The sequence below is a fragment of the Miniopterus natalensis genome, chromosome 14 (genome assembly GCF_054644295.1).
Source record: "Miniopterus natalensis isolate mMinNat1 chromosome 14, mMinNat1.hap1, whole genome shotgun sequence".
NCBI lineage: Eukaryota > Metazoa > Chordata > Mammalia > Chiroptera > Miniopteridae > Miniopterus > Miniopterus natalensis.
The window spans coordinates 27,474,959-27,597,608 of NC_142094.1; the positions used below are offsets into that span (position 1 = coordinate 27,474,959).

Sequence of the window (122,650 nt, forward strand, 5' to 3'; positions counted from 1 at the left end):
TTCCAAATGCTACACCTCCTCTCCAACTCTTGGAATTTTCTGACTTTAATTTAGCCCTTCTGGGAGGTGGGTAATGATAATCTCACTGTGGTTTAATTTAAAAGTCCCTGATGGCTAATGAGGTTGACACACCTTTTCCCATGTTTTCTGGGTTTTTGCATACCCTCTTGTGAAGTGTTTGTGCAAATCTTTTTGTCATTTTTCTCTTGGGTTGTCTGTCTTATTTTTATTGATTAGTAAAAGTTTGTACATATGCTATATATGAGTTTTTTGTCAGATTTACGGATGGGGATTTTTTTCTCTATGGTTAGAGCCTTTTATGTCCTGTTTAAGAAATCTCTATCTACTCCAAGGTAATGCAGATGTCTTCCTACATTCTCCTCTAAAAGCTTTATTGTTTTATTTTTACATTTAGGTCAGCAATTGGTCTGGAATTAATTTTTTGAGTATAGGTAGGGCTCCAGATTTTTTCCCACATATCCAATTAATCCAGCAACATTTTTTGAAAATGCTATTCTTTCACCTATTGCATCATTGTCTTTGGCATGGATCAGGTGACCATTCATGTGTAGTCTCTCTAGTTAGTTTGTAGAGCTTTGTGTCAATCCCATATGTTCTCATTCCTATAGCTTTATCATGGGTTTTGTTCTCAGGTAGAATGAATCATTCAGCTTTGCTCTTCTTTTCCAATTGCCTTAGATATCTTTGGCCCTTTGAATTTCCATATGAATTTTAGAATCAGCTTGTCAATTTCTCCAAAAAAAAAAAAAATCTTACTAGAATTTCGATTGGGATTATGTTAATTTATAGATTAGTTTGGGAAGAATTGACGTCTTTACAATACTGAACTTTGTAAATGTTAAAAGTTTTATTTCTAAATTTATTTAGATATTTAATTTCTCTCAAAGATGGTTATAGTTTTCAATGTTAGGGCTCTGCAAATCTTTTGTTAGAATTATTTCTATGTAGTTTATATTTGATACTATTGTAAATAGTATGTTTTAAAATATAATTTTCTACTTGTTTGTGAATAATACTATAGAAATAAGATGATTTTTAAATAGTGACCTGTATCTAGCAACATTGCAGAATTAATTAATTCAAATAGTTTATAGATTCTTTTGGATTTTCTTGGCATATAATCATACTGTCTACTAATAATGACAGTTTCTTTTCTTCCTTCCAAGTCCTAAAACCTTTTTAAGAAGTTTATTGCAATGGCTAGGTTCTCCAGTCAAATATTGAATGAAAGTCAGTGGCATTCTTGTCTCATTTCCAATCTTAGAAGGAAAGTTTTAATATTTCACCATTGGGTATGATGTTTGCTGGGGGTAGAGGGAGGTATGTAATATTATTTTACTTGTTTAAGAAAGTTGCCTTTTATTCTCAGTTTGCAAAGAGTTTTTTAATATATAATAAATGAGGGAGAGATCAATTTTGTCAAATTGCTTCTCTGCATCTAGCAAGATACTCCTATAACTTTTCTCCTTTTTTTATGTTAATATGGTTGTGTTAATTTTTAAATGTTAAGGCAATCTTGCATTTCTAGACTAAACTCTATCACTAGATTGGATTGTTTACTATTTTGTTAAAGATGTTTATATCTATTTTCATGAGAGATTGGTCCATAATTCTCTTTTTTGTAATGTCCTTGTCAGGTTTTAGAATTGTGGTTATACTGGTCTCATAAAAGTTGCATTAGAAAAAGAATTTTCTCATCTGTATTCTGGAAGAGTTTGTGCAAGATTTATGGGTTATTGGTTTTTTTCCTTAAATTTTTGCAAGAATTTACCAGTGAAAATATGTGGGCCTAGAGTTTCCTTTGGGGAAGATTTTACTATAATGAATTAAATGTTTTTAATAGATACTAAGCTATTCAGATTTTCTACCTCTGACAGTTTTGGAAAGTTGTATTCTTCTAGGAATTTATTTATTTCACTTAAATTGTCAACTTAATTAGTGTTAGAAATTGTTTCATCAAGCAGCTGACATTATTCTAGTTATATATTTTTAACTGATTTATACCTTGATTCTACTGTGGAAAAAATACACTGTAAATGGCTTTAACTTTTTCTTTTTTTTTTTTTTTTTAAATATATCTTCATTGATTTCAGAGAGAGAGGAAAGGAGAGGGAGAGAGAGAGATAGAAACATCAATGATGAGAGAGTCATTGATTAAGCCGGAAACCTGGGTATGTGCCCCGACTGGGAATCAAACCCTGATCGCCTGGATCCTAGGTCGATGCTCAACCGCTGAGCCATGCCTGGCCGGGGGGCTTTAACTTTTTCAAATTTGAAAATATCCTGGTGAATCTTTTGAATAAGTCTTTGTAAGTCTTTGTATATGGGGGTCTGATGATTAAGAAAGATACTAGAAGTGGATGTAGAGGTTTCATTCTTGTTATTTCTTTTGAAACCTTATTTTATTAATTGTCTTTATCTGTTCCAAATCTTTCCATGTAGAGCGAGGTAAAGACTCATTTCTTTAAATCACAAGATGAAAGGACAGTCAGATGTTATTCTTCACAATAATGTTGTGACATGTTCGTTACTATCAGGTAATGAAAATCAACCTCCATTTCACTCCTGTTTCTCCTCCTACTTTACAAATACTAATTAGTAATCACATCACTAATGCATGATGAATAATCACTGAGATTATTGACATGCTTCTTGGTTTCTGGGGATCCAATTTAGCACCTTAGTAGATTGGCCGCCCAGGAAGTGACTAACACTTGTGTTAAGTTCCATGATGACATAAGCAAAGCAAATAGGATTCTGAGTTGAAAATTTACATAGAAAGGGTGGGAGGAGGGTGTTCTCCATTTGAAATTGTGTTCAGATATTATCCAGAACTTGATTATCCAGTGTGCATCTGCATATAATATCTTTTAGCAGTGTATATCTTAATAATATGATATATTTCCTATTTTTCCTCTTGTTGCCAACTTGTGGCTATTTGCAAGGAAAGACAGATTCTCTGACGTCATTTATGTCTTCAGGCATTGTTCTACCCCATATGATCCTTGTATGCTGAGTCCCAGACATGGAAACTGAATTTTTTTTTAACACACCACACTCTTTCTGACCTTAAGAATATCCTAGAGGTTGTCAATGTAAGAAACATCCAAGCCTGTAAGAATTTTCATGAGTTTGAGTCAAACTGATGACCACTGCCAAAAAGCAAAAATTTCAATGGATTGAGAAAATGCACTGGAAAATAGAATTTTGCACCTGATTTTATACATTACAATCAAAAGAGGAGGTATAAGTGGGTTACATGAAATCCATTGGCGATAGATTAAGGAGGCAGGAGAAAGCAAAGGGTGGAGGGGGGGGACCTCTGGGGTTGGATTAAAAGTAAAATGATGGACACATACTTCTGTTACAGAGGCAGGTCAGGATAGTTAACAGTCAACAATTAACACCACAACACTAACAATGAAGGGAATTCGTGGTCTCAGCTCTGGTTCGTGTGGTGAGGGGTCCGGAAGAAAGGAAATTACTTCATTATTCCAAAGGCATGTTATCAGGTATGTTATCCTAGATGCAAAAAGACAACGGACAGGCTCAGTTAAGGTGAAAACTGACCTTCGTTAGGGAAAATACTGCCCTAGGACATTACTACCTGCCATGAACTGCTTTCAGTTAGAAAGTTTTCATTTCAGACCATTCTAGGTAGTCACTTTAGGTCTCTGAGTTTGTAAGTTCGCCACGCAGGCTTCTCCTGAGCTTGTCATGTTTAGTATGTTGCCCGTTTTCATTCACAAAATCTTCCCATCACCACCCCAAATGTCCTTCTCATCCTTAGGTTAAGATAACTTCCCCCTACCTACTGCCTTCATCAGTTCACCTAAGTCACTTTTTCATCACAGAATCCTGTTTGCTTCCTTCTTAGAATTGAGCGAAATCTGTATTATCTATTCTATTTTTTCTTAATCAGGATCAAGGGGAGTTTAATTATATTGATCATTTCCATTTTGAAAGCATTTATCTTTAGATCTTTTGAGCTTTACCGTTATTAATTTTGTTTCCCATGTTAAAATTCCATCTTTTGATTTATATTGTTGGTCTTTTTCAGTGTTCTTAAGATGTGTATTATGAATCCACTCTTTTTTTTTTATTATTATATTTCTTTAATAATGAAAGCATTTAAAGCTAACACTTTCACTCTTTGGTATAGCTTTTACAGCAGTCTCAGGTTTTTGATGCAAAGTGATCTCCTTGTGTTACTTTCTAGATAGTTCATAATTTGTTTTGAATTCATCCTTAACCCAATGGTTACCTAGAAGTATATTTCTCAGTGTTCAAGTGTTATCAGTGGGGAGTCCTCCATGTCCCCACCTGCTGCTCATGAAGTGGGCTTCTTGCAGTGCCACCAGAAAAGGAATTTTCTGAGACTTGCCTGGGAGAACGAGTGATTTATTTGCCTGGAATTAAACCCCTGAGTTTCCAAGGTCCCATCTCCAGAGGAAAAAGTCCCATTCCATCTTCAGCAGAGCTAGAATTAAAGCCACTGCTCAGAGCCTCTGTTCCATATTTGCACAGTCCAGTCCAGCATCAGGCCAGCTAAGCTTTTGTTCCCAGCTGCTGCCCATTGTGTGTGAGGTCCACATGGTTATGGAGGGAACATAGATGAGTGCAAGGAAACAGGAGCAAAGCCAAAGGAACAAGAGAGAGAATTCCTTTGCCTTTGGATTATGTATTCCCAAATTGTCACAGGCTTGCATTGGCTCCACTCCTCTAGCTAATGATCTTTGTTCCCAGGTTAGCCTGGTAGGCAAGTATTTTCCTTGTGTCACCTCGACTCACTGCACATGCACTCATCTTCCCCTTTGTCCAGTACCTTCCCCCAGTGATCTGCTGGGAACAGATTGGTGGTTCCCTGGGGATGCGAAATTGCAGCTTCCTGATGAAGCTCCCCAGATGGGCATGCTTATAATGTCTGGCCTTCCCTTTGCTCCTTGCCTATTATTAATATTATTAACTAGCTAATTATAATGGTAACACAAATAGTTAGAATGAAACATATTTCCTCATGTAATATTTGATATATTCAAAATGCTATGTAAGAATTGGTACCCATCAATCACACTAAAACATGAAACACTAACCACACTATCTCATTACCTTGGTTTTATAGCAACTTTTAACATCTGTTATGATAAGCCCCTATATTATTCTATTTCTTAAAAAGTGTTTGAGGCCCTAGCCGGTTAGAGCATCAGCCCACGGACTGAAGGGTCCTGGGTTTGATTCCGGCCAAGGGCACATACATACCTCAGCTGTAGGCTCCATCCCTGGCCCTGGTCAGGGCATGTGAGGGAGGCAACCAGTCAATGTGTCTCTCTCACACGGATGTCTCTTTCTCCACTCGCCCCTCTCTCTCTCCCTTCCACTCTCTCTGAAAAAGCAATGGAAAAAATATCCTCTGGTGAGGTTTAAAAAAAAAAGTGTTTGAGGAATGTCAGAAAAATGGCACAGTAATTCCAAGAGTCTGTCTCTAAACAGAAACACTGAAAAACTAGCAGAATCAGCTTTATCAGAACTCTGGAAAATAGTCAATGGTTTACAGCAACCAAGAAAACATTCATGAAAAGGGCAATAGTTTGGTGAAGGCCAAGGGAGAGGGAGGGGAAGTGGGAGTGGGTAGAGGTGGGCAAAGGGGGGAGAAAGGGGGACAACTGTAATAATGTCAACATTTAAAAATTTTAATTAAAAAGAAAAGGGCAACCGAAACCTGGCAGGAATTCTTAGTGGCATTTTAACCCACCCTTGCCTCGTTCCTTCCTCCCCAGCTCAGTGGTGGTCTGGAAGACAGCAGCCTTTTGGGGAAGCAGAGCTAACCTTGTTCTAAAAAAATGTGGTTGTCTCTTTTGACCTGTCTAGTCACTCCCTGAAAGACTAATGCAAAGAGCTTTCCTTTATTTTGCGTAACTAGGATATCTCTCAGAATAAAAAAGTTGCTACATTCAGGGATTTTTCAAAAATGTTTACAGACAGATGAATTACTTTCTGCCACCTGGGACTAGTACATCAGTTGAGAAACAATTGACACTCCAAGAAGCTGTTATGGGTTGAAATGTTGCCCCCTCAAAAGTATGTTAAAATCCTAATCTCTAGTCTCTCAGAATGTGATCTTATTTGGAAATAGAATCATTATAAAGGTCATCAAGTTAAAATGATTCCCTTATGAGGGTAGGCCTTAATCCAATATGACTAGTGTCCTCAAAAAGGGAGAAAATCCACCGAGGGAAAATAACGTGAAGACAGAGAAGTTGGCCTGTGATGCATCTACAAGCCAAAGACTGTCAACGATTGTCAGCAAACACCAGAAGCTGCCAAAGAAAAGGAAGGATTTTCCCTGCAGAGGGGTCAGAGAGACTATGGCTCTGTTGTAGCCCTCCAGAACCTTGAGACAATAAAATGTCTATTGTTTTAAGTTGCCTAGTTTTTGTCACTTTGTTGTGGCAGCCCTAGGAAACTAGTAAAGGGTCTTTATAACCTATGATTTGGCAACGATTTCTCAGATGACAGAAAAAGCACAAGCAACAAAAGAAAAAAATAAATTAGGCTTTATCAAAATTAAAAACTTTTGTGCATCGAAGGACACTAAAAGAATGAAAATCCAACTCACAGAATAAAATATTTGAAAATCCTATCTCCGCTCCGATAAGGGTTTATCATCTAGAATACATAAAATCCTCTTATAATTCAACAATAAAAAGATAGCCCAATTAAAAATGGACAAAGGACTTACATAAAGACATTTCTCCAGACACTATATACCAATGTCAACAAGCACATGAAAAGATGCTTGATATCACTAGTCATTAGGGAAATGTAAGTCAAAATCACAATGAGATACCACTTCGTACCTACTAGGATGGCTATAATTTAGAAACAAAAACAAAACTAACTGTTGATGAGGATGTATAGAAACTGGAGTTCTCATATATTGCTAGTAGAAATGTAAAATGGTGTAGATGTTGTGGAAACTAGTTCCTTTGTATAGAAACTGGAGTTCTCATATATTGCTAGTAGAAATGTAAAGTGGTGTAGACATTGTGGAAACTGGTTTTTAAATAGGTTATCAGAATTACCATACGACTCAGCAATTACTATATGACTCCACTCCTAGGTATATACCCAAAAGAATTGAAAACAGGTGTTCAAATGAAAATTTATACAAAAATGTGCACAGTAGCACTATTGACAATAGCCAAAAGGTGGAAGCAAGCCAGCAGCTGATTAACAAAGTTCTGATACTTGCTACAACATGAATGAACCTTAAGACATTATGCTAACTGAAATAAGCCAGACACAAAAGGCAACATACTATATGATATAATTTATATGAAATATCCAAATTCACAGAAACAGAAAGCAGATTACTGGTTTCCAGGAGCTGGGGAGAAAGGAGAATGGGGGTTAATTACTCAGTAGTTTCAGGATTTCTTTTTGGGGTGACAAAAATGTTCTGGAACAGATGGTGATGAAGATTGCTGAGCACTGTGAATGAATGAAATGTCACTTTAAAATGGTTTAAATGGTAAGTTTTATGTTATGTGTATTTTCCCACAATAAAAAAAAAAAAAAAAAAGGTGACAAAATAGTGTGTGGACTCATTTTAGGTCATTGCTTCTCCATATAAAATTTTAGATGAGCCTATCAGCATCCTTGACATCACATTACTAAGTCTGTCAATCTATTAACATAGTGTAGGTCTCCAGGTTTCCTTTATATCTTTTATTTAGTTTTAGATTTTTTTCTTGAAGAGAATTATATATTTTTGTTAGATTTATTTATAGATATAATACTTTACAATAATTTTTGTAAAATTTCATATGCATACAGAAAAGAGTATAAATCACATATGTACAGTTTGATGAATGAACAGAAAGTGAACAAACTCATGTTAGTAACCAAATCAAGCAACAGAACATTACCAGCCCCCAAGCCCCCACCAGAAGTTCCCTTTGTATTTCATTCAAGTCACAAATTCTGCCCTCCTTCCAAAAGAAACTCCTCTTTTTATTTCTAATTTTAATGTGGTTCGGTTTTTTCAGTGCTTCCATTGTAATTAGTGCTTTTTGTTTCCAGCTCAAGAAACCTCCCCACCAAGTTTATTAAAGTATTCCCCCATGTTATTATATTTCTGATGTTTCCATATGACTTCTTCTTTGAATCATAAGTTATGTAAATGTATTTGCTTAATCTCCAAAAGATTTGGAGTATCTTCTAGCTTTCTTTTTATTATTGATTTCTAGTTTAATCCCACCAAAGAGCATATTCTGTATGTTTTCAATGATGTTGGATTTGTCAAGATTGCTTTGTGGCCTAGCATGTGATCAATTAAGATTCATTCCATGTACACTTAAAAATATGAGAATACTATCACTGTTGGGTGGAGTGTGCTGCATATGTCTTTTAGGTCAAGTCTGTCAATCCTATTATTCCAATCTTCTTTATTGCTAATGATTTTTTTCTTTTATCTTACTTTCTTGGCAAATTTCAAGCATACAGTACAGAATTGTTAACTATAGTCACCATGCTGTATATCAGATGCTCAAAACTTGTTTATTTTATAACTGAAAGTTTGTGCCCTTTGATAAACATCCCTACATTTCCCCTACCCCAGCCCCTGGCAGTCACCATTCTACTTTCTGTTTCTAGGAGGTAGACTTTTTGAGATTCCACATATAAGTGATACCATATATATTTGTCTTTCTCGATTTGGCTTATTTTATTTAACATAATACCCTCCACATTTATCCATGTTGTCACAAATGGCAAGATTTTCTTCCTTTTTATGGCCAAATAATATTCCACTGTATAAATACAACACATATTCTTTACCCATTCACCCACTGACAGACACTTAGGCTGTTTCCATATCTAGTTGTTGTGAATAACATTGCAGTGAACATGGGAGTGCCGATATCTTTTTTCAGAAACTAATTTTGGATCTTTTGAATATATATAGGAGTGGGATGACTGGATCATATGGTAGTTCTATTTTTAATTTTTTAAGGAAATCTTTTCCATAATGGCTGTACCAATTTACATTCCCACCAAAACTGTACATGGATGGATTTTTACTGCTTACGTTATCGCGTAGTGAAAGAAGCATGTAAATTCTCCCACTATTTTTATGGACTTGGATATTCCTCTTTTTAGGTCTGTAAGTTCTGTTTTTTATATTTAAGGGACATATATCCAAATATAATATGCAGATCTTGTTTGGACTCTGATTCAAAAATGTATTTTAAGATACCAGGAACATTTGAACATAGGCTGTGTATTGGATGATATTAAGGAATAATTGTTAAATTTGTTGCATTGGTGATATCTAGCGGAGATACAGACAGAAGAGTTTATGGGTAAAATTGTAAAACATTTTATAGAATTTGCTCATAGAGGAAACTGAGAATACTGATAAATCCATTTTCTTTAAGATTTTTATACTAGATACCTCTTTGTACTGAAAAAGATATAAATGATAAGTTAGTTAAGCTACTTCGCTTCACATAGAAAGCTGCCCCGGTATTTTGTCAAAGGCCTTAGTCAAACATAGACAAAACTTCCATTTTTTTTTTTCTATTTCTATACATGAGCCAACAAATATTTGGGGGGGAAATAATCCAGTCTATACAGTTGTACATGAATAGGAATATTTTAAGAGTGAAATTTGAAACTCATGTGATGGTTAATTTTTTGTGTTAACTTGACTGGGTGAAGGGAGACCCAGATAGCTGGTAAAACATTTCTGAGTATGTCTGTGAAGGTGTTTCTGGAGGTGATTAGCACTTCATTCAGTAGACTCAGTAAAGAAGATCCACCCTCACCAATGTGGGTGGGTATCACCCACTCCTTGAGAGCCAGAAGGGAACAAAAAGGAGGAGGAAGGGTGAATTCTCTCTCTCTCTCTTGAGCTTGGACATCCCTATTTCCTGCCTTCTATAGGAGCTCCAGGTTCACAGCCTTCAGACTCTGGGACTTGGTGGCCTCAGACTGGTTATGCCATCAACTCTGGCCCTCAGTCCTACTAACTTTGATTCAATTATACCACCAGGCTTCCTGGTCCTTTAGCTTGTAGATAACAGATTATGGGCCTCCATAACTGTGTGTCAATTCCTGTAATAAACTTATATATGAAATATCCATATAATACCTAATGGTTCTATTTCTCTGGAGAGCCCTGACTAATGCAACCCATAAGAAAATATTTTCATTTATTTATTTATTTTTAAACATGGTCTGAGTGGAAATTTCTGACTAAACTAAGTTTGCTAGGATGTAAATTGTCATTAGTGCCCAGAGATATAAGCCAGCAGTCTTCAACATAGGAATCAACTGACAAGGCTTTAAGTACCAAGATGTAAAAAGAGAATGTCAGCAGAGGATACTCAACTAGCATTGTCCTTTGCAGGCTAATCATGGAGTGTATTTAAGGCAGATGAATATTTTTCCTTGATTCCATGAGTTTAAAACAACATCCTCCCTCCCCCCCCAAGTATAGCTCTTGGGAAATTTGTGCGAAGATATTAAAAATATCATTTGCCAATTGCCTGAGTTCACCTCTTTATATCCAGTATAATGGGCACTGATATTTCCTGTTTTTACAGGTAATGACACCATCAACTCTATTGAGCAAGTACTATGGGACAGGTAACATGTCATGAATTTTACCAATATAATTGTCCTCAAAGTGAACCTGTAAGGAAGACATGATTATATCCATTTGACAGATGTGAAAGCTGAGTTTCTGAAAGCTTAAATGACCTGCCCAAAGCTCTACTCTAAGAGCTGGGTAGCTGGGATTTAATCCTCAATCTGTCTCACTCCAAAACCCATATACTTTCTTGTGTATCCCCAAACCATCAACTGCCATGTACTTCAGATTAAAATGATCATTCAACTACATTCATATGAAATTGTTCTAGAAAATTTCCAATACAAGTTTTTCTCCATTTTTTGTGAATTATTGTATCTCTCTGCCATTTAATTAGCTTTTGAAATGATAAAAGTAATCATTGCTTGAGTTTTAAAAAAAGATCAAATAATAAAAAAGGTATAGTTAAAAGTAAAACTTCCCCTATTCTTCATCCTGTTCCTTTCCCGGATCACCACTGTTAAAATTCTTACAGTCTTTTCCAGAAAACTTCTGTCTATATTTGAACACACGCACATTTTTTTTAACTTAGATGAATACATATTTTGCATAATGTTCTGCACCTTTATTTATTAACATATCTTACACATCTTTCTACACAAGTGTATATAGTTGTGCATTTTTATTTTAATAGCTATATATATTGGCATCCCATTGTGTGGATGTACATCATCCAAGTAACGAATCCCTGTTGTTTTCCTCTTCTTTTATTGCAAAGAAGACCACAGCAATCAGTCCTGTATGGAAATCTTTGCATACTTATGTGATTTTATCTGTCAAATTGAATTAGGTGCTTGAAAATCAAGGATTATCCTCTAAGCGAGTCCTAACTTTGCTTGTAATAAGTAATGGGGCATGCATTTTAGGGCCCCAAGAGACCCAGAAGCCAGTTAAAAAGAATTATTGTATAGCATCTTTATTCTCTAGTCAAAGCAATGTTATTCAATATTCAGATATTACCCCATTGGCTTCTGTCCACTGCTAGGGAGCAGAATTGTTTAAAATATCTGAGCTGTCTGAATCACGATGTTTTATCAGGATGATCATAGAGGATTTTGCTTATAGGTGAATGATATCTTCAAAGGGATAGTAGTTTCTAGTTTTTTAAATTACCTTCCTTAATGGAGAAATCATTGGGGTGTTCCAAATCCCTCATGCTAATTTGTTAAAGTAATATTAAACAGCATTCTGGATCAGCTTCTTTAACAAAGATTTTCCATAAACTTTGCAATCATTGAAGCTGTTCTTTCTAAGAAAGGAGCATGCTGAGCCTGATAGGACTTAGTTATCTCACAATTTGATATTTCTCTTTTTCTTCAAGAGACAAAAAGACCATTAAATATATGGAGTGTGTTAAAAAGGAAGGTTTTACTAAGGATTTACTGGAATGGGGTAAATTCTTATAAGTGGAAATGCTGACTTAAATGATATGCCTTTTAAATATTGATAAATGTTGTCAAATTGCCCTCTGAAAAATTATTTAAATGTATTTTCCAACAAGCTTTATTATCCTGAGCCCCACCCCTCTCCACACATACATTCTCAGCCTGTAAGTTACTAAGGTTCTAATTATGGAAAACATAATTTGTAAAATATGATATCTTGTTTTTCAAGTTCTGAAGAGATTTAGTATACATAGTTCTTTTACTTATGAATTGCCTAAGAATTTCTTTTAAGCATCTCACTTCATAATGACTTCACTTCTGATGCCTAGATGCTGTGGAAATAAAACTTATGAGTATATATTACTGCGTGTGAAAACTGTAAAGTTTGTTATTTATTATACAGTTATGCTATACATTTATCTTTAAGAACCAAAAAGGAGGTTAGATAGTGTAATCGATTGTCTGCAAAGATAATTGTTCCTCCCACCAAGTAGTGAAGACTGTTTCCCTCTCCGTGACTCCAGTCAGTCTTGTGACGTGCTGTAATCTTAGAATGTGCTGGAAGCCATGCTGGGCAAGTTCTAGGTTCATCCCTGAGAGGTGTGGCAGCTTCTGCTCTCATTTGTTTACAGGGTGAAACAAGAGTCGAACTATAATGTAAAACAGAGAGAGACCCAGCCAATTCCCAGGGGCTGCAGGCACCCAGCTGAGGTGCCCAGAGGGCAGGTGAAGCCATCCCCGGCGTCCCAGGCCATGTAAAGCTCCCAGCTGCTGCAGTCCCGGGAGGAGGCCCTGACTAATACCATGTGCGGAGGAAGCACCAACTGAGCCCACTAGCTCTCAGAATCATTCAAATAAAACAGGCAATTGAACACTAAGGTAGGAACTAAATAGCACCTAGAGAGAAAATCATGTGAACTATAAAACAAAAACCAATTGCGGAGACAGGGAAGCTCAGTGTAATGGATGGGGAGGGCCCCAGACCGACGGGGAGTACAGAAAACTAACTCTTCCGAGTTAGGGTCAATGCTGGGACCAGCATTCTCGACTTGTGTTTCCAATAGAACTTTCTGCAAGGGTGGAGATGTTCATTTGTGGCTTTTGAGCACTTGAAACGTGGCCTGTGTATCTGTGGAGCTGATTCTATTTAATTTTAATTAATCATATTTAATTTAAGTAGCCCCACGTGGCTAGTGACTACCATATTAGATAGCGCACCTACTACATCACATGTCAGGCTTCACCCTGATAGGGACAAAAATCAATAACACCCCCAAATTGTGTCTTTTCATCTGCTTCCTCCTCAGAATTCTAACAGGAACCTCATTACTCAGACCTTGATCTGCTTAAAGTCCCAGAGGGCTCCTTAGAATGACCATATGCTCTGTCAACACCTGCATTTGGAGAACCAAGAATCAGAATAAGTGGGTTTGCCCTGTGGTCTTTGAGTAAATAGAGATGGGGCTTTAAAAAAAGCCTGTCTTTGCCTTTCATTCTGTCTATAAATACTAAATAGTCTTGAGGGGAAAAAAAAAAAAAGAAACCTATTATAAAGAAAATTTCTAGTAACTTTAATTAGGGTATCGAAATTCAAACCCAAATTTATATATAAGTATGCTGAGTTTCCCAAACTTCTTCCAGTATAGGAATGGTTTTTTTGTGTGTGTGAGAACCTCTATTAACCTCTTGCAACAGCAATAGGATACATTTTGGGAATGCTCTTTTGGAAAACTGCAGAATTGTTATTAAACTAGGCTAAATGTCATAATGAAATATTGAACACTCTAACCACGAATACTACATAATAATTTTCCAAAATCAATTCCATTTCTTAATTAGAAAATTAATCATTTGAGATTATTAAACAAATATGAGTAAGATTAAAATGATCATTTTCATTTCCTTATAGGTTAATTTTTAAATATTTAACAAAAGTAGAATAATACTCTTCTCAGAGAAGGAAAGGCTGTAGCTGAGATTTAATTTAATTATATGGTAACTAAGCCTTAAAATTTTCAAACACTGTTTTTTACATTCCTACCTCCTGAGGCAATATTGACATTCACATGAATAAAATCATCTTTCTTCTATACTCTCCTGGCAATGAGCCATGCTTTTCCGAGGAGCCAAGGGCAAATAATTACTTCAAGGACTTTTTGCTAGAGAGAAATTCTTGCTTTCTTAGGAGAATAGAATTTGTTATGCTTCACTGTCTGATTTAACACCAATGAAATTGAAAATGTATATCTACTTCCTATGAGTCCTCAAAGGAATCTCCCACCTTCTAGAGTTTGTTCCAGATGCATTGTCAAATCAAGGTAAACCAGCTAACTATTCCAATCACTTAAAGATTTGGTTAAAATGTGATGTCTCTTCTCCCCAAATTCTTATTCATGAAATTTTACTGTTGATAGCAGTCCATATAGATCATCTTCCTCTACAGTTCTCATGGTGGCTGCATATTAGAATTGTAGGGGGCAAAAGGGGGTGGTTGAAAATACAGAATCCTGGCCCCTATTCCAGACTAACCTCAGGGGGCACAGCAGAAGCAGGCACTTAAAGCCACTTGGGAGATTTTAATGACAATTACACCATTGAGCTGGTTCATCCTGTCCACTTAACAGATGTGGTGACTGAGGACCAGCAGCTAAGGACAGTGTCGCCATTTCATTTCTTATTTATGAGGTCATGAGGACTGGAGAGGTCTGAACTAGTGATTTTCCAGCTTGTGCTGTGAGTCAGTTAGAGGGGTTGTTTCCAGGGCCAGCTCAGGAGCTGAAAGGGGACAGTGAGGGAGGGGAGGCTGATCTCCCACCAGAATACCCCTCTCTTAGCTATTTGTACACTGAGGTTCTTCATAGAGGGGTGGGCAAAAGTAGGTTAAAGAACTCCGTGCAAAGTGTGCTTGGGTAGAGCAAGTGGACTGCAAGGATGTGTCATTATGGAGGCCGGCAATCTGAGCACTTACGAGATTGTACCTAAGTGCCCTGCGCCACTGTGACATTCTTTTGAGTTTATGAAACTATTGTAATAATCATAACCTGCATGTCTTTTTCCATACAAACAACTGTAAACCTACTTTTCCCCACTCCGGTATTTTGTTTGAAGAGAGGGTCCACTGCTAAGGTGCGCCAAGTCTAAAAATCACTTCTCTAAAAATGTGAACATCATATGTCCATTTCTGAGATGTTTATCAAAGCATCTGAGGAGCCAGACACCAGTCAACTATTAATGAAGTGGAGAAACACTTAAAAGAGCAAAGGAGTGTTTATTCTTAAGTCACATTTTTCTCAGGTGTTTGATGAGCTCTAAGGTATCTAAGTTCAAATATTTGCGCCCATGAGAAATATGTGTAGGAGGTAAAAATCTCAGGCCACAAGTGCAAGTGTTTAAGATGTATTTCATTTTTCTGCAACCGACTTAATTTCTATTTTTAGGTTCTATTACCGTGATATCTAAAGGCCCCTGCCCCTGCCCGTGGTTATGTCTAATCCAGGGATTTAAGCAATTCCAAGGCATCAGGTAAGGACTCTGATCCCTGGTCGTTGTCTGTCCTCGATGGCATCCTCTGAAACACCCTCATTCCTGCCTAGCCTCAGGTCAGGGATACATGAGGATCCTGTTCACTCCTGACCATGAAGTCTCGTGGGTCCAGCTCTCTATCAGTGACCTTTGTCCATCGCTTGGTCTCTCTGGGAAGCGTCCTGCTGCTCTCCCAGCCCTCCTGGCTTTGGAGGACCATGTGAGCGTGTAGCAGACACTCCTCCATCATATCTACTCTGTTGCTTCCCCACCACGCTGCCAAGACGTGGCCCATAAAGCTTGCTGCCTCTCCTAGCTCCACACTGAAAGTGAGGCGCATTTCTTCTCTGCCACTGAACCCCATCCAAAGCTTTCTCCAAGACCAACCCCAGCAGTGGGAACTGAGGCACAGGGCCCCTCTCTAGAAAACATCAGTGTCTGTGTCCTCTGATTCTTCTTTCTTACTGATACTGTAGATGAGGGGGTGGGTAAACTGTCTTGAACTGAGAACATTTTCTTTCAAAACCATTATTCTGTTCTGAAGCCTTCAGAATCCAGGCTCTTACAACTCAAAGCAAGACAATGGTTTGTCTTATGATTCCAAAGGCCTATTTTAAAACTCAGGCTCGAAGAATTGCCTTACTGTTCCTCCTTTCTCTTGTGTCATCTCTTCTCATGAGCTGCCTCGGTGGAGGTGAGGAGAGTCATAGGAGACAAAGGAGGACAGGGAGGGGAAACACATCAGTTAATACGTCAATATCATTTCTTTCTACACATGCATTCGGGAGAATATCGATCAGGTTCTGATCAGTTTCTTGACCTCCCTTCAACATTCATCACTGTCCCATGCCTTTCTCCCTGCTGCATATATTCTCCAACCAGAATCAGCTACACAAGTTGAGGGACTCAGCACAAAAATGCAAGGCCCCCTTGTTCAAAAATTATTACTCATTCCAAGAAAGCTGCAGCAGAGCATTAAAACAAGCACAGGGCCCATCTGAACACAGTGGCCCAGAGCAGTTGCACAGGTCACACTCATGAAGCTGGCCTGTTCCTCACCTTTAAAGAATCTCTTTCTGCCCGGCCAGTGTGTCTCAGTGGTTAGAGGATCGGCCTGCAGACCAAAGGGTCAAGGGTTCGATTCTCAGGCAAGGGCACGTACTGGGATTGCAGATCTCATTTAAGGTAATATACACTCAGGAAAATATCACCCTTTCCCATCTCCCTTGTGCCACAAGCTCCCAGACACTTCTCTCTTCCTTCAGTGATGGCATGTTACCTAGGTAATAGCACTGAGCTCTACTGCACTTACTGATAAATTTTAATTATTACCTCTCTGAGGGGTAGCAAGAACTCTAATTGACCCATTACCTTAAAATTTAAGCAAAGGTTTAGAGACTGCTGTGATGATTAAAAGGGACATTTGGTGGTTATGTCCTTATTGACACAGACCCACCGGTATACCGTGGTCTTGTGCAAAGACATTACAAAAAGTCTCATATTTAGTTTTGTTAAAAAATTCTGCAGCAATTCTCCACCAAAGTAATTTGATTCCTGAAATTGTTTTCCCTTATGTGTCTTTAAACATTCTGAGTTATATATTCCACATAGGAGAGACGTTCTCCAGGCAACATGTGGAATTAACAAAGGTTAAAAAAAGAAAATCATTTTTGGTGGTGGAACAAGACTCGCTGTTACCTTTCATTTGTGTAGCCAAGTCCATTCATCATTATCAAGAACAATAAGTAATTTGGCCTCCTAAACACTTTCACATTCTCTTTCCACATTGTAATACATTTTTCAAAAAGAGCTGTGTCCAAAACTGCATTCAATATTTTCCATCCACAACATACCTTCTATAGTTTCAATCTATTTACTTCTAGTCTAGTATTTCTGGAAGGCAGGAAAAAATATCCAAAGTGCTAGCTGCATAACAAACCTGCATGCCAGGAACTCTTAGAGTCACAAATCCAAAGCAGCCCCCCAAATATGCAGTCCTGTCTCCATTACCCACACAATGATTCAGTGGCTTCACACAGCCTAACCCAAGAAGCTTTGTGTATAGTGAATGATCCTGATGGCAAGGGATTCTGCCAAAAATAGTCTGCAGCACAGGCATGAGGCTTGCCTAAAGCATACAACTCAGGAAACTCAGTACTTGTTTCTTTGACTTGGTACATTTAATCCCAATATAAAATTGTTAAGAAAAGCGTGAAGTCGCTTGCAATAGTCTCCTCCTGTGGCAGTAGACAGAAATGTGTTATGAACTCTTAATAATTTTCCTTGACTTTTGCAGCAATAAACCAGATCCTGAAGTGGCTGTTTTAAAACACGGGTGCCAGGTGGGTACTAGACTTATCGGGGGGATCGCTTTGTAAGTTATAATGTCTAACCACTATGCTGTACACCTGAAATTAATATAATATTGAATGTCAACTGTAATTGAAATATTTTTTAAATAATATGAATAAAACATGACTGCCGGTTCTTTGGCACTCCTCCCACTGAGAGGTGGGCTGTCAGCTCCTCCCCTTGAATCTTGACAAGCTTGTAACAGCTTCCACTAATAGAGTATGGCAGGAGGGATGCTATGTGATTTCTGAGGCTGGGTTATAGAAGGCCACACAGCTTTTGCCTTGTTCTCTGGAACATACTTTTTAAAGCACTGAGCCACTATTTAAGAATCTGATTGCCTTGAGTCCACTATGCTGGAAAGGCCTGGGATAGGCACCCCAGTTGACAGTCCCAGCTGACAGTTCAGGCTCCCAGCCACCCGCTCCTGCCAAGGAGATAGATATGTCAATGAAACAGACTTGGATCCTCCAGAGCAGCCCATTTTCCAGCTGAATACCTTTAAGCAAACTGAACAATTCCCCAAGCAAACTCTGCCTGATCCTGACCCACAAAATCGTGAGATGCTATTTTAACCACCAACTTTGGGGGAGTTGCTATTGTAGCAATAGGTAACCAGAACAATTACTTCCTAAGTTATGCTGGCATTGATCAGTAGGCCACTAATCAATGACAACATAAGCAGCATAGTTCTGTTTGGTAGACAAGAAAGTCACACAGTAATGCAGGGCTACAACTTGCCCCCAGCTGTTATTAAGAACTGGGTTCTTTCTTCACTATGACATCTTTTCGTGTTGGTCATAAAATTTTCAGACTGTAATATTGAAAATAACTAAGTCCATTGGCTTCCAAACTGTGTTCTTTTGGGCCTCAGGATTCCACAAAAGGTGGCTGAAAGCTCATCCTGGCTTCAGGTTGTGGCCTTGTTTCAAATCACATTTGTTCTGCTTTTGGTAACTGTATAAAGCATGCTGATCTTCCACTTAAGCTATCTTTTGAAAAAAATGTTTCATCACTAAAACAAAACTAACATGAAAGTTTTTAAAGTAGTGACCTTGTCCAAAGCTCTCATTTTAAAATTAAAAAGCCATGTTCTGAGAACCAAAGAATCTTGCCCAGCATTCTATCTAGTTACTGATCAATCAAGTTCCATGATTTCTGCTCCAGTGATTTTACCATGTTTATACAATTAGCCGGTGTCATGCATTTCCCACTTCTTCATGTTGTTTATTTACTTTCGTTTAAGAACATTTCCTTAATTATTCCAAGATTTTTTTTAAGTACCACACGTGTCAGGTAGCATTCATATAACATGTTTTATAAAGATCAAACTAAACACAGGTAGGAATGTAAGATAGCTTGAGAGGGTATGTTGACGTGAGTGATTTCTGAGTGTCTACAGGTATAGACATAATAAAGCAAAATATCTCATCATTTTAATCCAAAAATTTCCATCCCTTCAAGCAAAACCAATTGTAGAACTTGTGAACCAAATAATTTTTTTTCAATTTTATTTTTATTTTTTAAATTTATCTTTATTGTTGAAAGTATTACAGTTACCCCATCCCCCCCCCAAACAACTCTTAATGACTGCATTAATACAGTGGAGTATTCATCTTTAAGGTGCAAAAGAGATATTTTAAACTTTCTGTTTTATTTGAAAGTTAACTATGTAAAGGCTCTGTTTGAATGCTTGAGAAAAGCTAGCTGTGTCAATAATCTCTCTAACTCAATCTCTTCTTTGAAAGACTCCAATCTGGGCAAAAATCACCATAAACTCATCCACAAATCCTTTACTTCGCATGGTCCATAATTTAAACCCCAAAGTGTTCTTTATTAGTAGAGAAAGCTCATTTATTTGGCATTGACATCATGGAGTAGTATGTTACATACATGATAGTTCCATATATTTTATCTCTCTCTCCAAATAAGAGATGAACTCTCTGCGACTACAGCCTGTATCGTGAAGCTTTATATTACCAATCTCCTAGCACAGAAGCCCAACTCAAAGACAGTACTCAACAAATGCTTTTTGAGAGAACAGATAATAAATCATGCTTTATAGCATTTCACTTACATTGATTAATTTTTATTTGTTTTTCACAACAGCCTTATGGCTCAAGAAGGTCGACTACAAAAAGAGGCTTAGGATACTCATCACTATTACAGCCATAGCCTTATTATGTGGTGGAACCAGAACTGGACTTTTCTGACCACATCCTGTCTCCCTTCCAGTCCTGAACCCTACTTCCCATCATAGAAGGAGGAAATAAAACTTTCACTTTTTTTGTTGTTATTCCAGCAAAATAAATGTGTGTCGTAGTGTGTTAATTGGTTCATTTATTCTCTAGCACTGTGCATTTTCATTAGCTTCACAATACTATATGTGTGTTTGTTTGTTGTCTGTCTTGCTTACCAGACTGTGAGTCCCACATGGGCAGCGAGCAGGTCAGTTTAGTTACCCGGAGCCCAGCACAGTGCCTCATGCGGAGTAGGCATTCAGAAATCATGTGTTGAATGTTTACTGAATGTCCCGGGAAATGTTTCATTTTGTCTCCAATCCTTGAGCTTCAGTTATGTTAGGAAGCATGCTGACTCAGGGGTAGGGGACACTGAGTCAATGACACTAGAACCAGACACCTAGGATCCTACCCTTGTGTTCTGACCACACTCCCAGAGCCAAGTAACTGACATCTATTCTTAAATATTAGTTTTTTGTCTCATTCAGATGTTGTTTGCAATGGAATCTGACATTTTCATCCATGATTGACTTCTTACATAGGAAAAATAAAGTTTAGAATCCTTCTTATTACTTGGTAGGTGCTTCCTTTAATTGTTTTAAATCTTTTTTAATTTTGAAAGTAAACATACACTTGATACAAAATTCAAACAAATAACATATAACTCTTCCCCAAACCTGATCCCATTTCCAAAAAAACAACTTTTTTCAATTCCTTACAAATCTTTTCAAGAAAGTTTTATTCATTTACTCATGGGTGTGGGGATATAATTTATTATCCAAACTAAGACAATTTTGAAGGTGAAAGAAGGTACAATTAATAATTATGTAGGGCCCTGGCTGGTGTGGCTCAGGTGGTTGGACTTTGTCCCATGCACTGAATGATTGCTGGTTCGATTACCAGTCAGGGCACATGGCCAGAGTTCTGGGCTCGATCTCCTGTAGGGGGCTTGCAGGAGGCAGGTGATATTTTGCTCTCACATGGCTATTTCTCTCTCTCTGCTTCTCCCTTCCTCTCTCTCTAAAAATCAATAAAAAATATTTAAAAATAATAATTATGCAGGGACAGCAAGCATAAACTAAGAATGTCTTCAGCAAACCTTCATATATGGTCACCCAACCTTGAACTCTTACCCAAGTTCTAATAGGTGCATCAAGATTGTTACCACTGTTGAGGACCAATTTTGGTGAACTGTCCAGCTGCTCCATCCTAATGCTTTAGAACTTAGTCTGTGATGAAGCTTTTACTGATCTCCAGGGATATAAGAATAATTAATACTCAGTTATGAGTTTTTTATAAAGCTAAACTGATCCAATTTAAAAAATTGTATCTTGTTCTGAGGTTATGCCCTTCCCACGCTGTTTCAGTAATTAAATGTCATTTCAAGTGTGTAATGCTGCCAATATTTTCTTTTTTTATTTCTCAATGTCAGTTGCAGTTTCAAATTCAATTACAAGGAACAAATAATAGGTCTAACAGAAAGTTTGGAAGTAGGTAGTCAAGGGGTGCTATTCAGTGATATCATTGAAGACCCAGGCTCCTTTATTTTAACTCCACTATTCCTAGCATGATACCTCCTCAATACATGGCAGCAAGACAGCTGCTGAAATCCCAGGCATCGCATTCAAGTTCCAAACAGAAAGGGGAAAGAGCAAAGGCCTTCTATTCATAATGTTCAGCTTTTTAAAAGTTGGGCCAAAGAAGCCCTTTCCAATAGATGTTCTTTTACATTTCAATAGAATGAATGAAGCTACATAACAACCCACAGACCAATCACTGACCTGATCAAGACAGCTACAGAGGTTTTTTTTTAAAAAAAAACACACAAATTCCAGATCATGTCATGCCTCTGCTCACACTTCCAATAATTTCCGCACTGTGCTCAGGGTAAAAACCAAAGTGTACTCAGCCCACACCATCTGGCCTCCCTGCTGTATTCCCTGTGATTGTCTCCTAGTCTCCCCTCTCATTCTGTTTTGCACACCCGGCATGCCTCCTCCTCAAGGCCTCGGCGCTCCCAGTGTCCTCTGTCTCCAGACAGTGTGACTCACGCTTCTAGCTGAGGCCATCTCTAAGCACCAATGTAAAGTGAAGTAACAGCCACCCCCCACCTCAAGCCATCACTCCCTATCTCATCTTGCTTAAACTTTCTCCCCCAAATGTATTTGGTTATTGTTTGTCTCCTCTCACCATGACATAAGCTCCTTGAGGTTAGGAGCTTTGTCTGTTCTGTTCACTGCTATATCCTTAATGCTTAGAACTGTGCCTGGATTAACACTGAATGAATGAGTAAATGAATGAATGAATGAATGAGCACACTGGTCTAGGGTCTCATGATCCACCCTGACGCCTGAAGTAAAAACCTATCTTTCCTAAGATCAAGGGATCGCTCCTCTCTGACTGAGCGAGTCTGACTCCTGGTGGGGTGGAAAAAACTGCTGAGCAGGTAACAGGCAGTGTTTGCCACAGTGTCCTTACTTGGGAAACTGAAAAATTGAAAACTCTGTTGGTTTCACCCAATTAAAAAATAAATAAAACCCCAAATTATAGTATTTAGAAACCTCTTTGGCCACCAACATTTTTACTTCCCCACCTTTTCATCTTTGCCCTGCCCCTTCAACAGGTGTATGACCTTGGTCCTGTCCCCCTTCTGAGCTGGACAGGCCTTCCAGCTGCCTGCCTTCTCTGTGTTGACCCCTGACAGCCTCCACTCCCCAGGGCTGCCCTGTGGGCAGCTCCTTCTCCATATCCCAATCCATTGTGAAATATTGTGAAATATGGGACCCAAGCATATAAAACAATCTTCTATGTGTATTAAATGTAAATTTCTAAGAAGCAAGGCATCAGTAAATTCTAATGACTATATTAATCAAAACGGAAAGAAAATATATTAGGGGACACATGCATAAAACGTTTAGTAATGAAATAACTTCTAAAGGATTTAAGTAGAACTTGTAAAAGATAAATTCTCCCTCTACTACTGCTTTGAATCAAGACGTTAGTCCTTGGTCTGCCATCATCATTGGGAATGCAATTAGATTATAAATAACACATTTTAAATTGGTCTTTTAACTCTCACAAATTGTTTTCTGCCTCTAAACTTTATCCTTCATCCTCCAGTTCTCCCTGGGTTGTTACAAATGTAACAAATGTATGAGGAGTTCGCCTCTATTATTAGCCTGAAATTGTTTTTTAGCAAAATGGTGACCAAATGTGAGGAAATTAGCAGCATTCTGTGTGATTCTGTGTTGCACAATTTGGGGAGCGTCTGTGCCCACAATGCGGAGAACAGTGAGTGGGGTTGCGGGGGGGAGACGGGGAAAGAAGAACAGATTCCCCTGCCCCTGGAGCGCACGGAACATTTGCTCCTTTATATTAAAGGGAAAATCAGACTCACCACAACACGATAAACCCACTTCTGAGGCGTAATTGAGTAGTTAATGTTCAAAAGAAATAGCGTGCTCTGTAAAAACAATTTTCCCTCGGCAAGTGGGACTTGACTTTTGAAATTTTGCATAAGATTAAATTATCTCATCACTATTTCAAGGTTGGATTTCGAAATAGACCTAAAAGGGTTTTGTACTTATTTGGTCTCAAGATGATAAATGAAGGCAATGGTCCTCTCTTCCCCAGCCCTCTGCTCTGTTTCCGGGGTGCGCATATATATTTATGGACACATGTGGTGGACATACATTCATTAAACCCATAAGATTGAGCCCCTATGATGAGCTGGGCACTGGGGGTGGAGGTTGTAATGTTCAAAAGCAACAATGTGCTTGCCTTTGGGAAGCTTCCGTTCTGGTGGGATGTGACAACCATCATGCCACAAAGAAATAAGCAAAAAAATCAGAGATGAATACTATGTACTGTATTAGAGAATTAAAACAGGTTGGTTTGAGAGCTACTTTAGGTTGGGTATTAGATAGCCATCCCTAAAGAGGTGTCATTTAGGATGACATCTAGGTGATGAGAAGTAGCCAGCCGGGGAGAGGTCAGAGGGATCTTCACTCCAGGAGCAGTGTATCAATTGTTTGTTCCCTTTATTACTGAGTAGAAAGAATTCCATCAGGAGGTGGTACCTAAATTAGTGCACATATTCACCCTTTGGAGGACACTTGGATTATTTCCATCTTTAGCAATTATAAAGAAAGCTAGTATAAACATTCGTGTATGGGTTTCTGTGTGAACATAGGTTTTCATTTCAATTAGGCAAACACCTAGGAGTGGGATTGCCGGATAATCAGAAACTGCCCCACTGTTTTCCAGAGCGGTTGTACCACTTTGTATTTCCATCAGCAATGTTCAAGAGGTCCAGCAGCAGAGAGCACTTGATACTGTCTTTTTCTGAAGTCATTCTCACAGCTTGAAGTGGTCTCTCGCTGTGTTTTAATTGGCATTTCCCTAGTGATTAATCATGTCGAACATCTTTTTAGTATATATTTGCCTTCTATATATTCTCTTTGGCAAAGTGTCTACTCAAATATTTTTCTCCTTTTTGAGTTGGGGGGTTTATTTTCTTTTTGTTGAGTTTTTAAAATTCTTTATAAAAACTGAATACAAGTCTTTTTTTTTTTTTTTTGGTAGATTATGTGATCTGAAAATGTTAGCCTCACCTATAGCTTGTCTCTCCATCCTCTTAACTGTATCCTTCACAGAGCAGCATTTTTAATTCGAGAGAGAACTTTGATGCTGGTGGTGTTGTCAAAAATGGCTGAGCAATTGTTGTGGCAAAGCCCCTGGGAGCCTCAGGGCATTGTGGTGCCAGAGATGGAAATGGTTGTAGGGTCAGTAAAGAGGGGACTTGTGGCCTGAAGTGGTCACCCTGAAGGTCTTGACCTCCAACTGCAGCCCAAGCCCATGAACAGCAAGGAGCAGCAGCTGAGATGGCGAGTGAAGAACAGATTGGGGCAATGCTGTCTGGGCTTTATGCTGTGACAAATCTTAATAGAACATCCCTTAATAAAGTGGAATTCAGAGGAGGGGAGATCCCTTTTGTTCAGAGTGGTAAATTAAGGTGAGCTTTTTTGTCCTAATATACATTAAATGGTAGTATTTCTCTTTTTCCTGTCCTGGGTGTTCTGCTTCACTGACTGTAGCAAGTTGAATATCCAGTTAGCTTGGAACAATGTAAGAACACTCTGTCTTCCAAAATAATTACCTGATTCATCTGCAAAAAACTTTCCAATAAAATCAAATACAAAGGCATGCTTTAAATAAGCTGTGTGTGTCCTCACATAGCTTCCTGTGTCAGATTCCCAGAGAAAGCCCATTATTCCTCCAAATGAGTTTTCTGATCACTTTAACAAATAGAGCATTCTGTTCCTCTCATTACTTGTCATAATGAATATTTTCAAATTAATGCATCATGTAGTTAGTATGTATGACATTGTTGTTTTCTTATAAGTTTGCTGTCAAACTTTGAAATAAACAGGCTCATGGTAGCAGAATAGATCTATACAGTTTCAAATATTTTCAAAGCTTATTTCTATTCATATCATTCTAATTTCTGAAAAAATAACAAGAGCATAATAAATGCCTCCTTTCTTGAATATAATTTCTTGAGTCTAATAAGAAATACAGGGCACTAAAAAAGCTAAGCCTCAAAACTGAAATCTTTCACTATCTGTCCAACAAATAATAGCTTCTCTCTCACGTTCAGATGTTGACTTTAATAGACATTATAATTTTCCATTGCTGTTGACTGTTAAAGTAGTGAAAAAAGTGTGGAAAAGAAATTGGAAAATTCTACATTTCTACAGAGGAAGATGCCTTCTAAGATGAAGTTCAAGATGTCTACAAATATAGGTCTATTCCAAGTTAATATGAACATTAGGACACATTTTAAAATAGTATACTTTAAATATATATATATATATATATATATATATATATATATATGTCTTTATTGATTTCAGAGAGAGGAAGGGAGAGAGAGAGAGAGAGAGAAACATCAATGATGAGAGAGTCATTGATCAGTTGCCTCCTGCATAGCCCCTGCTGGTGATTGAGTCTGAAACCCGGGCCTGTGCCCTCACTGGGAATCGGACCTCCATCTCCTGGATCCTAGATCCATGCTCAACCACTGAGCCATGCTGGTTGGGCTAGAATAATATAAGTTTAAAAGGGGAATTATTTTGCAAAAGTACTTTGATTGCATGGCCAAAGTAAAGAAGAATAAATCTGTATTTATTAGACAAAAAAACATTAAGAGATAGAGTGATTTTGTTTTTTGTTTTTATTTCTGTTTTAGAAAAAATAGGTGTCAAGTTCAGGATGATCAGTAATATAACTGGAGTGTTCTTACCCTCTCATCATAGGACCCCTCCCAGAAGAAAATTTCTTTCATCGGTTTAATCCCCCTAGGTCATTTCTGTTCCCTCACTGTCTCCTCCTCGCTTTCTGAACTTTTTGTACAATTTTTGACTTTCCTGCACTGTTCAGTGGGGGCTTAGAAATTCAAATTTTCACAATTACAGTAAACATGTTCCAGAATATGAGTAAATGAGTGTGAATGGGTACTTGAAGCCTTGAAGGAAGGCCAAGAGAAGTTTAGCTTTAAAAAGTTGTATTATCAAAACAAAACAACTCAGGAAGGCACCAAATGAACTTTTCATTTTAATAACATAGCTTCTTGGTAAACTCACTGAGAAAAAAATAGTAAAATGGATCCTTAGAAAAATGGGTTGTTAATTATAAGGTCATTAATTTTAAGGAAACATTTCCCAAACATGATGACTTTGATTATCTGTTTTTCAGTGTTAAACTAAAGTCTTTTTCTTTTTCTGGCAATAATGAGAAAGCTGGGTCAACTGTCAATTTCATGCCTGACCAAAATGAAAAACTTTGTTTTTAGGCTTCTGTCATCTCAATTAGAGATATTGTAACAAGAAGTTATACTAGAATAATCAGAGTTTAAATACCTAAAGACTCTTGGAAAGGTCCTACCCTTCTCCTACTTCCCAACCCATTGCTTGCTTACTGATGAAAAAACAGAGAAGCTAGAAAACATGTCCAAGGCCCACCAGCAGAGTTGGAAGTAGCCTTGAATTAGCCAAATGCTCCAAGAGCTCACCTGCCTCTTGATTTTGCTCACGGTGCTCTCTCAACATCTTAACTTTCTAAAACTTATTATCTTACCCACTGTTGGCAGATTTGGAGACAACTTTCACTTCACCCCTAGACTGAGTTAGATGCCCCTCTTCTGCCTCTCTGTTGCAAAACTAACACACACAGTGCACATGCATTTATCTGCTTCATTGTATCACCGATTGGTCTCTCCCCCCCTCATTAGACTGGGAGGACAGGTACTGTGAGTCTGAATTTTTCTACCCTCAGCATCTACCCAGGATATATTAGGAGCTTAATAAACTGTTTCTTTAAAATATTCAATCATTAGGATCAAAGTCTCCCCATTTTCACTATACATTCTATGTTTAGGAAATATAAATATTTATTTATTATTTCACATAACATCTAGATTGTTGTTGTTTATTTGTTTTGTTTGTCTGTATAGCATCCACCTCCATTTTTCAGTGAACAACACTGGAGATTGCTCAACTCTCTGAGTAGTTTGGGTAGGATAAACCCCACCCCTAACTTTTGGGGGTGCTCAGGCGACCTGATCGCTATACTTCATGCCCTAGGCTGAAGACATTTATCCAGGGAAGCGAACAGAACTCAAATCAGAGGAATCTGACTATATCTCAAGACAGTCTCAGTACTCTTAAGTTCTCCTTAGGCTAAAACTGCTATCAATAAATTTGATGTTAGTTTGAACCTGCCTGGGGCCACTCCCTGAGGCCTGAACATCAAGCCAATGTTGAGAAAAACAGAGTTGTGAAAAAAAAACAGGTAAAGATTTGATATCCCTTAAGCTTCTAAACGTAGCCAAGCCTGAAATCAGCAATATCAACTAGAATGCCTGTGGCTACAAATAGCAAAACTTTCCTTTAAAAGTGAACATTTCCTTTCCTTATGTAACAAAAAGTTTAGGGGTGGACTATTTTAGCACTAACTCAGTAGAGCAAGTCAGAAAGCTCTTGACCCACACCTCCTGTCCAACCACTGCAGGATCACATCCTCACACAACAATGACCAAAGGCAGAAAAAGAAAAAAAAAAAAAAAAAAGAAGAAAAAAAAAAAAGAAAAGAAAGCCCAGCCAGACGTGGCTCAATGATTGAGCATCAACCTAGGATCCAGGAGATCGCGGTTTGCCAGCCCGATCCCCATTCGGGGGCGTGCAGGAGGCAACCGATCAATGACGACTCTCTCATCATTGATGTTTTTCTCTCTCCCTCTCCCTTCCTCTCTCTGAAATCAATAGACATATTTAAAAACAAAACAAAACAGTGCATTCTCCTCTCTCTCTTTATCAGGAACAAAAATCTTTCCTAAGGATCCCAAGTTGACTTCTCCGTATGTCTCGTTGGCCAGGATCGCTCACATGCCCATACCCTAGCCCTGAGGGAGACTGGGCAAGTGTAGATCTGTGATCTTTCACCTCTACTGGGTGAGAGGCTCTTCAAGCAAGAAAAAAAATAGTATGTGGAGGTAGATCACTATCAGGGTTTACCACACTGATTTTCCATGAATATTTTGGGTATATGAGGAAAAATAGTTCATTTACTTAAGCTACTTTGAGTCAGTTACTGTCTTTTACAACAAATCATGTATACTATCTCATTTAAAAATTTCTTTTTACTATATAGTTTAAAACATTTAAGAGAAATCTCTAATAAATTAGTGTGCTATTACCAAATAAATAAAACTTATAAAGATTATTTATTTTTAGAAAATGAGTTTTCTGTCCATATTTTCATATAGAGTCACCCAAACATTCGTGTGTGTTCAATATTCATGCACTTACTCAGAAGATAACAGAACTATTACCTCATAAACAGGGCTTTGGTACAATATCAATATACAACCAGATTTATTTTATAGGATTCTTCATCTTTATCTTGTTCTCAATCTTTGAGATAAAAGTATTTTTAGAATTTAAGATTAATGTGCTCTTTTATTCAGCACACATTCTACAAATGCATGTCATTCCACTGCTCACTGCTTAAATTCTTTTTTACAGAAAAAGCAGAGAGCATAAAGGCATAAAAGCTGCACTCAGTTGACTGGCAGAATTGGGACTCAGAAGTTTCCTTCACTTCAGAAAAAAGTAAGTTCCTTCAATAAAAAATGTATTTTTTAGTGCATTTTCAGTCACTTTTAAAGACTGAACCATTTGTAAATTAGCTTCTTTCCAATTTTTTCTAAATGACGTTTTATTTTTTATTTTTTAAAGCCAGGACAGATGGCTTTTTTATTTTCCAATTTAATTATAGCTGTACATATGAGAAGCAAGCTTGTTACTGCCTTTTGCATGAATTTTCTCCAAATTTTGAAGACAATTTTATGAACACTAAATTTTCTCAGCTTTCATAATAGGTTCAGAAAATAGATATCAGCAGGGCAGCTGGACTCATTTGGAATGAGTAGTATAGAAAAATGAACCTTGTACCCCAAGCACATTTATTTGAGATATCAAACTCTTCTGAGTATAATTATATTTTAATGAATAAAAATATAGTCTGATTGATCAGGGAGCCAAGATGAATGTTAATCCTAACTGCAGTTTTTAACTCTCTCTAAAATCATTTAAATATTTTTAAACCTATGGTATATTTCAAATCATATGTTAAAAATAATTAAAATTTATGTAATGCAAACAATGTTTAAAATGTGAAGATGATAAAAATATTTAGATAAAGTGGGAAAAGTTGGGGGAAAATTAACCTTGAATTTGACCATGCCTCTAGAGTTTCTGAACCTTGGCACTATTGACACTAATCCAGATAAATCTTTGCTGGGGAAGGGGGGCTATCCTATGTATTGGAGGAATTTTGTAGTTTCCTGGGTTTCTTCCCAGTAGCACCATTCTCCATTGTAACCACCAACAATGTCTCCTAGGCACTGACAAATGTCCACTGGGGTGCAAAATTATTACTCCCAATTGAGAATCACTACTCTAGATCCCACTACCAAGTTACAAGAAATTCAGAAGACAGAAGGCAGGAAATGTAATCAACAAAATTCCAACACTGTAGGAAATTCCAAAAATGACTTACTGTTTTTTTTCTTACAAATAAGTTGCAAGAAAGAAAGAAAAGAGATTAAAAGATATTTAACAGCACATCAACCAATTGCAATATATGGACATGTTTAACCTGATTCATAGAAGAAAAGTATAAAAATACTGTGCAACCATAAAAGAACTATGGATACACTGACTAGATATTTGAGAATAGTCAGTAATTATTGGAATTATGGGATTGTGATTATTTGTCTAAAAAAAGGTGTGTTTTTTTTTTTCTTTTACAGAACCTACTGAAATACTTTTAGAAGAAATGATATGATGTTTGGGATTGGCTTCAAATTTATCCAGGCCTGGGGCTGGAAGTAGAGGCACAACATAGATAAAATATGACTTGATAGTGTTGAAGCTAGGTGGCGATGGGTCATGAGAATTCATTAAATTATTCTCTTTACTGTGGATTATGTTTAATATTTGCCATAATAAAGAATTTAAAAATATTTAGACATGACTTTTCTAATGGTTTTAGCTTCATACACGATCCTTATATTAACAGCTTAATTTTTTTCTAAGTGATTTAAAGTATTAATTACTAAGTTAATTGTCCAGAGAAAAACACAATGAATATGCTTGAATCTAAATTTACTGGTTCTATTGATCAACTTAACGAAAGTATTGCTATATCAATACCTTATATTAAGTAGACAAAGCAAAATCTAACACAGTGGCCAGTATAGTCTATTTTGGGTAGTGCCCCTCACCAACTTTGGGGGTCCACAGAAGTACTTTCAGAAATATTCTATTCAAATTTCGCTTTTTAAATATTTTTCCAATTATTTTTAAACCTGCCATTTAAAAAACCCAACTGGGAGACTTCCCTACCCGTCACCAAGTATATCAGTTAACTCGATTTGCCTAAGACTACGAGTGCTGCCACTGTTTAATGAAATAAAAACACACTGAGACTGCAAGGTGAGTGGTCAAAAAGTAGCATCACTTCCATTACAGGTTTGTGTGACTCTCAGCTTTCCCAACATATGGTAACCCCCCAATGTGCATGCTTCAAGTACTTTGCCACTGCAACTTGCAGTCATAATCTCCAAATACTAATTTTTTGTTTATTGTTATTGTTAATCAATGTAATGCTACGGAAATGGCTTTTCAAGTACCTAAATAATTTTATGCTAATCAAATGTTGAATTATTTATACATTTGAATAAATGGTTGTGCTACAACAACAAATTTGAGTATCAGTGTCCCTGTGGAAAAAAAATCAAGAGACCTAGTGAGGCCTGGGCATCAGCTTTGAACAAACATATGAGGTGGATCTGCAGCAGGAACACAATTCGAGAAACGAGCCCTTACATGCTAGAAATTTCATTCTCGGTAGAAGCCCTATCAGGTCAGGAATCACGTCTGGATAACTTGCAATTGTATGCCCAGACCATTACCTAGGAGTGGCTTATGGGAGCTTTAGTTCCCATCTGAATCTTTAGCTCCCACTAAAAATAATAATAATAATAATAATAATAATAATAATAAATAACTGTATCAGTCAGGATACCCGCAGGAGAGAGACTGCAACTCAGAAGATTCAGGAGACTCTAACAAGGGCCTCTTCCCTGAGCCGTGAGCAGAGGGGAGGGAAACAAGGCCCGGTGAGGCACCTAGGGCCTAGCAACAGTGGAGCTGTTGGAGCCCTTATGCCTGAAGGGGCAAAGAGGGGAGATGATGCTGCCGAAGGCCAATGGCAGCTGGAACTTTGGAGTAGAAGCTAAGCCTGGGAAGGTGGTACAACCACTGCTCAAAGCGGGAAAGAATGAAGAAGAACACTGGCGCTCCTGTCCCCCCCGACCCCCCATTTCTCCAACTACTGCCAGTGACTCCTCTGGTTGAACCAACAGGAAGCAGCCTGGGAGATGCAGGTCACAAGACTCAGCCTCCACAGCACAGCAGGGCGAAGGCAGTGCCTGGGATGGGGGCGGGCAAACAGAATAATCAGAAACCTCCCTCCCCCGCAAAATTGGCGGGCAAATATTTAAAATCCTCAGGCCGATGATGTCGCCAATTAATAAAAGAACAAAATCAAGTAAGTCATTCAGTCTAGTGTGGGAACACTGGGGTGACCAGTAGGAATTAAAAACAAGCTTCATTTTAGCTTCTACTTAAAGATTCCATGCATGCGAACAGGGTCTACATATTTTTAGTAAGTTTTAAGATTTCAATCTGTGATGATCAGTCAATTCAGGTTTATTGCCTCTCCTGGGGCGGCAGTCATATAGTGTCACTGCCTCTGGAGGGGTCTCTGGCTGCAGCCCCGTCTACCTTCAGTGACATCTTCTGAGAGGGCTACTATTTTGCTTGTTCCTTTGTTGCAGGCCCACACAGGCTTCTGGGAGTGTCCCTTCAAGGCCCATCTGCAAGATCCTTTCAGGTCCAGCGCTCTGTCTGTCTGCAAGTTCAGTGCCACTCTCAAGGTGCCATGGGATTGCTTGCTGCTCTGCTAGGCTCTGGCGGCCCTGCTCAAGGACCTTCCCTCTGGGCCACCTGCTCTGTTCCTGCAGAGAGACAAGGGAAACTGTTGAGCCAGTCTCCAGTGCACTTACTAACCTAGACACCTCACAGGTACTTCTTTTCTGGGGCCTTACTACTTTTCCAATCTCTCTCCAGGAGTGAGGCCCAGGTACACATGATTTCAGATCCCCAACTCGTCAATACCCCTTTTCCAGGGACACAAAGTTTCTAAACTCTCTTAATTCCCCCTCAAACTTTTTACCACCCTTCATTAATTAAATCTAATCAGGTTTGGGAGTGGTTATGGGGAAGCCTTTTGGAGTTTCCAAATCTTGTCTTTGGTAGAGATCAGAGTTTTGACATTTCTTCTTAATAGCAATAAACATCGTTCTAAACCCTATCAGACACAGACTCTCCTATTGTATTGCATTGTATTGATTCCATTCTAATCTGTTCTATTCCATTTCATTGCAACTGGAAAGGCAACATACTAAGTAAGCTCTAGAATCAAACAGATCTAGTTCAAGTTCTAGCCAGGTTGGCCATTTATTAGCTATTTACCCGCCTCATGGTTGTGAGGATTAAATAAGATACAACATAGAAAGCACTAAGCATCATGACTGCAAACAAGGATGCTAAGTAAATATTAGCTGCTGCTGTTATTATATGCAAAGTCTCTAATTCATACTTTATATCATAGGACTACTGAAAAGATTAAGTTATTATCTAAGCAAACAGGCTCCAATTCCATTTTCAAATGGGGAGAATATTTAGAAGGTGTAGAAAACACTTAGAAGAGTGGCCTGCTTTTGTAAGCATACTATTTATTTAGCATGGAAATGAACTGAGTAGGTACATAAACTCAGCCGTTAGGAAAACATACTACTTTTCAGTAATGTGGGTGGGAAAGAAATTGACTCCAATTAAATTAAAGAATAAACTTAACATTAAGAATAACTGGTTGGTTGCCTGGCTGGGCGTGGCTCAGCGGTTGAGCATCAACCTAGGATCCAGGCGATCAGGGTTCGATTCCCAGTCAGGGCACATGCCTGGGTTGTGGGCTAGATCCCTAGTTTGGGCCTGCAGGAGGCAGCCGATCAGTGACTCTCTCATCATTGATGTTTCTCTCTCTCTCTCTCCCTCTCCTTTCCTCTCTCTGAAATCAATAAAGATATATATTTTTTTAAAAAAGAACTGGCTGGTAGAATTTTTAAATGTATTTTCAAGATAATTATTCTATTTATCTTTTTTCTGCAATTATTCTTACTTTCTTCCCCCCATTTTAACCTTCATGTGTAATTTAGAAAAAAATGTTAAATTAAATGGTAACTGCTACAAATATATAAAGGGAATGACCTTTCTCAAATAGCATATAACCATGGAAGGGCTTAACCTTTTGTTAGAGTCCTAGCCTAAGAATCAATATGCCTAAGATTCAAAGGTTTAATCCTTACTTGACACTTCGGATCTGTGTTCTTTACTAAAACTTACTAGATAATATGACTTGGCTAATATTGTTTTCTCTGCTAAAAAAAATGAAATCGAAAAGTTTGATTTATAATCTCTTGGATTCTAGCCCAAATTAGTGAAACATTTGTGTACCAAACATTGAGTCACAAAAATCTAAATTAGAGAACAAGATCATTAAAAAATTAAAGACATTAATGTCCCCTTTTATACTTTTAGCCAAGCATCTTGAAAATAAGTTTCCCGTAATCAATAGTGTAATTACGAGAAGAGTGTTTGTGCTATGAAGTCAAATATGATTAATTTTAGAACAAATCAATTTTTACAAAATGTATTAGAAGTAGAACTAATAAAATTACTGTGGTATTATCATATTAGCTCACAATAATTAAAGAGAAAATGAGCATATCAGATATAAAGGGTGAAAACATGATTTATAATATCTCTAAGGATTAATAACTTACAAGAGAATCACTCATTTCTTTAAGCAGTTTTGGTTTATTAAAAAATGGAAGTGTAAATGAGTAGGACTCTTTTTATATTGACCTATTTTAGAAAAAAGCAAGCTGATTATTAGGCAAGCAAATGAGAGCCAAGAGAACTAATCTATCCCAACTGATCGTTATTAATTTTGACTGGCTATTCTTGCTAGACACTCATATGAAGTAATTAATACAGAAAGCACTTCAGTAATTTAGCCAACTACTCGACATAAGTTATTTTAATGATACATGAAAGACATCTTCTTTGCATTCTGGTATAAATAACTTTATTCAGATAATCATCAATATGGCGATCAAAATCATTTGTGGTGTCATTTTTTAAGTTGATTACTATGGTATCAGACTGACATTTTACCTAGTGTTGTATAACCTTTTGCTATTAATCTTGTTAATTTGAGGTTTGAAATGTAGCCACAGAAAGAAATAATAATGATCCCGAGAAACTATTTGATTTGACATATAGAATTTTACAAAGTATTTAAGAGTTTTGAGCTTGGGGGTGGAGGTGTCAAGTCTTTCTGTTATACTTTGCATCTGAAAAGTTAAATACTTAAAATTCAACAGATGAAATGCTATGTGTGGTTACAATTCTAATGGGAACCTTTCTCTAATAAAACCTGAAAATAGATTCTCTTGGCTTTAGAGAGAGACATGTGACTATTGTTCAAGAGTTCTATCTTAAAAGTTAGATTTTGCTTTATTTTTAAAGAGAAAAATTGCTATTGCTGTAAGGAAGAAAAAAAAAGCCTTTCTCAGTGGATGAATAAATATATTTGTTCTGTGGTGGGTGCAGCTGTACCATAGTGCAGTCAAGGAAGCGTTTTATTTAAAAAGCATTGCAACTGTCAGGAACACTGAGCTCCTGGTTGATCAATGAATGTTATATAAACTATGACAATTGGATACGGAAGGCAGGAAAACAAGTAGCACAGCAGGATCTTCAGTAACTGACATCTTTTCTTTCTCCCTTTCTCTTTGCTTTCCATTTAACTGTCCACTGGTCCAATAGCACTTATAACTTTTAGTCTCACAGCTGGAGAGACCAATCATAGCAGCAGCCTTTCATATATTGCTTTTATACTTGAAAGAGACACATAAGATAGCCCTTGGACAAATCATGCATGGCTACTGGGTGAAACCTTTGCCAATACTGTAAGCAGTCTTTTTTTTTTTTAAATAATACCAAATTGAAAATAAGCACAATATATGGCTTTTTCTTTTTTTCTTTTATAATCCTTACTGGAGGATATGCTTTAATTGATTCTTAGAGAGAGAGGAAGGGAAGGGGGTGGGGGAAAAGAAATATCAGTTGCCTCCCATATGCGCCCTGACCCAGAATCAAACCCGAAACCTGGGTATGTGCCCCCACCAGGAATGGAACCCATGACCCTTTGGTGCTCTGAATGATGCTCCAACCAACTGAGCACACCAGCTAGGGCAGCAGTCATTTTTAAATGATGGAAAATATTGGGGTAAGCCCACTATTAACAAGCAATTCACATCTCTAGTAAATGTTGTCATCCAAAAGGCCACATCAGAAAATCATTTTGTAAAATATTCTTTTATCAGATTTTGTAAAATATCTTTTATCAGGGATTGTACCCCAGAATAGAATATAGTATATATCAATGTTTATATGAATATATAATAAATGAAAGCTAGCAATTTATCACATTACTAAAGATCTTTAGGAAGAGATTGCCAGTATGCCTCAGGAGCATATTAAAGGTACTTAATAAGTAATAAATTCTTTTGTTGTCTTTATAATATTTTATAATGATTACATTGTTTCTTCCCTCTTCTATAAAACTATGGAACAGAACTAGGTAGATGCTCTCTAAGGCTTGTTCTAATTTCTAAAATTCTATGATTGAATCTTTTTCCCTCTTGTAGTTTTGTAATACATTTTGCCAATGGTCATAAAATTTTTGACCTGATTAAGCCATAAAGAATTGACATCAACCTAGGTCTTTTACTGCTAACTTGTTACACAAAAGATTTTATTCTGTACCTTAGAAACACATAGTATAGCATCTACCTTGTACATTTGGTGATAATTACCAAACCATTTTCATATTCAAAATACATGTGGTAAAAATCTATTTATTTAACAAGTCTAACCAGTTATTCTATTAAAATAAATTTTCTGGGGCAGCCTAAATTTTTTTCAGCTGGAAATATTTTTTTAAATAATGAGAGGTAATTACCATGCATAATCAATAATTAGTTGTTTCCTCTATTAATGAATTAAGGTATAGGAAAAATCAGTAAGATACACTAAGGGCTTTTAAGAATTCTAAAAATTTCTTTCTACAGCCATTTTCAAAGCTCATAAAACTCATTTTTGTTAAAACTGCATTATTTTTAAAAAGTAATTTATGGTAATCCTGATTTCTTTAACCATTCTTTTTATTTTATTAACTTTATAAATTTTAAACACAGTTAATAGAAGCAAACTAAGTTTCAGTAAATAATGTCCAAAACCAGAAACAAATTTCATCTTAGATAATAAAATACATATTATTTTGTATGTAATGTCTGTAATTAGCTTGAATGTAAAAAACTATTAAGCAAAGAAGCAAAGTAGAATTTGATTAAATAAAAACTATGCAGAAAAATAAGATATTAGGTATCAGGAAGAAGATTCTTTTAGCAGGAAGATTCCCTGGTCTTTTCCATTTAATTTGAGTTTCTTTTTCTGAGCATAGCAATATTTTTAAAGAATATTTTGGTTAGACAGTTTGCAGCTTTGAAGAAAGTATATGATACAGCATTTTTCAAAGAATTTAGAGCTGCACATTAAGGTAGATATATTAAACTTGCAGGTAAAATGTCAGATTTTATTTATACTGTGCTAGGGAGAAAGAGTGACAGTGTTGTACCAATATCCACAAAGCGAAGAAATAAAACTCCACAAGATGAAGATATTGCCAGGAGATAAAAAATAAAGATGTGTATCTGATAACTACATTCTCTCACAGGCACCCATGTCCTTCAAGAAGTCAGAGCCACATTATTTGAGTTACAAGTGACAAAAAGCTTCTTGTTGACACTATACATTGTTCTACAATTTATTTACTTATTTCAACTAAGGAATTTAGTGCATGGTTTATAAATGAATGCTTTTCTTTCTGTAAGTAACAGAGAAATAGTTTGAAGAAATGAAATTATATTCGTGGCAGAGTTAATAGGTAGAAAGAAATTAGAACAGCCCTGGCCATTCTGACTCAGTGGTCAGAGCATCGGCCCAGACCTAAGGTTCACGGATTCGATTCCTGGTCAAGGGCATGTACCTCGGTTGCAGGCTCGATCCCTGGTCCCAGTCAGGGCACGTGCAGGAGGCAACCAATCGATGTGTCTCTCTCTCACGTTGATGCTTCTCTCTCTCCTCCCTTCCACTCTCTCTAAAAAAAAAGATCAATAGAAAAATATCCTCTGGTGAGGATTAAAAATAAAGGAAATTAGAATAGCGATCATCAAAAAGTAAGCTTTCACTTCGCATTAGCTATTATTTAACACCTAGTTTGAGCACTGCTAATCAGCAGAACTTATGCAGCTCAAAATGAATTCCAAAATTTTAGACTTCCCAATGCAAAGCCAAAAAAGACAGAGATAAGTAATCCATTTCAGGTATCTTACCTAGAAGAGAAAGAGCTAAGTGTTCCATGTATAATTATTCATAACACATCATCATCATTACTGCGATAGCACCAGCCAACACAGCACTTTAGAGAGTTAACATGGAGCCCTGCCCAAGCCGCCTGGACATTCCTAACACAGCAAATGGCAAGCCAAAAACAACAGTTCCCTGAGCCCCGGAATTCCCTGTCAGGGAAGCTTCAGTGGTTCACGCAGAACTTCTAAGCAGGCTCACACACTCTGCAAAGTGGTCACAGCATGTTCTCCTGCCTTTGGGTTTTCAGAAAATAATACCAATTGAATTTTTACAGGACTCTATGATTTATTCTTTCTGATATGGTGATCTCAATAGAAGAGAGGGGTCAACTCCTGGGAACTTGGAATTTGGGGGGGGGAAAAAAGGCAGCTGGAGTTTGAAAACAAAGCAGTTTAAATAATCTTGACTCTGGAATTTGCGGTAAGCAAATATTCACCTTGACACCACTTAACAATATAATATTTTCTAAGGCCAAAATAAACTTTTTTCTTCTAAAATTATCTTTGGTTTTATTTTTGTTAGTCACAACTCTTTAATTTACAATAAAATTCCAAAAAGTATCAAAGACTCTTTAAAGAAGTTTGTGATCATAAAATGAGGTGTGCATAGTTGCTTAGATATGCTAGATGGAACTAGCACTACTTGTGCTGAAATTATGAAGTCGCTCATTCCACTGTTATCAGATTTAAGTCTTGAGTTTTCATAACTTCCCTAATGTTTTCTTCTTGGGATTGGCATTATGTAGATGGTAATAAACCAATTCAATCTTCTTAATGATACTACTGGAATATTTTTGCACATACTTTACAATTTTCAAGCATGTTCGCAAATACTGGATACCAAAAACAAGCCTATGAGCCCTGGCCAGTGTGGTTCAGTGGTTAGAGCGTCAGCCCGAGCACCAAAGGGTCATGGGTTCGATTCCTGGTCAAGAGAGTACCTGGGCAGCAAGTTTGTTCCCCAGCCCTAGCTGGGGCGTATTCAGGAGGCAACCAATCAATGTGTCTCTCTCACATCAATGTGTGTGTGTGTCTCTCTCTCTCTCCCTCCCTCCCTTCCACTCTCTCTAAAAGTTAATGGAAAAAATATCCTTGGGGGAGGATTAACAAAAACAAAACAAAACAAAAACCCCACAAGCCTGTGAAGCAGACAGGGTAAGAATTGTTAGTCCTACATTGCAGGTAAAGAAAGGTAGGTTTAGAGGTCAAGTCACTTGGCACATAGGTATTAGATGGGAAGGCTAAGATTACACTTTAAATCCTGTCACTCAGTTTGGAACTTGTTTCAGTCAGGATGGGCTAAGTAATGCTGTAGTAACAAACAATTCCCAGATCCAGAGACTCAAAACAACAAAGATACATTTCTTGCTGTTAATATATGTCCATCACAAGATGTCTGGGGGCTCTCTTTAGTTCTCTCTGTACTGCCTGCTATCTGAAAAGTTGCCTGTCATTGGCACAAAGGGAAAAATAATTATAGTAAATTACACACTTGGTCTTAAAGCTGCCGATCCACAGACACTTCTGCTCATGGTTCATCCGCCAAAGCATACTTCCTAGTCATGGCTAACTGCAAATGGGCAAGCCTCTGAGGCAGGGAACCAAACCAGAAATATTTGATGACTGTCACTGATTACAATGTCAGTCCTTCTAGGCACTAAATAGTCAATCTACTCTCCTTCCTATAGGTAATATGCACTCACCCCCCTGTGAAGGAGAAAAAACAGAAGTGTCATTCACTGAGGACATCAAGCTCAAAGAGCAGGAGCTATGAGTGACACATTGTAGTCCCTACATCAGGGAGAAATGTGCTTCCTGTCTGGGTGTGGCTCCTTTTGAACCAAAAACCTGTGAACTAAATAAGCAAGTCATCTGCTCCCCAAACAGCCAATATATACTAAACTGGTGGAACTCAATACCTATTCCCACTTAGGAAGGAGAGGGGTTGGGGGCACAGCAGTGCTGGTCTGTAGCAAGAGTGGAAGCCCGGTCGGCAGATACTGTAAGGATCCCCTGTCTCAAGGGGAGGGGAACGTTCCCTGGGTAGGCCTGGAAGAGGCTTCCAGTCCACTTATTCTCCATGGCTCTTTGTTCTACCCTCTGAAAAATCCCATCCTTTCCATTTTCCTCTTTGGACACATTCAAAGTGAACATCTGGGAATATGACCTTGTTGAGACACTGAGCAACTCTTTCAGGTGGCTACATTTGTAGGAGAAAAACAAAGATAATATGGCGAGTTTCCCTTAAAACCAGAATTATTAGTCACACTTAGTTGTCTACATAGAATACCCCCCAAAACCTACAGTTTATTATAAATATTAAAAGAGAATTTAGCAAGGTATTGGGATGTAAAACCAACAGACAAAAGTCAGTTTTATTTTTATATACTAGCAACAAACAGAAGACATATTTTTAAAGAATTATTTGAAATAGAAAGAAGATATATAAGGAATCAAAAAATACAGGGTGGAGCAAAAGTAGGTGTGAGTACACAAAACACAGAGTTTATTCATATATATTATTATTAATTATTGTAATATTTTCCATATGACCACTATAAACCTACTTTTGCCCCACCCTGTATAGGGAACAAAAGATATGTAATGCCCATGAGAAAAAAAACTGTAAAACTTTATTGAAGGACATTAAAGAAGATGTAAATTTGCAACATGTGATGTTCATGGATACGAATGCCAATATCTTAATACATTATTTCCTTCCAAACTCAATGCAATTCCAATAAAAATTCCAATACACTCCTTTTTTGTTTCTTCAGAACTTGAGAAGCTGATGTAAAATTTTATGTGAGAGACCAAAGAGCAAAGGCCCAATAATAGTCAAGATACTCTTGAGATGGAGAAAACGTAGGTGAATATCTATAGAGAACATTTGTCCTTAGCTTAACTGATGGCATTAATACACCTACAGAAAAAAATTACCTAAAGAAGAAGCTGAGAGTGTCCGGGAAACCAGAGGTGCATATGAGAGACTGTGAGGGGTGTGGGAAGTGGAGGGAACAGAATCAGAGAAAAACTTGAGGAAGTGAGTCTGCAAAAGTGCCCTTCTGTTAGACATGGATGCACTCAGGTATTGTAGTGTGATGCTATTAGATATCTAAGTCAGCAATTTTCAATTTTTTTTTTTTTTTTTTTTTTTTGCAAAACACTTAAAATAATTTTAAATGACTTTTTATCCCTTATGTATATTTAAGGTAGCATCTGTTATGTTTTAGCATACATTTAAATAGTTACACAGGATACAATTGCTGGTGTATTGAAAATAATTACAATCTAAAATTCAAAGCATTTTATTAATTAAGTGTATCCAGTGGAATCCATAATATTTTGATGCCCAGACACCATCATTCATTTAAAAATATGTATGAACAAGTTCATCTGTAAGTTGGAAATTTTACATTGTTCCTTTTCATATTTGAATTATATTTTCATTCCACTTCCTCCACAGAATAGTATGCTCATATAAAATATCTTCGTGCTTGTGAGGTCTTTATTGCTCATCCTATCTTGTTTCTCCGTAACAAACCTATGCATGTAAATTAGAATTTTATACATTTTTTGCATTTCATGTGGCTATAAGACTTAATTCAAGAGTTTTCTTTTGTACTGTGTTATTAAAATTATTGGTAGTACACAATTGTTAAGAACAAAGTAAGTATATAACAAATTATAATGGACCAATATTATACATCAAATGTAATTTTTTTCCTGGAAACGAATTTCATAATGAGATGTATGAATCATTCTCCCCCTCCAATTATTTTATATATCCATGGGTGAATATTAAATAATGCTAAAATGACACAGGTTTCAACATCAGGTTCACATCTGGTTTTCATTTTTATAAATGTAAGCACTGAGCCCCTGGTTCATCACTTATAGCAACATCAACAACAATAAATATAATTGTCCCTTAGGGCCCCAGATGGTTTGATACCCTGGGGCAATGCAATAGGAATGGGCAAATGATGCCTTTCTTTGTCGGATAGGAAAAGGAAATTGCTTAAGGGAGGCCAAGGTGAGGCCTCGACAGCAGGCAAGTTGTTAGGTAGATCAGTTTATGGTAGGGACCATAAGTTGAAGATCTTGACAATGATTCCTTTTAAGCTGCCCAAGCCCATATAAACCTTGAAAAGTCTTTATGTGCCACCGTTTGAGGATCATTTATTCAAGTCTTGTAACTAATTCCTCTGGCTGATTTGCTTACTCAGTAAGGAGCTCTCTGATTTTAATGTCATTTGAATACCCTTATGCCTGTGAGTAATACGTAGGTCACATTAACAGTAATAACTCAAATTGCACTTAATTTCGTCCCCACCTGCTGACAAAACCTCTCATCCTTTGCAAATTACACCCACCCCATCCCCAACCCAAGCTCTGGAGCAGTGGCTCTGAAGTGCTCACAGATAAACTCACATGGCCAAATGGCATCTCTCACTGGGCATAGGTATCCTTGCATTACAGCCGTGCTCTCCACACTGTCACAAAGGAAAACTTATTGGAAACCAATCAAATGTAAGTCAAATTTTGTAAGCCAAAAAAATATATTATGATGTTGCCAAGTGAGGATCTTTTAAGATACCACATCACATTTGTTTAATTTGTACAAAAATGTTTTAAATATTTTAGAATTATTTCTTATTATGAAATGTTTGTGGCATACAAAAGAATATAACTTTTATATATATATATATAAAAGTTATCAGGTAGACATGAAAATGAATACTTGTGAACCCATCACCCAACTTAAGAACTAAAACATGACCAGTAGCTTTATATCTTCATGCTCTGTCTCTGTATCACTTTCTGCCATTCTCCCAGAGATAGTCACTATCCTGAGTTTTGTTTTTAGTGCTATCATTTAAATATAAACTTTTATCACATGTATGCATTCCTAAACATGTTGTTTAGTTTCTCTTTATAAAAATTATATTTCAGCTTTATAAAAATTATATATTCTCTGTATTCCTCTGCAACTAGTTTTCTTTATTCAACATTTCTAAGATTCAGCCATAAGGTTACATATATCCATGGTTCATTTGCTATTACTGATAGCAAATATTCCATTGGATAAATCACCATAATATTTTATCCCTTCTCCTGAAGTGAACATTTGGATTGCTTTAATATTTTTGCTATTACAAGCAATATTGCTGGTACACACTTGCAAGAATTTCCCTAGGATATATATACCTAAAAGTAAAATTGCCGGGTATACACATTTTCAACTTTATAAAGTAGTTCTGAATTTTTAAAAAGTGATTGAACAAATTGACATTCCCTCTACCAGTGCATAATATCATTTTGACTTGTATTATCACCAACCCTTAGTATTATCAAACTTCCTAATATTTACCAATCTAGTGATTATAAAATATTATTTCCTTGGGGTCTTAATGTGTAAATTGCAAATTTCACATTTTCTTTGTCCCTTGAGTTCACTCCTACAATATGCTTATCATTACCTTTGACCATTTTCCAGTTGGATTTTTATTGACTTGTAGAAGTTCTTTATATATAATCTAGGTGCTAATCATTTTTCAGTGGTAGGTGATATATCTTGAATATGTCCCTTTTCACATAAGCTTGTCTCATTCAGTTCTCAGTGCTCTGTGGGTCCTGTACACTTGCCCAGAGGTACTGATGTTTTCTGCCTTCAGTAGCAGTGCTTCATGTTTGTGTGAGATAAACAGTTTACAAAGCACTCTCTCAAATCTTATCTCATTTGAGTCTCCCAACAACTTTTAAAAAACAAGCTGGGTATTATGATACTAGTTTTACAGGTAAGGAGAATGAGTGGCTTGCCCAAGGTCATAGGGCTAATAAGTCATCGTATATACTCTGTATTCCATATCTTTCCTCTGATCATATGATGCTTCAGCTCTTTCTGGATTACGGTCTATTCCTTTAAGCAAATGCTGCAGCTCTGCTTAGCATCTATATTTCAGTTCCTTCTTTCTTTGTATATAATTCAAAATACAGTTCTAGTCTATGAAGTTCATTTTAAACTCCTTACCTACAAATTAACAGATGAGTAAAGGAAGCACCAAGAGAATTTTTTAATTCATATATATATATATATATATATATGTGTATATATATAAATTTAAAAGAGTCTAGGAGGATATTAGAAATCATAACAGTTACCTGTTCTGGGGCAAATCACATTTTTAAAAATAATGGGGTCTCTTATGTAGGAAAGCTGATTTCAAGTTCAGTATTTCCTTTTCTTTTGGCCATTTAGAGAGTTAAAAAGAGGAATACAGAAAATAAAGAAAAGAAAAATATAGTTTAACATTAATTAGTATTATCTAAATTGGCTGTCCTGCCGATGTCAAACACTGATTTCTATTTAGTTAATTATTAAATATTATCTATTTGTTATATTAGATATAAAAAATACTTATGAACAGCATTAAATGTTGAACTTACAATGGGAAGTAATATTGATAGGACAATAATTTCATCACTCAACCTTCAGCTGAAGTTCCTACGCCTGAGCAGTTGAATGGGCATCCACCAACTGTGGGAGCCCGAGGAGGGTGGGATGTTGTCTCTAAAATGAGAGATGCCCAAATGTTATCTCATGAAAATTTGAGATGGTCAAAGATAGCAATGTACTTCTTACTTTCTGGTATTGTTTCATTCATTCATTCTCAAGCTTATCACTGCAGATTTCACTGCATGTGAAATCTGTAACCTTTTGGTAGTCTCCTTGGATCATTCTATTTTTATGTACATTTCACACACCAAAGAAAACTGTGTTTGATGAAACTAGCAGTAGCAAGAAAGGATCAAGAGATTAAATAAGAAAACAGCATTCCTAATCTGAGGTATTTTAATCCTCATATAATAGTTATATCTTAAGCACTTCCTGCGTACATCCCTTGATGATAATAAAGAGATTAGGACCACATCATATCTTCTCCAAAGAGAAAGGTCTTTAATAACAACTGTCTATTCTACAGATAATTACTAAATATGATCTTTCCTGAATCTCTTTCTTTGAGCATTGTAAATAAATGATCTCCAGTTATATACTTAGTATTTACTCACCAAATATTCCTACATCAGTGTCCAATTTAAAATTGGTTGTTTTGCCCCTGTTTCCATGAAATGATGGTTTCATTAAGTATTTTGCACTCAACCTGAGGGCTGTGTGTTATAAGAGAAATAATATATATCTGATGATGAGCTTCCTGTGTGTACTTCTTTAATGAGTCAGGTGCTATACTAGTCTCACGCAGCTCCCTTTGAATAGAGGATAATTATACTACAAAGCAGTAAGCCTGAGAGGTGTGTGCCGGGGAAGAGTACCTAATGATGCTGGAATTCACATCTGCGTTTGGAGACAATGAGGTGAGCCCTGTGTTGGTGATTTTGAGTTTTACGTATTTTATAGCTATGTGTAAGGATATGGGTCATTTCTAATGACCCATACATTTCTAATGTAAGGAGAGGGTCATTCCTAGCTGGGCAATTTCTAGCATCACCTAGTCCAAAGGGCCTCAAAAAGGCAAATTACTCACTTGAGAAGAAAGTCATTCATATTTTTAGAAGTATATCTTCAAACCAACTGCTTTTTAAAGGGTCTTATGGACATTGTGGTTATTTAATTTAATATCCACTTTGGGACAAGTGGATATTAAATCCGTAGGACATTGAGATTGTTGGGACCTTGAAACAACATATGCAAGGAGGGACTATTTCAGGCAAATAAAAAAACTGTGGTCGCCCTACTTATGGAAGGAAAAGTGTCCACAGCCTTCTATGAGGTGAGGGTGGGAGGGCTGACTTGGTAGATTCTTCACTCAGGATAGAAAACGCCAACCCCAAGAGGCTTCCCGTTGCCTTTTCAAAAAGAAGTCAGGAGAGGCCAGAGACAATGAGTTTTAAGGACCTAGCAAGGGCCTGAAATCTTTGGCACTGCAGTTTTTTTCAAAAGGTTCCATACTTTCCCATTATGATTAATAACAAAACTCTTTAATTAAAAAGAGTCTTTGTGTTGGTGTTTAGGGACAGCAAGAAGTGAGGCTCTGGGAAGATCCCCCATTTTGCCGTCACCTTGGATGTTGGTGGGGAAAGGTCATCTGAAAGAGAGAACATGTTTCTGGGGTGAGGGGAACCTGGAGTTATAAAGGAACATCAGGCAGAACAGTCCCTGTGAAGTGCCCGACCTGGTGTTTCACCGGCCTGATCAGGAAGGGACCCTGTGCGACACGGTGAGCGCCAAGAGCAGCGGCCCTCGGTCCTTTGGGAGCGAGACCACGGCTTGCTGGTGACCCCGAGTGTCCCCGAGCCGTGTGCAGGAGCTCGGCGAGCGCACGGCTGAGCCCGCCGCCCGAGCGCTTTGGGGACCGCGCGCGGGCTGCAGGCAAAGGGCTTGGTGACCCCGAGCGTCCCCGAGCCGCGTGCAGGAGCTCGGCGAGCGCAGGGCTGAGCCCGCCGCCCCGAGAGTCTGGGGACCGTGCGCGGGCTGCAGGCAAAGGGCCTGGTGACCCCGAGCGTCCCCGAGCCGCGTGCAGGAGCTCGGCGAGCGCAGTGCCGAGCCCGCCGCCCCGAGAGTCTGGGGACCGTGCGCGGGATGCAGGCAAAGGGCTTGGTGACCCCGAGCGTCCCCGAGCCGCGTGCAGGAGCTCGGCGAGCGCAGTGCCGAGCCCGCCGCCCCGAGAGTCTGGGGACCGTGCGCGGGCTGCAGGCAAAGGGCTCCGGGTGCAAAGGGCGCGCCTCGCCCCCGAGCTGCGGCAGGTGCGCGCGGTGGCGACACCTCCCGAAGCCCCGCCCCCCGCTCGGGCCCGCCCACCGCCCCACCGGCGCCTTAAACCCGCGGCCGCCGCGCGCCTCCCAGCCGCGCTAATTACTCGGGTCTCGGCGCACCTCGGGCGAGGGAGGCCGGGCGCGTCCACTGCGCGCGCGCGCCGGGCGGGGGTCCCCGCGTCCCTCCCCGCGGCGGCGCTTGGTACGGCCGGGCGGTTGGCGTCCCTCGCGGCTCCCGCCGGCGCGGGCTTTTCAAACCTTCCCTCTGGCGGAGCGGCGGGGGCTGTGGCCCGAGATGGAGGGGCCGCGCCGCAGGGGTCCCGAGCTCGGCCCCGCGGGGCTCCCGGCCCAGCAGGTGAGTGGGGGGCCCGGCTGCAGGCCCCGCCGCCCGCCGGCCTCACGTCGGGAACCCCCGCTTGCGAGTCGTGTCCATTCGTGGCCAGAAACAAAGGGAAGGGCTGGGAGACGGTACTTTTGAGGGGCTCATGGAGCTTGGGGATCTGCACACACTGCGGCCGCCCCCCGGTTTCTTGGGGATGGTGCGGGAGACCGCCGCGCGTGCCCGCTGCCCCCGGCGCCCCAGGTCTCAGGCCCTTGTCCCCCTGCAGGGGAAGGGGACACGGGGGGCGTGGGGGCCCGCGAGGCCCACGCGAGGCCGGGAGAGGACAGTTTGCTTCCTTTGCCGGATTGGGTGGAAGGCAATTCCCGGGCCGTGGCCACGCGCAGCGTGAAGTCGGGGGGCGGGGCGCGGCGGCTCGCTGCAGACTGTGAACTTTCTTGGTTTGAGAGTCCTTTCTGTTTGAATTGGATAGAAGTTTGTTTTCTGTTCAGCCATGTCAATGTGCTAGAAACCTTTTTACTTAATATAGACCAACATCGTTTCTTGGCAAAACCTGTTCTGAAAATGGTATCCTTCCCCCTCTTTGCCATGACTGAGCTCTTGCAAGAAAACTCAGTCCCAAGTCTTTAATAAAGGTGGATCTTCACTTCCATTTTAAGCTAAATCTTTTTTTTTTTTTTTTTTACCCACTTCTGAAGTAGGTTAAACCATATGAAATTGTCAGTTTCGTAGGTCAAAATTGGTAGAATATTAGCAGTTCTGTATGGTCCAACGTATTTTCTTTGCTTAGAAACTTGGCAAAACCTTTGCTTAGAAACCTCCTATCTTTTCTAGAATGTTAAAAACCTCAGCAGATACAGAATTGTTAGGAAGTCTTCAATAGTACCGAGAAAAATAAAGCAAAACGTTAAGAATCGTTATGCAAAAAAAGTCCAGTGCCTTTGTCAGTAATCTATGCTGTTTTATGCCAGCATTTTCAAATATTTCAGACATTTTAATATAAAATATTTCTTTCCTGTCCTATCCTGTTATGTACGTTGTCATGATTGTTAGCAGAAAACTTGATTTTTCCTGAGTTGGCCATTTAGAGAGGTTCTTGCGCTTACCATGTAGGTGTTGGTGTAGTCGTTAAGAGGACATGTATTGAGCTGTGTGCAGCAGTAATATTTAGGTATGACATAAAGTAGACAAGAGGATAAGGTCATGAAAGAAGTTTAGCTACATGAAATGGAAATAAATATTTAAATATACATATGAGCTAGGTTATTTACATGTGGGAAGGTACTACACTTAATGATTTCTTAAATTAAAACCATTGCATTGTAGAATTCCTTATGTGGAGATCTGGGAGAAAAACTGCAAAGTAGTAATAGGTTTCAACCTGATAGGAACATATAGGGTCAATAAAAAAATTTTATACTTGACTGACACTGAGTTTTTATTTGGTGTGTTTCACTTGATATTAATGAACTTGCCATCTAATAGGGAGGAATAGGACCCAAGATTTTGGTCTCTAGTGAAACACCTCTACTCAAACCTTAGAGTCATCTGTGACTACTCACAGCATAGAACAGCGATTTTCAATCTTTTTCATCTCATGGCACATGTAAACTAATTCCTAAAATTCTGCGGCACGCCAAAATAGATTTTTTGCCAATCTGACCAAAAAAAAGGTACAGTTTTGATTCATTCACACCAGATGGCTATTGTTGCATTGGTTGTTGTCATTTCTTTCTTTCTTTGACAATCTAAGGGAAAGAGGTCAACGCTCCTATACTAAATAGTCAGGTTTGCATGTTCTAAAAATTCTTGAGGCACACTGGTTGAAAATCGCTGGCATAGGGTATCGATTTGCTGAGTCAGATTAAGGTAAAAACCTAGTCTGCTTGTTGTGAAACCTTGACTAAGTTACCTGTCTTTTCTAAGTCTCAGTTGCCACAGTTGTGGAATGGGTAATTTGCCAGTCCCAGAAAGTTGTTGGAAGGTGAGAACCTCTTTAAAGTACGTAGCATAGTATCTCGCACTCAGGATGTGTTTAAGAGATGACTCTTTTTATGATTATCATTTATCCTATTTGAGCAGTTGGGGCAGTCACCTACCTTTTCTTACAAATGTTTAAGCTTATAAAACCGTAATAAAAACAAAATTTGAGAAGTAATACAATCATTGCAGAAAAATAAATTATACAGAAACATGAATTTAAGAATTCTTTCTCCAATTGAATGATAACTACTTACAGGTTCCAGGTTTTATTTTGTATATAAACAATTCTTAAAATACAGGCACTTTCTTTTAGAAGAATGTGTATTGTATATATTCTTCTGCAGTCTTTTTCTTCATGGTCTCTTAGCTAAAGTGGTTTACCTATATCCATTAGGTTGCTAATAGTTTCTACGTGGATTAGTACAGTTGTCTTACCAGCAGCCCAACTTCATTTTTTTTTTTTTTTTAGTCAGTACTTTATTCCAACACTAAGGCCATTTTCTTTGCACTTCCTTTGTGCCACGCTGGCTTTTAAACTCTAGTATGTCTCTGTTTTCTGCATAATCTAGATTTTCACTTATAAGTCATCTCTCTATTTCATATTTAGCCTTACCTTGTCCATTTATTTTTATCAGCCTTACTTTAAATACCTACAAGAGCAGGACAGTTTCATAGGCTTCTGTTTGACTTGATTGCAAGCAAGTCCTTATTTAGAAACCTGAAGAAGAAATAGCAAAAGGATGCTCCCTACCCCTATTCTCTTTTCTTCCTGGAGACTTGCATTCAGACAAGGGAGGCATGGATGCAGGGAAACATGCTTCTGTCCCGGGTCCTGATTAGCCTTGATTTTGTCATTGTGGTCCGGGAAGCCGTGGTGGTGTTTTTAGCTCCTTGCTCTTCCTCTTTGAAATCAGGAAGCATCACCATTGAATGCTTTTTTTTTTTTTTTTAATATATCTTTATTGATTTCAGAGAGAGAGGAAGGGAGAGGGGGAGAGAGAGAGATAGAAACATCAATGATGAGAGAGTCATTGATCGGCTGCAGCCCGCAACCCGGGCATGTGCCCTGACCGGGAATCGAACCCCGATCGCCTGGATCCTAGGTCGATGCTCAACCGCTGAGCCACGCCCGGCTGGGCACCATTGAATGCTTAATGGGTGCCCTCATTCCATGATCATTGTTTTCATTGTGGATAGCACTAGACATCAGCTCTTACCCCAGGAGCACTTTGCACCCCTTATTAACTAAAGGCAGGTCCTTCAGCTCCATAGAGTCTCTCTTGGCTAGAGTAGTTAGGTTGACCAGAGAGGTATAGATGGGAATGAGAGAAGTTGCGTGGAGAACAAGCTGCCTAATACAGTAGCCCTCCCAGATCCACATCCAGTCTCCTAGAGCAGGGTGGGTAGAGTCACAGTTTACTAAGTACGTTAATTTGGCTGATTTTGGGATCAGCAAATTATTTCTGAAAAAGGACAGTCGTAAATATTTTCAGCTTCGTGGGCCGATGGTCTGTTGAAATTACTCACTCTGCCATTATAGCTCAAAAGCCATAGACCTGACAAATGAGCTCTAATACAACTTTCCAAAAACAGGCAGCCACCGGGCTCTCGTTTGCTGACCCCTGCTCTAACGATGGAACTCTAATATTAATATTTGCTAGATATATTTCATTTTCTTAATATTTAATCTTACAAATAAGAATTTTTAAAAAAACCACCTGGCTTTCCTTTTTCCTCCACTATTTCCCAAGTCTATAATTTTATAAAGTCTTTATCAATAAGTGATCAAGGGGAGACAGTCTTCATTTACAAGATGGGAACCCTGGAAGCCTGAAGGGATTCTTTAGTGTGGCTGTGGCCATCTACTGGTTCCTTAAGGTTGTTGCAACTTTCCATAGTGCTGTGGAATTTCAGGTAGTCTAGCAGTCCTTCTCTATCCTGGCTCTATACTGAGTCACTTAGAGGAAACTGGGGGGGAAATGAGCAGGCTCCACCTTCAGAAATCCTAATTGTTTTGGAGTAGGTCATAAGCTCAGGTCCTTTTTATAAGGCTTTCCTCTCTGGCTGAGGTAAGTTTAATGTGCAGCCAGCTTTAAGAACTTCTGTGCTAGTTCAACTGGCTGCCTCACTGTAGCATTTAAAAAGCAAAATTGAATGTAATGGCACCAGATGGCATTTGTTTATATTTGAGTTTGGGGCTGAAGCTGTTCATCCCAGCTTCAAGTTGCTCCCTATGTGCACTCTCCAGTACCAACCAGCCTGCCAGAGTTTATTTCTATAGACATATGGGTCACATGGATAGTCCTTATAATTAATTACTGATCGCATTAAAGAATTTACTTGGAGCTGGTAAGTCAGAAAAAGATATGGAGTTGTTGAAGTTCAGTTATGTGTAAAGAAGGAAAACCAGCAAGTGACTGCATTTATATAGTACACCAGTTTTGAGTTATACTATAACAGATTTTTATGTGGTGATTACATGATGTAATTACAGAAGTAATTAAACTCATCTGTTTTCTGCATGTGACTAGTGTATTTGACTGATTTGAGGAGTCATCTACTTCAGCATCTCTTTGGGTAATCTTCATAGACTATTGTTCTCCTAACTTCCAGCTTTTCTTTTTTAAAGATTTGTCTTTTTAACATCTGGAACTTAATGTTATTAGATTCCATTCACTCTTTTAAATTTAGAGTTTGATCCAATAAATTATAGCATTCATTTTTTATCACATAAGCCAGGATGGTCAATTTAATTTTAAAATAGACATACTGGGGCATTATTACATGTTTGTGGTATAGTAAAGTATCTGATGATTTATAATTTTTAAAAAGCCACTGTAAACTAAATCAGAACAGTACATTTCAGTTTACAGAATTTTAATATTACATATGAAACTAGTATATAGAGTCAGGCCATTACAAGATCATTGTATGGAATAAAAACTTACAGAACTAAAATGATTCAGTAGTTTTATACTTTAAATCTCTGACATTTTCTAAGCATAGTGCTTTCACTCTGTTGCTTCTGAGGTTTTTACATTGCTCACCATGACAAGTATCCTGTTACCTTCCTGATGCTAAATCTTAGTTTTTTTATTCAGTATTTGCTATTTTAGAAAGTTTTTCTTTGGTTAATTCAGTATCATCAACCACATCTTACCATCCCACAATCCAACTTATATAAGATGTACATGTGCTGTATTGTTCACATTAGTTGTTATATTATTATATTAGTTTCCTGAGGCTACCATAATAAATTACCAGAATTGGGTGGCCTAATACAACAGATGTATTCTCTCATAGTTCCCGAGGCCAGAATTCTGAAATCAAGGTATCGGCAGGGCCATGCTTCCACTGAAAGCCCTAAGGGAGAATCCTTCCTTGCCTTTTCCAGCCTCTGGTGGTTGCTGGCAATCCTTGGTGATCCTTGGCATAGTCTTATCACTCCAGTCTCTGCCTTCATCTAAACATGGAATTCTCTTTGTATGTCTTTCTATGTCTTCAGTGCCATTCCTATAAGGGCACAAGTCATTGAATTATAGGGTCCACGCTAATTCATTATGACCTCATCTTAACTAATTACATCTGTAAAACTCACTAGACAAAGAAGGTCACATTCTGAGGTTCTGGGAGAACAGGAATATTTGTGAGACACTATTCAACCTTGTACAGTTATGGTAAGAATATGTAATGTTTCTCACTTTTGTTTCTGTTTTCTTTATCCAATAGATTGTAAAGACTTCCTAATAAAGCAAGACATTAAGGTTTTGCAAGGAGCTTTTTAAAATAACTAGTTTTTTGCCCTAGCTGGGTAGTTTAGTTGGTTAGAGCATTGTCCCCATATACCAAGGTTGCAGGTTCGACCCCCAGTCAGGGCACATACAAGAATCAATCAGTGAATGCATAAATAAGTGGTACAATAAATCAACATTTTTTTCTCTCTCTCTCCCTCTCCCCCTTGCTCTGGCTCCAAAATCAATCAATCAATAAAAATAAAACAGCTATATTTTTATGCTGTCATACAATAAAACTTTGTTACTTTCTCAATATGGTATAAGATTATAATGATATCTAGTATATTTTCCATCTGTTAGGGGTAAAAAGAAATGTTATAATTTGGATTTTTGCTATCTTTAAAAAGGCTTTTCTCTCTCTCTCTTTTTTTTTTTTTAGGACTGCAGCATTCAAGAAAAAATAGACTTAGAAATTCGAATGCGCCAAGGAATATGGAAACTCCTTTCTCTGAGCACTCAGAAAGACCAGATTTTACATGCAGTAAAGAATCTCATGGTGTGCAATGCTCGAATAATGGCTTACACATCACAGCTACAGAAATTAGAGGAGCAGAGTGCAAATCAAAGTGGAAGATGGTTAGTAGCATAGTTTATATGTGGCCCCTAACGTACTTAAACATTTGAACTAAAAACATGATATAATTTAACCTTAAGGTCAACTGTCAAATCACTAAAGCCTTTAAAAAATAAGTATACAGTGGTCCTGTCCGGGTGGCTCAGTTGGTTGAAGCATTGCCCTGTACATCAAAAGGTTTCCAGTTTGATTCCCAGTCAGGGCACATACCTGGTGGGTTGCAGGTTCGATCCCTGGTTGGGGTGGGTACAGGACACAATGATAGATGTTTCTCATTCACATCGATATTTCTCCCTCTCTCCTTTCCTCTCTCTAAAATCAATTAAACAAAACATTCTCAGGTGATAATTAAAAAAAAATAAGTACACTGAAGTAGCCTCTGAATTCATAAACATTTTGACAGTAGAGCTCAGAGTAAACTTACTATTAAGGCATCAGTTTTCACTGGGCTGTTCTCTTGTGTTCAGTACTTCCAGATTGTAAAGTTAAGTGGTTAAAAAGCAAGAATTGACAGAATATATTAAGAAGGACCAAGACTGATAGTTGAGTATAAAGAAATGTAAATAAAAGGAAAAACCAATTGCTTAAAAATATGCTAATAAAGAAGGTACTAGCTAAGAGTAATGTAAACTTAGGTGTATAAGTTGAAATGTGTGTACAGCAAAATTTAAAAGATATAAAACCTTATAAGTGAAAGGGAATTTAAAAATATGCTAGCACATCCTCTTCATTTGGTGAATATGTCTTAGAGAGGCAAGTAACTTACTCAAGGACATATAACTAGCTAGTGGCAGAACCTAATGAGAGGTTACTTAGGACTGGCTAAGTAACTTCTGTCTCTCTGTGCTACCCTTTTGGATCAGGTCTAGGATTTGTGTATAGAATTTACATCACATCCTATTTGCATTGCCAAGTCTTATTTGTACCTAAGAATTGACTCAATTTGATGGCTAGATGTTGATTTCTTTTTTCATATAAATAGTCTTACATCACTTATAGTTCATCAGTCTTGAAGCTGGAGCACTGGTAAAATTTCCTTTTAGACATTAGTGGCCTTTGGACTGTTCACAGTGCCATTAACTTTTTGAAAAGTAAGGTAAAAACACAGGTCAGAGAAAGAAGTTTCTGTAAAAATAAAATGTTGATGGGATTGTGATACAGTAAAGGTTTGTATATAAAATAGCTAATATTTGTTAGCTGTATTTCCTAGGGATAGCTATTTAATCTCTTTGTGCCTCATTTTGTTCATTACAGTTGGCATGGTACTATTTACATTTGAAAGTTAAGATTATATATAAGAAACCTATTGTAATACCTTGTACGTAATTAGTACTCAACAAATGCCAAATAATTTTTATTATTATTTATCCCTGGCATTATAAAATGAAATTATCCCAGTATCATAATCTTAGAAAATTTTCAAATAGAAATACATTTGTTTAAGTCAGTGCTTCTTAAACTAGGTCACACGTATCACTGAGAGTATAGGATTATCTGTCAGGAGATACGCTAAATTGAATAAATATGGCATGTCTTATAGCAGGAATTTTTAAGATAAAGCATGAGAAATTTAGAATTGTGGCATAGTTTGGGGTTATTCTACTTACGGGGATATATGTTCCTTCTCCCAGCTTTTATAAGGGTATTTTATCAAGGGGGGCTATTTCAATGGAAAAATTTAAGAAGTACTGGTTTAAGTACAGTGTGGGATTAAAATTACATCATCTCTCATAGTTATATGGAATATTCTTCTAGGAATCATATCTGCCCTCCATATTTATGTTCTTTAAATATTTACAGTAGCCTTGGTTGGTGTGGCTCAGTTGGTTGACTGTGTACTGTCCTTTACTAAAGGGCCACCAGTTTGATCCCCGTTCAGGGCACTTGCCAGGGTTGCGGGCTCAATCCCACGTGGGGGTGGATGCGGGAGGCAGCTGATCACTGGCTCTCTCTCTCTGCCCCCTCCCTTTCTCTCTCTCCAGAAATGTGGCAGCAGCTTCTTCATTGGCAGACACAGCCCCTTCAGTAATTTTTATATTTTTTAGTCCAAAACTGTTCCTGAATCTATATAACCACCCCTTATTTGCAGTAAATGTTTTTGTGTCACTCGTTTCAGGGGATCCCTTGCTGAAGTCCTTGCATAGGCTCAGTGCTATCTGGCATTAAAAATTTCAGTCAGTTGGGACATGTTTTCTGTTCAGTTCTTCTACCCACAAATCGAATGCCTTGTCCATCTTAACTAAACTCTTCCCATGTACTTTATTGTTGCTGTAACTTTTGCAATTTGAGATGCGACGGCAAAACTAGCACAGATTTCCTTTTCCTTATTCACAATTTCATGGAGAGATTTATTCTTACCACAGATCTTGGTAACCTCCGCATACAACTTTTTTTCTTGCTTATTAAGTTGAGAACTTTTACCTATTCACTAAAAGGAAGCATTTTACGGCTTCTCTTTGGCATATCCAAATTTCCAGGTCATTACTCTTATGCTTTGGGACCATTAAGTAAAAGTTACTTGAAGACAAGCACTGTGGCACCATGACAGTTGATTTGATAATGGAGATGGGCCCTAAATGACTAGTGGACAGGTGGTGTATACAGTGTGGATACGCTGGACCAGGGACGATTGATATCCCAGGTGGGACAGAGCGGGAGGGTGTCAGATTTCATCACGCTACTTATAAGTGTATGCAGTTTAAAACTTATAAATTGTTTATTCTGGAATTTTTCATTTAATATTTTTGGACTGCAGTTGACCGTGGGTAACTGAAACAGAAAAGGAAACTGCAGATAAAGGGAAAGTACTGTCAAATGAATTGTGGGTTGGCTCTTTTCTTAATTTGCCTGTATGACTTTTCTGAAGTTGCTGATTTATAAATATGTTAAATAAGTTGAGCCCCTGTTGGACTTACATAACAAGGATAGAAAAAATATCTTGGACTCTCTGCTGAAGGATGTGTATGATTGTCAGTTTCTTTACTGATTCCTTTGATAGATGAAAATAGCTTTGATGCTATACACATTTATATTTTTCATCATTCATATAAAAAGCCTCCCTTAATTATTGAATTATTTCTATATTTTGGAAAATCCGAGTATTCTGTATTAATTCTTTTGTTTATAACTTCATTTTGTTATGTGCAGATATAACCTGAGCTCACTGATCAAATATAATTGGAAAGTATAGTTCTTGCTTTCTTATTACATAAAAATGATCTAAAGATTAATGAGAGTCTACTGATAGGTTTTTTTGTTCCTTGAAGATTATGTAAATTATGCCATTTGATTAGTCAGTCAAATATTTACCAAATAGCTACCACTTGTAGAACACTTACTAAGCACTGTGCTAGTATATCCAAATTCAAAAAACAGGATTTGTCAAAATATGAGAATATATGAATATTCAACAGTCAAATATTTTTCCTTTAAAGACTTAGCAGTCTGTTCCTTAAGTTGGTTTAAATAGCCTTTAAGGTAGAAAAATGCTGTTTTTACATTACTTCCAGACTTAAAATCGCATTTTAATGAGTCTACTAACACTAGTCTACTCTAACATTGTATGATAAAACATTGAAAAAAAATACAGAATACGTCTAGACTTTTTTGTTGTTATTGTTAATCCTTACACAAGGATATTGATATTTTTTCCATTGATTTTTCTAGAGACAGTGGAAGGGAGGAAGGGAGGGAGAGAGAGGGGAACAGAAGGAAGCCCGTGCACTTCATACTACTCCAGACCGCCCTAGTGAATTTCTACAGCACTTTACAGTTATTTCATTGTTTACCCTGTATTACTTTATTTTCTGCAGAGACTTCATAAAATGGATATTTGAGAAGGGTATCTTGCAGTAGAGTATTGAAAAGGATGGTTGAAATAATTGAAAATAATTGAAATAAAGAATTTTTTGGAAAAATATTTAAGGATAGGCACACAGAGGAGTGATCAAATAGTACCTTGATGAGCAAAACCAGGAGATCAAAACTAGCGTGTGAGTTTTGGGTTTTTCTAATAGGTTTTGTTATCTCAATTTATTAAAGTAAGCAAATACTTTTACACCCTTTTTAAATCAGGGTTTTAGGAAAAAATTAAACCTTAATGCCCCAAGTCATGGGTGTATACAGTGACTTAACTTCTGTGCGCCTAGAATAGTGCTAGTTTTGTACCATTCTTGGGAAAACTGAGAAAATAGTCATTTTTTTGTTTAGATGAGGACCCCCCCCTCAAATTGAGAAATCAGTTATATAGTTATATCATTTGTGTTTTGTTGTTTTTTTTAAGAACGACATATCTGAGAATATCAGTAACTGGTCAAATGTCCTATTACCATAATGTTGTAATTATATAACAAAAGCTTTATGTTCTCATAAACTGTGTATAGTTATAAAACACTTTCTAGTATACTACCTAAATATGCAAAAGATACCCAGGTTTGTGTACAACCCATATTCAAGCTATGTAGAAAAAGTGGGATACGGAAAGCTTTCTAGGTTGAGTAAACAGTAGATTGTTAAGGTGAAGGGTTTACTGCCTCAGTTTACTGCCTCAGTTTAGGGGACAAGATTGCTTAGTACAGCAGTCTGCCAATTTGCTAGTCTTTTGACTGGTAAACTAGACTATCCCTACCATTCCCCTGCTGGTTATAGCCAGATATATCTACTTACAAGACTGTTTCTATCAGTCCTCCTCTTTAAAAAGCGGCTAATGGTTTCCATTTGCTAAAATTCCTTAGATCAGCACTGCATTCCATTCCAGGATCTTTGTGGTCTGATTTCAAACTACTTTCATAGTCTTATCTCTCAAATTTCTGCTTAACAAATTTATTTCAGCCAAATGCAAGATTCCTATCCCAAAACAGTCTTTGAATTTTCTTGTCTCCAGCGCCTTTGCTTATACCGACGGGCCCTGTCTTTCATTTCCACTTAACAAGGCCTCTTTTGTTTGGCATCATTAGTTTCCTTGGTGATTCTATTCAGAAAGTGATCATTTCTTATTTTGTCTTTGGGAGAGTGGATAATATCTACACACTAACCTCGTATTTGTATCTCCACCTTTGTTTTAGTCTTTGATCTGCAATTAAATATGTGTAATGTTTGCTATCCGTACTTTTATTGTGCTTCCCCAAATCACCTGTTTGGAGGAAACGCTTGAGCTCACTAGTAGATTCCTCAACATGAGTACGGTTTTCTTCACACTCTTGCATGTTTAAAGTACTTTAGTTTGGTACTTTAAGGGCAGCTTGGCTAGATACAAATATCTTGGCAAACACTTTCATTCCTTGGATTTCTTGAAAACCTTGCTGCATTGTTGTCTTATCAACAAATGTAATGTCTAATTATTTTTCCTTTTTAAATGACTTAGTTTTTCTTTTCTTTTTTCCAGAAGCTGAAAATAGATTTATTTATTTTAAAGTCTGATAATTTTACTGGGAAATGTCTAAGGCTGAGTATTTTGTTTCACTTAGGACCTTTTCAATTTAGGTAGTTCAATTCTTTCATTTTCAGAAAGTTGTCCTGCAGTTAAAGCCTCCAACTAAAAGCATTAATTGTATCTCATTATTTTGTTTTTTTATTTAAGGACTCAAATTGTATAAAAGTTGCATTTTCTTTGCCTGTCTTTTATGTCTATCAGTTTCTCTTTAATGGTTTTAAACTATTTATTTATTTGTTTGTTTGTTTATTTATTTATTTATTTATTTATTTATTTATTTATTTATTTATTTATTTATATCATTCACTATGTGCCTTAGTGCACTTTACCTCTTTATCCTTAGGCAATTTGTATTTTCATTTTAGAAATAATTTTTTTCCAGTTTCTTGTTTTTTTCTCTCTTCATTTTGCATACTTGTCTGTACTTTACTAGTGTGACGTTTTAAATTTGAGATTCCTGATTTCTTTCATATTTGCAATAGTTTATTTAATGTATTTTGTATTGTCGTGTTACAGTTTTTGTTATTTTTTTGAAGAGTGGTTGGTATAGTATTTCTATCAGCTGTAGCATTTTGATTCTGTCTACTTTCATTTTATAGTAGCTTTCTATGGATATTTGGGTCCCTCCTCCTTTTTTTTGTCCCTAATGAAATATGTAGGATGCAGGATTTTCCATGCCAAGTAATTGGGGAAAGGGAGGTGTAGAAGGACTTACTTGGTTTCTTAGTTCAAAAGTATTTTCTATTTTTGGAACTGTGAAGAGCAATTTCTTTAGTAAATGATGGCTTTGGGGATGTTGGTTGGTTTTGTGTTCGGTTGCTTTTCTGATTCTTGCATAGTGTTTTGTGCCTTGGGGCTTTTAACTTCAGTCACTTCTTTTTTTTGTCCTGGTCAAACCTTCAAAGGATACCTCCCCCATTGTGTGTCTCTCTTCACAAGACTAACAACTTCTAAACCAGAATCTTTTGGAGCCCCTGCCCTTAGTTCCCCAGGAACCACTGCTGTTGTGTTCACCAGGTCTTCTGTCCATTCATTTTTCTCCTATGGGAGATCACAAGTTGATACTGTGTTTTGCAATGTATACTTGACTCTTATTGGGTAAGGCCTCCAGGAGCTGGCTTTCATGGTTGCAGTTGTTAATTTTCCCATTTATATGTAAATTAAAGTTTGTGTTAGTCTCTTTTCTGGTTATGCTATACATGTTAGCTATAGATAATTTTATTTGCTCTTCTTATTGATCTGAAAGCTTTTGTAGAATGCGTGAAGAGATTTCAATTTAAGTGGCTACCATTATCTTATAGGAACTGGAAGTCATACTCTGATCACTTTAACAAATGTTTTATTTTAGTTCTTCTTTCACATAATTTCCAAGTTAAATACTGAGGCCAAAGATATAAATACTTACAAAGAAATCCCTGTATTTGTTTAACATTTTTTAATAATAATATAGAATACGACCCTGGCTGGGTGATTCAGTTGGTTGGGGCATCGTCCCATACACCAAAGGGTTGTGGGTTCAATTTCAGTCAGGGCACATACCTACGTTGCAGGTTCCATCTCTGGTTGTCATGTGGGGGAGGCAACCGATCGATGTTTCTCATATCGACGTTCCTCTCTCATATCGATGTTTTTCTCTCCCCCCTTCCTCTCTCTCTAAATCAGTAAACATATCCTTGGTCGAGGATTTTTAAAAAAGGAATGATATAGGATACATATGAAATAGTATTTCATTCAGTAGCTGTGAGGTAGGTAGATATTTCCAGCATTTTACAGATGAAGATGCTGTGCCTAAGAGGTTAGCAGCAACTCATTAATGTAGCTAGTTATTGATGGGTGAGATTCAACCCTGAGACTTTATAGTCTAAATCTACTAAATCTACTGCCTGCTTCATCAAAATGACCCTATCCTATGTAACTTCATTCAATATTTACTAAACATTTATTGAATGCCTTAGAATGTACTATATGTATTAGGCACTGGTGATTCAGCTCTATGCTACATTTTAGCATGGCTCCAACCTGCCATCTGTCTTTGTTTTAACTTCTGAAATATTTTATTTGGCTTTTTAAAAATACTACTAGTCAAAGTAACTAACAGGACCTAATTATGTGTATCATTTAATATTATTGTGATTTTAATAATGCCACAATAACTAGTTTCCTATACTCTAGTTGCCTATATACTATAACATAAAAAAAAGTATAGGTTGCAAGTGAAAATTGTATACTGCTGGTAGTTCTGCAATAAAATATAGTATATATTAAAGACATTACTGATTTTGTATTTTAAACTTTGTATTGGTTAGTGTCTGTTGAAGCATTTATGTCAAGGTTTGAAATAGAAAATTCTTCTCAAGAAGAGTCATGAAGGTATTAATTTTAGAGCAGAGTTTTAGAATAGTTTAAACTTCCATGTTAAGCATTTCTGAGTGTTATAGTTTTCACTGATTTGCATTGGAGGTGAAGGATTTTATAACCTGCTCTCAAGTAATAGAATCTGCTGTAGAATTCTTTCATTACTTCATTAAGAAAATGTAAAATACTTTCATCATTGTGCTATTTCTCATCATAGCTTGTTAATTTTGGCAAAGAAATCCTATTTTACGTTCCCACACGAAACAGTATAAAATAGGGTAATCTGTAGTTACTCGGTCAATTTTAATATAGATTTTTGAGCAACAAAGTAGCTGGTTGGCACCCTCTATTGGTCATTTTATTTACCTACAAGCAGTAATATAATAAAGTTCAAAGTTTGTCTTTGATATTGTTATCTGTCTTTTAAATTAGCATAACACATCGCAGCAAAATAATACTCAAAACTGGGTTTCTAAAAATAAGGTACACTATTATTTAGTTGTACTTTTGTTTGAATAATTTTGTGGTTATTTGCTTTTTCCTCAGGCTGGCTCTCTAATTATAGCATTTGGAATTGGCATTAACATTGCAGATTTTCCAAACAAGCATTTATTTAACTGTAGCAAACTATTAGCTACAGTAGCACATTATTAAGCAGATAATGTTTAACAATTTTATTGTCAATTTGGATTAATTAGAAAATATCACATTTTAGCACCCTAAATAATAGTTTGAGGAGTTATTTGAATTGAAAATAATTCAAGCTTTAGAAATATGAGGCTAAATTACTTCAGTTCCTTTCTATTTTTTTTTATGACAGACTTAATTATTCTGTAAGATTATATAGTTAATTGGATTTATATTATAGTTTGATAATATTTGTACATAATAAGTTTGTTGACTGGTCCTGCTAATGCCTATGGAAGTAATTTATAATTACAGGGAAGAAAGCTATACTTTGCCAGGTGGCTGAATAGTTGGGAAGGGAAAATTTTTTTCAGTAAATATTCAACAAGTTTGCTTTTGGTGGTTGTAGTATTTCAAAATATTACTTGCCTGCCTAAGCCTCAAGTTTATTCCAATTTAATAATAGCTAATGGATCTCAACTTGAGCATAATCTATGACCTATTCCATAACACTCAAGTTACTTACCATATTCAAGCTTCCTTATATTTTTCATTGAAATAAATATTTTAAGAATTTATATTATGCATTGCTTGCATAAGTATTTTCAGAAGTGTTACTTACAAATGCCAACCAACTGGATTTATATTGTATTTCTTGTTCCAATTTGAGGAAATTGAGATTTGTGTTTGATTTCTAGTGGGCCTGTCAGTGTATTATTTTCATCAAAATATAGGAGACTATTCAATTGAATTTTTCACTCTATAGTGAAGTTAATGTGCTTCAACATGATAAACTAAACTTCAGTATAAAATGTAGAACTTGTCTCTTTCTTAAACTTGTGATTCAATGAAACATTATTATGAAATAATCAGTGAGTACTTCTGTTTTTTGCTGAGTGAATTCCCTATTTTTACACAAATTTTGGTGTGACCGTAAAGTACTTAGGTAGGATTCTGAGACTGTATGTCTTTAGTCTACTACATTACCCTAGTTATACCTAGTATGCGAGTTTGTGAACACTGAGTAAATAAATGTCCCATATAAGCTTATCAATCTAAGTACATTAGTAAGTTATTTTAGCTTATTTGAAGCATATTTTACCTATAATGTTTATATGCTTAATCGAGTAAGACAGTAAAAAAAAAAGTAGGCTGATGTAGGCTGATATATTTTATTTTCAAATTTGGGCACAAGACAATGAATATATGCAATCTTTTTTTAATAAGCCTCCTGAATGAAATGCAATCAGATGGTGTTACACCCTTCTGAAAATCACTTAGATACATTTCAAGCTCCTACTCAATCTTTCTCTAAAAGCTCTCTTAGAAAATCAAACAGGGCCTGGCCGGGTAGTTTAGTAGGTTAGTACGTCATCCTGATACACCAAAGTTGTGGGTTTGATATCCATTCAGGGCACATTAAGAATCAAGCAATGAATGCATAAATGAGTGGAAAAACAAAACAATTTTTCTCTCTCTCTTGCTCTCTCTCTTTTCCCCTTCCCCCCTCTCCTCCTTCCCTCTCTGAAATCTATAAATAAAATAACTGAAAACAAAAAATAAAAAGAAAATCAAACAGTATTCAAATGAAAAGTTTCTATCTTATACATATCTGAAGTACCTAATTAAATTAGCTAGCCAATTTAAATAAAGACCCAAAAAAAGTAAAGTACAAAGAAGAATACTCTTGGAAATACTGCTCTAGAAATGGAATGCTAATTTCTAAATGCAGGATATTAGGGAATGGGACTATTGGAGAAATATTTAAGGATGGGATTGATGTGGTCTAGTAGGATATAGCTATTTTAAAAGATTTTCTAAGAAAGTGGTAACAGTATATTGTAAAGTCAGACCTGGAAGTGTTTTATATCCTAAGAATTTCCTTTGAGACTTTTTCTATTGTGATAATATTTTCCTCCCCACATTCTATTCTTTCTACAGAGCCATCCCTTCCTTTTCCACCTTAGATAATTTATTATTTTAGTATATGCTTAGTTTTTTGGAATTTCAAGTAAATGAAATAGTATCTTACTGAATATAAATATAGAACAGAGAGTAACTTTAAAAATTGTTATATTTTGTAAGGATAAGGTACTCCTGGGCAGCACATTCATAATTGAGATGTTCATTAACTTTGTCAGGCAACTGTAATCCAGTAAGCTAGAAATATAATTTATGCAATGGTGATCCAAAGTAGTATACTTCCTGGGACCTGGGCAGATATTGTACATATTGTTTATAAATGTAAGTAATCACAGAAGACTTTCACTGTAGAGTAAGCCAGTATATAGTCACCGGGGAAGGTAAAACTTACATGAAAAAATCAAAGAGAATAGCTCTCTGTATTTACCTTTAAGCCAGCTAGCTGTTGACTAAACATCTTAAAATCTGAGTCAAGTAATTCATATTAACTGGAAGTCATTATTATCCATGGGTGCATGTTTGCTTTTAATATTTAGATAATTGTGAAAGATTGTTCAAACAACTGTTTATTAGAAAAGATCTTTTTTTCATTAGTTTTTTTTCCTTTTGACAGTGATGTGAATTTTGAAAGTAAAGAACGAACAGCATGTAAAGGAAAGCTTGCCATATCAGGTATGCTTTAGTAGATCACTTTTATATTGCTGAATAAATTCTATAAAGTAACTTTTTAGAGTTGGTGGGTTTTTTAATTTCCTGTGTCTTTTCTCTTCATTTTATTTTGCATACCTCTATCAGAATATTTGTTCTAAAATACTTTTCACCAATATGCTCTACATATATAGAATTTTACAAACTGTTTCATATATATTACATATATTATGCAGTTTTTTCCTCAGTGCAGCTTTGCAAAATATGTAGGGTAGTTCTCTTTTTCTATAGACTCAAAGGTTAAATGACTTCCTGTGCGTGGTTGAGTTGGGCTGCAGACTCAAATCTTTTGACTCTCCATCCCCTTTCTGCTCATAAGTTTCAATGTTTTTGTCTAGGCTAGAAGTTCCATATGGGTTGGCATGATGTTTGTTTTGTTCATCACTATATACCCAGAAGCTAACACAGTTTTTGCTTATGAATATTGCTTGGATGGATGACTGTTCTTTATTGCCTATAGGATAAAGACCAAACACTTCCCCCCAGAGTTTTTTACTCTCACCCAACTATTTTTCTAGCCATATTTTCTATTATTCCTATACATAAGCTGTCTGCTTTACCAAGACATTTCTCTCCCTGTACCACCTGCACACCCATGCTTCTGACACCTAGTTAGCCCTTAGAATAACTATTGTCTTCAGGATCTGTTTGCTCCTCTATAAAGTCTTCCCTATTATTCCAGCTAGAAATGAGGTTTCCTCTTCTCTGAATTCCTAATGCAGTTAGGAGACCCTTTACCACTAGATGGCACTTATGCTGTGTTGTCTCAGTTTCTCCAAAGTGTTAAGGAAGCTAAAGACAATGGCTTGGAGATGCCACAGATTGAAGTGAATACATGGCTGACTTGTGTGTATGCTAGTTAGATAATGCACTTTGTACAAATACTGGAAACAACAGACCTCCATCAGTTCTTCAGTAATAACTGGGCTGTTTCATTGGCCAAAAGCCTTGTTTTCTTAGCTCCAGCGACCCTGCTGCTGTATTTCAGGCCCTCTCACCTAAGGAATTTTTTTTAGAAATATTCTTATAGATAAACAAAAATTCCCATATAGAAGGTGTAGACCTGAATTTTACATAAGATGTAATTGTCCTAAATCAGAGGAATTGCCCTCAGCAAAAATTTGTCAGAAAAATAACTGAACTATATAAAAATCTGTTGCTTGTTTTATAGTTATTTATATTCATGTCTTTATCTTTCCAGTTACTAGCCTTGAATAAAACATGTTTTATACCTCCTGTATTGTTCTGATGCCAAGCGTAGTACTTTTTAGTTTAGTTATTCACTAAAAGTATTTAAAAGATTTTAATGTAATAGATAAAATTTTATAGATCTTTAAAGGGGATTGTCTAAAAATACTAAACATAATCCTTCATTCTTGCTTCTGATGTAGTGCTACTCAGTACACAAATGAGATATTTTAAATTGCTATTGAAGACTCAAGCGACATGACAGAGTTAACATCTATTGTCATTCGATATGGTTTATTGACTGCAGCAATCCATGAAATCAGCATTAACTGTACGTTTAGAGGAGTGCTTAAGTAGAAGCATATAAAGGAGGAGAAAAAACTTTTCCTAATTTCTATACTCAAGTATAGAAATTAAATTTATTTCTTCATGTGTTCCTTTTTTCCAAAAGATAATTTTAGATTAAATTAGGGAACCGAAAGTATCCAAAAATGGGATGCGTATGTAATTACTTTTCTTTCTTGCTTAGACTTAATTATATCTCAGCTGTATATGTGTAAAAAATAAAAACAAAGAAAATTAAAAACTAATCCACCTTTTTTAAAAGAATGTTTCTGAGATTGATTGCCAGGAGATACCAGGGTTTTTCATGTCCAGCTTCACCACTCACTGGGCATATCTTTATAAAAGTAAAAAGAATAATTGAGGTTTATTCTGATTATTTCTGCTAAACATCAAATAGTTGCATTGTGGCAAAGTTGTCTGAGATCACTCGCTGACTACTAATTCAGCGACTAAAGCCAAATAGGTTCACAAAGTGCCTCAGTATTTACTTTTGAAAAGTATGATAGACAGGCTTCCAGGGCCTGATAGCATCAAGTTAGCCATCCTATTATGACTTTTTCATTTTACCATTAAAATGTCAATGGAGACATGAAAAAAGACAAAGAGCAATGTATACTAAAACCGAGTGAATCATTTGCAAGAATCAGAAAGGAATTTCTAGTATTTGAACCTGAATTAAAGAAACATAGTTGGTCGCTTATACATTTTTTTGTCATCTGACAATACTTGACTGCCTGGGAAATAGATAAGAAGTGTCCACCTTTCCCTCTTGAGGATCTAACATAGCGAGGCATGGGAAAGGCAAGACTGACCCACAGGCTGTGGATATACAGCAAAGGAAGTCAGGGTCCATGTTCCTCCCAAGATAGTGAAAATAGTTAGTACTACCCTAATAGAACAAGAACAGCTGTGAACAAGAACAGTTGTGAAATGAAATGAGTCAGCAGTTGTGGTCAAGCAAGAAGCAGGCTCTTTGACAGGACATCAGCCAAGGCAAAATTATAAAACAAGAAAGGCAATCCCATTAAAATTGAGAACAAAAGAACAATGTCTATTGTATCAATATAATTTAACACAGTTTTAGAAATTCTAGCTAAAATGGTAAGAATGAAATATGAAACTACTGAAAAGAAATAGACAAATTAAATACTACTTGAAGATAATAGATTGCAGACCTAGAAAATCTAAGGAAACTTACTGAAATATTATTTGAATTAACAAAGAATTCAGTAAAAATGGCTAGGTTCAAGATAAATATGCAAAAAGTGGTATAGCTCCTCTCAAAACCAGCAATAACTAGTTAGGAAATATGATGGCAAAAACAGATCTCTTTTAAAATAAAAAAATAACAAAAAACATTAACTGCCCTCAAGAATAACCTTAATAAAAATGTAAGGGTAACTGTATAATGCTACTCTGTGTGAAGACAGAAAATTATAACATTATCAGTTCCCAAATTAATTTGGACAATAGAATTGTAATAAAACATTCTGGAGGGGAAATTTTGACAAAATATTCTAAAATTCACATAAAGAAACTAGCAAGATGTTGCTGGAAGGCTGTATTTGTAACAATGAAGTATATTACAAAGGTTCAATGATTATAATAGTATGATACTGATAGGTAGTCTTTAATATATGCTTCAAGTAGAACAGACACTTTGACATATGATAAAGATGGCATCATAAAATCAGTAAAGAACAGAATACCTATTATTAGATATAAATGGAGCTGCAGCAATTATTTTTGTAAGAAGAATAATTATTGTTGTATTTTTACCTCACTCAAATTCTCACATAGATTAAATAATTAACTTTTATAAGTACATATCATAAATAATACGTTTTAAAAAGAAAGAGAGAGAAATAGGCCATGGATACAAACAGATTCACTGAGCTGGCCAACAAAATGTATTAACATTTTTCTTGTTAATCAAGAAAATACAAATCTAAGCAATTAAATCCTGTAACTTGACTATTAAACCCTGTCGCTTGACTATTAAATATTTTAAAAATTATTATTTAATGAGATGTATGCAAAGTTTAGCTTGGCACATGGAGATCAGTAGGTAACATTTTTGTGGAACTGCTAGGACAGCAGTGGAAAGGGCGCCCGCACATACCTGCCTGGTTGGGTAAGCTGGGGATGAAAGAGTAACATAAAGCATTTGTGAAAGGAAATTAGAAATAGGCATTAAGAACCTTAAAACTTGAAATGTAAGCAAATAAAAATCTAGACAAAAGATCATGGGATCTCAAAGTGAAGCACAAGCTAAATGTAGCCAAACAGCTTACTTCATAAACATTTGTAGTTATTTGAAAGTGGCATAATTATTAGGTATGAAAGATATGCACATAAACTTCCTAAATGTCATAGGGAAGTGTCTTAAGCCTTCCACAAAGACTTGAGACATTTATATAGTTTTTGTACTCTGAGTAATTAAAACTAACTTCACCATTGAGATCTCTACTGTGCTATGTAACACTGTAGTTCACACATCTTAATCTATTTGGTAGAACCTCGATCCTCTAACTTTGAAAATATATAAAGAGTGTAGGAATGTCAGAAAAAAATATTACTACTGTTAATCTAGTATTGAAAGTAAAGGAAAGAATGGAAGAAACTAGGAAGGAAAAACTTTGACTGTATCACAGTTCTAGATTAACTTTGGAATAAAGATCATTAACACAATTACTTTAGTGTTTGAAGAATGTGTGAATGAGAGAAAGTATGTTTAGATCACTTTTAGAACATAAGCCTTGTTTCTTGGATTGAAAGAAGTCATGCATTCCTCTCTTTAGTTTTATTTCTGAAGGGAAATGCTGCAGTTTGTAACATGAATATACAAAGATCTCCAAGTTCTTTTGTAGACAAGTTAAATCTTCCTAATAGAAAGAGTTTGGATCTCTTTGTCAGGAGCTGGGTCTCCCCCCCAAAACCAGTGATCTTAGACAAGTCACTTAATTTTCCTCATATTTAAAGTTTGCATAGTGGATAAAGGGTCTAAAGTCTTTTTTGCCTCTACTATTCTATACATTTTGAAGTGTATCTAACTACTTTTTCTGCTACCATTTACCCCAGGTAGAAATTCAACACTAGGTTTCCTGTAATTCGCTTATTTCATAAAACATAAATCTCAAAATGAAAATGTTATGGCATAAGCTTGTTACAGACCTCACTTAATAAATTAATTTCTTATGTTATAGTTTTTAGGGTTTTTTTAGTAAATTATGTAAAAATAACATTTTATATTTCTAGTCTAAGCTGTTTCTTAAAGAAAATACTATCTATCTGTGTTAGAATATTTAAATAATAAATTTTAATGGCTTTAATGGTCAGAATCCATTATGAAATTCACAGGTTCATTTCACTCTGAGAAATGAAATTTACCAAAATTATTACCTGTCATTTCTTTTCCCCCTCTTTATAGGTATTAGAATACCGCTAATGTGGAAAGACTCTGATCACTTCAGCAATAAAGAACGTATGTATAATTTAAACTTGTAATTAAAATATTTTTTTTTAGTGTATAGAAAAATTTGTGTTATTGGGAGAAAAGGCTGCTTCCACACTCAAATAAATTGATGCCATTTGACAGAATAATCAAAATTTTGCTGAACTGTGTTTTGTGGATTTTTAGTAGAAATATGCTGTAATAACTTGATACTAATTAAAATAATGCATATCTAATAAACTATTAGTTGTTGAAAGGAACCTGTACAAAGACGGTATGTAATGAACTGTAAGGGAAGGGAAGTGTGGGGCAAGAAGAAATGTTTAAGGAGCGAAGGTAAAGGCAACATTTCTTCCATTTGACCAGAATGTTGGAGATCTTTTCTGCTTTGTTTTGTTTCTTTAGATTATTTAACAGGATGTAAGAGAGAAAGATTTTTAGCTTGATCTGATTTTTTTTTTCCGCTTCAGCATTTTACAGCTTTATATAGTCTTCACAAATTCATGTAATGCTGAGGTCATGGAAATTAACCTCAAATGATTTCTAGCTGTTAGAGGCAAAGCAGAAAAGATATGGTAATCCTTTATCTTCCTTGTCTATTGTGATAGCTTTGTTACTCATATTTTAAAAACTGAATCATATTGAGCATAATTAATTTTACATGAAGAATCCAAAATTAGGTTAGTATATTTGTTATTCAATTAGGAAATATAATTTACTTTACAAAAGAATGCATGTGGGAATTAAATACATCTTTCTGATTACTACAGAAAATACATTTTTTTGAAGAGCCACATTTTCTCAATAATGAGGATTTAGCCCTTTAATCACCTAATACTTTTTTAAAACATCACCAAATTAAAAGGCCCAGCAGCTATGTTTTTTGTGTTCACATGTCTACTTTTTATTGTTTTTGTGGTTTCCTCCCTGGCTGTTAGTTTGGTGGAAAATGCTTTGCTGTTGTTAACGTGCCTGCTCTTAACCTATATAATGGAAAACGTTTTTTCTTAAATAGACTTGGAAGCCAAAATGACAAAGGTAATAATATATATATAATAGTAAAGTTGCTATTAATTAAAGCTTAAAGGGTTTTCTAGGGATTCAGTTTATGAGTTTGGTGATTATTTTAGGCTGCTAAGAGGCTTATATTTTTAACTTTATCTTTTATATTCCCTAGTTTAATTGTTTTAATTGGGTAGAGTATGAATATATACTGACGAAACAGTCACTAAAAAAGTTAAGGATTACAATGTACTGAAATAAGAATATATTAACCAGTATTTAAGCTAATTCCTTTTCATTTTCGAGTAGATTTTAGCATAACATAGGCATGGATCATGACGTAAAATGTTTTCATTTGTGTTTGTTCTCTAGAATCACAGCGCTATGCCATTTTTTGTTTGTTAAAAATGGGAGCTGAAGTTTTGGATACTGATGTGGTCATTGTCGATAAAACAACCACAGATATATGTTTTGAAAATGTAGCCATATTGTAAGTACTTCTTTATCTTTAGAGAATGAAAGTAATCAAATTCTGTCTTTGGGTTATTTTTGTAGTGTTAGATCTTTAAGTGTTTAAATTTATTTTAAAAATTACTTTATTCAAAAGAAGCCCACTTCTGCACTTGAAACTTTTCCATTTAAAATAAAATGGAAATCATGTAATATTAGTAGTAAATATTTTGACTCATTGGATATTATAAATTTTTATTAATTTTTACAAATGTTTATAGCTTAATTATTAACTAAGCTATGAATACAAGGGAATCTCATAACAATATTTTATATAAAGTGAATTCGGGCATAAAACAGGTTCTTATGTCTCATTTAGGAGATTTAGTTTCAGAAGTACCAAAATAGTATTAGAACTTTATTTGTAAGATGGTCCTGAAATATGTACCATAGGAAAGGCACTTTAGTAAAATTTGAGATGCTTTTTTCTTATGGTGGACTTCTTTCATGTACTCCAGAACAGTAAAACACTGGGCGATCCTTAGGGCTGTTTTTATTGCTTCTGCTCTTTTACAGGCTCATTTTATTGTGGTCATAATACAGCACCAGGAAGAACTCCTTAGGTAGCCATAGAAATCATTTTTAACTAACATAAGTCTTTCCTGGACCCGTTTGGAGGTTCTGTGGCCCTAAATCAGCCTGGGATTTGTATTTCTTTCAGGGTTTCAAAGACACTATCTTAGTATCTAAATATTAGTAGCTATTTAACTCTTAAAATCAGTATACATGATTTTTGCCATTTTCAGCTATGGAGCTGTGCAGTTGAGATTTGAGAGTACGAGTTTTGCTACTCACATAACATCACAAGAAAACTATTGCAAACCATGTTTTGTGGCTTCTGCCCAGTGTCCCATAAGTAATTGTATAGCACAGAAAAATAAAATGCATTGTTCTGAGTTATTAGCAGCAGTGCAGGACTTTCTACAAGCTCTATTGAACCAAAGCAATTTATTTAGGATCCCCAAAATATCACCATAATTGGGAATAAAAAATAATTTTTCTTAGTTACCTAAATACATTTATTTCCATTATCAGCTATTGCTAGTGCATTTTTTTTTTCTGTGAAGGTCATCCTGTTAATGGACTCTTTTCTTCACATCACTTTGCTTTTGTTTGTTTTACCACAAAGACAGAAATCATAATTTTTTTCAGGGAAAGAACAATGCAAGTTACTTGAGAAGACAACACATGATTTATAATTCTTTGAAAATTCTGTAAATATTTTAAATTGTTCTAAAAATAACAGCAGTCAAATGTTCTAAATGTTGTTTAAAAATGTGCTTTTTGTTATGGTTGTTTTTAATAAGTGTTCAATATTTATGAATCTCTGGTTTTCCTCTAAATATTGACATTTGTTAGTCATTACCAGGAATACTGTATGTTTAAAAGTTGCCAACTAGTAAACTTTAAAAATATCTGGAAATTATTCCTTAGATTTATGCAAACTTTGAATTGGCCATTTAAATCTTAAAAAGGCTGCATTTTTTAAAATCTCTGAGGCTGATGGATCATCTACAGGCAGCATGTACTGATGGACCTCTTTTACAGTTTTAAGTATATTTTATTGTTAGTAACATCACCAGTCTTTTATGGGAAAGGTGATTCACTGTGTCTGACAAAGGGCAAAGCCAATCTTAGTGTTTACTAAAATTACAGAACTTCTGCATATTGGTTGAATAAATGCTCATTGGGCACCTTTTATTCTGTGCTAAGAATACAAAGATTAAGACAGCACTTGCCCTCAAGGAATTTATGCCTTGAGTATATCTCTTTATATCTTTGTTTGTTTGTTTGTTTTCCCCTGTATAACCAAATATTGAAATGTTATTTTAGAGTTATTAGGCACAAAGGTTGACGAGTTTCAGGGGAGGTAGCAGCATGTGGTGAGCAGACTGTGACTATGAAAAAGAAATGAAAACTAAAGGTTTTAGCAGAAGAAACCTTTGTTTCTCCTTTTTTGTTTTCAAACATTTTTTCTTCTAGAGGAATAGTCATTACAGGAAATCACGTGTGTAGTGTAAATGCCTTAAAAATAGCTGTATTAAAGGAACGATAAAGAGAAATGGCAGTGGCAACAAGATGACCAGGACATTTTATTATTTTTCTTTAAGAATATGCCTGGGCGGACTGGTTAAATTGAGTTAAGGCTGGCCTACTTTATAAGCTGGTAGCTCTGCAAGTTGTAGTGGCTGTCTCAGGTCCTTAGATACTAAATAAACAGTGGGAAATTCTGTCTCATGAACATATATTAACATAAACCTACTTCAAATGCTGATTTTAAATGTATGAAAATATCAAAGGATGTTATAATTTTATTTTCTACTGAGTTAAATTCCTAACATATGAATACCCTTGCTTTTAGTAATGAAGCAAGGCCAGACTTTCAGATAAAGGTGGAAGTATATAGTTGCTGTACAGAAGAGTCTTCTATAACCAACACACCAAAAAAATTAGCTAAGAAACTGAAGACATCTCTAAGTAAAGCTACAGGGAAGAAAATAAATTCATTGCTTCAAGAAGATCATGAAGCATGTTTGTCCTTCGGTTCTGTTATTTCGTAAGTTTCTAATACAATATTTATAGTGACATAGGATAATTATATATTTGTGACATTTTAAAGTATTGTATGTGGAGTGTATGCTTACATTTTAAATGGGAAAAACATCCTGAAGCAAAAACAAAACTTGGCTGTCTGACATTTACCCAGCTGAGGTATCCTTAATACCTTACTTTGAAAGTAGGAATTTGGGTGACAGTGTATTTTTAGTGATTTGGAATTCCAGTATTTACCAGAAAGACGAAATGTTTTTCTTTTCTTTATTTTTAATATATTTTATTGATTTTTAGAGAGAGAGGAAGGGAGAGGGAGAGAGAGAGAAACATTGATTGACTGCCTCCTGCACACCCCCTACTGTAGGGGCTAGAGCCTGCAACCCGGGTATGTGCCCTGACTGGGAATACAACAGGCCACCTTTTGGTGCCCCAACTAACTGAGCAGTGGTGGCCAGGGCTGAAATGTTTTTCTTGAAAAGGGACTATCTTATATGTCAAAGTATTTGTTACATATCAGTCTGCCAATTGGATTTCTATATGCCATGCTTTATTCTTACAGATTTTTAAAAATATTTTATCTTTATCACAAAACCACATCACCATTATCACACTTAACAAAATAAAAAATAAGTCCTTAATATCACCTGATACCTGGTCTGTATTCAAATTGCCGCAATTCTGTAAAAGTCCTTTTATGATTTGTTTGTGTAAATCAGGATCTAATAAGGTCTACAGTGTTGCATTACAATGACTCTTTTAATCTTAACAATTTCCTGTCTTTTTTTCTTGCTATTATTTATTGAAGAGACCAGATCTTGTAAAATTTCCCATATTTCGAATTTAGTTAATTGCATATTTGTGGTTGTTGAACATCTTTTTCTATCCTTTGCATTTCCTACAACTAGGGAGTAGATCTAGAGAACTGATTAGGTTCAGGTTCTCTTTTAGGGCAATAATACTTCATATTGATTCTGTGTACTTCCTACTATCTGCCATTAGGAAGTCTTGTCCCACTTTTAGTCGTGTTAAAATTGATCAGTGGGTTCAGATGTTGCCAGCCTGATTTATTTGTTATAAAGTTCCCTATCAATCTTTTATCTAATGGTTTTAGCAACCATTACTGATCATTCATTATTTCATTAGGGATTGTAATTTGGTGACTTTCTAAATTTTTCCTTTTTTTAAAACCTGGCATTCTTTCAGAGAAGAACTTCCCTTCACAAACTCCCTGGATATAAATGCAAAAAAACTAATGAAGGAAAGGCAGGAAAAAATACTTGCTTTTTTTCTTTACCCAGTTTAGAATAATAAGTTGATATCCTTGCAACCATGGAGGTGATCAATGTTATCTTTTATTTGAACTCTTGAATTTTTATATATTTGTGTCTCAATCTGTTATAGGTATTATTCTCTTTGAAGCCAAATTGTCCCTTATTTGATCTATGGGAAGCTTTTAAGCTGCCTCCTTCATCATTTTGACACAACCTAGCCTCTGATAGCTTCTTTGCTTTATGAACAAGATGTTCCACATTCACCTTGTATTTTTCTGCCCAGACTTGGAATTACCGTTTCTTCAAGGAGCCCTGGTTTCTTTCAGATACTTTCTTTAAACATTGTGTTTGTTGATCCACAAATCATTTGATGTTTATGTTTCTTGGGAAAACTGTTGATGGGGCTACATTCCTAGAGTTTCTTTGCATGTCTTAGTAGAGTTGGCTGTTCAGCATGCCAATAATTTTACTATAATTACCAAAAACCTAAAATGTTTTAGGTATAGATCCTGGAAATATCAATCATCAGAATGTAATTAAGTAACTTTTTATGTCAGATATATTTCATGTGAAAAATGCCTTGGGAGTCTATCAGGTATTATGGCTTTCAGTCTGTTTTGATTGAGACCCATGGCAAGAAATACATTTTACATTATGACTGAGTACACAGCTCTAAAAGCAGATTTCATGAAGCAATACTTAGCCCTTGCTATTTATATTATAATTATCTGACTTTTAAACTCTAGTTATTTGCAGTGTTTAAAAAAATGCTGTTTATGAATTATTAAATTGATTTCATGATCCATGAATAGGTCCCATCCACTGAAAAACAGTCATAGGAGATGTGAGACTTTCCTATTACAAGTGTCCTTAAAAAGGAGGAAAGGGGCCCGCACATTTTCCTTCTTTTGAATTAAGGCCATTTTAAACGTTTTCCAGGTGAAGGCTATGTCTAGCATTGTTTGAAAGATGCTTTGATTCAACCATCTATAATCCCTCTGTAAAGGGGGAAAATGATGACAATGTAATTATATCTAACTCCATAAGATCATTATGAGAATCTAAAAGATAATCCCTGAACTTGGTACATGGTAAGCATTTAATAAATGTTGCTCTTACCATTATTGCTACTATTTTGACTGTTCTGAGAGCATTACTTTTTCTGAACTTTGTTTTCAAGCTTGTGCTTAAGCGTTGCAGTTTAGAAACTTGATACAGGATTGTAAAATATAGAAAGATATTTTAGAATTTAAAGTCACTGTTTATAATTTATAGAAGATAATATGAGTGATATGAGGACTTGTATTTAAGCTATCTCTCTCTGCCAAGCCCAGAGGAATTATTTAGAATAAAGTTTTTGGTATTAAGCCCTCTGTAGCGGGCCTGACATTTGTTGAAGTTTTCCTTCTATTTAGAGTTGTCGTTCTACTTGCTTTATACCTGAGTCCAAACAATAATTTTCTTTATGAAACAACTTCCCATGAACCTTGCGTGCCATTTATTTATGCCATTGAAATTAGTCAAAAGATAGAATAGAACCTTTTACAGCATTTTACCAAATCATGTTCTCCTAATACCAGCCTCCTATTGCACTTCTGGTGTGGATCAGGATGCATGAGGTTAACCTCACAGCCCAGTTCTGTTCTTATCTGGTACTTCCTCAGCACCATGATACGAGGTTGACATTAGCATCAGCAATTAGAATGCTTAGGGGATCAACTTTATTTATTTATCAATAATCTAGTTTAAGATTACTGCAAAGATTCCTAATACAGCTTTTAATTTTTAGCCAAAATGGGCACAAAAGATCAAATTTGGGCAATATATATCTTAAATAATATGGCATGTGACCAGATACAGCTGTTCTTCCTGACAAAAGTGCATTTTTTTCAGATACCATTTAAAATAGTGATTTATTTTTTCATAACATTTTTGGACACCCCCCCCCATACCAAATCTTATAACAATTGGCCCATTTGATGTAAAAATGTAGCTGATTAAACTTTTGGGAACTCAATATTAAGGTTGGCTGAAAGGAATGAATGTCATGTTTTAGTAAGAAAATGTTATCCTGACAAGAATGTTTTAAAAGTGAGATCATTGTTGGTTTTGGAAGCATTGCCATTGTAATTAGTCATGGTTTAAAAATGAAGTAACTTGAAATATCATCAGAAAGTATTGTTTGATCTAAAAGAAGACAGTGAACATTTTTGGTAATTTTTAACTTGCCCTCATGTGATTTCATTTATTCGTTTTATGTGGGGAATTTAGCTTACTGAAATTCCTTTAGTGAGATTTTCCGTGCCTCTAATAGCTGAATTAACTACCTTATGCTCCTTAAAAAGTATTTAGTACATGATTTTTCATTGTGCAAATAAATATACATCATTTTAAACAATCATCTTGTGGAAGCTGATAAAATTGAAAATGATTATTTACTTGACAAAAAGGTGTATTAACTTTTAAAAAAAGCCACTACACTACATTTTAAATTAGATTTAAGTTACAAAACAAGTGTACTGATAACCTGTCCAGGATAAATGGGCTGTTTATGTTTTGAGGAATAAGGGTATTAATGGTTCAGTAGTGAAAGATGACGCAGGGTTCAAACCTAACTAACGAATCACTCAGCTATTGAATATATTTTTTTCATTTATTTAAAGATCTTAGAAATGGTTATTCAGTAGTTACGGCATGTGGTACAATGGATTCAAAGGTTAGTGTGTCATGCTCCCTGCATTCAAAATTCTTGCAGTAGAAAATGCTGACTGTTTCTGTTTTAATAGAAAAAATACCTTAATTTTAAACAATTTCTTAATGAAGTATAAAGATACTGAGTACAGTAGAGTAGCCTTCTCTCTTTATATACCGCTTGCTAGCTGCAGGCAAGTTAATTACATTCTTCGAACTTGAGTTTCTTCATCTGAATATATCTACCCTGCCTTCCTCAAGTAGTTATTGTAAATCTTTAAAAAGATATCACTCGGCAGAGTGTCTTAAACTGCACATAAGTTTATGGAGTATCATCATGCTTTGTATGTCTCCGATTTTTAGGGGAAGTTTTCATCCCTTACCGCTTCACCGCATTTATTATTTCATTACAAAGTAATACAAATTTGAGAAATATAATCTAGAAGAGAGAACAGTTATTCATAGTTCAGCCACTCTAAATCAAATACTTTCTATAGTTTTGAACTGATATTTTTCTTCCAGGTTTTTAAATATGTAGCTTTAGGGGAGATTTAGATAGTCATAATTAGACGTTATAGTCAACTTTGTTGAGGGTCGTCACAGTCTTCACAAAATCATTTTAATGAACATATATTATCACCTGGCTCTGTCATAGTTTATGTAACCATTCTTAGAGGAGGCTATCAGTAACTTTTTTCATACTGTTATTTTCACCGTCATTCATTGAGAATAGAGGCAAGTGTCTTACATGTTTACCTTAAAGTAGTTGAGGGAAAGATGTCTTAGTCACAATTATTTCCTCAGGCCTGAGACAAAAATGTGAGCATTTGTTTTGATCGCCACATGCTTGTAGCCTGTGCGGCCACAGGGCTGCTCCCTGGGCAGGCCCCTCGCCCGCGCACTCGGCCCGGCAGCCTGCCCCCCAGCATTTTACATTCCTCCATGCGCTGAGGTGATGCCATTCCCACGTGAAGAATACTCAAGCGTTTTTAGTGGTCAGTGAGAATCAATTACAATGTTGCTCCTAAAAACCAAACCAAACGTTTCTTCCCTCTCTTTTCCTCCTCCTTGCCTCCCACCATTTCAAGCATTTTTCTTGATGGACTTAAAATCCATGTAGACTGTCCACCGACTCCCCGAACCTCTCGGTTTCATGGCCCCCTTGCCTCCAGTGACGTTGTCCTCGTGCCCTTTTCAGCCATCCATCCCAGGAGCGCACCGTGGTCTTATCGTTACGGGTAATGCACACGCTCTACCATCTCCGTGGTAGGTTTTCCACTCTCTCTACCACTTGCCCCCTTCCCCGCTTGCTCCCTTCAGTGCTCTGACTCCAGCTTAGCTCAGGCTCCGTGATTTACCATTTTACTCTTCCCTGGCATTTTTCTCCTTTTGTCATACTTAACATTGAAAAACTCCAACCTTGGTTAAATTTTACTTTTAGCTGCTCTGCACCTGTATCATGACAAAAAGAGTTGTACTGACTGGTTTCGCTTTAGACACATGGTCACTAACCGTAAGTGAGCTTTCAGTAGGACTGAGCAATCCTGTTTCCCTAGCCTTCCACTCCGCCTCACTTCAGGGTAAGCCTTTCCAGTAAGGATGTTACTCTCTCTTCTGAAACCTCCAACACCTCTCTCCACTCCTGTTCAGAGCTGATGACTGTTGCGTGTATCACCGACACTGCTGCAGCAATCGGAAGAGAACTTGATATCTACAGAATCTACTAGAATTTGAATCTTTACTTGCCGCTTTCCTTTGTGAACTGCCTTTGCCTCATCTCAGGCCACCTACATGTGCACTGGATTGCATTTTCTCAACTACTTGAAAATACACACCACCCCCCGCCTCTACATCAATTTTCCTCAAACATCCTGAAATACCTCTCATTTCTCCTGTCCATTCACAGCTGTCTTTTACAGAAAAGGGAGCTTTTTATATGCCCTGTCCCCACTTTTCCTCCTCCCATTGTCTCCCGGACCGTTGTAGTCGGCTCCCATCCGGTTGCCTCCGTCCCACCCTGCAGAAAATGCAGTCTTGTCAAGGTCAGCAGTGATCTCCATGTTCCCGGAGCCTGTGGTCGGTTGTTAGCATTCCTTTTCCGGGACCTTTTGGCGTCATGTAACACAGTTGATCACTCTCCCTGAAAGACTTTTAACTTGCCTTCTAGGATACCACTTCCTTGAGTTTTCTTCTACCTTAGTGATTGTCCCTCACCTGTCTCCCTTGTTCATTGCTCTTCAACTCAGTCTGAAATGATGGAGTGTTTGTGCCCCAGAATTCAGTCCTTGGGCTTTCTTTAACTTTCTAACTTTCGTTAAATTCTATGTACTGGTAACTTCTAAATTTAATTCTCCAAAGTTTTTTCCTCTCCTAACTCCAGAATCAAATATCCAGCTGCCTACCCTTTATACAATCTAGATATCTAAAAAAAAAAATCTCAAACTTAACTTTCCAAAACTAAATTCTTACTTTCCATATCTATTCTTCTCTTAGCCTCATTGTAGTTAATAACAGCTCCATTTTTCAAGTTGCTCGGGCTGAAAGCCTTGGAGTTGTCCTTGACTCTTTCTTTCACATTCGTCCAATGAAGGGTCTTACCGCTTCTCACCGCCCTGCCAGCTCCCACCGTGTTCCAGGCCTTCATCAGCTCTAGGCTGGTCAACTGCAGTAGCTTTCTAGTTCGCATCTCCATTTTCACTCTCTTGGCCTCTGTGGTCTGTTACCCATACAGCAGCAAAATATGCAAGTCGGATCGTAGCACATAGCTCAAAACCTACCATTTGCTCCCCATTTCACTCAGAATAAAATCCAGTGATTTTGTCATCCCCTACACAGCACTGTCATGCACACTGTCTGCCTCCCGCTTGCCTTTGGACCTCTCCCTCTCCCTCTCCTTCTCCCTCTCCCTCCCTGTACTCCAGCCACACTAGCCTCTTGTCACACTCACCTAGTATCACTTCCTTGCACCAGTTATCCACTCATTGTCAATAACCTCTTCCTGAAAATAAAAAAATGCACTAAAATGCTAACAGGGAGTCTATTTCCCATTATTTTAAATGGAAAAAATGATAATGCAGTTCCATAAAGCCTATATATCAGTGGCAAATTATGTTGAAATAATACTTTAACTATTACACCCTAATTACCAAACAGCAAATATGATTGTTAATAGGCAGTTTGTGTATAGCAGTGTTTGCTCTTTCATTGTAATTGCTAGTCTCAATTGTTTTAATTCTTTCTCCATAGTTTTCTTTAATATTTCCTTAACTATTTGGGGGGGTCAGACTCATAGTCTAACACTAGGGAAAAAACGAGCTAATTATGAAAGGCACTGTAGATACTTGTCAGGATAAGTGAGTAACAGCAGAGAATGGCCACACTAAGTATGAATCCGGTGCTCTTAGCTCGAGCAACAGTGGAGATTTGTTGATACTTAGTGAACTTTTCCAAAATTGTACATATGAGTCTGACATTATACCAGTTGTATTCAGAATGTAACTTGAAACTTTACTTATGCATTGTTTTGTTTAAAAAAAAGTTTTGGAGACAGAAACATAAATTTTCCTATATAAACTCTGACAAAAAACATTTGGTATTGAGAGATATCTCTGGTCTATGATGGTTGCATATTAAAACCAAGATAGCCTGGCTGGCGTGGCTCAGTGGTTGAGCATCCACTATGATCCAGGAAATCACAGTTCAGTTCCAGGTCAGGGCACATGCCCGAGTTTTGGGCTCAATCCCTAGCAGGGAGCGTGCAGGAGGCAACCGACCAATGACGCTCACCATTGATGTTTCTCTCTCTCTCCCTCTCCCTTCCTCTCTCTCTGAAGTCAATAAAAATATAGTTTTAGTTTTTTAAAAAAAACAAACAAGATAAACCATCATGCTGCATACCTTATACAGCGATGTATATCAATTATTTCTCAATATAACTGGGAAAAACGAGGTGTTCTCAAAGTGAGTAACATTCTGTGGGGTATGGCATTATTTACTAAGGAAGCCGATGCATTGCATACTTACTACCTATATACATATTTTGTCTTGTAATAGAGATTTTATTAAAGATTTAGCAAGAGACAAAGAAGGTTTATGAAACATAACCTGGCACAGTTAATAAAGATTCCCATCAGATTTCTCTCTTTGTCTCTAAGGTTTGTCTATATTTCTGTCTGTCCGTTTGTCTTCTTTTTTTAAAACATGCTCCTTAATGTTTCAAATGTTAATATTTTTACTATTTTGGAAAATTAAAAAGCCATGAAAAGTCTTAAAATTAAGATTACTAGCCTGGCCGGTGTGGCTCAGTGGTTGAGCTTCAACCCATGAACTAGATCACAGTTTGATTCCCCATCAGGGCTCATGTCTGGGTTTTGGGCTCAATCCGCAGTAGGGGGGTGCAGGAGGCAGCTGATGGGTGATTCTCTCTCATCATTCATGTTTCTCTCTCTCCTCTTCCTTCCTCTCTCTAAAATCAATAAAAATGAAACATAAAAAAGTTAAGATTACTAACACAGAAAATACAGTTATTGAACAAAAACTTACTTTTTATCAGGGTGTCAGGATATGGAATTTATCATCAAAATTTTTAGATGCTTTGGCAATAGTGCTATTTTAACAAAGGTGGCATAATGGAAAAATGGGACTAGTAATGAAATCCCCCATTTCCTGATACTATAGATAAAAGTTCCAAATCTTTAAAGTTAGTAAGCCAGAAAAAAGAGATTTAGTCTTGCCTCAGGAAATGAATATGAGTAGGATACCATCACTCCCCTTCTTACTGATCTCCAGTGACTTCCCATGTCACCTGGAACCTGGAACACAACCCACCCTTCTCCTGGGGCTCACAGTCTTAGGCGATCTAATCCCTGCCTGTACTGACCATGTTTTCCACTCACTCGCTTTGCTTCAGCCCCACTTGTGTTCTTTCAGCCGCTTTGCACATGCTGTTCTCTCTGCTTACAGCGTTTTTCTGCATTCTCTGCTTGTTCCCATCCTTTTATTCATAACCGTTAGCTCTGCAGAGAACCCTTTACCGATTCCTCTGTCTATCATAGGTCCTCAGTACTGTGCTCTCCTACCTGTTGTTTCTTTCACAGAAAGAGTTTCATTGTAGCTTTCAAATGCCAATGTTTGATTTATCCCTCTACTTTTTCCCTCTCCTGCATCAGAATATAATACTGAGTCTCGTTTACCATGAATGCCCATCACCTTGCATAACACTTGGCACATATTAGGTGTTCAGTTAATATTTTTGAATGGGGATCCTTTTAAAGAAACATTTGTAAGTTAAACCAGATATTTTTCAGATGTTCTTAAGATAAAATAGCATAAAGAGATAAAGAGTTGATTAATCATTTATGTTAACTTTAAACTGTCATTCATAACATCTAAATGTGTTTTTTTCATTTTTTTATTTTGGTAAAATATACATAACATAAAATTTACCATTTTCACCATTTTTAAGTATATGGTTCAATGGCTTTAAGTACATACACAATGGCATGCAACCACTACCACCATTTATTTCCAGAACTTTTTTATCTTCCTAAACTGAAACTCTGTACCATTAAACAATAACACTCGGGTTCCCCGTCCTCCCAGCCCCTGGAAATCTGCATTCTCCTTTCTGCCTCTATGAATTTAACTTTTCTAGGTACCTCATATAAGTGCAATCATACAGTGTTTGTCCTTTGTGACTGACTTATTTCATTAAGCACGATGTCGTTGCAGTTCATCCATGTTGTATCGTGTCAGAATTTTCTTCCTTTTTAATGCTGAATAACTTTTCATGATATGTATATACATTTTGTTTATCTTTTCACCCTTGAATGGACACTTGGGCTTCTTCCACTATTGGGCTATTGTGAATAATGCTGCTATTGTCATGGGTTTACATGTATCTATTTGAGTCCCTATTTTCAGTTCTTTTGGGTATATACCTGGAAGTAGAATTGTTGGATTATATGGTAATTCTATGTCTAATCTTTTGAGGAACCACCATACTGTTTTCCATAGTGGCTACACAATTTTATATTCCTGTCAGCAATGCACAAGGGTTCCAATTTGTCCACATTCTGGCCAGCATTTGTTATTTTCTATTTTTCTGTTTTTCTTTGTTGTTTTGTTTTGTTTTGTTTTTGTTTTTATTAATAGCCATCCTCATGGCTTTGAATCACTAATGATCTTGAGCATTTTTTCATGTCTTTATTGGCCATTTGTATATCTCTTTTTAAGAAATGTCTGTTCAAGTCCTTTCCCCATTTTTAAATCAGGTTTATTTTTTTGTTGTCGGACATCTAAGTATTTTATGCAATAGAAATTATACTAGCGTACTTAAAACATGTCTCCTTCCTCACTATCAGTGGTGCAAAGTATCATTTACTAGCTCATACTGCACTGACCTTGGAAAATGCTGAGGACAATTTCAAGACCCATAATCTGTCTATTAATGGAAATGGTAAGTACGTTACATATGTTATGTTGATATATATGTGGTGACAGTAATAACTTCTAATTTTAATATGTTCCCCTGAAATGGATATTGGCTTAAATAATGTAGGCATGAGTGATTCTGTGGGTTTTCCAAATATGTCCATCCCTTGTCCCCAAAAGTGAACAGTTTATTTTCCTCTGTCCATGTTATTTGCCAGAGATTTGTTTGTGAGGCCAGCTTAGTGAGAACAGAAAGATTTTTTATATTCTGAACCCTTGTCTTTGACTTGAAATTGATGACTTCACCACCTTCTAGTTGGCAGTCAAAGACCTGTCTTATTTTTAAATTTGATATTGAGGAAGCCAACCCTTAGGGCTAAATTAATCTTAACCCTTTTCTCTCTGGATGATATTGGTAGTTGTAGTTTATCCAAAAGAAATATATAGCAATATATAGAAATAATTATTTTAGTTTACATATTCTATATTATTGTGAGAGTTGTAATAAAATCTGCTGATTATGGATTTTTCTAGTACTCTTCGATTCACACAGTTTTTAATTGTGTATTTTATTCCACTTTTACCTCAAACTACCTATTTTTATATTGTAGATATGCTTCTTTTAACAGGATTATGTATTAGACTTTTATTTTTATCCAAGTTGACAATATTTATGAGTATTTTTTAATGGAGCATTTAGTCATTTTGCATTTAATACCAAATAGTTTATAACCCACATTAGATCGAATATTTGTGTTTAAATCTGCCATCAGGTCCTGTGGTTTTTATTTTTATTTGTCTTTCCTATTCCGTGGTGGTTTTTCTATTCTGTCTTGCCTTTTAAAGGTTTGGTCATTTCATCATTTCATTTTTTCCTTGTTCTAATTAAAGTTATAATTCTTGTTCCCATCTTTTAGAAATTGCATCTAGAAATATTATTAATAATACTTATGAAAGTATAAAATTAAAAAGTAGTTCTACCTTTCCCTTGGACAATGCAAGGACTTTAGAACAGTTAAACTCCGTTTCTTTGACCTATGTGCTATTGTTATGTATCATAATTCTATTTGATTTTTAAATTTTACAAAATGTTTTATGCATTTAATGTTTATTTAGATTCACCTACATGTTTCTGTGGACTATTTACATCTTAAACCTGACATCTGGGATCATTTTCCTTCTCCTTGAAGGATAATTTAGAATTTCTTCTAGTCTTTTCTGCTGGTGTCATACTTCTTGATTCTTTGTTTTTGTGTGAAGATGACTTTATTTTGCTTCATTGTTGAAAGTAACTTTTTTACAGAGTATTGAAATTTGGCAGTTTAAAAAATTTTTTTACTGTTAAAGACATAATTCCACTATCTTCTGGCTTCTTTTACTAGCTGTTGAAAATAATTTGTCAGTGTGTCGCTTCTGTGAAGGTAACTTTCTGTTTTCTTGTTGTCTTTGGTTTTCTGAAGTTTCACTATGACATAGGTGCAGAATTTTATTTATGCTGCTTTTGGAAAGGCCGAGTCTGAGTTTCTCTGTACCCCTCCCATCCCCATCTCCAGGCAGTGGGAATTCTGGGCAGCAGGGTAGGTTTACTTCTGGCTCACTACTATCCTGTTACTGATTCCTTTGGGATAATAGCTTAGTATGAGGAAAATTTCCCATTAAACTGCTTACATTGTTCAGAAATCAGGAGCAGATTTCTATTTTGCTTCCCTTATCATGCAAAATCATTAAATCATTAATTCAGATTTGCTGGGATTGGCAAATGCTATCAGGACAAACACAGCTTCTGTGCTCCCTTACCTCACTGGTTCTTACTTATTCAATTTGTACTGGTAATTTTTTACAGTTTTGTTACGTCTCTGTTGCTCTGGGGAAAAAAAAAATTAAACTGTAGTTAATTAAGCATTTTCAGTAAAAGGATTAGTCTGAACAGTCTAGCCTTTTGTCACCCAAAATCTGAAGTTGCAATAATATTAGAATTATCAATTTAATCAGAAAATTTGGCAAATGAAGTTTGTTGGCATCCCATTTGTGTCATTTCTCCAGAACTATCAATATTGCTACCATATGTTGAGTACCTATTATGTGCCAGACACTGCCCTGTGATATATTACTCAGAATTCAAAAAGGAAGGAATTCTCCAGTATGTGACAACATGAATGAACCTTGAGGACATTATGCTAACTGAAATAGCCGGTCACAGGACAAATACCCAAATACTGTGTGATTCTGCTGAAATGCGGTAGCTAAAATAGTCAAACTCACAGAAGCAGAGGGAGTAGCATGGCAGTTATTAGGGGCTGGAGAAGCAGGGAATGGAAAGTTGCTAGTCAAAGGGCCTAAAGTTTCAGTTCTACAAGATGAGTAAGTTATAGAGATCCGCTGTACAACACGGTGCCTACTTGAACAGTACTGTATTGTACACTTGAAAATCTGAGAGGGTAGATCTGTTACGTGTTCTTGCCACAATAAACTAGAAATAAATAAACAAGCAAACAAGCACTTTTAAAGCAGTTTTTATCCTTAGTCACTGTGAGATGTTGTTATAAGGAAACATTACAATAAAGTGGTTAATAGTGTGGCTGTCAGCCTTGGATTCATGTTCTATTTCTACCACTGGCCAGCTCTGTGACCTTCGCAAGTTCCTCATTTCTTATCATTTACAGTTTACAGATGAGTAAAGAACTGTTTAGAGACTGTAGCACACTAGATCATACAGCTAGCAAGTGGGAGGTAGACTTTAAATAATCCAGGACAAGCTGTGCTCTTTCTGCTGTGCTTTCTGATCAGGCATGATTCCTGTTAAAGCAACTAAAGACTCAAAATACTATCGATGTGTGAATAATGGACTTGATGTTGAAAGGCCCCATTCTTTCAACCAAATCATCTTAAAAGTTGTGGAAAGGAATAAAATTCACAAAGGAGACATCACATTTAGCAGTAATTTCCCAGTTGTCTTCAATGTTCTGTATTACTAGAGTCTCCTGTAATAAAATGCTCATGGGCAAATAAGCATGGGAACTGTGTGGTTATGGCCCTCAGAGAAACACAATACAGATTTACATATTAAAGACTGTAAGAAAACCTATGCTTAAAACAGTGACACCCTGAACTCTTGGAACTTGTGGATTCCACTGAAAAATAATTCAAGAAACAGTAACCTATATGCCTAAGTCTTTATGGCATAGGGGTTTTCTAAAACTGTTTTTAAATTAAACACTTGAAAGTAAATCTTATAATGAAAAATTTTATACAGAAAAAAAGCCACCTTCTAATTTTTTCATTAATATAAGTATGTTAGTGTAATGGGGTTTTCCTAAATAAAATTATGTTACCATCTACCTAAACTATAAAATCAAAAGGAAATACAAGAATTTTGAAATTTATAACTCAACTTTATTCTTGCTACTTGAAGGGAAAAGCCAAAATGGTATCTTGAGGTTTATATTTGCCATCAAGAAATTTTTATACTTTTTATAAAACAGTGAAACCACATTGTGGAGATTGACTCACATAGAGCTGAGATGTTATCTGGGTTCTTTCTCTTGCCTGTGTATTGTTTTTGTTGTTTCTGTCGTTTTGAAACTCCATTTTGTTCCCCATTTGAAAGTACAGATGAATTAGATAAAATCTTTTAGTAATGAAAAGTCAAACTGTTCTCAGTTCCTGTTTCATTTTATTGTGTCCTAATACCTCCCTTGGCTAGAAAAGAAGAATTGGGTATTTTGATTAAATGTGTTGCATAAGGACTAAGAGGCAGCAGTGAGAAATGGAACGGGCATGGTTTGGGCAGTGCGACTACCCTGGATGTGAAATTATGAGAAGCTTGTACTGTGTGCCAGACACAATGATAGATGTCATATACACATTATCTTATTTGATTTTCACAACCCTCCTACTTAACATGGGTAGTATTTTTTTAATGAGAAATTGATACCAAGATAGATTAAATGACTAGCCAAGATGCCATATTTCTTGTCTGAAGAAGAAAGAAGCTGTGACTACATTTTGTTCCACAAAGTAACAGCTGATTGCAGGGTATGTGGAAAGGAATTCTACATCCAATATCCCCTTTTAAGGACTGCAGTCAGGAAGGAATTCTTTTTCTTGGTGGGCTATGAAATCTAAACTTATTTTACCAGAGAAACACATTGTTTCATGTGGTATTTAGGGTCCTAGTACATTACTGATAGAACTTTATGAACTGGCCTGAAAAACTAATCATCATTTATGATTCTATTATTTTAGGAAGTGCATCCTAACTTAAAAACAACTAGCTTACAGATAGTTAGAACTTCAGTTATTAACGAATCTTGGATTACTATATAAATAAATTTGCTTTCAAATTTAAAATAAATTTTAAATTCATAAATCAAAGTCTATTTCAGATGTGTTACTTGGATATATACTCTTATATAATTTTTATTTCACTTCCTGCCTATTTTAGGAAATAAGATTCTTATTTATTTGTTTATTTATTAATCCTCACCCAAGGATGTTTAGAGAGAGTGGAAGGAAGGGAGGGAGGGAGGGAGGGAGGGAGGGAGGGAAGGAAAGAGAAAGAGAGAGAAACAAACAGCAATGTGAGAGGGACACATCGATTGGTTGCCTCCCACACACACCCCAAGCAGGGCAGGTGATCGAACCTGCAACCCAGGTACATGCCCTTAACCAGGAGTCGAGTCGAACCCACAACCCTTTGGTGCGTGGGCCAATGCTCTAACCACTGAACACACCAGCTAGGTTTTATTTATTTATGTCTGCATTTGGGGATCATTTCCTTTATTGTGTTTATGCATTTATATCTCCCAGGTCAAATGCTTTATTTCTGAAAGATAGAATCTTTAACGAGGTATTAATAAAAAGATTTGAATGGTCCCGGACAATTTGTTGTGTGCTATTCTGTAATAGAATGTTGAGCAGGTAAGTTAATGAAAACTGTTTTGTTTTACTTTGTACTCATCATTTTAGGCTTGTCTTTTTCACTTAACTGATGTATGAAACTTTGGCTGCATTGCATCTATATATTAAATAATTGTAGTTCTTACCAAAAATGTTTTATTTTCCAGAGTTATTAAGACATTTTGGGCAATAATAGTAAAAGCCAGTGGCTGGCTGTTTTATAGGTACTGCCAACAGGGGTCAGTGAAGACTTTAAAAATTCTTTGTGTGTGGTCAGAGTGCCATATACTAGGTTTTTATGTATACCCTGATAAACAGAATAAATTATGCGGTGCTCTCCATATGGATTTGAAGGCTATTTATCTACCTGCACACATACTAAAGGAGTAGCTTAATGCTTTTTGAAAGACCTTTTTTAAACATTTGCAAATGTATAGGAAAGTTACAAGTTGAATGTGAAGATCTTTTTCCCCCAAAAAATATATGAGAGTAAGATGCTTACATGATGCTCCATTACCCCCAAGTAAGTTAATATGTATTTCCTACTAGGAGGACATCCGGCTCCTTCACTGCAACCACCCAAGTCAGGAAAATAATAATGATACATTACTACCGTTTAATTCTCAGACTCCGTTCAGGTATTGCCCATTGTCCCAGTGATGTTCCTCATGACAGAGGGGGATCCAGTACAGAGTCACAGATTGCCTTTAATTATCATGCCTCCTTAGTTTCTTTCAGTTTGGACCAGTTCTTTGGTCTTTCCTTGGCTTTTATAACCTTAACACTTTTACACATCATGGTTAGTTATTTTGTAGAAGGTCCTTCAGTTTGGGTTTGTCTGATGTTTTTTTGGGTTAAGATTCTGGATATACGTCTTTGGCGGAAATATCACAGGAGTGATGTTGTGTTCAGTGCATCCATTAGGTGGCATGTAATTTTGATTCATCCTATTACTGATGATTTTCACTTTAATCGTTGGATTAAGGTGGTGTCTACCAAGCTTTTCTACTGTAAAGTTCCTCTTTTGTTTCCCCTTTTGTAATAAATACATATTTTGTGTGTGAGAAGGGGGGTACATTGAAACTATGTAGGTTATTTCTTATTGGACTTTCAATTTATTAATTGATGTATTTATAGCACTATGGACTTAGTTTTTCTGTTTTGTTCAGTGCATCATAATCTGTTAATATCATTGTTTATTTTGAGGCTCAGTTTGTCTCCAATTTGGCCAATAGGAGCACATTCAAGATGCCGTCTGTGTTTTGGCAGGTCTTCGTCATTCCTAAGAACTCCCTTGCTTTATGGCATAACAAGATATTTCAGGCCCATCATGTACTTTCCCTGCCCCAGCCCTGGAATCGGCCATTTCTCCAAGGAATGCTGGTTCTTTCTAGTGGAAATAACATTTAGAAGACATGCTCTGGGCTCTAGGTATATTCGTTGCTATTAGAGTATCACTGTTAGAGTGTTGCTTTTCCTAGCCCCACTCCGTGGACAGCTACCTATATGCACATATATTTTGTCATGTATTTCTTAATCTCTATCTGTTGAAAACCCTTTCATACCAGCACATCCAGTTCTAATCCAACACCACAGAGAGTTCATTCCACATATTTGTAAGTCCTTTTTCTGACAGTGAGAAGCCTGTTTCCTATTATCTTCCATGTTTTTTCTTCTTTGATCAGCCTCCCTGAGAGCAACCATTTCCCCGTTACTTCTTGTTAGGGCTCTGGCCCCTCATTCTGGGCAGCCCCTCACCCAGGTGACACTCCTCTCCCTGCCTGGGCTTTACCTCCCCATGCCTGGGTGTCCTCACCCTCTTCCCTTGTGGACCCCCTCCCCAGCCTGCCTGTGCTCTGACACCCATGCCCAGCTGTCCCTCTGCTTGGATGCCTTTCTTACTGAGCTCTGACACACTTTTCTGGTCATCGAATGTGTGGACGGCTTCTTCACTGCCCTCAGACTCTGACTTCCATTGCTGGCCCTCCCCCAAATGTGCACACTCGTCTTATGCTACTTGGGTTCTGATACCTCGCATGAGGCAGCCACTCCACATAGACACCCTCCTCACCCTGCTCCGGCCTGACTCCCAACACCAGGCCATCCCCTGAGCAGAGGTCTCCTTTCGGTTCTAGGCTGTGCTCCATGTGATCTGTCCTCCTGAGCCCATTCAGGCTCTGATTCCTCATGCCAGGCAGCGCTCTTACTCACGCTCCCTGTCCTCTAGCACCCAGCTGTGGCACACCACAGCTTCACCCCAACCCCAGAACAGATGCCAACTTGGTGAACTCCATCTGATGGCTTACAAGTGAATTATTCAGTTAGGGAAGGGGAAGGAGAGGAAAGACAAAAAGGGCTATTCAATTATTATCTTAAAGTTGTGCTCTGAAATGTTTTATTCAGAGAATCACTTTGCTAGTTATAATGAAAGAGCAAAATTAGAATTTGACGTACAGAAATCACTTTATTAGAATTTTTTTATTAAATGAGTTTACTTATATACCCTGAACTACCTCTATTGATTAAGTATTTTAAGATCAAATGAGAGCTCAAGAAACTAAAAGTTTCATGTCTATTCCAGGTTATAGCATAGTATAAGCTATGAGCTTAATATCATCTCTTCTTTGATTTTGTCATTAAATATGGTACTGGTATTTGAGTAGGATGAACCTTTATATATGTCCTTATGAAAAGCAAAAAAAAAAAAAAATTGTAAAAAGAAAAAAATATGTAATGACCTTAAACATATATTTGTAACTTGATTTTTTTCTCTCGTTTAAATAGAGGAGTCTTCATTTTGGCTTCCCTTATTTGGCAACATGTGCTGCCGATTAGTCGCCCAGCCAGCTTGTATGGCTGACGATGCATTTGCAGGATTTCTTAATCAGCAGGTTAGAGGACTTTCAATATGCTACAATAATTATAGCTCCAGTGTAGATCTTAATCCTGATATTGAGAAGTATTTTTGAGAGCCTTCTTTTAAAAACAACAGTTTTCTCCATGTTAGACATAGACTGGGGGGTTGGGGAGGAGACCTGGGGATGAGAAGGGAGGAAGGGGAGGGGTCTAGTGCAATTTGGATGTTTAAGGAGCTACCTCTCCAGGTTCCTCTGCTTCATGAATTGCAGTAACAGAATAATCAGCAGCAGAGGACTCCTTGTGGAAACCGATGAGGACTGCTCAACACCTTTCTCATAAAGGCCTTTCTGGCAGACAGCTTTTGGCACAGTGTAGGCCTCTGAGCTTCCAAAGCTGCTTCTGTGCCACCTACTCCTGATTTATTTATAACCATAGTTATTTATATTCAGTAAATAATTAATTATGGGCTTCAATGAATCAATAGCGTTTTCTAAAAGATTCCATTAAGAGGAAAGAAAATTTGCATTCGTACAGGGTAGTCAACATTTTCCAGTGTTCTAAGAACAGTAAGGGAAAATTGTATTTTGAATATTGAGTTATTTTTATAATTTTCCTGAGTCGGTGAATTGCTGTAGAATTCTGAGTACTCGTTTTTAATAGACTAGCTTTTAAAAACTGCATTGATTTATGATTTTATGTGTGTAAATGTTTTGTGGTAATCATTACCTCCATTTTGCTTATTTAATGCTTTTGAGAATACCAGACCTTTATTCTCTAATATTAACTTACTCTTTGGTGTTGGGCTATTGACTTATTATATAGTAAATTAATGGGTAACTATCACATTTAAAAATTTCAAAAAACTAACTGATAGTTTAAGTATTTTGTTGAATTTACAGTTAAGATGATAAATGATGGTTTAAGGTTGATTGTTTCTTGATTTTTTCCCCCCCAGCAAATGTTAGAAGGCCTGATTAGTTGGAGAAGGTTGTATTGTGTTTTGAGAGGAGGTAAACTCTATTGTTTTTACACTCCAGAAGAAATTGAAGCTAAAGTGGAACCAGCTTTGGTAGTGTCCATTAACAAGGTAAATAAAATGCTATTTTGAAAATAAAAATATAACATTTAATGAAGTTTGTCTATTTCTATGCAATTTACATTGTTGCCATCTTATAAAGAAAAGGTAAGTACTGTTAAAAATAGGTTAATTTTATTTTTCTTTTCATTATAGAGCTAATTCTATGAAGGAAATGCTGTATATTTCCTAAGAAAACATGGTAATTGGAAATCTATACCAGTAAATAGATTTTAAAGCTGAGAATATAGCTCCACATTAACAGGATATTTAAATTTTCCATGAATTCATTTAGTTAAGAGATTATGTAAACATAAATTGTTAGCTCATGTTATAGTGATATTCTTTCTAGTTGATATTTAGATGAGTCCATAAAAAGACATTTCTGAGTATACCCTCTGATTTCTTATGGGATTGATGGGCAGTTGTCCAACCTTCTGTCAGAACAGGAAAGCCTGACAGTTCGTTTAGAATACTTGAGTGCTTACACTGCATTTAAAAGTAGCACTGCACCACCTAGAGAATCTATCACACACACGTGCGCGCGCGCGCACACACACACACACACACACAATTGATACAAAGGAGATGATTAAAATTTAGTAACAACTCTTTCACCCATAAATCTATAGGAAATCTCTTCACAATAAGCCAGACTTACTTTCTTTTATCCCAGGATCTTAAATTGATCTTCATCTGTAATCTCAGTTTAGTGTTTACTGGAGGTTCCCCCCCATTTTTTAGCATTTCCACTGTAGAGTACTTCAGTGGCATTTATAGAGCAGAATATCTGTTTTTCTTCCTAAGGACTACACTTTAATTGTTTCTAGTTGTTTTGATTTGCTTGCCGTTGGAATGGATGAATTGAAGTATATGATAAAATATGAGCCATCCCATTTGTTTACTCTGCATGTTGTACTTGTCTTTAAATTTTTTTTGAAGAAAAGTGTAAAGTGATACGTCCTGAAGAACATGGAGATACTAGTTTGCTAATCTATAAGGACCTGAGTTAATTTCTATGACCTTTTCCAGTAATATTATAGGGTCTGTTTCTATCTTGCCTTTTGAAATTACACTGCATTTTACTTGAAAGAAATCCTTCAGTGAGACCTTTTATTATATAATTAATTTCACTTAATTTATCTGTTTTGTCTGTTAGAAAGATTGATGTTGCTCTTAAATAATATACCTCAATATTACAACAGAGTGAATTTATTTTAGTTTAGAAAATTAAGTTTATGAAAGTACAATTTTATTATTGGAAAATTGATATTTTTTATTATTTGCTAACTTTTTCTTTTGTTTTGTTTAAGCAGAATTCACTTTTCTCCACCTTATTAGTCTTTTGAAAATTTCAAATGTATGGAAAAGTTGAAAGAATAGAATAATGAACCCCTGTGTACCCTTTATTTAGATTCTTTATCTGTTGTTAACATTTTGCCACATTTGCTTTCTCTCTAAATAGTTTAAATTTTTTTCTGAACCATTTCAGTGTAAGTGGCAAAAAGCATAACATTTTTCCCTAGAATGTTTCTCCTAAAAAGGGCATTTCCTTAATAACCATAATATTATTAGCATACTCAAGAAATTTATTGTTGACAAAATAATAATATCTAATACACAGGGTAAGTTGCCCCAGTTGTCCCCAAAATGTTTTTTCTCATTTTTATTTATTGTTTTATCCAAGACCCCATCAAGGATCACAAATTGCATCTGGTCACTATGTCTTTTGTTTATTTCCTTTTTATCTAACTTGTGCCCTACCTGCCTTTTTTTTCCTTTGGTCTTTCATTACAATGATATTTTTGAAAAATCTAGGCCAGTCCCCAAATCTGCATTTGACTAATTATTTCACTAGTGATTTTTTAATGTTTTTAATGATTTTAGAGAGAGAGAGAGGAAGGGAGAGGGAGAGAAAGAAACATCGATGAGAGAGAAACGTTGATTGGCTGCCTCCTACACGCCTCCTACTGAGGATCAAGCCCTTAACCCGGGCATGTGCCCCGACCCGGAGTCGAACCAGAACCTCTCTGTGCATAGGACGGCACTGAACCAACTGAGCCACACTGGCCAGGTTAAATTTTTGGCAAGAATTCTACATAGATGATTTTTGTCTAACCTGCTTACTAGGTAGCTGGGTGGTAAAAATGGAAGTCTATGAATTTTCTTCTTACATGTCATACAGTGGAATATAGATAATCATAAACCAAATTAAAATGTAACTTAAACAAATATTTTTAAAGTCATTTGTTTTATTTGAAAGCAGTCTTCAAGGTATTCCCTTTATTTTATCACAGTTCTTTAAGGTAGGCAGAGCAGGTTGACGTGGGCCCTGTTGTACAGGAATGTTATTTCTGTTTTTCAGTGAAGAAATAGACTCAGGGGAGATAGAACTTGTCTAGCTAACAAGGAAGGTTGTATGGCTCACTCTTTTCATAGTGGGTAGAAATATAGATAAAAATTTGTGGACTGTGTTTCTGTTTCTTCATAGACACGCTACTAGACTAGATTTAGAAGGCAAAATTAGACTTTTTTTCTATCTCAATACTTACTCTGAGTCAGTTTTGAAGTATAAGGTAGTCCTGAAATGGGGTTCTGAGCCCAAAGCCCCAATCTACCTCTGGGCGCAGTGGCTTGGGGCAGTTATAAGGGAACTCCTCTGTATTATAGGCAGTATATCTGTATTTTCTTGTCTGATGACAAGGGTCTAATTCCTGAAAAGTGGTTAACAGTGTTTACATGGCCTGACTGAATTGACCTTTTTTCAATTGACTCGTTTTTCCTTGTGGTAATAAAGGCTGATGACCCAGCAACTAATGGGATTCTGTATTCAATCGACTCCATTATTAAGATGACTGAAATCAGCATACTTAGCAATCCCAGTGGTGGTTCCACAATTGACCATTGCAAATTCACAGGAAATGTAGTAATTTGCATAGACTTGCCTTAGACTTGGGAACAGCATGGGTTATATTTGACTCTGAGAACTGATGACAGGTATCTCTTATATTGTTTCTGACTTTTGTCTAAAATTAAAAAGGGAAGGTTAAACTATGAGCTGTGGCTGCTGTGGCTCAGTGGGTTGGGCGTCATCTCGTGTAACGGAAGGTTACCGGTTCGATTCCTGGCCAGGGCACATGCCTGGGTTGTAGGCTCAAATGCAGGAGGCAGCTGATCGATGTTTCTCTTTCTCTCTCTTTTTCTCCCTCTCTAGAATCAATTTAAAAAAAAGATTAAACTATGAGGTAAGAGTTAAAGTTGGGAAAGTGAATGTAATTTACTTGCTAATTGCAAAGATTAAACAGATGGGAAAATCTTCCATTCTGTAGCTTTGTAATATTGCCCATCTTAATTTTCTCCAGTGCTAATTCCTGCCTTTTCTTTGTAGAAACTTTTCTTTTTGCAGTTCCTACTTCTACCTCAGGTTTAACTCTTCTATTCACCTGAAAACTGAACTCTTAACGGTAAATTCCACTGCTCTTCTTATTTAAATATGTCAAATATCAACTTGGTCAAGAAAATTATTTGTTAACTTATGAAAACATGACTGTTATATAATTATACCTCCCATTAATTAAATTAATTTTTACTTATTTTTTTCCTCAGCTGATAAAGTTATTCAGATTTACAGAAAAGTTGAAAAAATGCTTTTGTGGTCACTTGTATACCACCTATATTCAGCAGTTAACATTTTGTCATATTTGCTTTATCTTTTTTTTTTTTTGTAAGGGGAGCGAGTTAAACACTTTACATATATCTAATTTTTAATCAACTTTATGGTGGTTGAGTTCGCATAAAATAAAATTCACCAACTTTAGAAGTACATTTTGATAATTTTGAAAAATATACAGTTGTGTAATCCTTACTACAATCATTGCATTACGGTTTTTTTGTTTTTAATCTTTTTGGCGAGAAGTTCTACTCAGCAGATTTCAGTTGTACAGGAGTGTTATCAGCAGCAGTCACCTGTTTTATATGCGATCCTTAGACTTTATTCATCTTATAACTGAAAGTTTGTAAAGCCTCTTTACTTATCTCTAGTTTTTGTTGACCCATTTGAAATATATACACAATACCCTTATCCCAGGTAGGCAAATTAACAATAATTTCCTTATATCATCTAATACCCAGTTCATACGCAAACTCAAATTTTCCTATTTGACCCATTTGAAATATATACACAATACCATTATCACAGCTAGGCAAATTAATAGTAATTTTCTTATATCACCTACTATCCAGTTCATACTCAAATTTTCCCATTGTCCCCAAAGTGTTCTTTTAGCTTTCGCTTTCAACCTGGGAATATTTAAGTATTGTGCATCCTTTGTTCTTCTGAACCCTAAATTAGGCCCAGAGGCTTGATTAGAGTCTTCTAAAATATTTTTTACAAACATATTTCATAGATAATGACGAATAGTTTATAGAGCATCCTGTTCAGAGGCACATGATACCGGGTGGTCTTATTACTGACAGTGCTGGGCTAAGGTGGTGACCACTAGCTCTCTCGAGTATAGAGGTAAGCTTTCCTCTTTACAGTTAGTGAGGAGTGTAAACGGTGATGATTGTGATTGCCTTTGCCTGCATCAGTTATTAACTTGCAGATTGCATGTTTTTCTCATTCTGCCCTTCCTTGTTCATGTATTAGCTAACATTCTTTTATATTCTTTTTGAGGACTTTTTCTCATCAAGTTAGGAATGAATTTCAACCCCTCCTGAAAAGGCAGGAGAAATGTTTAATGTTTAAATTGCCAGTTTTCTGAGTAAATAATTGGTATTGAATTATTGGTATTGTATTGATATTTGCAATATGTATTGGAGTGATGTTACTAACCCTTCAAAAGTAGCAAAGAAATGTCATGTCTCTTGACCCTCCCCCCCATATTACAATAAACTTACAGATTTTTATCTATTCAGTGTTTTAAATTACTTCGTTTTTAAATATAAGGTCCATGTTTTAATTGTTTTGCTTACTTTGGAAATGTTTAAAGGACACATGCTATTAGTGTATTCTTAAATAAACAGGAGCTTTGATAAATGTCAACTTGGTATTTTCTGATATCTAGAGCAGGTAAGCATCAAATAAAATTTTTAAGAAAAATGTTTTTAGTTTTTAGTACATTTCCAATGTTGAATCTCTAAGATCTTTTTATGGCTTAATTGTTAAGTATTAAATACAAATCAGAGTTCCATTCTTTTGGTTGTCTTTCTTCTCTCAAGATTTAGAAAATAATAATTTTGCTTAATGCTACTTTAAAAAGTATGTGAAAATATACATTTTGCAGTTGCTAAGGTATATTATTAATAGTTCTGTTATTTTGATCACAGGATTTGTTCTTTAACTATAATTCTTGTCCTTCTGAATGGCATTTCCTGTAAGGCTAAGACAGTTCATTAATTTTCATAGGGAGCCATCTGTGGAAATAGTCACATTAAGGAAAGAAAAGCCTAAAAGCTATTCCCCTCTTCTTTTCAGTCCAAATTTGAAAGGATGATTTACTTCAAAGTGATTGCTTCAACTTCAAAAACTTCCCTTTGAATGTTGTTAAGACATTCTCTACAAGGGGTACTTAACTGGAGCCACTGAATCTCCTGTACATTGTAGAAAGCATTTTATTAATCAAAGTTTTATCCATTGTCAATAAGGTGGGGAGTGAAATAGAAAAGAAGTATGCGTCTTTGAGATCAATAGTCTTTTCTTGATTTAAATATTATGCATCACTTCATTTTAATGAACAATAAAGTCTGTACTAAACAAGTCAATAACACTACTTGGGGTGATAGACCTTTGTTAAATTGTCTTGAAATTGCTTTTAACCATTGTTTTTATCATGGACCCTAGCAAGTAAAATTATTATAAAGCACATGGGCTTTTCTTTGAATTATGCTAGTCCTCTTAATGTCTGAACCCTGTCTACTATTTATATTGACCTTCATTAAATACAGCAAAACATGATTTTTTTCAACAGCCTTTCCCTTTAAAGATTTTATTTTTAATATATCTTTTATTGATTTCAGAGAGGAAGGGGGAGAGAGAGAGAGAGAAACATCAATGATGAGAGTCGTCATTGATCAGCTGCCTCCTGCACGCCTCCAACTGGGGATCAAGCCCACAACCTGGGCATGTGCCCTGACCAGGAATCGAACCTCGATCTCCTGGATCCTAGGTCGATGCTCAACCGCTGAGCCACGCCTGGCCAGGCAACAGCCTTTCCCATTAGTAGGAGTTTATGTCTGATTTCATTGACATAAATGGAAAATAATTATATCACACTAGTACTAATTATGCCTAATGCTTGGTTTAATTTATGGTTATGCTTTACATATTTCAGACATTCCATGTCATGTGTTGTGAGCCTTGCTTTATTTGTTATTAGAGTATATATAAAGTCTAAATTTGATTTTAGCCAGCAACATTTTGTCTTCCCCCCTGATCAACGAGACTTGAGAACAAACACCTTTCAAAGAACTTGTTTATCTTTAGAACATGTTTGTGAGAAAGGTATGAGTAAAATAATATTGTCTTTGCATTATAGATAAGAAAGCGAGCACTTAGTTTTTAGTACTTGTGTTTTATTTTTAAATTGATTTTTTAAATTTCCAGATAATCTATAAAGAGGATAATATAAATTGAACTCACTGTACTCTCACACATTACCCCCACCATAGAATTACTTTTAGGAAATCCTGAAGACGGCATCATTTTATTTGTAAATATTACAATTGTCATGCTTCTGAAAATGTATAGATATATAGTCAACATATCATCAAAAATCCAGACAGTGTTAAAATTTCTCAGTCTTGTACTTTTTTTTAACAGTTGTTTGAATCAGGATCCAAATAAGGGCCATATATTGCAGTTGATAGTTGATTGATTAGGTCTCTTAAGTCTCTTAATCTTGTTGGCTTTCATTCTCCTTCTCTCCTTCCCTCTCTCTCTCTCTCACACACACAAAATCACACATAATTTATTTGTTGGAGAAATTGGGTCACTTATCCTACAGAGTGTTCTATAGTCTGGATTTTGCTATTGCATCTTTGAGTTGTCTTTTTTCTTCTTTTTTGGATCAGATTTATGTTGGTTAATAAGAATATGTCTTAGGAAATATTATTTACTTTTATCCAGAGGCATATAATATGTCTGGGCCTTCCATTCATATTAATATCCACTGCTGAACATTGCTGACATCTTTTTTTTCATTAGGGATTGCAAACTGGTGACATTTAAAATTTTTTTCTTCATTTATTAGCAGAGATACTTCTACTTTATCAGCTGTTTGATTGAGGTACAGTTTTTATAGGAAAGGCAAGATAATGGCTTGATTTAAAAAAATTTTTTTTTGCATTTATATCCTAGTTACCAAAACAATGAAGTGGTTCCCTAGCATCCTTCAAAGGTGACTAATGAGTTTTTAAATATCATTATGAATTGATGGATTTAAAGACATTTCATGTGACACAATCCATTTCCATTGTTATTCATATTCAAATTGTCCTATCTTTGGCTACTGGAAGCCTCTTCAAGTTGGTCCATTTGATAAAACGCTAGTAATCTTTGATTTCTGGTGGGACGAGATATTTCAGGATCATCCTGTACATTTCCTGACCCAGACTGGGAATCAACCATTTTTCTAAAGAGCTCTGATTCTTTTTAGTGGGAAAGGGTATTTAGAGACCATAATCTGAGTACAAAGTAGATTTTTTTATAGTCATGTAGTCAAAAGTGAGGTCAGACACAATTCATAGACCTATCCTGATCTAGTAATTTTCCATTACCACAGAAATGGAGAGTTGAAGTACACTCTTGATTCAAAATAATGAACAACCTAGAAGAAATTTCCCTTTGACTTCGGTAAATTATATTTTGTTAAAAAGCTGGTTTCTCAAATTATATCTTTATTGATTTCAGTTTGCTGTGGAAGGCTGCAGTTCAGTATGTGCTGGTTGACAAAAGTTGAACCAGCAAGGATTAAAATGAATAATCTCAAATCTAACCACAAATCATTAAAAGTTGACTATAAAGCCTCCCAGGTCAACTAGAAGGTTTGGGATTATCAAAAGCAAGACAAGAAACTCTGACCTTAGATAGAACATCTATAAATTAAAGAGCTGAATTAGAGATTATCTCTGGGATCTGAGTCTATCGATGTAAAACTTTTTATCATTATCTGGGTTGTTCTTTTTCTTTCTCATTATTTTATTCACTAAATATTTTTCAATCACTTAGCAGCTACCAGGCAATATTTTAGGTGGTATAAATAGTAGAGGCAGAACTACCCAACTTCCAGTATCTTTGCATTGTGTGAGCACATAATGATAACAATCCTAAAAGTCACCTTCTGTTTTCTGATCTATTTCTTGTTTGAGAAGTGAATTCCTAAACACTGTTACAGATACTTTCCCCACACTGAAAAATAGCTTGCATGAACTTTCTGGCATCAGAAAGTTTGTTTAATCACTTTTTTTTTTTTTTTTAACATGCAGTTTTTTTATTTAAAATTTTCCCATTAGTTAAATTTTTTTGGGTGATAAAATACAGAAGTTAATTCAAATGATCTATTTAGTGTTTCATTTGCACCTTTTAAAATCCTCTCATGTTTAAAAAAAATTTAGTAGTATTTATTGTTACCAGGGTTAATGGAGTGTGTATAGTATTTATATATTATTGTGTTATATTCTCTTAGAAGGATATAAATGATTCAGTTCATCAGATTTGCTACTTAGCTATTTTCATTTGAAAGGATACCTTGGTATTATTTAAAAATATACATATTCACCTATTTAAAAAATTACACTTTTACTTAAAAGTTTAATCTATTTTAATTCTATATACAAAAGGTAGTCAGAAATTTGTATTAAAATGGATTTGGGTGGAGGGAAGCACAATTTCAGCAACAAGAATACTTCATATTTCATTGTTTGGATTTTTAAAAATACAACAATAAAGGGCTCCTCATTACCCTTCACTGAGTCAGCATTTAGTTAACCTGATAGAGAAGCATACCAAAGATTCTTCCCAGAGCCAAGTCATTCTCTTCTAGTGATAATAAGCTTTACACTTAAAGAGCTTGGTTACATGCATTTCCAGACTCCAAGGATGCCATTTGGGACAGCATTTTTAAATATTTATAAATAATTACTTAAAAGAGTTAATTCATGAAGTTTATGACCAATGTGTAGGAATGTAAAAAGACCTGATTATGATAAAATTAAAATGCTGGCCATAAGTCCATTACAATTCTCTGAACTCACATTCCTATATTTTTAAAGTGATATTTTGTGATACTCCAAAGTTTCAAAGTTATGTTACTACTTTTTATACAGCATACATTTTTCCTCTTGTGAAATTTGAATAAGAATTCCTTCAGAAAAGAACTTATGTAGTATATGGTGTCCACCTGCGTGTATATACCCATTTTTCATGGAATGGATAGATTTTTTCCCCCTAACTCTGCTTCTTCAGTAATACCCACATAGACATTATTATATGAGTATGTTGGGTTTGGTGTGTGACTGCACAGCCTCTCTTCACTCTATACTCAACAGAGTGAAGAATTTCTTCCCATTCTTAACCGGCTTTTACAACTGCCAGCCAAATATTCTTCTGCACACAGTCCGGTAGGCTTAGCTATACTCCTCCAAAACTGTTCTACCCAGCATAGCAACCACCAGCCGGCAGTGGCTGCCAGGCTCTTCAAGCGTGGCTGGTCCGAACTGAGATGTCCTGTGGACAGACTAGAGTTTGGATACTTAGTGTGCAAAAAGGATGTGAAAATCTCGAAAGGTTTTTATCCATTATATGTTAGTATTCTGGATATGTTGGGGTACATAAAAGGTATGGTTTTAAAATGGTGTAATAATTATTACATAATTATTTTCACCAGCTTTATCTTATTAAATGTGATTACTAGAAAATCTTAAATTACATCTGTGGCTCACATTATATTTCTAATGGACATGCTCTGGAATAATGTAATAACAATCCTTATTCAGGCAGCTAAACCCCTGTCTGCATAATAGGTAGTTCTCTTCCAGACTTTTTCCACTAAGATTCCTTGGAAACTACATGCACTTGAGAGCTTGTCATGTGGCGTGGCAGTGCCTGTGTGTGACTTGGGAATACACTTGTCTCTTCTACATGTAAACGTAAAAAGCATCACCACAATGTCATACTTAGTACCACTCAGAAAAACGGTTTAGACTGTCAGCATGAATGAAACCCTTGCTTTTGTTCTAGAGTCTTGCATTCAACATTTGAAAACATAATTTTTACCATTATGAGGATGAAATTACTTTATGGATCTTTGGGATAAATGTTAATGAGGAAAACCTAACTGTTTTGCTGCAGTAAACACTAAGTCATGGTTTTATTGCTTTAACTGATAACACTGTATATTATGCATGAGTATTAGAATAAGAAACATACATTACTGATTCTGTTTTATTACTGTTGAAAATATAGTTAACATAATTCACATTTCAGTTGTGACATGCTGTACTTGTTTCATAGCAAATTTTAAGATGTATATAAAAGACAGCAAACTCCTACTTAAGCTGAGAGATCAAAACAGGTTCTGTTTTAAGCTCATGTAATTTAACATAAGTGCTATCTGTAACATACTCTGAAACATTACTCAGTACTTTTCACATAAAGCATGTTTTATAAACCCTCTAGATTTGAGTTTGAATATTGAAAATTCTCAGATTTACATATTTAAAATTTTAAATGATCGGCAGTAAGATTATAATTGCATCTGGTATAAATACGGTAGTTAAGCAATAAAACATTTATTTGACCATTACAAAAATATTCTCTTGTAAAACACCAATTTTGTCTTAATTTTTAGGAGACCAGAATTCGAGCAATGGATAAAAATGCCAAGAAAAGAATCCATAATTTCTCTATCATCAACCCTGTTGCAGGACAGGCTGTAAGTCATATTTTTGCAGCTGACAATAGAGAAGATCTTCAGAAGTGGATGGAAGCCTTCTGGCAGCATTTCTTTGATCTTAGTAAGTTGATGTTTGGATTTTCTAGTAGTATATTCATGTATCCTGAAAGGATATACTCAGCAATCTAAATATTAAAATTATACATATTATAATCTTATAGTTTGTACCAAGAAATTTTTATGCTCTTGAATAAAATGGTAATATGTCACCAATGCGATGATGCTTTTTGCTCTTAACCTTTCCGCAGTGCCTGACTGACTATAGTAGAGTATAGTGTACCTTTGAATTTCTGGTATCCCTACCTCTTACTTTTTATAAGAAGTCTATGACATTTTAATTGTTAAAATATTCAAAAATCAACTTGATAAATACAAACTATGATTTTAAGTAGTTTCTTACAAAAATGAAGTCACATTATGGATTGAAGACAGTCTATGACTTTTTTTCATGTTAAGATAATTTCATATTTTAGAAAGTGGGAACTAGATGATTTTCATTGAAGAGATACTTCTTTGCAAATACATATTCTGTTTAAGTTGAATTTATTGGGGTGACATTGATTAATAAAATTATATAGGCTTCAAGTGTACAGTTCTGATACATCATCTGTATATTGCATTGTGTGCCCACCACCCAAAGTCCGATCTTCTACCATCACCATATATTTGGCTCCCTTTACCCTATACTACCCTCCCATCCCCCTTCCCTCTGGTAACCAACTTACTGTTTCTGTGTATATGAATTTTTGGTTTTTGGTTGGTTCATTTTTTGTTTTCTTTTTTTAAACACATTTTTTAATATAGTTTTTTTTAATTGATTCTAGAGTGAAGAAGGAATAGAGAGAGAGAGCGTGCTCTAGAGAGAGAGAAAGCAGCATTGATCAGCTGCCTCCCATATGCACACTGATCAGAGATCGAATCCGTAACCCAAGTATGTGCCCTGACCGGAATTGAGCCCTCCACCCGGCCAGGCTGCATTTTTTGCTTTCAATTTTATATCCCACAGATTAGTGAAATCAATGTGGTTCTTAACTTTTTCTGTCTGCCTTACTTCACTTAGGATGATATTCTCAAGATCCATCCATGTTGTTGATAAGAAGCTATTTGAGGAATAAAAAGCTTCTCTTAGATAATAATGATCCTAAAATATTGAAATATTCAGAAAGAGACTCATTTTCCTGTAACCTTCTGTTAACTCCAGATTTGTTATAGTATCATCTGGGACATCATCCAAAGAGATTTTTTTAAAAACCATACATATTGTTTTTCAGTTTCAATAATATAGTCCAGTGGCATGGATTATAAAACAGCGTGACAGTATATAAAATATATGAGGCCCTAATAGTCTCAATTTAAAGAGGAATTTTATCAATGGGAAAATATTGAAATTGTATATTGAAAATGTAGACTGTTGATAATGGCTATTTCTAATCAAATTAAGTCTGCTGTAGATTCAACCAGTATTTTATGTCTTTACAATGCTTTTCTATAGAATTACGAAGCAGAGCTATTTGCAAACAATAGTAGTTACTTCTGCAACTCCTAGAAATCATCCCTAGAGGGATTTTAGGACTTCTTACAGGCTGTTTTGGGAAACTCTATAAAAGAGTTAATATCTGCAGTCCTTAGATTAAGTTTTATTAGCCTACTCTGATCCATGGCCTGGTCCAGTATTATAGTGATGGTTGGGGCAGGAGGCAAAAAAGGGAACTAAATTTGATTACCTTCCACGTACCATATGGCTTCATTTATTTCTCATAACATCCCAGTGATGTAGAAATTATTTCCCTCTGCTCTAAAGATGAGAAAATTGAGTCCTGAAGAGGTTTCTAGTTTGCTACAGGGAACCAGAGGGAGGACTCCCTCCGTGGGCTTCTTGGATTCTTTAGGACTTGTTTTTCCTTAAGTACTATCCCTGAGCATTCAGCAGATGTTTAAATATTTGTTCCATGCTTATCAACATGCTCTACAGTTCTTTTTTTTTAAATTTCGGCTGATCATAGGTGTGTTGCCTAAAAGACAACAACTTCCTTTTGTTTGTGAAGCAGCTAAAATTTTAACTGCTTCCCTACATGCTCTGATTTAGAGAATCTGACTTACAAAACACTTTGATTTTTATAAATGATTCTAGTATTTTATGTACATAAAAAGAGGAAGAAAGGGTAAAAGGAAGTAAAAATGCCAGGGTATTATAGTCTGGATGTCAACTTCACGAAAAGTAGCATAAATTCTATTACATTTGTACTTTAGAATTTATTGTGTATGGAGATACGAAGCAAAGATGGAAGCATTTATACAATCCTAAAGATTGACTTGCACTTTAAAATTTTTACCTTCCTAGTAATAGGGTAGCCTCTTGTGATCGTAGGTGAAATAATGACGTGTAGAACAAAGTAGAAGATAGATATCCAGTAATAAGATAAAATAAGAATAATTTAACATTTAGAGCAAATTTCAAATATTTGACTCAGTTTAAGAGTAGAAAATCAGAAGTGTGAGATAACTAGAGATGATGAGAACATTAATGTAATTAGTTCTGTAGAACACTGAAGAGTGGAGGTTGGGAGGCAAAGGGGATGTAACAGTTAATGCTAAATTCTTTTCCCATATAATTATTTTAATCTTTTAAAAAATTACCATTTACATTCAATATTATTTTGTATTAGTTTCAGGTGTATAGCACAGTGGTCAGACAATCATACACTTCAAGTGCTTCCCCTGATATTTCCAGTACCCACCTGGTACCATACATAGCTATTATGTGTAATAGTTAATTTTTAATATTTGAGAGCTAACAAACATGTAAAAGAGGAATGCCACTTGTCTTAGATGATCAAAATGGGTAGAGCTAGGAATGGTGGGTCAAAAATAAATTTTTCTCGCCCAGCCAGTTGTGGTTCAGCAGTTGAGCATCGATTTATGAGCCAAGAGATCGTGGTTCAATTCCTGGTCAGGGCACATGCCTGGGTTGCGGGCTCTATCCCCAGTTGGGGGCACGCGGGAGGAAGCCGATCAGTGACTCTCTCATCATTGATGTTTCTCTCTCTCTCTCTCCCTCTCCCTTCCTCTCTCTGAAATCAATAAAGATATATATATTTTTTAAAATTTTTTCCTCAAATATTTAATAATATAAATATTGAGCTACATAAGCAGCTTAGCATAACAAATTATTTTTACTGGGAATATTATAACAATAAATATTGTGGTAAACATCTTCAATATACAGCCTTTATGTGAATGAAACATTCATTTAATATTTTATACTGGGTCTTTATTTTTATGTGAGCGTATTGGCAGCATGTGTAACTGAGCATACTAATTTATTCACTGGTAAAATGTTTCAGCTGTAAAGCCTTGACCAGTGAACATACCACCTTTTTGTACCTCAGACTTCAGTAACACATGGGATAATGTGGCTTTATATTCCAATTTTCAGCATGATTAGTATTCTGCTACCAGTTTAACCATCAAAAGCTTTCATCTATCAATATAGAGAAAATACTGCACTTTATAATTTGTGTAAGGTTTGACAGAGAAATATTTGCTAGTTTAAAGTGTTTCATTATTTTTCCATTAGATATGGCCTTTTTTTCTGCCCTCAAGAAGGAAAAGCTGGCTTTTATATATTTATCTAAAAAAGGAAGTGGAGGGGAGGAATAAGTTATCAGATCTCAGATCCTACTAGATTTAAATTCTGCAGGGCAACCTTTGAAGCCTCAAACTCAAGAGTTTATTCCCTTTATGAGTTGCTATGTGGCTTATTTTGAAATTTTTATGATATTCTGTATTTAGCAGTGTAATAAAACATACTGAAAGGTTTTTATGTTGCTTAACTATTTAAGGTGATGGATTTAAAATGTATGCATATATTACCATATTGCTATGACAGACTTAAAACAACAAAAATGAATAGCTAATTTGACTAAACAGGAAATGTCTTTAATTTTTAAGCCATGGAAAACAACTAAGTTGGATATTGAATATGGAGATTGAGAATATAATGAAAAGAAAAGAAATACAGATCATAAATCAGTCTAAAAAGGCACATGTGTATTACATTTACTTTTCTACTGATGTAAGAATTTAAGAATGGTGAACCTCAATAACTTAAACTTTTATAATACGGCTATATAGACACATAGTTTCTCACACAGTTGTTACCCAGCATGCAGGTGCACAATAAACGTGGAAAGCATAAGCTTTTTTATATCCATTCAGAAGAAAGAAATCTGAGAATTTTATTTAAGATGAAAATATTAAAACATAATTAAAAGAAAAATTAATGTTGTTCACACTTCTAAAGTTTAACTTAACAATTGAAACAACTTATTCAAGAGTATTTTTTTATTCTGAATGCTTAATGGCTTTATTTAAAGTGTTCTTAAAATAAATTTGATTCTATTAGAATTTTAAGTGTTCTGTCTTTATAGTAATAGGCTTTTGTATATCTTTTACTTAAGTGAAAATTAATTGTTTTTCTAGAGTTGCACGATTTTTTTAAAAGCACAGTAATCATCAAGAGATAATTGTTAAATAACCAATTTTTATTTCTTAATTAGACTTTTCAAAGTTAAAATCATTTTTGTGAACTCTACCCCTTACTTCTTTTTCTACTTCCTCCTAGGTAACTATATTTCATTTGATTTTTAACCTTTCAATTGTCGTAAATACTGGAATTTTAGCTTAATATTTAAAAGAAGAGAAATTGTACAAATTTTTTCCATAAACAGAAATTTTAGTTATTGACCATTTAGTGAAGTAGTATAGTATTTAATAGCCTAGAGATCTTAGCTTAACATCTGTGCATAGAACTTTATTTTTAAAATCGGTTACTTTTATGCCTAGACTTGGACTTTAAAATTATGGGTAGTACTGTATTTTTGTGGCTTTCTTAAGGTAATGCTTTATGAATTCACTGTTATTTTTCAAAGCAAAAATATGTTGATATCTATTGAAAATGAAATATACTACTTCACATTTATGTTTTAAACTAGCCTGCCTTTTTCCTGTCTTTCTTAGGCCAATGGAAGCATTGTTGTGAAGAACTTATGAAAATTGAGATTATGTCACCACGGCAACCACCTTTGTTCTTGACAAAAGAGGCGACCTCAGTCTACCATGATATGAGTAAGTGGGGTTTGTCTTTTCTAAGCTGCAGGATAACAAAAACAACATTGTCCACACACAAGGAGCTTATTCTGTTAACATTAAAATGCTAAAATTTTCTGGGCACAGTGAAAATGAATGAAAAAAGACTATGATTATAGACTAAGGAACTCATGTTTAATAGATGAATTAATACAAAATTAATGAATACACATTTTCTTAGTTTGAATGCTTAACAAACAAAAATGTTAAGGCTTCAAAATGAATAAGAGTGCACTAAAATAAATATTAGCTGAGTGGCTGATAAAAATTCTGAAAATGTAAAGTTGCACATTGTAAAATACAACCATGTGCAGTAATTTTTTTGTATTAAATTTGTTTAAAAGTAGTGTTGATAAATGAATATTAATAAGTGGAAGCTTTCACCTCAGGCCAAAAAAAATGATGAAGTTTAATGCTTTGGAAAATTTAAAAATTGTAGACTCTTTAATATTTCATTTTCTCATACTTTGAAGGGGTGGTTATCTTTGTAGGATTGCCTCAGTGAACAGTGTTCTGCGTAAGCACAAGTCAAGACCAAGTTCTAGTCTATTTTGCCCCAATGTCCCTGCACTCACATATACTTCAAAATGTTAGATTAAAAATGATACATTTGAGTTTGCACATTTGAAAATACCAGTGATTCACTTAATAGACATTTATCTCTGTTCTCTCGTTTTTACCAAGGAAAGTTTTACCCTATATTCTTATCACCAAAATGGTATCAGGGCTTCTCTCTATTTCTCTGGGTTTCTGGTTTTGGATTTTTACCCTATTAAAGAGACTCTGGTGGTCTACAGGAAAGAATCCATTGTGTTTGTCCCAGTTTACATATCAGGCTTTTATAAACATGGAATCCATTGTCAGAATAGAAGTCAGAATAGATTTTTAAATCCAGGAAAGTAATTGAAAAAAAATTTGATCTAACTATTCCTTTGTAAGTTGGACTTTACTCATTTACTTAGGAGTACATATATTTAAGCATATACATATACGTGTGTGTACGCACACGAGTGTATGTGTGTGTGTGTGTGTGTGTGCAGTGAATAGTGCATGATCTTCTTATTTTTGGTCCTACTGATATGGTTATTTTTACAAGTAAATGATTTTTTAAAAACCACTTGCTATCCTAGTCTGTTTTTGATGACTATTATAGATAGCATATTGGTTTGGAAAATAACTTACTCAGTTAAAACGTATACTGTTTTGAATTTTTTCCCATGCATTTTTTTATTAAAATTGTTACAGGCATTGATTCACCTTTAAAACTTGAAAGTTTAACTGACATAATACAAAAAAAAATTGAAGAGACAAATGGAGAGTTCCTTATTGGTCAGCATGAAGAATCCTCACCATCTCCTTGGGCCACACTCTTTGATGGTGACCATCAAGTGGCCATCCAGAAAAAGACCGTATCTTCTGCAAGCAAGCAGCTACATGATGGAAAAAGGAAAAAGAGACGGGCTCCCCTTCCTCCTCCTGATAAAGTTCCATTCAGCTTAAAAACACAGAGTAACCCAGATCCATTGGTTAAAGACAACCGGGAAAAAACAAGTGTATCTCAGTCCTCTTCTTTGGATACCAAATTATCAACCCTAGTGCATCACTTACAGAAACCAATGGCTGCTCCTCGAAAACTTCTTCCTGCCAGGAAAAATAGTTTTACGGATGGTGCGCAAACAGACACTAAAACCAATTTTGAAGCCAAGCCAGTGCCAGCTCCAAGGCAGAAATCTATCAAACACATTTTAGACCCTAGATCATGGTTGCAGGCACAAGTATAAAAAACCCGTAATGCAGAAAACATTAACAAAATGTTTAACTGTGAAGCTTGATTCAGAAGCACTGTAGGTGGAGTAATATTATGATTTCAGAATTATGAAATCATGTAGATAAATAAGATAGTGTGATTTAAATCAATAATAAGCTATTAGGTATAAAAATATATTATAATGAAGAAATGAACTGCTCTTTTACTTCTGATTTCTGAGAATATAAGTGGTTTCCCAAGCAGAGTGTAAGAGGCACCCTCTAGACAATATCCTAATTGTTGGAAGGGTTAATTTATTCCTAAATTAGTACCAGGCAGTGAACAAGAGCTTAGGCAGAAGAAAGCATTAAAATTTCTTTGGGGAGAGACTGTCTAGTAATTTAAAATGGTTAAATATGAGCCATATTCTCATTGTGAGAATTTTAATACTAATGGAATTTCTCAAAAGTTTTATTCAAACCACAAATTATAGAATCCACCCAAGAAAACTTCTTAGCATGCTGGAATTCTCATCTAATGGTTCACTGGCTCTCATCTATTGTTTAACTAACTATTTAACTCACTGACCTTTTAAATTCCTTGGATACATTTTGGGATATTAAGTTCTTCATATTTAAAGGGAATTTGTAATGTGCTAGTCAAAGTTTTCTCCTTGATGAGCTCTGAAATCCTGTAGACATTAACTCTCATAGTGCAACATACATTTATTAGTTTAGAGAAAAGGTAGATGAAATATTCTTTACTCCATTTTTCTATGCATGGTGCTAATTTCCACTGTGATATTGGAATTTGGGGAAGTGAGTAGCTGATTAACACCTTAAAATTCATCTAATACTTGTTTTAAAAGCAGGTGGTCGATTAAAAGATATCAGAAAAGTGGGCCATCATAATAACTTTCAGAATTAATCCCCTTTTAAAAATTTTAATTAGATTTCCTTTTCTAGTAAGGGTTGATGTCTGCTATTGATATTATTCATTAAAAGTCATATTCTTACAATAATGACATCGAAATCATTTCCATAGGAGGTAATTTCCATAGCAACCAATCACAGTCACCCAAACAATTACGAAATCAAGTGAGGAATAAATAGCAAGAGATTGAATATTTTACAGGAACAAAAAATTCATTTTTTATAATACTTCTTTTAAACAAGAGCTGAACAGAATCTAATCAGAATTTCCAAATAAAAGTTTCCATAAGGTGTCAGCAACAGCACTAAAAATCTCAAATCACAGTGAACCTTAAATGTCATTGCAAGAAATAAGTATTAAATTACTGCCCTGCATATAATCTCTAGAGATCTTTTTTAAACCCGTAAGAGCTCTATTTGGATCAGAACTACATTATTACAAAGTAAAATGAACACTTGACAAAAATAACATTAATTTAAATGGAGCCTTTCGTTATTTTTAGATAGCAAAGTCTTTTTTCATTTATATGGAATGATGTAACTGCCAGGTTACTTTTGTGTTTGCTCAGGACTCTAGTAAGAATTAGGACTCCAGGGAGCAATGATACAAAAGGTCTCTTGTGACTGGCGACATCAGGGTAGACATAGTATTTGATGAGAAGGAAACCCTATATGCTTGTCTGATAGAATTTAGACACAATCACATGTATAAAAACCTAAGTAAGAAAGTAGGATTACTTTGTTTTTTCTAACTAGAAGGTTCTTGTAAATTTCTGTTGTGATTACCAATTTAGTAAATAGCATATTAAAAATCTAAAGGATATTATTATTTGAATTTTTATTTTTTAAACCTCATTGCTTTTTTTGTTTGTTTTTGTTGTTTTTTTTTAATATTTTTATTCATTTCAGAGAGAGGAAGGGAGAGAGAGATAGAAACCTCAATGATGAGAGAGAATCATTGATCAACTCCCTCCTGCATGCCCCGTACTGGGGATTGAGCCGAAACCCCGGCATGTGCTCTGACTGTGAATCCAACCATGACGACCTGGTTAATGGGTTGGCGCTCAACCACTGAGCCACACTGTCTGGGCTCACTGCTGTTTTGACAGCATTTGTGACTGTCATTGCCCTTAAATTATTGAGCTAGAAGATGCTATAGACAAAATTGTTTCTGAGGCTGGCATCTATGAATTCTTTTTTTTTTTTTCAATTGAAGCCTTCCTTATAACAAATCAGTGTTAAAACTTCCAAATTATATTCTTGTCATTTCTCCTTATGCATGGTATATCAAGAAGGGTCTAAGTTATACAAGAAAGATAATTTATTCATAGAGAAATTACCTAGCAGTTGTTCCCTCAGTGGGGCACTTTGAAACAAGGCTGAAGCTCTTCTTCCTGGAACCATTTAGGTGAAACCTCACCGTGGACTACCTCCCCTGCCAAAAGTATTCAGGCTGTTTCTAGGGGCCCATTTTACTGTATGTTACAGAGCTTTTGAAATTGGGTGAAGTCTTCAGCTGCACTTCCTTTGACATTGTTCTCATTAAATGTTAGCTCAGTTCCCCCAAAAGGTACAATACAAAGTTGGGTCTCTTCTCTCCCTCTCCCCGTTTTTCCTTCCCTCTCTCCCTCCCTTCCACAGTAAAAAAAAAAAAAAAAAAAAATCTAAAAATACTGAGTTAAACATTTTGTTAAGGAGTTTGTCAAAAGAAGTATTTGTTTTCTCATTTCCTACACCGGAAGTTTACGACAGAGAAAAATATGCCATGTAATAAAAGACATTTCAGCTTTTTATGAGATGGCTTTTCACATTCCTTGTTTGTCTTTTTAATTTGTTTCTTGGTATATGAAGGCTATAAACTTCAAACAAAGAGTTAGCTGTCATATCTTGATAATATAATTGGAGAAACATAATAAAATAGATGTTTTATGATATGATAATTCTGATGATCTGAAGATAATATCTTAGAAAATTACATTTACATTTCAAGCTCTGGGATATAAATTACTTATAACAGCATTAAGATAGTATTATTTTTAATTGCTACAAAGTGGGACTTTTATACACAGGACAAAGACGACATTTTGTTATTATAAACACACACCTCCTAAGGTAAACAGTCTTTCAAAATATCAGGCATGCGTACTCCTGGTGAGTTTTATTAAGTCCTCAACTGTCTGCAGTGCCCCTGGACATGTGTTTGGGGGGGGTTTTGTATGTCTTTATTGATTTCAGAAAGGAGGGGAGAGGGAGCAGGAGATAGAATCATCAATGATGAGAGAGTGTCTCCATCGGCTGCCTCCTGCAGGCCCCCCACTGGGGGTCGAGCCCGCTACCCGGGCCTGTGCCCTGACCGGGAACCGAACCACAATCTCCTGCACCACAGGCCGATGCTCAACCTGCCGAGCCACTCCAGCCAGGCCCCTGACTTCTTTTAAATGGACGTGCATATATGTCAAAAACTAAATCCACTTATTATAAATGCCTTATCTTTACCTGTTAGAGTTCTACAAAATGTATTTACCTGGTACTCTTTATTAAAAATGGAAGATCCCCTGTTAGAGACAGTTCATGTATGGTAGGTTGAAGAGTGAAATACCTCTTTAGGCTGATGTTCGCCTCAGCCGCCTACCAAGAAGTTAATTAATTAATACAAAATGAAATTATAGGGCAGTTTGGTACAAATTGTGTTAAATGCCATTTGAATGTAATCACCTGTGTTTCCATGAATGAGAAACAACTAACCAGATAGACGCTGTGCCAGGAACAAGATGAGAAGGGCTTTGGCAGGAAAAATGGCTGTTCCTGTACGTCAGAATTTATCAAGATGCATTGTTTTTATTAGAGTGAATTATTGAACAATAATTAAACTGATGACCATTTATGTCCTGGTAGTTGTCTTCAGTGTTCTATTGGTCTTAAACTATAATGTAGATGGAGTTGACTTGTACTTACATTTCAAAGACAGTACAATTTTAAAATGTTTACATGTTTATGTATAACTGCTTCATTACTATAATAGTTGTATAAAAATGATTTATACTGGGTCATACATAGCCTTAGCTACTAGAAAGGATGTTACCTTTGAGTTTTTAAAGGACAAGATTTTTTTTTTAATATAGTAAGATATGTTATTTTCTGTGACATGCTTGTATAATTGGCATTGTTTGTATTTCTTAAATCTTTAATTAAATGTGGGTCAACCTTTTGGATAAAAAAGTATTATATCACAGGTTATATATTTTTTGAAGTACCAGAGATTAATAAGGAAGCCAAGGTCATGTGATTAAAACTTCTATACAATCCTGATTCCTGGAGACATTTTCTAGCCTTTTCCTTAGGTACCCACTCTGGGCTGGACTGATGGAAGTAAACAGTGTTGTCAAGTCAGTTTAATCAAACAAAGACTTACCCAGTAGCTGGTGTTGATTATTATAAGACTAATATTTGATAGCCTTGGTTGGTATAACTAACTTTTATTAAAATGTTTGCATGTGATCTTTTTTACAGTGTACTCTTTTAAAAATCCATTGATGTAACCTTAGTTTTAGGTTAATGATAGAGAATTTCCCCAAAGTGTAAGTCACTCTGATAAAAAATTAGGGACCTAGAATGCTCACTTGCTGTTAGCCACAAGGAGACTCACTATTTTAATGCACCTCCCTGAGTGCTTATTCCCATGGAGCACCTCAGGGGAGGGGAGAGAAATGCACAATCCTGGCTCAGTTATATTCCACATTTTATTTCTAAACCTGTAGTGTAACCAGGAATATTTAACATTTCTTTTTAGAAAAAATTTTTATTTTTCTAAAAAGAGAGGCCTGCTAATCTGTGTACTCAGATAAACAAAGTACCTTAAGGGTCAATTAACAAATTAAACTATTACAGAAATATTAACACACATTTCTATTTATCTGAATATAGGAAAAATACCAATCTGGCACGCTTGATAATTAGAAAGTGAGGCAAAATCATTCCAAATCTTGCTAAAAATTGTGTTTTAAATTACATCAGCTTGCTTTGAGAGAGATGGTGATCTTTTTTTTCTTTCCATTTTAAATTTAATTTATTGGGGTGACATTGGTTAATAAAATTATATAGGTTTTAAGTGTACAATTCTATAATACATCATCTGTATATTGTATTTTGTGTTCACCCCCCCAACATCAAGTCTCCTTCTATCACCATTTATTCCCCCTTTACCCTCTTCTGCCTTCCCCTTCTTTCCCTCTGGTAATCACCAAACTGAGTTTGTTTTTCTAAATTCCTTCACCTTTTTCACTCAACCTTCCAAATCCCCTCTACTCTGTCAGCTGTCAATCTGTTCTCTGTCTCTGTGAATCTATTTCTCTTCTATTAGTTCATTTTGTTCATTAGATTCCACATATGAGTGAAATCATGTGGTATTTGTCTTTCTCTGACTGGCTGTTTCACTTAGCATAATACTCTCCAAGTAAATCCATGCTGTCACAAAGGGTAAGATTTTCTTCTTTTTTTGGCCAAGTTGTATTCCATGGTGTAAATGTCCCACAGCTTTTTTATCCACTCATCTACTAATGGGTACGTGGGCTGCTTACAAATCTTGACTATTGTAAATAACACTGCAAGAACAAAGGGGTGTGTATACTCTTTCAAAATAGTGTTTCAGGTTTCTTTAGGTACATTCCCAGAAGTGGCAGTTCCATTTTTAATTTTTTGAGGCAACTCCACACTGCTTTCCACAGTGGCTGCCCCAGTCTGCATTCCCACCAGCAGTGCACTAGGGTTCCCCTTTCTCCACACCCTCGCCAGCACATGTCGTTTGTTGATTTATTGATGGCAGCCATTCTGACAGGTGTGAGGTGATATATCATTGTGGTTTTTAATTTACATTTCTCTAATGGTTAGCGATGTTGAGCATCTTTTCGTATGTCTGATGGCAGTCTCTATGTCCTCTTTGGAGAAGTGTCTATTCAGGTCCTCTGCCCATTTTTTAATTAGATTGTTTGTTTTTTTTGGTGTTCAGTTTTTATAAGTTATTTATAAATTTTGGATATTAACCCCTTATCAGATGTATCGGCAAAAATGTTCTCCCATTCAATGCGTTGTCTTTTCATTCTGTTCATGATTCTCTTTGCTGTGCAAAAACTTCTTAGTTTGATATAGTCCCATTTGTTTATTTTTTCTTTTGTTTCCCTTTCCTGAGGAGATACATTAGAAAAAATGTTGCTACAAGAAATGTTCAAGATTTTACTGCTTATGTTTTCTTCTAGGATGTTTATGGTTTCAAGTCTTACATTTGAGCCTTTAATCCATTTTAGTTTATTCCTGTGTATGGTGTAAGAAGCTGGTCTGGTTTCATTTTGTTGCACGTATCTGTCCAGTTTTCCCTAGACCATTTCTTGAATAGACTGTCTTTACCCCATTGTATGTTCTTCCTTCCTTTGTCAAATATTAATTGACCATAAAGGTGTAGGTTTATTTCTGGCCTCTCCATTCTGTTCCGTTGACCTATATGTCTGTTTTTATGCCAGTATCATGCTGTTTTGATTACTATGGCCTTATTAGGGTTATTTGGAGTCTTTTGTGGTTCCATATAAATTTTTGGAATATTTGTTCTAGTTCTGTGAAATACACCATTGGTATCTTGATAGGAATTGTGTTGAATTTATAGATTGCTTTGGGTAGTATGGATGTTTTAATGATGTTATTTCTATCCATGAGCATGGCATATGATTCCACTTACTTGTATCTTCTTAATTCCTTTCTTCAATGTCTTATAATTTTTCAGTTACCTTCATCGTTAAGTTTATTTCTAGGTATTTTTGTTGCCACAATTGTAAATTGAATTGTTTTATTAGTTTTCCTTTCTGATAGTTCATTATTGATGTATAAAAATGCAACTTATTTCCAAATATTTATTTTGTATCCTGCTACTTTACTGAATTCATTTATCAATTCTAGTAGTTTTTTGGTGAAAACTTTAGGGTTCTCTGTATACAGTATCATGTCATCTGCAAATAATGACAGTTTTACTTCCTCCTTTCCAATTTGGTTGCCTTTTATTCCTTGTCTGATGTCTGTGACTGGGACTTCCAGTACTATGTTGAATAAGAGTGGTGAAAGCAGACATCCCTGTTTTGTTCCTGATCTTAAAGGAAACACTTTTGGGTTTTGCCCATTGACTATGATGTTGGCTGTAGGTTTGTCATATGTGGCCTTTATTACGTTTGAGTATGTTCCTTCTATTCCCACTTTGCTGAGAGTTTTGTCATAAGTGGGTGCTGGATTTTGTCAAAAGCTTTTTCTGCATCCATTGAAATGATATGATTTTTGTCCTTCATTTTGTTTATGTGATGTATCACACTTATTGATTTGTGGATATTGTACCAACCTTGCAATCTCAGAATAAATGCCAATTGATCATGGTGTTTGATCTTTTTAATGTATTGCTGAATACGGTTTGCTAATATTTTGTTGAGTATTATAGCATCTATGTTCATCAGGGATATTGACCTATAATTTTCTTTGTAGTGTCTTTATCTGGTTTTGGAATTAGGATATGTTGGCCTCATAAAAATGAGCTTGGGAGTCTACCCTCCTCTTGAATTTTTTTGAATAATTTGAGAAAGATAGATGTTAGCTCTTTGAATATTTGGTAAAATTCACCTGTGAAGCCATCCGGTCAGGACTTTTGTTTGTTGGGAGTTTTTTTTTTTACTGGTTCAGTTTCTCCAGTTGTAATCTCTCTGTGCAGATTCTCTTGATTCTTCTTGATTCACTTTTGGAAGATTGTATGTTTCTAAGAGTTTATCCATTTTGTCCAGATTGCCCAATTTGTTGACATAGAGTTCTTCCTACTGTTTTCTTATAATCCTTTATATTTCTTTGGTGTTAGTTGTGACGCTATGTGACTCATGAGGCTAGGCCATAAAAGTGACAGCTTACACATAAGCACTCTCTCTTGAATCACTCACTTTGAGAAAGCCAGCAACTGTGTTCAAACAGTCCTAGAAGAGAACCAGGTAAAGAGGAACTGAGACTTCCCACCAATAATGAGCACAGAAGCCACCTCAGAAGTAGATCCTCAAGTCTCAGCAACCTCCTAAGCAATCTCAAGCCAGAAGAACCCAGTTAAGGGCCTTCTAAATTCTTGACCCACAGAAACTGATAATAAGATAATATTTATTGTTTTAACCACTAAGTTTTGGAGTAATTTGTTTCCATCGCAACAGATAACTTTTAAAAGCATTGACATATAGGGTACGCTGAGGGCTTAAAATAGTTTAGTTGCGTTTGGTTGGGGATTAGTGAGAAATGAGGTTGACTAGGCAGGCGGAGTCAGATCATGGAAGACCTTGAGTGTCAGGCTGAACTGTTTGCCTTTTATTGGGTAGCTGAGAAATCTGCAGCATGCGCTTAGTAGGTGTACCAGGAGATCACATCTGACATTCTCTGTTAGAGTAGTAAGGACACAAGTAGTTACAGTTAGTATTGGGGAGCATGCTTATCATTAAATTGTCTGTAGCTCAAGGAACAAAGTAGCCTATAAATGTCACAACTACACATAAGTTCATGGAGGGCAGAGGCCATTTTTTTCAGTTGTTTTGTCAACATAAAGGTACTGAGAGGATCAAGCTTCTGGCTTTATAAAAAAATGTTTAAGTAGAGAAAAAGCTTCTCACATGTATCCAGGCCGCTAATGTGACACCAGTGACTTGATTTTTCTACCTGCCAGCCTTTTTACAGGGAGAGGGAGACATTAAATTGCTTCCACCTGGGACATCTTGGCATGACTGAGTTTATCGAATTCTCTTTTCAGTAGGCAAAAGGGAAGGAAAGGCCTGAAGGGCTGTGAAGAGTGAGTGGCACAGGGGTGAACAGATTGAGGGAAGAAACACTCGGGGGCCCAGAGCAAACCTCATCTACATGCATCCAAGCCAAAGACTTTGAATGGAGTTAGTTCATGATTCCGGCTCCACTCTGGGAAATTCAACTGTACTTTTTTTTTTGTTCAGAATTTTTTGGTTTTGTGATTTGTGACACCCAAAGTGTTTCTTAAATAGTCAATTATGAGAACAAAACTGCCATCATCCCCAAGTCAGTCACTCAGAGTTTCTCTGGGAAATTAGAATAGTGTGCCTGGTACACTCCAACACTTGTGCTATATCACACAGCAAACCATTCCAAGAAATTAAATTCAATAAAAATTTGCAGATATGATTCTACTTTAGATTGATTTCAATCCAAATCAATTACTAAAATAAAATGCTTGGAGTGGAGAACTGGGTGTTGAACTAAATGTACCATAAGTCTTATCAACACCAGTGAAAATAATCTGTTGTTTAATTTTCTGCTGTGAACTTCCTGGGAAGCAGTCGATAACTTGGACCATTTATATGACATTTGGAGGGGGAAAAAGCCATGCATTCAGCCAAAACTTTGCTTAGTCCCATCATAGGTAGGACTCAGCTAGCTGCCTAGGCATATGAAGATGAGAATGAAGGCTATTCTTTGTCCTCACAAAGATTAGAGATTTGTTGGATTGACTCATGGGGTTTAGTTCCAGTGTCAGTTTCTGATCAGTAACCAGCATTGAAATTACACCTGTACAAAACTATGCTTTTGTTTTGTTTCAGCAGCAAAACCCCAAACATGCAGACATTCACTGTGCTCTGTCCACCCCATCCTTGCAAACCCTCCAGGTTTGCCCCCTTCAAATGGAGAGAGATGTTTCCCTCATCAACTCTGTATCTAGTAAGTTGCTCACTTAACTGGTCCTTCTTTAGCAAAACTTTACAGAGATGTAGAGAGGAACTTTCAGGGAACTTCACAATATCTGAATGCATTAACTAGAAGCTTTAGTTGAATTACAAAATATTTCCCTAATGTAAAACAAAATAAGTAGAAAATAAACACTTATATGTTAAGAATAGATGAAAGAGATCCCTTAAGGCAGGGCAGTCAGGCTTGGAGTAGAGAAAGGAAAAGGTGTGATGGCCCAGCCCCGTCCCGTAGTCCCATCTTTCAGTCTCCATCCATCGCTGAAATCACAGTACTGTGGATTCCAGTCCCAGGGGTGCCACTTGCACTAACTGCTGAGCCCCAGACCCTGTAAAATGGTAATAATAGGACCTTCAGAGGGCCATTGCAAGGATTCAATAAGAAACTATATATAAAGCTATCTGTAAAGTTCTAAGAAAAGTGTGTCCAATAAAGTGTTAGCTACTAAGGCCATTATTGTCCTAACCCCTGAGGTTATTTTCAACACAAAAAACATCTTTATCTAGGAGACAACCCAACAGGTGGCTGCAAGGTGAGGAGCTGGTGGTCACGTGTAACGTACCATGAATTCTGATGTTAGGTTTACCTGGACTCTTCCTAAAGAGACCAAACCATGACCTCCTCCTCTGATGTCTCACCACAAAGACAGACAATGTCTTTGTCAGAGGCATTTTCCCAATCAGCTCTGGAGGAGTTGATGCAATTACATGCTCATTACCTTAGGATTCAGTGCCCATGTGCCAGTCAACTCAGAGAGGCTGCCAATCCAAGAGGTCTTATTTATAATAAATTACAGATGTGAGGAGTGGCAAGTTAGGTTATCATAAGATGAAACGAGTTGTCTGAAGGCTCTGAAACCAGAAATGTGGGTGGCAACTTAATTAGAACAGAGAGGCAAAAGCAGTGGGAAAGATTTTAGCAAGATTTCCAGGGAGTTGGGGCTGGTGATGGGTCTGTGTGGACTGATCATGGACCAATGAGTAGTTTACTATTAAATTTGACAGACATTTGACCAGTGAATGGTAAGATCTCTAATGAGTTTCAGGCAAGAAAAAATATCTGATAAAAGCTATACTTTTATTCTCTCTTCAGTAATTAACAAGGCCTGTTTGTTTTCTCTACTCATCTCTGGTTTGAGATCATTGTTAAATAATTTTAAAATATGAATAGAATATTAGCATCTTGGGTGTATTTGGTTGTTGAGAAATCCTCCTCTAGAGAAAAATCTAACTTCACAATTGCTCTACTTATTTTATGTTCCTTAAGCTGGGAAGGAGCCTCAAAGGCAATTTACTCCCACCACCGCTGCCCCAGTCCATAATAGCCACGAAAGTCCAGCCTCTATTTCTCATAATTTTTGCTTGGGTGTTTTTTTTTCTATTTTTAGGTTGTTTGTTTTTAGAACATTCAGCCTGGTTTCTTGTAACTTCAAGTTCTAAGAAAGGTCTTCTCACATACTGAGGCGGCTCTTCTTTCCTGAAACTTGCAAGCTTTTCCACTGACTGCTTTGTGATTCTGATTGGTGGCGACTTTGTAGTTCTCTCTTTACCCCTGTGGGACCAAAGGGAGGTAAGTTTTTCAAAATAATAGTAATCAACTACATAATCTCCCAGAATGGATACTGCTAGCAACCTCTAAATTTCTCTTCACACAGCATCTCAAATACTTTGTTAGACCAGTTGTGCAAAATTTAAAATACAATGTGGCATTTGTCTGGCAGAATATAAGCTTCATGAGGGAAAAGACATGTGTTTTCTGTTTGTATGCTTAGCACCTAATACTGTACCCAACACATAATAATGGCCTGAGAAGAGTACTTAAGAGGCACTGAATGAACGTTTTGTAGAGCTGTCGTTTATGATTCCCACTCGGCATTTAGCAGGAACTTTCTTTTAAAGACG

At 36.1% G+C, this 122,650-nt stretch overlaps 1 protein-coding gene across 1 annotated transcript; it reads left to right on the forward strand.

Annotated features, from left to right (window-relative positions):
• The first annotated feature begins 47,476 nt into the window (after positions 1-47,476).
• On the forward strand, positions 47,477-115,484 carry RTKN2 (rhotekin 2). Its single transcript, XM_016220803.2, has 12 exons — positions 47,477-47,548; positions 53,690-53,886; positions 64,834-64,892; positions 69,892-69,945; positions 71,290-71,407; positions 73,790-73,984; positions 84,305-84,399; positions 92,058-92,164; positions 93,088-93,219; positions 104,055-104,220; positions 109,179-109,286; positions 110,553-115,484. Exons 1-12 carry the CDS (start codon positions 47,489-47,491, stop codon positions 111,086-111,088), a joined length of 1,827 nt encoding a protein of 608 aa, XP_016076289.2. The 5' UTR covers positions 47,477-47,488; the 3' UTR covers positions 111,089-115,484.
• The last annotated feature ends 7,166 nt before the right edge of the window (positions 115,485-122,650 follow it).

What these genes read in the sequence shown, in the direction of transcription:
- RTKN2 (XM_016220803.2), top strand. Translation starts at nt 47,489, where the DNA reads ATGGAGGGGCCGCGCCGCAGGGGTCCCGAGCTCGGCCCCGCGGGGCTC. An exon ending in AGGAAAGCTTGCCATATCAG is followed by an intron (nt 64,893 to 69,891) that starts GTATGCTTTAGT and finishes CCCTCTTTATAG; the next exon opens with GTATTAGAATACCGCTAATG. An exon ending in TCACTTCAGCAATAAAGAAC is followed by an intron (nt 69,946 to 71,289) that starts GTATGTATAATT and finishes TTTGTTCTCTAG; the next exon opens with AATCACAGCGCTATGCCATT.